Below are 144,179 nucleotides of genomic sequence, written 5' to 3' on the forward strand. Positions count from 1 at the left end.
TTTATAGGATCAGGACTTTCTATAAAAAGTTCAGGTTTAAGTCTGCTACAACACAGAGCTTCATACAAAGGCCAGTTAGCCTTTTTAAAGTTCCATCTTGAAGATGGGGTAATATCAGATGGGTTCACAAGTGACAGAATGGTAGGAAAATGGTCACTTCCACAGAGGTCATCGTGAACTGACCATTCAAATTCATTCAGTAGGTTTGAATCCGTGATTGATAAATCAAGCACGGAATAAGTTCCAGTGCCAGTATGTAAATAGGTGTTGGAACCGTCATTGTATATGCATAAATCATCATCTGAACAGAACTCTTCTAACAGTTTACCTTTAGCATTAGTAGTTTTACCACCCCAAAGCGGGTTGTGACCATTTAAGTCCCCCATAATAATACAGGGTTTTAACAGTTGGTTATAAAGAGTTTGAAGATCAGTCTTCTGAATGACTGAAGATGTCGAGATATACAAAGAACATAATGTGAATGCAACGTGAAAAGTGAGTCGCACTGCAACTGCTTGAAGATTAGAAGTAAGTGTAATAGGGCTATGGATAACATTCTGTTTGACTAGGATTGAAGAACCTCCAGTGGCCCTGTCACCCGGAGGTGAGAAATAATGATAAGCATTGAAATGACGTAGGTCAAAAGGATCTGCCTGCTTTAAATAAGTCTCCTGCAAACAGAATGCTGACGGCATACAATCATGGACTAATAACAGTAAATCATTATAATTATGCCTTAGTCATCTGCAATTCCACTGTACAATATTATTGGAATAAACTATCTTTTCGGCGGATTTATTGGGGATCTACCCCGCACCTTTTTGGAGGGCGACAAGCTGTGTGCCCTATGTTGGACGTTTTCGGACACGTCCATGTCCTCAAGTGATCCATATTTGTTGTAAAGGTTAATTTTATTTTCAGTCCCCTTTTGGGGCTCTGCCACTTTGTTTTTTTGAATAATCAGGCTTAGGTTTATTCTTGCCTTTAGTAATTTGATGGACATTAGATAGCGATTGAGACTTTGTGGTTGACTGAGTGGATGCGTCAGGATCAGGAACTTGCTCTGATTGAGTTTGAGACATGCCAGAAAGTGGCTCCGCTGTTTGAGTCGATATTGCACTTGAAAAAAATCTGCGGAGAATCAGTTTTCACCCAAGTCAAATTTGTTTTGCAGCTTGAAGATGATTTAAGTATTTTAGGAGTTGCCTCAGATGGTGTCCTGGTCTTTGAAGCATATGTCTCTTGTTGGTCGCATCTTTGTACAAGTTGTTTCCCTTTGGCAAAACTAATATTTTGAGTAAATTTGATCTTGTTGATTTCCATCTGATGTCTCCAAATCGGACACTCTTTAGAGAAAGAGGGATGGTCTCCTGAACAATTGGTGCATTTTTTGTAGGTACTGTCACAACCTTCCGTTGTGTGTGTTTTCTCACCACAGTGAGCACACACAGACAATGTGCAGGTATTGACACCATGACCAAACTTCTGGCACTTGAAGCATCTCAGTGGATTTAGTATGTATGTATCCACTTTGATGTGACAGTAACCAGCCTTTATTGACTTTGGAGCAGTCGGAGTGGAGAAAGACAACAGATACGTATTGGTTAGATGGGTTTCATTATTTGTCCGGGTTGTGAAGCGTTTAACATATATAACACCTTGTTCTTTCATCTCGGAGACAATATCTATTTCCAGCATGTCAGTAAAAAGTCTATCCCGGCCTCTTACTAGGCCCTTACTGGTGCTTAAGCGTTCGGTGGGCAGAGACTGATACGGGAATGCCGACAAATGAGTCAGTTGACAGGAGGTTGGTAGCCTGTTGTTTTCTACTACATTCAACTAGAAGTGCACCTGTCCGCAAACGTTTAATGTTTTTAACATCTCCTGCAATGCCTTGTATGCCTTTTGATACAGCAAAAGGGTTCAGCTTTAAATGTGTTTTGTCAACGGTCTCAATCACAATGAAACGTGGTCAGTAGTCAATGGATGTGGGCAGTCTTTGGTCGTAAACATCAGGATCAGTGTCAAGTGGACGTTTCTTTTTTGTAATGTGGGTTTCGTAAGCCATAGTTATTGTTGAATGGTTCATCATCCGAGCTCCCCACCCTCCACGGAGTATCACAAGGACAATGCTAAAAACAGGCGGGTTTCCAGCCTGCAGCACCAAGGATACCCGGATGATATACTCAAGTAGAATAATACAAAAGCAACTATTCCACCTGATTGGCCCATGAGCCACCGCCTTCTGCGCATACGACTCTAGGCAAAAAGATGAAAGTGTATATTAAAAATTCTAAAGTTCTAAAAATTCGCCAAGACTTAAAAAATAGTATATTATAATTTTCAAAATTTTCTGCAACATTACATAATGTAATGCTCAGGGCTTGGCGTGACCAGCCGATTGGTTGAACCGGGCCCATTCAACCACCCGTCTAGGCGAAGTTAGGGCCGAAGTGGTGTGTTGGGCAAAAGGAACACTGTTCCTGGTTCCTATTCCCTCAACCACCAGAATCCTTTCCTCCACCGACACAGGGGCGCAACCCACGGCAAACGGGTTGGTGGACCAAATATACCCCCGGGTCCACAACGGGGGGTCGAAGAGCGCTTAGCGTTACCCAGCACCCACCACGAGGAGGAGGCTCTTCACGGGTGCCCATGAACTTAGGTACCAAGTATGAAAAGAATCTAGTGAACGGTTGTTAAGATATTCCAATTCGTACGTACGGACGTGCGGGGGATAAAAGAGGGAAAAGTTCCTGAGTCAAGGCGAATTACCCGTTAAACAATCCTCACATACATGCATGTTTAGGGTGTGTATTCAGCAGCAGATGTTGGTAGTAAGAGTTGCCAAAAACAGATCTGGTCGGCACTGGATAAATAGAGGAGACCTAAATGAAGTCGTAGACAATACCTTGATTCGCCCTTGTGTCAGTCTCATTTGGGGACTACCAGCCTGTGGAGACTTATGTGGGAAAGTGACAAGTTATAACATGCTCCTCTCAGTGGAGTAGATTATTCGGGCACCACATTAATTCTTAAAAAAGCGATCGCTTTCAGCTGCAACGAGCCCCTCGGGATTATGCAGAACACATATACAGCATAATGCCAAGATTTCCTGACTATCCGATTCAATTTTATGACCCGAAAAGACATTTTGAGAATAAGCGAGGGATAAGGAATGACGTATCAGTTTTGAAAAATGTTTACTGGAAGAAACAAACTATCATCTATCTTATAAAAACAAAATTCATTTTTTCAGCACAGTCAATTATTTTAAGAAATGTACTCTGTCCAAAGTATATTTAAGCTCTGCAATATTTTGAACAGAATTATAATACCAGTACTTGATATCGGTTTTAGAATCACTTTGGAATAGTTTTAAAAAAGTTTTGAAAGCTCTCAAATTTGAAAAGAGCGTCTGTCACCCAAGGTAAATGTAGGTGACATGGAGAAATAGGCCATTAAATGTTTCCATGTCCTGCATTAACCGACTCGCTGGACTCTGAAGGTAATTTGTCACACCATACGTCTGAACTGAATGAGGACACTCCATGCAATGTCCATGTTGTACATGTATTTTGTGTAATTTAGTATTGGTATAGAACATTGTCCATTATGTCAGAGCTGTAGAGACGCATACGAAGGGTGATGTAAAGAGCATTAAAAGATTGCGTTCTGGTGCGCTGTTGGTTGAGTGCAACAAAAAACAACTGTCAACCAACTTGTTGAACACAGATACTTTTGTTGGCATTCCAGTTACCATCACAGCAAGGAAATCGTGCGAGACCGCGATCGCTTGCTTGCAGACATGTCTGAGCTTGATATAGTTTCTGAGATGAGAGATCAGGGTGTCCTATAGGTCAAACCTTTTTTAACCCGTAAACACAACACAACCATTAAAAGTAATACCTATCTTTTTTCCTTCTCTTCACCTACTGCTCCATAATCACTTAAGGCTGGGTACTGTAATATCAGTGTGGACACGTACATTCCAAATCCACTTCGGTGTTCCAAATGCCATGGCGTAAATACTTGCACATTGTCTGTTGTGTGTGCTCACTGCGGTGAAAAGACACACACAGCAGAAGATTGTGACAGTAATGTCAAAAAATGCACTAACTGCAAAGGGGAACACCCATCATTCTCTAAAGACTGTCCTGTTTGGAAAGAGCAAATGGCTATCAATAGAATAAAATTCACCCAAAATATTAGTTTTGCAGACGCAAAGAAACTGGTCCAAAGCTCAGAACAAACACAAAGCTATGCTTCCATTGCCAGAACGTCAGCAACACCATCTGCAGTCACCAAATCATCTGCGAGTTGTCAGACTAACTTAACATGGGTGAAAACAGATTCTCCTCAACTTATCGCACCTGCCATATCTACTCAAACAGCAGAACCACTTCCTAGTACTTCCCGAATCCAATCAGAGACATCCTCTGATCATGAACCATCCTCACAGTCAACAGTAAGGTCTCAACAAATTCCCAAAACCAAAGGTAAAAAGCCAGATTCCTTGAAAAAGCTAAGTGGCAGAGCTCCAAAGGGGTCAGAAAATAGAATTAACTTGTACAACAAATATGGATCACTTGAGGACATGGACGTGTTCGAAAACGTCCGCTCTTGGGCACACAGCTTGTCGCCCTCGAAAACGGTGCGGGGTAGATCCCCCATCAATCTGCCTAACAGAGAGTTCTATCTAAACATATCGTGCAATGGAACTGTAGAGGACTACGGACAAATTTTAATGAAATACAGCTATTAATCCAGGATTTAACACCATCAGCATTCTGTCTGCAAGGGACGTATCTGAAACAGACAGATTAATTTTAACTTACGTCAGTTTGTACCGTATCATTATTTTCCCCTCCAGGTGATAGAGCCACTGGAGGTTCTACTATCTCTTATACGACAGGATGTTATTCACAGCCCTGTTACACTTAACACTAATCTCCAAGCTGTTGCAGTGCGACTTACTCTGGGTGTAGCATTTACGTTATGCTCTCTGTATATTCCGCCTTCATCGAACCTTCAGCTGACTGATCTTCAATCACTCTATGATCAACTCCCAAAGCCATGTGTTCTTATGGGTGACGTAAACGGTCACAAACCCACTCTGGGGCAGTACTAACACTAATACTAAAGGCAAAATAATTGAAGATTTCATTTCCTATAATGACCTGTGCATATTTAATGATGATTCAAGCACCTATCTGCATCCTGCAACTGGCACTTATTCTTCTCTGGATTTGTCTCTTGCAGATTCTCACCTCCTGAATGAATTTGATTGGTCTGTTCATAATGACCTTTGTGGAAGTGACCACTTTCCAACTATCCTTTCAGAAATAACTCCATCTGATTCCCCATCGTATACAAGATGGAACTTTTCGAAGGCTAACTGGTCTTTATATCAAAACTATATGTAAAACGAAACTGCGACCTGAATGTTTCAGTGATTTAACTGATCCCCATTCAAACTTTTGCTGACGTTTTAAATGAAATAGCTGATGAGTGTATACCCAAGTCCTCTACGACTCCACATGTACGAAAACCATGGTTTAACACAGATTGTAGACAAGCCCGAAAAGCGAGGAAAAAGGCAGAGCGTTATTTCCGCCATCATCCAACTGTCCATAACTTAAATACATTTAAAATACTCAATGCAAAGGCGCGCTGTAATAAACAAAACAAACGACAATCTTGGAGAAATTATGTCTCCAAAATTAATTCGCGTACGCCAATGTCCAGAGTATGGAACATGGTTCATAAAGATGGCGATAATTTAATAACTGACAAATCTAAAATTGCAGATAAAATTGGCGAAACTCTTGCCAAAAATTCATCCTCGGCAAATTATGTCCCTGAGTTTCAGAGATATCAGAAGCAACAGGAAAAGACAAAACTTAATTTCGAATCACATAACGGTGAAGATTATAATGAAGCGTTTTCATTACATGAGCTACATACTGTTCTTGAGCAAGCTCATGACACTGCAGCGGGTGATGATAATATACATTACCAGATACTGAAACACTTACCTGAAACATGTCTGATGACACTTTTAGATATATTTGACAAAATATGGACGTTTGGAGAATTTCCTCCTTCATGGCGTAATGCCATTGTAGTCCCAATACCAAAACCTGGCAAGGATCATACAGATCCGTCGAATTACAGACCGATCTCTCTAACTAGCTGTGTCTGTAAAACCATGGAACGTATGGTGAATAATAGATTAACTTGTTATCTTGAAACCAATAACCTTATAACCAATATTCAATGTGGTTTCAGGAAAAATCGTAGTACCATTGATCATTTGGTACGTTTAGAATCCTTTGTTAACAATGCTATAGTAAATATACAACATGCTGTATCAATTTTCTTTGATCTCGAGAAAGCTTATAATACAACCTGGAAGCATGGCATTTTGAAGGATTTACATGATTTTGGTTTGAGAGGCCGTTTGCCTCTTTTTATATCACAGTTTTTAAAAGACAGGCAATTTCAAGTCCGAGTGGGTTCAACCCTGTCTGACCATCATAATCAGGATCAGGGTGTCCCCCAAGGAAGTATTTTGTCTGTCACTTTATTTAGCATTAAGATCAACAGTTTATGCAAGGTTTCAAACGATTCAATTGATGGATCACTTTTTGTGGATGATTTTAACATTTCTTGTTGCGGTAAGAATATGAATACTATTAAACGGCAACTACAGTTGTGTTTAAATAAAATAAATAAATGGTGTCTTGAAAACGGCTTTAAATTTTCTAAATCAAAAACTAATTGCATACATTTCTGCCGTAAATATAAACCACATAAAGACCCAGAACTGTTTTGAAATGGCACTCCCATCAAGGTTGTAAAAGAGGCCAAGTTCTAAGGTCTCATTTTCGACTCCCATTTAACTTTTCTTCCGCATATCAAATCTCTAAAAACTAAATGCCTGAAGGCACTCGATTTATTGAAAGTCGTGTCTAATTCAAGGTGGGGAGGGGATCATGCTACGCTCCTACACCTTTACAGATCACTTGTCCGCTCGAAGCTTGATAATGGCTCCATCGTATATGGTGGAGCCTGCAAAAGCAATCTAAAACTACTTGATTCTGTCCATCACCAAGGTCTAAGACTTTGTCTTGAATCTTTTAGAACTTCTCCTGTTGACAGTCTTTGCGTCGAGGCAGATGAACCTTCTCTTAACCAACGACGTATAAAATTATCTTTACAATATATTACAAAATTATATTCTAACGAGTCTAATCCTGCATTTCACTGTGTCTTTAGTCCTCTTTATGAGAATTTGTATAACAAAAAATCTTCTCTTGTTCCGCCTCTTGGGCTCAGAATTAAGCCATTTATTGCTGCTGCCGGCATTGAGCTGGAAAATATAGCTCCTTCCCGTCTTCTTTCTTCTCCTCCTTGGCAGATAGTTAGACCAGAAGTTGACTTAACACTTACAACATTTAAAAAATCGGAGACAAATTACTTACAATATAAACAAGAATATAATCAATTAAAAAAAAGTAAATATATTACATATAAATCCATATTTACAGATGGGTCCAAGGATGGTGGCGCAGTGGCTTGTGCCACTGTCATTGGGTCCAAAACAATATCTTCCAGATTACCCAATGACAGTTCAACTTTCACTGCAGAAGCAAGCGCAATACTTACAGCTCTTAAATATATTAATAAACATCCTAAATATAAACAATATATAATATTTTCCGACTCTCTCTCTTGCCTTCAGCCTATTAAAAATATTTCTTGTAAACATCCACTTTTATTAGAAATTATTATAGAATTATATAATGATCTTGCCACTGGCCAATACGACATCGTCCTCTGTTGGTTACCCAGCCACGCTGGTATTTCTGGGAATACTTTGGCCGATCTTGCTGCCAAGGCAGCACTCAACAAATCTGTGACACCACTTCTTATTCCATACTCTGATTACAAAGCCAGCATTCGAACTTACATCCTTGATCTGATGCAGAAGAAGTGGGACACTCAAGTAGGTATTAATAAATTACATGAAATAAAACCCTATATTGGCTACACTTACTTGGGTTGTCAGTCCAGATTTGAATAGGTCATCATGCGACGATGTCGTATTGGCCACACTAGATAGACTCATGCATACCTATTGAAAGGTGAGGATCCTCCGTTTTGTATCCCTTGTGATGAGAGAACCACGGTCAAGCATGTCCTGCTTGACTGTGTTGAATTCTCCATCATAAGGGATAAATACTTCAATGTGAAAACAGTTAAGGATCTTTTTCACACTGTTAATTTTTATTTAATTATTGGCTTTTTAAAAGAAATTGATTTAATGAATGAATTTTGAATAATTTGTTCTGTACATATATGTATTTGAAACATAAATCATGTTTATCGAATTAACGACACGCTGACAGTCTGTTAAATAAAATATATTAAACCCATTCACACGATAAATAAGCACCCACTTTCCGGTTTATAGTTTCTACATACACATTAAGGGACCGCTCACAATAAATGGGGTGGGGGTTGGTGATAATTTTTATGGAGAAGCATGTACAATGTGAATGACCTCCCTTCATTTCATGCACAATGTAAGTGACACACCCTTTGCATATGTCATATTCAAAATCAATTAACAAACACCCCCCCCCCCTCATTTTAAGTATAATGTTTTTATGTAAAAATTTGCTTACCCCTAGTACATGTGTTCAAAATTGATGACCTCTACCTTTCCAGAACAAAATATGTGCCCCCTTTAACTTCATCATCACCTCACACCCCACATCCCCAAATACATTATTAACGGCCCCTAGGCCATTATTCAATCCCCAAAATTTACAGTAAATTGGCATATAGCTTGCACAATATATTTCTAAGTATCATTTGGGACCCCACCCCAATCTGTCCCATTTTTTAAAGGCTGTCTCTAGTAACCAGTACCTAAATGACAGATCACATTTTGAAAACACAGGAATATTATTTGAAATTGATATTAGGAATCTGTATTATACAATTTATATATGTATGTTCGTATGATAACGTATATTTTTGCATTAAATCTAGATGAAACAAAGTTATGAATGTGCTTTTGTTAGTCACAGACTAGCGTAATAGTACTTTCCTTGAAATAGTCAGTATGCACTAGAAATGTATCGGCAAAATGCTAATATCGTAGAAGATTATAAAGCATGTATGTAAATTACAGTATGTCATTGTCATAGATGTTTTGTAAAATTAAACTTCACACAATGATATAAGAGAAAGAATTTGTTTATGTATGTCTCATCTCTTACATACAAAGAATACATACATGTGTTGATAAAATATAAATGTACAAGCCGCCAAAGGTCTACAAGAGAAACTTGCAATAAAATTACATAAAACGTTGCAATACATGATATGTATTCACACCTGCTATCTTTTAACTTGTATCTTTACGACACAAGTTAACAATCAGAGCTTGTTTGTACATAAAACAAAGAGTCACGTGATAGGGCGTCATCAAATTTCCCCAATAGAACGTGCGGTATCGCATTTGTTCATTCTACCATGGCTACGTGAAATGCTCGAATTTGATTGGTAAATCCATAACATCAGACGGTATCAATTTGGATTGAAAATGCGTCTGATTTCACGGCGCGTCACTGCGCACGTATACAACACTGCCGCACTACTTTAACTTGGCCACCAACATGACTAATATCAACACAACAGACGTGATGGAAATGCTGATGAAACATTTATTAAAACTCGAAAAATACAATTATACGATTTCTCCTCCACAATTATTAGGGAACCTCACTATCATAATTATTACCGTCTATTATAAAAATATTCAAACTCAATTACAATACACAGCCCCAAACATAAACAAACAATATCTAACATATTGTAGGAACGTACCAGAGTAGGTAGGGCAGTAAAGCCGAAGGTTGTTTATTCACCAAGTTAGGTATGGAAAAGGAGGAGAACCTCGTGGTGTACATATATATATATATGTAATCCATATATATAGCCGTTACAGTATGTTTTGTTCTTGTTTTATTTTGCCAAATAAATTCTTCAACGTGTTTGAGTTGATTTAGTTTTTGATGCTTGTTTTTTTTCTTTGCTTTGTTTTTTTTTTGCTCTTAAATTGCTTGCTGGGAATATTCCTTCCTTTTTCTCGCTTTCAGACATGGAAACTCTTCAGATTATGGTCTCCGAAGAGGAGGTACAAGACTTCCTGGATGGTGAGAGACCGATTTGGCCAGCAGCGGGAATGCCTTGTCCAGTCCCCGGATGTGGAGTACATGCTTTTTTATAAATATGGCAAGTTCATGGACCACTGGCTTAGAAGGCATATGCCTAGTGTTACATGTCATCGATGCTCCAGTGATTTTGCTAAACTTTCTTCGGCACGATGGCACGCTAGATTACACAGTGATTCAGGAGATGTCACCATCACTAAGGTAGAGGTCGCCAACAGACAGTTCATTGACCCTGGCCCTCATGTCCTGCCAAGACTCCCGAAGCCACATGAGAATAGTCTTTCCCCACGAAGGCTACGGCTTCGACAGGAGGAAGGCCCGGTGTGTTTTCTGTTTGCATTCCGAGCTCCCGTGATTGGTCGGCTAACTCCATTGCGGGCCAATGGGTGTTAAGCTAACGTCTCCCGGGTCAACGGTTAGCGCACGGGGTATTTAAGGGCCTGCAAAGCTCAGAGAAGTGGCTTACTTCAGGATACCCTGACCATAGTAAGTAGGGAGGTCTTCCTCCTTTCCTATTAGGTATTGTGTAGGGTTGTTTTTCATGTGGAATAGGAGACTGACTAGTGGGTTGGGTGAAATGATAGGTTTAGAGTAGGTTTTTATTTTGTAGGAATGAATTAGTTAGGGTTTTCTTTTTAGGCTTAATATATTACTAGGGGTGAGTGCGTGAGAGGAAGTCTGGTATTTATTTTGGTAAGTTTGGTTCAGTTTATTGTTATTAACTAATAAATTGTATTTGTTTGGCGAACTTGAATTATGTTATTTCTCTGCAAGAATCATTAGTCATGACTTAAACTATCATAGAACTTAAAAGAAAGGTTATAAAGGTTCCGGTTTTAAGGCAATATGTCAACATCCACTAAAAAAAATACACAACGCAAAGTCTGCTACTGAAACCGTTCAGAAACATCGAACCCTAGAACCTTGCTGTCAGGGGGTGATTCGCTGCAACGGAGTCGCCTATTACAATTTAAATCAGAAAGCCGTGTGAAAATACATCCCTATCTATCCCTATTTGTGCAGCAAAACGTTCGTAATCATTTACCTACCTGGTACATGGTATATTTGTTTCCGTTTAGGGTTGGAAATTCGCAAGATAACAGTCAGGCTAAACACAAAATTTGCCACTCCTACTCCACCATGTCCCGTTGCATCGTTCAAAATGTCAAAAATTGAACCATCAGAATTCCGCTCGCTGCCACCTTCCCCGCAAGGCTGTCACTGCTATGTTTGTACACTTTGAAAAGCTTGGCCACAATCCAGTCCCAAATGATGAGAATAATGTTCCAAGGAATCCCAAGTTAGTCGCATGTACACAAAGCAGCACTGTCACTCTTTCGTGGCATGCCGAGGTGGAGGCACGTACGTGAAATCATGATCGACACTCGCCGGTCATAAAAATCAACAGTCATTGATGAGTTACAGGTCATAGGTCAATCAGAAAAGGATCTATTCTTCGATTCTGCAGGGTTCAGGTTCGACTGTCAGTCAAGTATTTTCCACTGTCACTTCGAATTTCAACCTTTCGCAAAATGTAAACACTGGCTCGTCCGCCATTTCAAACTGTTGCGTAACTGTCTACTTCCAAGAAAATAAGTAGGTCTGACGATTCCATTATAGTGTGACCAGGGGGGTACAGTAACACGGCACACAAAACAATAGGCTGGTTTCGGTCGTGTGGAGTTATGATTATAAAAACCAAGCTCTTAGGTGTTACATTATTGCATTAAATAAACAGTAGTTTGTTTTCTTTGGACAGAGTATTTTGTATGTGCAATGTTAAAAAAAAATACGAACGGAACCTAACACTCCCTTCACAGACGAGTTCAATTCGCCTCACGTCCCATGCCGGACTACGCATGTTCCGCGGGACGATGAAGTTCGATGTTAATTCGGTTATGGTAGAATGGAGATAAACATACTGCGTTCGGCTTCAAATGAAATTTAGAGACTATCAATTCGGTCTAACATTCATCTAATTTCCAAACACAGAACGTTTATCTCCTAAATATAGTGGCAGATCATTTGTTGTCTATGACCAATCGTATCATGAGATACCTGTCACAGAGGAAAGGACGGGTGATGGGGCGTGGGCGAAAGTTCTGAAGACCACGTTTGGTCAATCAACAGCTGGATAGAAATTGATTATTGGCTATACCGTTGACCAGTCGATATGCTGGGTTTCGGCTTTAACAACTCAAGCTATCATGCAACAGTTTGTGTATTGTAAACATACATAATCGTAACGATCTATGAAATATACACATAAGACAAGTAGGAGTATATAGATCTCAGTGATCGAAAACACATTTTAGTGTTTTTCGATAAGTAAAACAAAGTGATTGAAATCCAACCATTGAGTAGAGACAGTATTTATTTTCATATACATTTTACGCACATAGCTAGTACATAAAACATAATGGTTTGCTGTACATGTAAATAATATCTTCACCTTGATATGAATGAATATCCAAATTAAAGTACACGTATTATAGAATTCAAAAAGTGACACGATAGTGAATTATTATAATGTATAAACTTGCAGTTTAATCCCCCCAAATACTTATGAAGATGGGCGTGCCTATATTTATACTGAATATTAACGAGGTTCATAAGATTACAGATGTGCATGTATGCATAAACATTACAAAGAGGGGCGTGATTCCATAAAGCAGGTTGTCCAATTATATAACACCGCATCTGTTTATTTTACACCTGTCACGGGACAAACCTTTCAACAAGGGCGTAACTACACATGCATTCTACCGGAGGCTGTTATTTCAAGGTCGAAAGAAGTGTTCAATTGTCTCATTACTTTAATCTGATTGAATGATTATACGCATGTGTATCGATACCGTAACTGATATACTATCCAGCCTTTATTGACGATGGATCAATAGAGACTGAGTTCATTGATACACGTGATAATTACACCGGATTTGATAAAAACAGAGATCAAATACAAATGTTTTACACAATGCTCATGTAAACTGCATAGAAAACTGACAATTCAAATCAACATGAAACTTTCCACAGCTTGAACAAAAATGCTTGAAATACATTTGTATGGTTTACATGTAATAACTTATGATATTACTTCTGTCTATGTCTACAAATTTTTTTGAATTACCAACTTACTGTGTTTTGTAGTAACGTAGTAAAAGATTTCATTGTTGTAATAACACTGACATGTACTATATTCGATGCAAAGGCGCGACTTATCACTTTATATTCGATTAGGTAACATTATCAAAGTTAGATTATGGAAAATAACTAGTTACAATTCAGTAAGCTTTAAATTAGTAGGTTAAATTATGTCTAATCTATTCGAGCTTGGATGTGTGATTATTTGTGATTATACATTATGTTTCATTATATGAAACATGACAACGTTATAATACCTAAAAAGTAAATTCAAACTATTATATTGTGTTTTAATTCTTTGCATGTCCTTGAAATTCCGTATACTGTTTCTTATTTATTAGGAAGTTGAAGAAAATATAATCTTCAGTAACCTCTAAACCATTACATCTAATTCAATCAATGTGCATAAGAAGTATTTTAGTACCCATTCCCAATGAAGAGTACCAGACACTTACCTCTGTAAAACATCATAATCCCCTTTCTCGCCGACATGTGTTCATTTGCCAAACGTTGTATAAGCCTATGATAATGATTAGAAATTGCTATCAAAACACTTTAAATACTTCTTCTGATTGACACTAAAGGTAGCATCTCTCGTCGGAAGAGCTAATATTTGCTCAGTACTACTACACTGGTTGAAATAATAGGTACAGTGCGATTTTTAAAAGTACGACACACATGTACGTCTCTCGCTGAATAAGAAGTGCTGTCTGTTGACGAATATATGAGGCTCTTGCTGTGAGAAACTGCCAATTACCTGCCCCATAAACACGTCACTCGCTGTAAGGAGCTGATTAATTTGCCCCATATATGCGGCTCTCGGCCTTAATGAGTTAACACTTACATCAGATGCATGTTGATGTTTTCCACGCTGACAATCATACTGTCAATATTGCTGTACAGATAATTTAGGTGACATGCATATAGACCCAAAATGGAAGTACAACAGTGAAGTCTGAATATTTTGACAGTCCTGTGTAAATTGAAATTGCCGCAGCACTAAGCATAATATTTAGTTCTGGAAGCACTGCATGTTTGTCTCACTGTGTTGAATACAGGTGCTTTCATATTTGGCCTCTGCCCAGTCTGGAGAGAAAATGTTTGGCTCAATATTCTTCCCATCAAAATCATCATGGGTGATTGGTTCCTCCCCAGCAACCTCACTGATGTTACAGTCAACATCACAAGTATCCACCAGCATTAAGTGGGTCAGTTGATAGTCCAGGGAAAGAATTGGTCATGCAGCATATGTTTTTCTCTGTTGCTTCAGAGGTGTTCATCCTGGAAAACATCAGTGGAGTATTACTCTCCAAACTGATACAGGGTAATATTATCTCATGACTGCCAGTTATGAGAAAATGAATCATTGTCAGATTTAAGTTACTATTGTGGAGAAAGACATCTCACAGAATGAACATATTCATTGGGATAAGTCAAAGGTGGAAAACATTATTCTAAACACATGTTTCAAATGGAGAAGCATAATTTTAATATGCTGACATTTTTTTTCCTTCTCTGAGTGGCATTTTGAACTTGGTGTGATGAACAACAAGGAGAGTTCAATGGATGTACAACTTCTTTAATATAATATGAGCGACATTTCGGTGTAGCTACTAGCTACTAACACTGTTATCAAGCAAGTAACTATCCTTGCTAATTTTTTTCTATAGGGAGAAATGTCTGATACAAAGAAGTGTGTTCAACAAGTACACCAGACATTATTCAGACAAATTCATACCAAAAGTAAACAAACACTAACCTGTATCATGTGTATTCTGGAATCACATGGGCCTCATCTTTGTGGACAACAGGTACCTGTAGGGAGATGTTATATGATGTATTAAAGGGAAAAAGTCAATTGTGTATTAGCATTCTTGGTAAACTTTAATTCAAAAATGAAGGGAGCAAAGGTATTATAGTCAAACATAAACAACTTTGAAAAACTGTATATAATGATGCTAACTTGCTTTTTAAAAGCAAGAAGCAAATGAAAGTTAACCCACAGGTTCACAGGAAAATTTACTTGTGAAATGCCAATTACCTTAAAACACTGAAAATAATAAATTGGGGTCTGTTCCAATTTACTTGCCTACTTTACCTACCTGTCATCAGGAGATATAAGCATATGTGAAAATATCAAATACATTAGAATTTTAAGTAGATGACTAAATGTAACTCAGTGTCAAACTGACAACTGTAATTAAAATGCATGACCGGGTGCTGTCATATTGATGAGCTGTATGAGAGAAGACAAGCAGGTAAAATCAACAGGCCATATCAAGTGATATTTGCTTTACTAAGATACATTGTATAATTGAAATATAGTTGAAAATAGATTCAATAGATTAGCCTGAAATTAGAATCCAATAGCTGTGTTCAAGTACGGCGGCAAATTTTGAAACAATGTTAACAATGAATAAAGCCTAACTACTACAGAAACTTTTATAGCTAATCTTCACTGGGCCAGTCTGGAGTGCCGATTTCAGAAGATAACATCAGTGGCATTCTACAGATGGTGACGCCTTGGGCTGCACCCTCTGTAAAGCAAAAAGATTGTATACTGTAAGTTTTGATGATTACTACAGTAAGAGGCCCCTAAAGTTTTGCATGAAAAGTTTTCTATAGCGTGTGTACCTCTTGAAGCAACACATTATTTTCCCCTGAATCGATTCAAAACCCCTTCTCGTAATTTTGGTGGGCATGCACGTTAACTAAATTTGGCAAGGAGAATAACAATAACAGACGTTTTCCTCAAACGGTAAAAGATACAAAATACGTGGCACTTAGTTACAGTAGTGAAATATCTCTGTCAGAAGAGGAAATGGCACACAACACTGAGGGTGAGACCAGCGAGAGCTGACGGCTACCTCGTCATGCTTTGGTATCATTCGTCTCTACTTCGAATGATAGTCAACCACCATTTCAGCAATTGTTTACCTCTCAGACACGTCGAACCTCTATTGCAGTATCCTGAGCCACGGGAGCATGTCTCAGGCGTCGTAATTGCTGTGCATTTAAAATCGACCGTGCAAAAATCTTTGAACGCCATCATTATACCGACACTACACTTAGGACCGTAGTGATTGACGATCGCATCACATGTCATGGGTCAAATCGGGTCGAGAGACTAGTGTGACGTGACGTCATAGCATGTTTCTCATGTCATGGGCATAACATGAGAAATACCCATAGGAAAAACCCGTGACGTCATCCATCCAAAACCAAATGATCTCATGGTGCACACTGCCTCATAACACCCTAGGACGACCTATTGTGACGTCACAGGGTGACGTTGTCTATATAAATCAGGCTCAGCGTGGGTCTTGCCAGTTCTCACAATGCATTCACCACGAATGGAAGTAGATGAAGAAGAACTTGAAGAGGCACCCGTGCCCTACCAGTTGGAGCCGACGCCCCAAATAACAGCTAGGAGGTTCCGGATCAACAGTCATTGCTATAAGCTGAAGTTCAATCAAGCTTGGTTGGAGCGTCAACAACCTGAAAACCTCTCCGTCGTTCTCAGAGAGCAGTTTGATGCTGTCTTGTTAGACCTGAGAAACGATGTGAACGGCCATGATGGTGATCGGTTGGGATTGACCCTCGAACATCCATATCTGGATACACCCATCCGAATCACATTTCGTCACATGGAGGACCTCCAGGGGGAACACATCATTGCCCAAGTGGAAGAAGCACAGCAAAGTTGTATATCGATGACACCATGGACATTTACTTACTGCATGTAGAAGGTCCTGCTCTCCTAGGCCAGGGACACGGGCGGCCAAGGCACATCGTCGGCATAAACACTTTCCTGGAAAAGCAATGCATTGTACAAATGAAGAATGATGACCAACTCTGCTTTGCCCGTGCCCTGGTCGTGGCCAGTTACCATGAACACAAACCAGATCCTGTGACCAAGGAATGGACCAAGCAATGGAAATACGTGTGCGACCATCGTAAAGCAGCGCCTTGAAGGCCGCCAAGGGCTTATTTCGTCAACTGAACTTTCCTGAAGGGCCTTGTACAGGGCGTGCCACGTGGGAGCTGTTCGGCCAACGTTTGGCGCCCTACCACCACGGACTTAAAATCTACTCCCAAGATGTCATGAATCGTCTCCTGTACAAGAGTGAAGTGTCTCAACCCACCAAGATCCTTCACTTGTATCATCACCATCAGCATTACGATGTCATTACATCCATGACAGCCTTTACAGGCTATAACTACTACTGTGAAATCTGTGACCAAGGATACGGCACCCCTAAAATCACCGCTGCACCCGAGAATTTCGATGCCATTGGTGTCGATGTCCTGGATTCTGTGACGAGGTGGACAATGGAGGGCTCTCTTGTCTCCAATGTGGAGGGTGGTTCCTAAACCCTTACTGCTTTCACCGGCATCTGACGGCCTCCGCCAAGCATCCCAGCATCTGCTCCACGATCCACACCTGTCATTGATGCAAGTTAACGTGAGAAAAATTCAGGGCTTGGACAACCACCAGTGCGGCACGAATCGTAACTGCAAGATCTGCAAAGAACCCATGGAACCCAACAACCAGTGCTCAAGTGTCATCAAACCACCCACACAAGATGAAGATGGTGAAAACAGGGATGAAGATAAAGAACGACAACTGCGTCAGTTTATCTTTTCAATGATTTTGAATGTACCCAAGATCAAGGTACTCAAGTTCCCAACTTGTGTGTGGTGCATCTGGGATGTGTAAAATGTATTTCTGAAGCCTCAGATCAACTGTGTGAAAAGTGCCCTTGGCATGAGGGATGAGACGGGACTAGCTGCATCAAAGTGTTTCCGGGATCTACAAGCTTGAAGGACATGGGCGTCTGGCGGAAAAGAAACAAAAGAAGAAACGTAAGGCACCACACAAGCCGTCGGGTCGCGCCTCAAAACAACCCTGCTACTCCAAACCATCACAAGAACCAGATGATGATGATGTAGAACAACAAGAAGAAGAACAAGACGAAGAAGATGATGACATTTCCCCATACATTGACGATGACGACGTTTTGGTCATTGCACACAACTACCGTTGCTATGATGGGCACTTTCTCCAACATTACTTCCATCAACATTTGATGAAAGAACCCCAGATCATACTACGAGGGAATCACATCTTGCAGATGAATGTGGGGCGTCTCATCTTCAAAGATTCACTCAATTTCCTCACGATGGCACTGAAGCAGTTTCCAAAAACGTTTGCGTTGACGGAACTCATGGCATGTTTCCTACAGAACGCAATCTTTCTTGGCCTGGTACGACGCACACGTGGCTGAAGGGGATGTCTTGGATCTGGATGAAGAATTGTTGAGCTACTGCCTGAGTGATGTTGACATTTTGCATCGAGGCTGTGCTGCATTCCACAACATGTTAATCCAACAAAACAACGTCGACCCTTTCCATGAAGCAGTGACTCTACCCATGGCTTGCATGCTCACCTTCGAAAACTGTTTTTTGGAACCCCACACCATCGCCATCATACCTCCCCAAGGTTATCGTCCACATCGCCGCTACTCTCTTCAGTGTCTCCACTGGCTCAACTAGGTCATGCACCAACACCCCGACCTGCACATCCAACATGCCCGGAATGGTAGAGAAGTAGGCTTTGACTGTGCTGATTGCAGTCACTACACGGTGGATGGCTACGACGGCAAGACACGTGCTAGTGCGTTTGGTGCCGGTGCCGGTGCCGGTGGTACGACGTTGGGTCAAGGATTGAAAGGGTTGAATCATGGCGGGAGAGAGGGGAGACGATGGGAAAGAAGAAGGGGGAGAGAAGGCGGCAGGTGATGCACGATGTGTACTGACAGGGACAAAAATGTTCATGGTGGGTGAGCATATCCTGCTTGACTGTGTTGAATTCTCCATCATAAGGGATAAATATTTCAAAGTAAAAACTGTTAAGGATCTTTTTAATCATGTCAATTATCATTTATTTATTGAATTTTTAATAGAAATAGAAATGATAGATGAATTTTGATTCATATGTTTTGTACATACATGCATTTTTTAGTATTGGTGATTTAAATGAGAAACTGAATTTGTGAGTGGCTGTACCTTTGAAAGGTGTTGGCACCCGTGAAGAGCCACCTCCTCATGGTGGGTGCTGGGTAACGCTAACCGCTCTTCAACCCCCCGTTGTGGACCCGGGGGTATATTTGGTCCACCAACCCGTTTGCCGTTGGTTGCGCCCCTGTGTCGGTGGAGGACGGGATTCTGGTGGTTGAGGGCACTGGTTCAAGGAACAGTGTTCCTTTGCCCAACACACCACTTCGGCCCTGACTTCACCTAGACGGGTGGTAGAACTGGCCCGGTTCTACCAATCGGCTGGTCACGCCGTGCCCTGTGTATAGAATATATATATATATATATATGTCATTGCACAAATTTGATTTGGAATTGTTATAATATCGGTCTTGGCCTACTTGTTTATCTAAAACGTTTGTGATTTTGAAATAGAATGTTATAAACTTTGCCTAGAGTCTTATGCCCAGAAGGCGGTGGCTCATGGGCCAATCTGGTGGAATTATTATTTTTTTAATTCTTCTGCTGGAGTATATCATCCGGGTATCCTTGGTGCTGCAAGTTGGAAATCCACTTGTTTTTAGCATTGTCCTTGTGATACTCCGTGGTGGGTGGGAGCTCGGATGATGAAATCTAACAAAATAACCATGGCTTATGAAACTCTAACCAAAAAAACCAAACTTCCTCTTGATAATGACCCTGTTGACAACGAACTCAGACTGCAACCAACCAACTGATTACTGGCCACGTTTTGTTGTCATTGAGACCAAAGATCATACACCATCAAAATTAAATCCTTTTGCTGTGTCTAAAGGTATCCAAGGCATTGCTGGCGATGTGAAGAACATTAAACAATTACGTTCTGGTGCGCTGTTGATTGAGTGTGGCAAGAGACAGCAATCAAACAACCTATTGAACACTGAAACTTTTGTCGGCATTCCCGTCACCGTCACGGCTCACAAGGCCCTTTACACGAGCAAGGGAATCGTTAGAGATCGTGAGCGATTGCTGGCTGACATGTCGGAACTAGATATCGTTTCCGAAATGAAGTATCAGGGTGTACTCTATGTTAAACGTTTTTCTACACGTAAAAGCGATACAACTATCAAAACCAACACCTATTTGTTTTCCTTTTCTTTACCCATTGCTCCAAAATCTCTCAAGGCAAGTAATTGTAACCTCAATTTGGAGACTTACATTCCAAACCCTCTCAGGTGCTTTAAATGTCAGAAGTTTGGCCACGGCGTAAATACTTGTACATTGTCTGTTGTGTGTGCTCACTGTGGTGAAAAGACACACACAACAGAAGATTGTAACAGTAATGTCAAAAAGTGCATCAACTGCGCAGGGAATCACCCAGCTTACTCTAAGGACTGCCCCGTATGGAAACAGCAAATGGTAATCAATCAAATAAAATTCACACAAAACATTAGTTTTGCAGATGCAAAGAAACTAGTCCACGGCTCAGAACAGACAGACAGTTATGCTTCCATTGCCAGAACAACAGCTGAGGGAACATCAAGAGTAACTAAAGTATCTGCTAGTTGTCAGACAAACTTAACCTGGGTAAAAACAGAATCTCCTAAACCTGTTTCGCCTGCTACATCTACACAAACTGTAAACTCACTTCCCGGTACATCTCGAATCCAATCAGAGACATCCTCTGAGCAAGGTCTCGTTAAAACGAAAATTAATAAGCCAGATGTTTAAAAAAAACTCGGTGGCAGAGCCCCAAAGGGGTCAGAAAATCAAATTCAATTATTCAACAAATACGGATCTCTTGAGGATATGGACATGTCTGAAAACGTCCGTAGTTGGGCACACAGCTTGTCGCCCACCACAAAAGTGCGGGGTAGATCCCCAACAAATCCCCCCAAAAGATAGGTTATCAAAATCATATTATACAGTGGGATTGCAGAGGATTAAGGACAAACTTCAATGAACTGCAGCTTTTAGTCCAGGATTTAACACCATCAGCGTTGTCTGCAGGAGACCTATTTAAAACAGATAGATGCTTTTGTCCTGCGTTTTTTCAATGCATATCATTGTTTCTCACCTCCGGGTGACAGGGCCACGGGAGGATCTTCCATCCTAGTCCGACAGAACGTTATCCATAGCCCTATTTTACTTACTACTAATCTGCAGGCTGTTGCAGTGCGACTTACTTTAAACGTTGCGTTTACATTATGTTTTTATATATCTCTCCGTCCTCAACGTTTCACAAAACCGATCTTCAAGCTCTCTATGATCAACTGCCGAAACCATGTATTATCATGGGAGATTTAAATGGACACAATCCACTCTGGGGTGGTGCAACTACAAACGCTAAAGGTAAACTACTAGAGGAGTTTTGTTCAGATAATGATTTATGTATTTGTAATGATGGTTTCAACACTTATTTACATCCTGGTACAGGAACATATTCTGCTCTCGACTTGTCACTCACAAATTCAGAACTACTAAATGAATTTGAATGGTCAGTCCACGATGACCTCTGTGGAAATGACCATTTTCCCACTATACTAAAACCTGTAACTTCATCTGATGTTCCTCCCTCATCACGGCGGAATTTTAAAAAGGCTAACTGGGCTCTATATGAAACAATGTGTGCTGCAAAACTTACAGCTGAACTTTTTATTGACGTTCCTGATGCTATCAAACGTTTTTCCGATGAACTGAACATCATAGCTGATGAGTGCATACCAAAGTCCTCTGCAATTCCACATATTAGAAAACCTTGGTTCAACGACGAGTGCAAACAAGCTAGGAAGGCAAGGAAAAAAGCAGAACGTTATTTCCGTTGCCCCCTATGGTGCATAATTGAAACAAATTTAAAATTTTAAATGCTAAAGCGCGGCGTACCTTTAAACACACTAAACGCCAATCTTGGCAAAATTATGTATCCAAAATAACTTCTCGAACGCCCATGTCCAAAGTATGGAACATGGTACAGAAAATTAAAGGTAAAGGTACTCAATCTAGCGTCCATCATCTTAAACATGGAGATCAATTACTTACTGATAAATCAGATATTGCGAATAAACTGGGTGAAACTCTTGCTAAACACTCTTCCTCTTCTAATTATGTGCCTAAATTCCAACAATATCAAAAACAACAAGAAAAGAAAACTATTAATCTGAATTCAGATAATGGGGAAGACTATAATGAACTATTTTCTATTCATGAGCTCCATACTGCTCTTGAACAAGCTCACGATACTGCTACAGGGGCTGATGTATAACATACATTATCAACTCCTGATGCACTTACCAGAATCCTGTCTAGAAACTCTAGAAAATATTTTTGATCATATTTGGACATCTGGTAACTTTCCTCCCTCATGGCGTGACGCTATAGTAGTACCAATACCTAAACCTGGACGTGATCATACAGATCCGTCTAATTATAGACCTATTTCACTAACTAGCTGTGTTTGCAAAACCATGGAACGAATGAGTGAGTGAGTGAGTTAATATTTAACGTCACATCGGCAATATTTCAGCCATATCGTGACGAGAACATTTTACATTGTAATGGAATATGTATATATTATAAAACCTGTCATCGAAGGACAGTAAAACAACTAGAATATCACAATTAGATTTAAAACTAGTGTGGAAGGTTAAAACTAATAGCACTATTAGGACAATACAAGATAAAAACAGGCTATAGATCGCCAACAACTGAAGGTCGATCACCATACTAGGGTCCATGGGGACTTACAGTACCTTGGCTACCTGCATGGACCCTAGTTAGATTTACACCATCCCTTCAGCTGATGGCGATTGTAAGAAATGTTAGCTACAATTAAAATGACAAAAATGCTACGTTTAAAAATCCTGGCAGTGAGTTTAAATTGACTTTGAAAGCAAGTTAGAAATATATCAACAATTTAAGTGAAATTTTTTCCTGGCAAGGACTTTGACGTACCCTCTCAGGAGGACAATACTTTTACGCTACGTCAACCCCCTTTGAGGGTACAGCCACTAACAATCTCAGTTACTAATAAAAACTACCAACAATAAAATATTTAGCTATTTACAGATCAGTCAACAAATCTAATTCTTTTAAAAATTCAACTATTAAATGATAATTAACATTATAAAAAAGATCCGTCAATGTTTTGACATTAAAATACTTATCCCTTGTGATGGAATATTCAACACAGTCAAGCAGGACATGCTTGACTGTGATTCTTTCATCACAAGGGATACAAAACGGAGGATCTTCGCCTTTCAGTAAATATTCGTGAGTATATCTAGTGTGGCCAATGCGACATCGTCGCATAATGACCTCTTCAAATCTGGACTGACAACCCAAGTAGGTGTAACCAATGTAGGGTTTTATTGCATGTAATTTATTAATACCTACTTGGGTGTCCCACTTCTTCTGCCATGGAACGAATGATAAATAATCGACATGTTTGGTACTTGGAAACAAATAACCTTATAACAGATATACAATGTGGTTTCCGTAAAAATAGAAGTACTTTCGATCACTTAGTGCGTTTGGAATCATTTGTTAAAAACGCTCTAATTAATAAACAACAGGCTGTGTCTATCTTTTTTGATCTTGAAAAGGCATATTACACTACGTGGAAATATGGCATTTTAAAAGATTTACATGCCTTCGGATTGCGAGGCCGTTTGCCTAAATTTATAGCCAACTTCTTAAAGGACAGACAATTTCAAATCCGTGTGGGTTCTACCCTGTCTGATCATTACAATCAGGATCAGGGTGTTCCACAAGGCAGTATTTTGTCTGTCACATTATTTAGCATAAAGATATATAGTTTATCAAAAGTTTTAAATGATTCAATAGATGGATCGTTATTTGTGGATGATTTAATTATTTCTTGTCGCCGTAAAAATATGCATACCATTGAACGGCAACTACAGTTGTGTTTAAACAAGGTAAACAAATGGTGTCTTGAAAATGGCTTTAAATTTTCTAAATCAAAAAATTAATTGCATACATTTCTGCCGTAAATACAAACCACATAAAGACCCTGAACTATCTCTAGATGACACGCCCATAAAAGTTGTCAAGGAGGCCAAGTTCTTGGGTCTAATTTTTGACTCCCATTTCACTTTTCTGCCACATATTAAATCCCTTAAAAGTAAATGCCTGAAGGCCCTTGACTTGTTGAAAGTCGTTTCCAATTCTAAGTGGGGAGGGGATCAAGCTACCCTTCTACATCTATATCGATCACTGGTACGTTCCAAACTTGATTATGGTTCCATCGTGTATGGTGGAGCCTGCAAAAGTAACCTCAAACTATTAGATTCTGTCCACCACCAAGGTCTAAGACTTATCTTGGTTCCTCTAGAACTTCTCCTGTTGACAGTCTCTACGTCGAGGCCGATGAGCCATCTCTTACACAATGCCGTATAAAACTATCCTTGCAGTATGTAACAAAACTATATTCTAATGAGTCAAATCCTGCATTTAACTGTGTTTTTAATCCTCCTTATGAGGATTTGTACAACAAAAAGCCTTCTCTGGTTCCGTCTCTTGGTTTGAGAATGAAACCATTCATTTCTGCTGCCGGCATTGAGCTGGACAATATAGCTCCTTCCCGTCTTCTTTCTTCTCCCCCTTGGCAATTAGTGAGACCACAAGTTTACCTCACACTGACAAAATTTAAGAAAGCAGAAACTAATGATTTACAGTATAAACAAGAATTTAGTCAATTAAGAAATAAATATAATACATATAAATCCTTATTTACAGATGGATCCAAGGATGGTGGCGCGGTGGCTTGTGCCACTGTCATTGGATCCAGAACAATATCTTCTCGACTACCAAATAATAGCTCTATTTTCACAGCAGAAGCTAACGCCATATTAACAGCTCTTAAATATATAAATAAACACCGTAAATATAAACAATAAATCATCTTTTCTGATTCTCTTTCGTGTCTTCATGCTATTGAAAATCTTTCTTGTAAACATCCACTTTTATTAGAAATTATTGAATTGTATAATGAGCTTGCTACTGGCCAATGCGACATCGTCTTTTGTTGGGTACCCAGCCACGTTGGCATTTCTGGGAACACAATGGCCGATCTTGCTGCCAAGGCAGCAGTCAACAAATCTATGACACCACTTCTGATTCCATACTCTGACTACAAAGCTAGCATTAGAACTTACATCCGTGATCTGATGCAGAAGAAGTGGGACACCCAGGTAGGTATTAATAAATTACATGAAATAAAACCCTATATTGGTTACACCTACTCGGGTTGTCAGTCCAGATTTGAAGAGGTCATCATGCGACGATGTCGCATTGGCCATAAAAGGTACACTCACAAATACTTGTTAAAAGGTGAAGATCCTCCGTTTTGTATCCCTTGTGATGAGAGAGTCACAGTCAAGCATGTCCTGCTTGCCTGTGTTGAATTCTCCATCATAAGGGATAAATATTTCAATGTTAAAACTGTTAAGGATCTTTTTAATACTGTTCATCTTCATTTAATTCTCGCTTTTTTAAAAGAAATTGATTTAATTAATGAATTTTGATAAATATGTTCTGTAGATAGATGTGTTTTAATGATTGGTAGTTTTGATTAGTAACTTAGATTGTTAGTGGCTCTACCCTCAAGGGGGGTTGAAGTATCGTAAAATTATTGTCCCCCTGAGAGGGTATGTAAGTCCCAACACTTTGAAAGCATTACCCAACACTGAATGTTGGTCTTCACATTGAACCCATGTGGGAAATCGAATCCGGGTCTTCGGTGTGATGCGCGAACGCTTCAACCACTAGGCTACCTCATCGCCCCAGGTGCAAAGTGTTGACAACATTGGATGAAATAACAATGAACCAACTGACAGGCATACAGTTTATTCAGTAAAAAAGGCCATGGGCCCATAAACAGGCAGTGCTTGGTTGCATGAATAACACATAATATTAATGACTATACAATAATAATACAGTTGATTTGTTATGCACCAAAACCCCAGGCACTTTGTGTCTGCTCATGGCGCTACACAAAATTAAAATACACTGCAGTAGAGGTGCTATATTTTCACTGGTATATCAATCTTTCTAGAACTTTTGGAAGATATGAGACTTTAGGCAGTTTTTAAAGACTGCCAATTATTGGGATTTCTTTATTCCCAAGGGAAGATCGTTCCACAGAGTCGGGGCCATGTGAGCAAATGATCTCTGTCCATACTTTTTGAGGCGAGTTTTGGGTACTTTAAGAAGTAACTGATCAGCAGATCTAAGTGTCCGAGAAGGTTCATATTTCTCTCAATCAATCATGTCAGATAGGCAGGAGCTGTTTGACTGACACATTTATATGACAAGGCGAGAATCTTGTATTGGACTCGAGCTTGGACTGGGAGCTAGTGTAGGGAAGTTAGCACTGGTGTTATATGTCCACACTTCCTAGTTCGGTCATCCATTGATAGATTGTTGTCGATGAAATATTGTCAATAAAGGATGTTACAGTCATGGGCGTTATAGGCCGCGATAGTCTACTGGTAATGATTTGAGATTATGAAACTTGGCCGAACATCAGACAATCGTGTTGCCTTCATCAGATGATAGCAAACCTGTATGTCTCTCATGTGCTTTTGGTGAACCATAATGATGGTGCAGAGAAATATTGTAGGAATATGACATGGTTATCTCCCCGTCCCCACACACCATCGAATGTGACCAAGGCCGATGTTGAAGCGTAACTAAGGCTCTCCAGCTAGACCATGTTGTCAAAGATGCTTTTAATCAGTACAGGTTTTTTATGGGTAGGTCTGCCATGCTGTGTGACAGCACATCTTACAGAACGTGATCATATCAATGCAAAACACGTTATCACTATCATAATGTTCCACTGAGACATCAGCTCCTCTCTCAATCAGTAAGTCAAACACATCTCTATCCTCCAGTTCTGTTGCAAGCATTACTGGGGTATACCCGTCAATCCCCTTACTATTTATGTCAACTACATTTAGGTTAAGAACATACTTTACTGTGTCCAGATCTCCTCCTTCACAGGCCACATGAAGGACGTTGTAACCATCTTCATCTACTACCGACAGATCCGCTCCACGTTTCACAATATACTCAAGTACTGCTGAATGGCCGAAATCAGCTGCTATCAATGCTGGGGTTTGCCCTTCATCCGCTCTAGCGTTTATGTCCACTACGTTTAGTTTGAAGACATACTTCACTATGTCCATATTTCCTCCTTCACAGGACAAATGAAGGATGTTGTAACCATCTTCATCTACTACCGACAGATCCGCTCCACGTTTCACAAGATACTCAAATAATGCTGAATGGCCAGAAACAGCTGCAATCAATGCTGGGGTTCTCCCGTCATCCGCCATAGTATTTATGTCCCCTATGTTTTGTTTAAGGACATACTTGACTATGTCCATATATCCTCCTTGACAGGCGAAATGAAGGACGCTGTTTCCAAATATATCTACTGCCAACAGATCAGCTCCCATTTCCACAAGATACTCAAATGCAGCCCTATTCCCAAATGCGACTGCCAGTAACATTGCTGTCATGTCTCTATGCTGTTTACTGTTTATGTCCACCACATTGAGTTTGATTATATATTTCACGATCTCCTCATCCCCACCTCGGCAGGACAGATGAAGAATATTCTCAGCGTTATCATCCAACAATGAGACATCTGCTCCCAATTGTACAAGGAAACTGAACACCCTCGTCTGTCCGAACAATGCAGCCAGCATGATTGGTGTATTCCCATGAAAGTCTCTACTTTCAATGTCAATTATGTTCAGTGAATGGATGTACTTCACTATCTCTAAGTGTCTTTCCTGAGAGGCAAGATGTAAGATATTGCTATGATCATCATCCAGTTGAGACAAATCAGAGCCTTTCTTTACAAGTAATTCAAGTATTTCTCTCTGCCCCTCCTTTGCCGCTATCATTGCCAGTGTCCTGCCATACTTCCCCCTTGTATTGATGTTTGCAGTACCTTGTGACAGTATGTGTTTCACTTGAAGCAGGTCTCCATTTCTGCAGGCATCAATGAGAGTAGAGTTACCAGTGTTCTGACGTTGAGCCTGATCTCGTCCACCTGAAGAAGACATACATAAATGGTCACACGTTTGGAGCACAATTTCCCCATGTTGCTCATCATTTGTACAAGAATAAATGATTGTAAGTACCTTTGACACAGGCAATTTGTCCAGCACATGTCTTCGGGCATCTCATCTCTTGGCACGTTTTGAAACCACAGTCGCCAGTCCCAACCTAGAATCACAAAGTAGGGGCATTTATGTGTTCCTTGATTTTGTTCTACGTAAGTTTCATTGTCATCGTTTTGCATGAATTGGGCCTGCTACTGTGTTATCTTTGTACATCACACATCACACACCCCTCACCCACTCTTGGCTTTGTCATTATAATACAATGTTATTTCTGTACATTAATCCAATATAATTGGCTTCGTAATTATATTGATACTTTTGAACAATCTCCTTGCATTGTGTACAATGTTTTAATCTATTTATACTCTTTGAACTGACTCGGCATTCATCTGATAAAGGAGCAAGCATTAGCTCTGACACGTCGTACAAAGAATTAAAAAGGAGTCGTTATCCATGAAACGTGTCAGAATTGCAACGAGTGCTGTCTGTAAATCTTCGAGACTGGACTAAACACTCCAGTGAGCATTGATCCCGTTAGTTGCCCCTTACAACAAGCATGGGTTGCTGAAAAACAATTGTAACCCGGATATTCTTCACGGGTTACAATAAAATAAATTGTGCATTAACAACATATATAAAGGAGATGATTGAAAGCATTATGTGCAAGTCTTACATCTGAAGGCACCCGTGAAGAGCCACCTCCTCGTGGTGGGTGCTGGGTAACGCTAAGCGCTCTTCGACCCCCCGTTGTGGACCCGGGGGTATATTTGGTCCACCAACTCGTTTGCCGTGGGTTGGGCCCCTGTGTCGGTGGAGGACGGGAGTCTGGTGGTTGAGGGCACTGGTTCAAGGAACAGCGTTCCTTTGCCCAACACACCACTTCGCCCCTTACTTCACCTAGACGGGTGGTTGAATGGGCCCGGTTCAACCAATCGGCTGGTCATGCCAAGCCCTGTGCATGAATTGTATGCACATAAATTATTTGAATCTATATGTTTTGATTGGTCAAAATGAAATCTGCCTAGAGTCTCATGCCAGAAGGCGGTGGCTCATGGGCCAATTTGGTGATGTTGTCCTCCAAAATCTGCATGTTTCCAATTTCTTGTTTTGGGCGAAGTAACCAAACATTTACTTTGGTAAACTAACGCAGCTTTTCGCGTCATATTTGCTGAAGTATAACATCCCTGTATCCCCGGTGTTTGCATGTTGGAGATCCGATGCTATTAAACAACGCTCATTTTGGCACTCCATGGTGGGTGGGGAGCAGGGATGCTGAATCACATTATTTCCACTATGGCTCAACAAAACCCTGGTTCAAACAGATCTAAACGTAGACATGTAGAAACTGATGAAACTGGTCAAAATGTAAATGTCTGTCCTGCACTTGATTCATGGGCTCGATTTATAGTTATCGAGGCAGCAGATAAACAACCAATTAAACTTAATCCATTCGCTATTTCAGGAATTTGTGGCGAAGTGGAGAACGTGACACGTCTTCGAAGTGGAGCACTGCTTATTGAGTATTCAAGGAGACAACAATTTGTGAACTTGTTATCACTGAAAACATTTGCGAACATTGAGGTTGTTGTGTTTGTGCACAAAACCTTGAATTCTTGCCGTGGCATTGTTCGTGACAGAGCACGTTGCCTGTCTGACATGTCTGAGGAGGAAATCGCAACTGAACTGAAAAACCAAGGTGTGACCACAGTCAAACGTTTCACAATGAAAACACGAGACGGTGACATAGTTCCGTCTAGTACATATCTATTCACCTTTTCATTGTCGGTCCTGCCGAAATCAATAAAAGCTGGTTATGTCAACATCGGAGTAGAGGTGTATGTCCCCAATCCGCTCCGATGTTTTAAGTGTCAGAAATTTGGGCATGGCTCCAAATCTGCTGTGTGTCACCGCTGTGGAGAGGGACACGAGAACACTGACTGCTCAGCTGAAATACACTGTGCAAACTGTAAAGGTCAACATGTAGCTTCCTCAAGGTTATGTCCTGTGGCAAAACCAGTCAAAACACTAGAGTTAAAACACGAGAAAAACATTTCGTTTCAGGAAGCAAAGAAACTTGTAGAAAATCAGATTCAAATAATGCATCTAAATAGATCATATTCTGCAGTTGTAACCCATACTGCTTCTCCTTGCACATCTGTTTCTGTTCAGACTGATTTGACATGGATCAATTCAAATCAGCCTGTCAGGCTCACTTATATCAGTGATTCCGACACGTCTTCAACTCAAACTGTGAATCATTCTCAAATTGATGACGATGTACCTGATGCCCCGAGTCACAGCTGAACCAGTTGTACAACCTTTGACCAGAAATGAAAAATTAGAAAACAGGCAAACAAAAAACCTTCACCTTCAGAGATAGTCGTCCATAACTCCTTTGAAGCTCTTGATATGGACATAACCCATCCGTCACAGAGCGGTAGGGATCCGCCCTCACGACGAGAACGTTCCCCGATTGAGCCACCATGACTCAATCGTCCAACATAATCCAGTGGAATTGTAGAGGATTTAGGAATAACTTTAACGATTTACAGATTTTAATACAGGATTTTACACCATTAGCAATGTGTCTACAAGAAACATATCTTTGAGACACAGACAAAAGTGATATCAGAAAATACAATTTGTATAATCACTTTTCCCCTCCAGGTGCAAAAGTCACTGGAGGTTCCTCCATCTTGGTAAGACAGGATGGCATACATAGTGTTGCTCCACTTACTACCAATCTTCAGGCTGTTGCAGTTCGGCTAACATTTCACATTGCCTTAACACTCTGCTCTTTGTATATCCCACCCTCTTCGACTTTACAGCAGGCAGATCTACAAGCTTTATATGATCAGTTCCCCAAACCCTGTGTCATCATGGGTGATTTAAACGGGGATAACCCTCTATGGGGAAGTACAAATATAAATAATAAAGGCAAAGTCATTGAAGATTTTGTTTCGGATAATAGTTTGTGTATTTGTAATGATGATTCAAGCACCGATTTACATCCTGCTACAGGAACTTATTCCACTCTTGATCTGTTCCTCGCTGATTCAACTATCTACAACGAATTTGAATGGTCCGTTCATGATGACCTTTGTGGAAGTGATCACTTCACAACTGTCCTAAAAACTATAAAACCGGATGATGAACCATCTTTATCACGATGGAATTTTACGAAGGCAAATTGGTCTTTGTATGAAACATTGTGTGTGGATAAATTAATACCGGACAATTTTAAAAATGTACCAGATCCTATAGAGTTGTTTTCAGCTCTGTTGAATGAAATTGCTGACCAGTCAATTCGTAAGTCCTCTGCAACTCCTCATATTCGTAAGCCATGGTTTAACAATGAATGTAAACAAGCAAGGAAGTGTAGGAAGAAAGCAGAAAAGTACTTCCGCAGACATCCTACAGTTCATAACTTAAATAATGTTCAAATTACAAATGCCAAGGCACGACGTGCTTATGAACAAAACAAGCGCCAGTCTTGGAGGAAATATGTCTCCAACATTAATTCCCGCACACCCATGTCTAAAGTATGGAATATGGTCCAGAGAATAAAAGGCAAATGCTCCAAGTCTTCTGTAAGTCCCCATGGTCCCTGGTATGGTGATCTACCTTCAGTTTTTGGCGATTTATAGCCCATTTTTATACTGTATCGTTTTCCCCTATAGTTAAAACGTTTTAGATTTAATTACTAGTTTTACATACATATCTGTGATATTCTAGTTGTTTTACTGTCCTTCGTCGGCAGGTTTTTCATAATATACATATATTTCATTTCAATATCACATGTTCTCGTCACGATATGGCTGAAATATTGCCGATGTGACGTTAACTATTAACTCACTCACTCACTCACTCCAAGTCTTCTGTTAAACATCGTAAAGAAGGTGATAAATTGATAACTGGTTAGAGTGATATTGCCAATAAAACTGGTGAAACTCTTTCCAGAAAATCTTCATCATCTAATTATATCCCTGAATTTCAGAAATATAAAAATCGACAAGAAAAACAAAAAATGAATTTTGATTCTAATAACGTTGAAGATTATAATGAAGTATTTTCATTACATGAGCTACATACCGCTCTCGAGCAAGCTCATGATACTGCAGCTGGTGATGACAACATTCATTACCAGTTACTAAAGCATCTGCCTCAATCATGTCTTTTGACACTTTTAGAATGATTTGACCATATTTGGATTTCAGGGAACTTTCCTCCTTTTCTGGCACAATGCCATTGTAATCCCTATACCAAAGCCTGGCCGGGATCACACAGACCCCTCAAATTATCGCCCTATATCGTTAACCAGTTGCGTTTGTAAAACCATGGAACGCATAGTGAACAATAGATTAGTTTGGTATTTGGAAACCAACAATCTAATTACAGATATTTAATGTGGTTTCAGGAAAAACCAAAGTACTATTGATCATTTAGTACGACTGGAATCCTATATTAAGAATGCTAATGTTAATAAACAACACGTAGTATCAATTTTCTTCGATCTGGAGAAAGCATATGATACTACTTGGAAGTACGGTATTTTGAAGGATTTACATGATTTCGGTTTGAGAGGTCGTTTACCTCGTTTAATCTCACAATTTTTAACAAACAGGCAATTTCAAGTCCGAGTGGGTTCAAACCTGTCTGACCATTACAATCAGGATCAGGGTGTCCCACAAGGCAGTATTTTGTCTGTAACATTATTTAGTATTAAAATAAACAGCCTGTCAAGGGTCTTAAATGATTCAGTTGATGGATCACTTTTCGTGGATGATTTTAATGTTTCTTGTCGTGGTAAAAATATGCATACAATAGAGAGGCAACTACAACTATGTCTCAATAAAATTCATAAATGGTCAATTGAAAACGGTTTTAAATTTTCTAAATCCAAAACAAATCGTATTCATTTTTGTAGAAAATGTAAACCGCATGAAGACCCAGAACTATTCATCAATGACACACCCATAAAAGAGGTAACAGAGGCCAAGTTCTTGGGACTTATTTTTGACTCTCATCTGACTTTCTTACCACATATTGAATATTTAAAAACTAAATGTCTAAAGGAACTCGACTTGTTGAAAGTTGTGTCAAATTCAAAGTGGGGAGGGGATCAAGCCACCCTCTTACATCTATATCGATCACTGGTCCGTTCCAAACTTGATTATGGCTCCATCGTCTATGGTGGAGCCTGTAAAAGCAAGCTTAAAATTCTTGATTCTGTCCACCACCAAGGTCTAAGACTTTGTCTTGGATCCTTTAGAACTTCTCCTATTGATAGTCTCTACGTTGAGGCAGATGAGCCATCTCTTGCACAACGCCGCATAAAACTATCTTTACAATATATTACAAAACTGTACTCTAACAAATCTAACCCTGCATATAACTGTGTCTTCACTCCCCTCTATGAGGATTTATACAACAAGAAATCTTCCCTTGTTCCGCCTCTTGGGCACAGAATTAAACCGTTCATTGCTGCTGCCGGCATTGAGCTGGAGAATATATCACCTTCTCGTCTTCTTTCTTCTCCACCTTGGCAATTGGTGAGGCCAGACGTTGGCTTAACATTAACCACATTTAAAAAATCCGAAACTAAAGATTTACAGTATAAACAAGAATTTAGTCAATTAAGAAATAAATATAATACACACAAATCCTTATTTACAGATGGATCAAAGGATGGTGGCGCAGTGGCTTGTGCCACTGTCATTGGATCCAGAACACTATCTTCTCGGCTACCAAATAATAGCTCTATTTTCACAGCAGAAGCTAACGCCATATTAACAACTCTTAAATATATCAATAAACACCGTAAATATAAACAATACATAATCTTTTTTGATTCTCTTTCGTGTCTTCATGCTATTAAACATGTTTCTTGTAAACATTCACTTTTATTAGAAATTATTGAATTGTATAATGAGCTTGCTACTGGCCAATGCGACATCGTCTTTTGTTGGTTACCCAGCCACGTTGGCGTTTCTTGGAATACACTGGCTGATCTTGCTGCCAAGGCAGCACTCCACACATCTGTGACACCACTTCTTATTCCATATTCTGATTACAAAGCTAGCATTAGAACTTATATCCGGGATCTGATGCAGAAGAAGTGGGACACCCAAGTAGGTATTAACAAAGTACATGAAATAGAACCCCATATTGGTTACACCTACTTGGGTTGTCAGTCCAGATTTGAAGAGGTCATCATGCGACGATATCGCATTGGCCATACAAGATATACTCATGCATACCTATTGAAAGGTGAGGATCCTCCGTTTTGTATCCTTTGTGATGAGAGAACCACGGTCAAGCATGTCCTGCTTGACTGTGTTGAGTTCTCCATCATAAGGGATAGATATTTTAATGTCAAAACAGTAAAGGACCTTTTTAGTAATGTTAATTATCATTTAATCATTGATTTTGTAAAAGAGATAGATCTGTTAAATGAGTTTTGATATATGTTTTGTAAACAGATAAGGTTATAATTGGTAGTTTCAGATTATCAACTTCGATTGTTAGTGGCTGTACCCTCAAAGGGGGTTGAAGTATTGTAAAATGATTGTCCTCCTGAGAGGGTACGTAAGTCCCAAAACATTTAGAGTAAATTTAGCCATGCCACGTTTTAATCGTAGAATATGTGTGCTTTTAATTTATGGCTAGATTTCTCTTCTTTCACCAATGGCTGAAGGGATGGTATAAATCCAACTAGGGTCCATGCAGGTAGCAAAAGTAATGTAAGTCCCCATGGTCCCTGGTATGGTGATTTACCTTCAGTTATTGGCGATTTATAGCCCATTTTTATACTGTATTGTTTTTCCCCTATAGTTGAAACGTTTTAGATTTAATTACTAGTTTTACATACATATCTGTGATATTCTAGTTATTTTACTGTCCTTCGTCGGCAGGTTTTTTGTAATATACATATATTTCATTTCAATATCAAATGTTCTCGTCACGATATGGCTGAAATATTGCCGACGTGACGTTAACTATTAACTCACTCACTCACTCACTTACATCTGAAAGATCCATCGGTCCACTGTGTTGTCCGGTCTCCACCGTCATCATTTCCGGGTCCAACAGTTGACAAAATTGGTTCTCAATGTTGTATTTGACACCGGGACAACCGTACTGTATACATTTGATTAGACACAACTTGATGCCAATATCCGTAAAGGTTATAGACTCTACCAGCTGTAGTTGGCATATTAGCACTCCAAATGCAAAACAAATTGTTAGAATGTGATACGTCTTGAGCGTACGCACTGTAATTGTCATGCTTAAAGGTGTATGCGATATACAAAACTAGCAGACCGGATCCAGTGACATACAGTGGCGACTATTTTGTCTCAAACCTTACACCTTTTCTTCAGTAACATTATCTTGGGATGAACCATAATATCAAATTCAGTTAGCTTGAGTGCTCTAATCTCATCTTTAATATAAATAAATAATAAATGGGCATTTCTATAGCGCCTTATCCATAAATCCTACGCTGAAACCTTTAGCTGATAGGTATTCAGTATATCTTCTTTAACATTATCTTGGGATGAACGATAGTATCAAATTCAATTGCCTTGATAGCCTTCCTTCCACCTTTAGCTGATTTATATTCATAAGTCTTCAAATGAATTAATGATGTCAATGTCTGGTGAAGATAATTTGAATAGCGTGAACCATAAAAGGCTTATCGACGTTTGGAATAGTATTGGTATTGCTAGAAATGCTAAATCATGTCCAAGTATTTGAAATCAATTGGTTACATTTCAATGTTTACCTAGTTTGGGTATCTTTGGAAGTGTTATAGTAATGTACCTCTTTACATCAGTGTCTATACCCTTCCAATATCCTGACAGAGGTTATTCACAATAATTTAATACACGTGGCAGCAAAGATGGAACAAGCAAATGTCAAGTAAACGCCCTTGATACACTTTCATGCAGTTTGTGATCTGAGTCGTCAAGATGATTCGGTGATCCGAAGGTGTCACATTGGACACTTTCATCATACGCATTCATTTTTATTGACGGGAGGATGCACCTGAATGTATTCCGCGTCACAGTCCCTTGACTGTGAAACACCTTTTGTTGGAATGTGTTGATTTTTCGCTCATTCACCAACAAATTTATACTGTTCAAACATTTTTCTGAACTTTTCAATACCGTATATTATCATGTAATTTTACCATATTTAAATACAACAACAACTATATGGCAAATGATGTAGATTTTAAATTCTGAATGAAAGTGTTTACTGTTTACCGTGATATGTACTAAAGTCTTAGTGATATTCGTCATCACTATTATTGCATGTTCTTTTCCATAGGAATATATATTTGGGTTTTTTCTTGCCACGAATAGCTGTATTATTGTTGATGCGATTTACTCAGTCACTCAATCAATTAATTATTAGAAAATTGAACAATTTAAAATTTTTTGCGATCGTTTGGTATAAATGAGATAAGATTGGCACATATATGTTTCAAATAATTAGAGAAACGCAAGCTAAATCAGTGGAGTGCGAGTAATTTTATTACCTTTCACAACCACATGCAGTCATCAAGCCATTTGAAAACATTGGAAAAAATTGACAATTAACTAACACAGATATAAGTGCGGAAGTACTACCTATGAGATGAAACAAGGAGATCTGGCAACGGTCTACCATCAGGACACAAATCACTGATAGAAGGGCCATTAGCGATGCGCTTACGTTATACTGTGTCTCAGATTGGTGGAAATCCAACCAATGATGCGGAATCCTCTTCCTGGGCGTGGCGGTGACGTAGCCTAGTCAGTAAAGCGTTCCTCGAAGATCCGGGTTCGATTTCCTTCGTGGGTATGTGTAAGGCCAGTTGGTTGAATATTGCTAAAATCGGCGTAAAACTAAACTCACTCACTCACTATTCCTGACCAACGGCTGTTATTCCGAGATAAGCCGAAAAGCGAGTCGTGCCTTTCCTGTGGCTATTTTTGTGTTGGGTACCTTGGCAGATTCTCGGAGAAAGGACCCACACTGTCCAATGCCTTGTGTTATGCTGTACAACAGCTGCAACTTGTGGTTGGCTAGACAGTTGTTTTCTTAATGCCCTTAATGACTATTTAAACAATGTTACAAACACGTAAGAAGCAGATAGCAAAATGACATAGAGAGAGTTGTGCAAGTAACCTTACTGTTTCTGTGTCAGTTACAAACGATAGAGAGCTGTGACTACAAGTAATGGCAGCGCTAACGTGTCAGAGGTGGTCAGAGTTCATGAGGATTACAAGCAGGGGATGTATGCAAGTCTATTTGGAATGTGCCTTATGCAAATTGATTAAAAAACAGTGAGAGTGAGTTAAAGAGGCTACAATCACAGGATTAACAACAAGTTTCGTAAAATCTCTTCTTCATGATGAAACGTAGTGTGACGGTGGCGTTAAACAACAAGCATTTACAATATCACACACACTCGCACGGGTATAACTATGTGACACACACACAAACAAAGTTGCACCCGAGGGGGACTCGCGATCACAAAAAAATGCACTTCAGAAATTCACACGCTGCAACACACCACCGATGAACTGACAACATGACGAAGTTGCTCGATTGTTTTTCCAATCTACGTGTAATTTGTCGACGGTGACATGGGTGGGTGGTGGTTTACTGTGTACACTCGCCAGCGATGCGAAGACAAATTTGCGTTATGTCATTGACTGACCCATTCCCAGGAACAGTGGCAGTAAATCTGAAATATGAGAAGTCAGGTCCTTCTGAGTATATCATAAGAGAAGGGTCACACGCACGCACAGGCACAGGCACACGCATGCGCATATACACCAACAAACACCAAGACGCGCTAACAGATCCCCACACACTAACAAACACACACTAAAGTCACTAAACTAAACACTTCTGGAACGTCACTGACATATACTCTCCCAAAAAAGAAACGCATTATGAAAATAGCAATTTCATGTAGCAATGAATTAAAACGTGATTCAGTTTACAAAAGGTTTTGCTCTGTTTATGAGTCCTATGGTGTTTATGTTTTGAAACATCACAACGAAACGCACCATCCGTAAAATACCCGTATTTAACAGCATGATTTTCAATTTCGGCGTGTAGTGACACATAATACACAATTCACATGCAATGCACGTAAAAGTTGGGGATCAGATAGTCTCAATGATTGGTATAAAAGGTTGATCGCTGTCTGTCGATTATTTACTGTATTTGGAATATTGTTGACGAACGCAAAATGCTACGTCTAAGTGAAGCCAACTGTCATATCGCCATTGGTTTGCTTGAAGCTGGCCAGTATCAACGTGCAGTTGCGCGACGCATGAATGTCCACCAAAGCACCATTTCAGTGCTCTGGGAGAGATATCGCCGGCAGAATTCGGTAGCAGATGCCCCTCGTAGTGGGCGACCTCGAGCGACCACTGCGGCGCAGGATCGTTACATCCGGGTACTTCACCTGCGTCATCGAACAGCTACAGCGACCAGTACCGCCCGACAAATACCCGGATTGAGGAGGCTTTCTGCACAGACCGTCAGGAACAGGTTGAGAGAGGCTGGTTTACGTGCCAGACCTTATTTTGGCCCTGTGCTTCGACAACAACATCGTCGACATCGAGTTCAATGGTGCACCAACGTTCAGGCCTGGAACCTACCGAATTGGCGTAGAATCTGGTTCAGTGATGAATCACGATTTCTATTGGAACGACGCGATGGAAGAATACAGGTGTACAGACGTCGACGTAAAGGTTTCGCCGACGCTTGCGTTCCCCAGGTGGACAGATTCGGTCGGGGCAGTGTTATGGTGTGGGGACGCGATCACCTGCCGTAGGAGAAGTGATTTGGTGATGATCCAGGGCAACCTGACAGCTCAACGGTACTGTGACGAAATCCTACTCCCACACCTCCTTCCAATCATTGATCGCCAGAGGGAGTTGTTTCAACAGGACAATGCCAGGCCCCACACAGCACTTCACACTAGAGACTTCTTCCAAAACCACAACATCATTGTGCTCCCCTGGCCCTCAAGATCACCGGACTTAAACCCGATCGAACATCTGTGGGATGCCCTGGACAGACGGGTGCGACGCCGTAACCCTCAGCCCCAGACACTTCAGCAACTCGCACAGGCACTACAGGCAGAGTGGGGGCTGCGATTGTGCAACACGAGATTCTGACACGTATTCGTTCGATGCCGAGGCGATACCGTGCAGTTGTGGATGTCCACGATGGTCACACGAGGTATTGACTTCAGTGCCACCACACGTCTCCATGTGACACTCAAACTGACTTTCCTCGAGTTGGTGCCAAAGACGGATAAGTCTGCATTCCCAGTGTGCAGTTTCGCTATATTTCATTGACTCATAAAGCCTACAAGATGTTTTAAAATAAACATAAAAATACAGTTGAAATTCCTATATGCGTTTATTGTTTGGGAAAGTATATGTAATATATCATATATACTCAGCAGCAAAAAACAACAACGTCAGTACAAATTCAAAATTAGATAGGCACTGTAATCAAATCATTACAGAAATGGACATAATAAGCCGATCAAAAACATTCTTTTTGCACAATAGCCTGACACATCAATGAATAAGTCAGCACAATTCCAAGACATTACGTGAACGTTTGCAGTCCATTTAGACTCTTGACTTCAGTATCTAGTGTGACCACCACGAGCGGCAATAACTGCAGCACAGCGTCTATGCATGGAGTGCACCAATCGATTGATGAAGGCCATTGGCACCTGGAACCACACTCTGAGATAGGCCTGGCGCAATAAACCGGCTGTGTTCGGCCTTGGTATGACATGATTCAGTCTCCTCTGAACTTCATCCCAAACGTGTTCGATTGGGTTCAAATGAGGACTAAGGGCTGACCACTGCATACTGTTGACACCGTTCTGCTGTAGGATGTCCCGTGTAGCTCTGGCAGTATGGGTCCTGGCGTTATCATGCTAGAAAATGTTGTTCCGGTGACGTGCGAAATGTGGTATGACGTGGGGTCTGAGAGCTTGGTCGATGTAGCGCACCACTGTGATACCGCCTCCTCTCCCTGGACCAAGGTTCCGGAACACCACAGGACCCACTCTCTGGTTCAGGCCTATTCCACCCCATACCATGATGCTTGCACCTCCCCATAAGTCTCTTTTCATAACACAATGGTCTGAGTAACGCTGGCCACGTCGTCGCCCTATTCTTGTTCTGCCATCTGCAGTTGATACGCAGTACCGACTCTCATCTGTGAACAGAACAGTTCTCCATTGTCTGTATCGCCAGTTGTGGTGTTGTAGGGCAAACTGCAGACTTTCACGCCGATGACGAGGGGTGAGGATAGGTCCACGGTAAGGTCTACGGCAATGGAGGTTCCCGCTGTTAAGACGTCGGCGTACTGTATCAGTACTGATTGGTTTTCCGTGTGTTCCCACTGTCTTAGGTGCTGTTTCGGATGCCTGCATGAAGGGATTCTGTACATGCTGTCGCACAACATGGCAGTCTTGTCGTCTTGTGGTCACCCTTAGTCTTCCAGCATGGGGGGCGATCATGTGTGGTGTTGGTGGCCCTGAAACGTTCCTGCAGCCTGTAGATGGTCAGAACGTTGACTTGGAAGTGATTGGCAACGGCTTGTGCAGTGTGGCCAGCTTCAAGTCTTCCTAGCGCCTGGCTCCTCTGAGATGTCGTGAGTCGCGGCATCCTGCTGACCTTGTAATATGAATGTTTCAACCAGGTTTGCAGGTGCATTCGATAGGGCTGGTCCTTGTGAACAGCACGTGTAGCATGAGTTGCATGAAAAACATGGAGAACACCGTACCATCTCCGACATCAGGTTGCGTTTTTTAGACCATTTCCTGGGTTTCATTCTGAGTTTGGGAAGGAATGTCTTTGCTCAGGAAAAGTTGGAGATGCTGTCAAAAATATACAATCAAAACATGAAATGAGTTTACAGTTATCCGTTTCTGCGAAGGAAAATTCCTAACTGACGTTTCTTTTGCTGCTTAGTATATATAGGTCAACGTCGAAATTCGATTGGTTGAATGAGTTCAGTTGTATGCCTCTTTTAGCAAAATAGGTTTTCAGGAGAGATGAAAATATGGTATCTTGAAAACTACGGGGGAAAAGTCCTTGTACTCTTTGTTAGACTTGCCTGGTGGGATAAAAGGCGTAACATGTGCTCACCAGACCTTTTTGGACCTCCTTTCAGAAGAGTTTGAGGCAAAAAGACATAAGTCAGGTCCGTTCAGAGGCAGGACAACCTAAGTCTGACTTTTGGTCTTGTTTCCATTAACCATGCATATTCAAAACGCTGTAATTCTGCAAAATATCAACGTATCAACGTGAAATTCCACCACAATGTAGATATGAACATGATGATTAGAGGGGTAATGTTATGTGAAAACATCTTAAGTCTCACTAAGGTCTTTCTGCTTCTCAACCCTTCAAGTGTTGGGAATTGAAATTCTTCTTCGGCGTGACGAGTGAACGCTTTAGCTACCATACCCTCCTCATAAATCAAGATGACTTGATGCCGCGTAGAGTACGAGCCTGTTTTGCCAACAGAGATGGTTTTACGTGATATTGGTGAGGTTGGCAGCCAAAAAGAAATTTCTAATTTGACCCCTGACCCTCTTAAACCAACTAGCGCGCACCATAACCCTCATTATTTTATTTATATGTTTGAAAAAACTTGAAGATATTTCAGAGTCAATCAATTTCGATCTGATAATAATGGATGTTTTGAGGGTGCATCACCACTTGCACTTCCTTATGACCATAGTTGTTTGTACAGTAATCACTCTTGAAAGATGATGCGTGTATGACGTGAAATTTGCCTGTGTACTACTTGAAATTTCAAACAAATAAAACGACTTGAAATAAACACGAGCAATTTTGTATCCAAAATGATTATAAAAAGCAAAGGTCTACAGTGATTTATAAACATTCTTGAAAACCGTCAAAATCAAGAATAACACTTCATGCACCTGTATGGGTCTACTACGTCGTGCACGTGCATTGTCTGGTAAACTGTTCTTCGCCTCCATTCCCCCTGCCAGCTTCCGGTTCAGAACAGGGGAGTTAAGTCTAAATTACACCTGTTGAATCACATGTCCGCCATATGGAATACTTGCAGAGTTACCTCTCTTGCTTTCATTCACACGCTACGTCAGAAGTGTATATATTTTTCAGAATAAAGGTTACGAAAATTCTAACAATAACCACGACAGATAAAATAAAGTAATCTTCAACATGTTAATGGTTAAAATGGTCAATATGAAGTTTATTTTTAATATCTGCTTATTCTCTTTGAACCGGAAGCTGACAGGGGTAATTCAGACGAAGAACTATTTGATATGCCACGAGTGGCGTTTAAAATGTTGAATGAAATATATTTTGCGTTAGCACTTATTAAATACGAGGTTGAAAATCTGAGAGCACAACAGTTTGAGGAAATGTGTGTCTACCTTTGATCGTGGCAATATTTTATTTTGATATTGCAAACAGTTTTCGAACCGAAGCGAGGGAAGAACGTTGCCAACCTTTGCTCGCTTCGCTCACATACGGGAAGACTGGTAAGTTCTCTCTCTGTTGCGCAACCCTATTTGCGCTACAGTTTGCATGCTCTGCATCCGATGCAATTAGGGGTGGTGATAAAGAGAAATGGTGGTGCGTTTATAAGATGTCTGTCTTTGAAAAGTTTCTTATCGGTTATACTTCCTGTCCAAATAGAAAGTTCAGGTTCTCCTACTTTCTTTTAAGAGTATAGTAACCACTAGATCCCATCAGAGCGCCTACTACCGGGCAGTTATGATCATCGTTCTACTTGACAATACAATATCGATCAGAACATTTATTTCTTTATGAGTAACCTCTGAGTTCCCAGTAACCTCTATATGTTCGGAATAGTATACATACGTATAAATAGTTGATGATGTGCATACCTTCAACTCACTTTGCCCAACTGTCAAATCGGAAAATGTTGTGTGGGCAGAAAATATGTACACCGTATACCATACATTCATCTAACTGACTTCGTTAAACAAATAAATCACGTTAGTGTGCTCTGTACAGAAGGAGCATGCTATACAATATGTGTAACTCATTGAGAAAGCATCACCATATGGTCCAAGTAACTAGTTTGCTGGCAGTGGTGAATACTTTTTACAGGGAAATAAGCAAAAATCATTTTCTGTATTAACAGTAAAAGTAGATCGACTGTTTGGTCATGCTCGGTTTAAAAAAGAGGTTTGTTTTCTTTCTCTTTTTTTTCATACAGCTTGGATTTTTCTCGTCACGATATGGTTGAAATATTGCCGATGTGACGATAAATTGTAACTCACTCACTCATACAGCTGGGAACTAGTTTGTGTTCTGATACAAATCGCCTCCCTTCGCCAAACTATTCATCATTTCTTTACACTTCTACTTGTTCCTACATAATGGTCCTCCCTCTCGACTTGCTTAAACATTTATGTGGAATGTTCATGGCTGCTAGTTGCACATACTTGCTACAATGCCTGACGTTTTTCAGACAAAACTGAGAGGTGTGGGCATCCATGTGTAAACACTTATATTCCAACATAACGCCCAGTAATACATTAATTTCCTCAACAAAAACAGAGCTATACTGAGTCAAAAAAGAAACTTCACAATCTTTCTTTAGGGCACTTTAAAAGAACAAGAGATGGTAAGATGGTTAAATTGGTATTATTTCATATCTGAGATCTGTGTGATGTACTCGATGCACTAACAGTGTCATGATCAGTTCCATTAGGCAACACCGCCGTTCCAAAACATGGGTATACAGAATGTCAAATCACAAGAATAAAAATGCGAAATTTCTCAGTTCAATATCGTGTATGGCCGCCCCACGATAGGGATCCCATTTCGGATACATAGATGTATCATCAGAGAAAAATTATTCATTATTTTTCAAATTACATTTTGTGAAGTTTCTTTTTTGACTCAGTATATATTATAATGCACACTGGGCCAGCAATATATCCATTTCCGTCACAATAGTTTGCATACCCGTAAGATGCGGTTGCCAGAAACCAATCTAAAAGTAACTCATAGTTCACAATTAGGGTTCATCAAGTCATGAAAATATTCACCTAGTAGCAATAGTGGTCAGACTTTCAAAATAGGCATAAGCATGGTTATCCAGGTTAGTCGCGTAATGTCAATTAAGACTCGTGTTCTTAAGTAAATACATTCTGGAAAGTCCTGTGTCATGTTGTAATGGTCTAAAACAGCTTGGGGCGGTGGGTAGCCTTGTGGTTAAAGCGTTCGCCCGTCACGCCGAATACCCGGGTTCGATTCCCTACATGGGAACAATGTGTGAACCCCATTTCTGGTGTCCCTCGCCGTGATATTGCTGGAAAATAGCTAAAAGAACTCACTCTAAAGCACCTTAACGTTCCAGAAAACACATAACGCAAAATCGCAACATATAGTAACGTCCACACTACCACTTACATTATAGTTTAAATCATTTCTGACAACTTATCATTGTTAAACCAACGTTATGGACTTCAACTGAATTTCAACACACAAAAAAATTGGTAAAACAATTACACTGTTTCATAATAAATCACATTAGAGACAGTGCTATAATGCACCGGATTTCTAAGATGCAAACATCAGGGGTCATGATTGTTCTACCCCAACATATCACCAATGTTAAAACGACTGAGACCACAGGACTAATCTTCTTTTTTTTCTTTCAATGGTGTAGAAAACAAAACAAAACAAATCCAGTGCCCTCAACCACCGGAATCCCTTATTCCACCTCACAGGGACGAATCCCACGCAAAACGGGTTGCCCAATTCGGCAACCTTTTACGACAAGCAATGGGAAGCCGATGATTAGCATTACCCAAAACTGGATGTTGGTCTTCACATTGAACCCATGTGGGGGAATCGAATCCGGGTCTTCGGCGTGATGCGCGAACGCTTCAACCACTAGGCTACCCCATCGCCCCAGGTGCAAAGTGTTGACAACATTGGATGAAATAACAATGAACCAACTGACAGACAGACAGTTTATTCTGTAAAAAAGGCCATAGGCCCATAAACAGGCAATGCTTGGTTGCATGAATAACACATAATAATAACGACTATACAATAATAATACAGTTGATTTGTTATGCACCAAAACACCAGGCACGTTGTGTCTGCTCATGGCGCTACACAAAATGAAAATACACTGCAGTAGATGTGCTATATTTTCACTGGTATATCAATCTTTCTAGAACTTTTGGAAGAGATGAGTCTTTAGGCAGTTTTTAAAGATTGCCAATTATTGGGATTTCTTTATTTCCAAGGGAGGATCGTTCCACAGAGTCGGGGCCATGTGAGCAAATGATCTCTGTCCAAGCTTTTTGAGGCGAGTTTTGGGTACTTTAAGAAGTAACAGATCAGCAGATCTAAGTGTCCGAGAAGGTTCATATTTCTCAATCCATTATGTCAGATAGGCAGGAGCTGTTTGACTGACACATTTATATGACAAGGCGAGAATCTTGTATTGGACACGAGCTTGGACTGGGAGCCAGTGTAGGGAAGTTAGCACTGGTGTTATATGTCCACACTTCCTAGTTCGGTCATCCATTGATAGATTGTTGTCGATGAAATATTGTCAATAAAGGATGTTACAGTCATGGGCGTTATAGGCCGTGATATTTTACTGGTAATGATTTGTGATTATGAAACTTTGCCGAACATCAGGCACTCATGTTGCCTTCATCAGATGATAGCAAACCTGTATGTCTCTCATGTGCTTTTGGTGAACCATAGTGTAGATGCAGAGAAATATTGTATGAATATGACATGGTTATCTCCCCGTCCCCACCCACCATCGAATGTGACCAAGGCCGATTTTGCAGTGTAACTAAGGCTTTCCAACTAGACCATGTTGTCAAAGATGCTTTTAATCATTACATGGTTTTTTATGGTTAGATCTGCCATGCTGTGTGACAGCACATCTTACAGAATGTGATCATATCCATGCGAAACACATTATCACTATCATAATTCTCAACTGAGACATCAGCTCCTCTCTCTAACAGTAAGTCAAACACACCTCTATCCTCTAGTTCTGTTGCAAGCATAACTGGAGTATACCCGTCATTCCCCTTACTATTTATGTCAACAACATTTAGGTTTAGAATATACTTTACTGTGTTCTGATCTCCTCCTTGACAGGCCAAATGAAGGATGTTGTCACCATTTTCATTTACTGTCGACAGATTAGCTCCACCTTTCACAAGATACTCAAGTACTGCTGAGTGGCCGTGAACAGCTGCTATGGACACTGGGGTTGTCCCGTCAGAGGCTTTAGTGTTTAAGTCCACTATGTTTTGTTTTAATACATACTTCACTATGTCTATATTTCCTCCTACACAGGCCGAATGAAGGATGTTGTCACCATCGTCATCTTCTACCGACAGATCAGCGCCATTTTTCACAAGATACTCAAATAATGTTGAATGGCCGTAAACAGCTGCTATCAGTGCTGGTGTTCCCCCGTCAGCCCGCCTACTGTTTATGTCCACTATGTTTTGTTTGAAGACATGTTTCACTATGTCCATATTTCCTCTTCGACAGGCCGAATGAAGGGTGTTGTAACCATAGTCATCTTCTACCGACAGATCCGCTCCACGTTTCACAAGATACTCAAATAATGTTGAATGGCCGTAAGCAGCTGCTATCAATGCTGGTGTTCTCCCGTCAGCCCCTCTACTGTTTATGTCCACTATGTTTTGTTTGAGGACATACTTGACTATGTCCAAATATCCTCCTTGACAGGTCAAATGAAGGACGCTGTTCCCCAATGTATCTACTGCCAACAGATCAGCTCCCATTTCCACAAGATTTTCAAATGCAGCCCTATTCCCAAATGCGGCTGCCAGTAACACTGGTGTCATGCCTCCTCCTTTACTGTTTATGTCCACCACATTGAGTTTGATTATATATTTAACAATCTCCTCACCCCCACCTCGGCAGGACAGATGAAGAATATTCTCAGCGTCATTATCCAACAATGAGAGATCAGCTCCCATTTCTACAAGGAAAACAAACACTCCACTCAGTCCGAACAATGCAGCCAGCATGATTGGTGTATTCCCATGAAAGTCTCTGCTTTCAATGTCAATGGTGTTCATTGAATAGATGTACTTCACTATCTCCAAGTGTCCCTCCTTGGAGGCAAGATGTAAGATACTGTTTTGATCATCATCCAACTGAGACAGATCAGAGCCTTGCTTCACGAGTAATTCAAGTATTTCTCTCTGTCCCTCCTTTACCGCTACCATTGCCGGTGTCCTGCCATACTTCTCCCTTGTATTGATGTTTGCAGTACCTTGTGACAATATGTGTTTCACTTGAATCAGGTCTCCATTTCTGCAGGCATCAATGAGAGGAGAGTTACCAGTGTTCTGATGTTGAGCTTGATGTCGTCCACCTGAAAGAAGGCATACATAAATGGTCAATCTCCCCATGTTGCTCATCATTTTGATAACAATACATGTTGGTAAGTACCTTTGACACAGGCAATTTGTCCAGCACATGTCTTCGGGCATCTCATCCTTTGGCACGTTTTGAAACCAGAGTCGCCAGTTCCGACCTGGAGACAGAAAGTGTTCTATATCAGTTGCATTGTCATCCTTATGCATGAATTGGGCTTAACCCTGGTAAGTGGACTCCTGCTATGTTGTTATCTTTCTACATCAACACACCCCATCCTAACCCTTCCTTTGTCATTATAATACATTGTTATCTTTGTACATTAATCCAATCTTATTGGCTTCGTAATTATATTGTTATCTTTGTACAATCTCCCACCTTGCATTGTGTAAAATATTTTAAGATATTTATACATATATATATATTCACCCTTTGCACTGACTCAGCATTCACCTGGTGGAGGAGCTAGAATAACCCTGCTCATTGCAATGAGAGAGGTCTGTAAATCATCGAGTCTGGACCAAACACTCCAGTGAGCATTGATCCCATTAATCGCAACTTACAGCAGGCATGGGTTGCTGAAAATGAATTTTAAATAGGATCTTCTTCACGATTTACAATAAGAAAGATTGTGCATTAACAATGTATATAAAGGAGATGATTGTAGTCATAATGTGCAAATCGTACATCTGAAAGATCCATAGTTGCAAAAAGAAATTCGGTCTCCAACATCATCATTTCCGGGTCCAAGAGTTGACAAATTTGGTTCTCAATGTTGTATTTGATACCAGGACCACCATACTGTATACACTTGATTAGACACAACTTGAAGCCAGTATTCGTAAAGGTTATAGACTCTACCAGCTGCAGTTGGCATATTAGCACTCCAAATACAAAACAAACTGTTACAAGGTGATAGGTCTTCAGTGTACACACTGTAATTGTCATGCTTGACGGTGTATGCAATATACACAACTAGCAGACCGGATCCAGTGACATACAGTGGCAACAATTTTGTCTCAAACCTCACCTTTTCTTCAGTAACATTATCTTGGGATGAACCATAATATCAAATTCAGTTAGCTTGAGTGCTCTAATCTCACCTTTAATATAAATAAATAATAAATAAATGGGCATTTTTATAGCGCCTAATCCATAAATCCTACGCTGAAACCTTTAGCTGATAGGTATTCAGTGCTGTTCAAATGAATTAATGATGTCAATGTCTGGTGAAGATAATTTTAATGGCGCGAACAAAAACTTACTTATACTTACCGACACTTGGAATAGTATTGGAATTGCTGGAAATGCTAAATCATGTTTACGTGTTTGTAATCATTTGGGTATATTTCCATGTTTACCTAGTTTCGGTATCTTTGCACGAGTTATAGAAATGTGTTTCCTGTTTACATCATTGTCTATACAAGTCCAATATCGTGACAGGTGTATTATTATTTCGTATATGCCAAGGGCGAGAAACGTCGAGAAACCTAATTAGTGACATTTCCTTGTGTGCACATACCATAAGGATTATTTTGCACAGTTTACCGTTTGAAACCGTATTTGAAACGTTTGAAGTAAATGAAATCTATCAAATTTCGACTGCCGTGATAGAAAGACGTTTACTTATCTTGAAGGTACGCCGTGCCTTAGCATTTAAAATTTAAAATTTATTCAAATTATGGACCATAGAATGGCGACGGAAATAATTCTCAGCTTTCTTCCGTGCCTTCCTAGCCTGTTTGCACTCACCCAAGTAGGTATTAATAAATTACATGAAATAAAACCCTACATTGGTTACACCTACTTGGGTTGTCAGTCCAGATATGAAGAGGTCATTATGCGACGATGTCGCATTGGCCACACTAGATATACTCACGAATATTTACTGAAAGGCGAGGATCCTCCGTTTTGCATCCCTTGTGATGAAAGAATCACAGTCAAGCATGTCCTGCTTGACTGTGTTGAATATTCCATCACAAGGGATAAGTTTTTTAATGTCAAAACATTGAAGGATCTTTTTTATAATGTTGGTTATCATTTGATAGTTGACTTTTTAAAAGAATTAGACTTGTTGACTGATTTGTAAATAGCTAAATATTTTTTGATTGGAAGTTTGAATTAGTAACTGAGATTGTTAGTGGCTGTATCCTCGAGGGGGGTTGAAGTACTGTAAAATTATTGTCCTCCTGAGAGGGTACGTAAGTCCCAAAACATTCAAAGTAAATTTCAACTTTCCGTTTTTTAATCGTAGAATATGTGTAATTTTATGTATGGCTAGGTATATCTCAATTGCTAACAGCTGAGGGGATGATGTAAATCCAGCTGGGGTCTATGCAGGAAGCAAATGTACTGTAAGTCCCCATGGTCCCTAGTATGGTGATCTACCTTCAGTTGTTGGCGATCTATGGCCCATTTTTATATTGTGTTGTCCCCTATAGTTTAAATTTTTTAGATTCAGTTACTAGTTTTACATATATATCTGTGATATTCTGGTTGTTTTGCTGTCCTTCGTCGGCAGGTTTTTTGTAGTATACATGTATATCAAATGTTCTCGTCACGATATGGCTGGGATATTGCCGATGTGACGTTAAATATTAACTCACACACTCACACATTGTTGAACCATGGTTTTCGTATGTGTGGAATTGCAGAGGATTTGGGGATACACTCATCAGCAATGTTGATTAGGTCGTCAGAGAAATCCTTTATAGGATCAGGACTTTCTATAAAATGTTCAGGTTTAAGTCTGCTACAACACAGAGCTTCATACAAAGGCCAGTTAGCCTTCGGTGTAATATCAGATGGGTTCACAGGTGTTAGAATTGTAGGAAAATGGTCACTTCCACACAGGTCATCGTGAACTGACCATTCAAATTCATTCAGTAGGTTTGAATCCGTGATTGATAAATCAAGCGCTGAATAAGTTCCAGTGCCAGGATGTAAATAGGTGTTGGAACCGTCATTGTATATGCATAAATCATTATCTGAACAGAACTCTTCTAACAGTTTACCTTAAGCATTAGTAGTTGTACCACCCCAAAGTGGGTTGTGACCATTTAAGTCCCCCCATAATAATACAGGGTTTTGGCAGTTGGTTATATAGAGTTTGAAGATCAGTTTTCTGAATGACTGAAGATGGTGAGATATACAAAGAACATAATGGGAATGCAACGTGTAAAGTGAGTCGCACTGCAACTGCTTGAAGATTAGAAGTAAGTGTTATAGGGCTATGGATAACATTCTGTTTGACTAGTATTGAAGAACCTCCAGTGGCCCTGTCACCCGGAGGTGAGAAATAATGATAAGCATAGACATGACGTAGGTCAAAAGGATCTGCCTGCTTTAAATAAGTCTCCTGCAAACAGAATGCTGACGGCATGCAATCCTGGACTAATAACAGTAATTCATTATAATTATGCCTCAGTCCTCTGCAATTCCACTGTACAATATTATTGGAATAAACTATCTTTTCGGCGGATTTATTGGGGATCTACCCCTCACCGTTTTGGAGCGCGACAAGCTGTGTGCCCTATATTGGACGTTTTCGGACACGTCCATGTCCTCAAGTGATCCATATTTGTTGTAAAGTTTAATTTTATTTTCAGACCCTTTTGGGGCTCTGCCACTTTGTTTTTTTGAATAATCAGGCTTAGGTTTATTCTTGCCTTTAGTAATTTGATGGACATTAGATAGCGATTGAGACTTTGTGGTTGACTGAGAGGATGCGTCAGGATCAGGAACTTGCTCTGATTGGGTTTGAGACATGCCAGAAAGTGGCTCCGCTGTTTGAATCGATATTGCACATGAAAAAATCTGAGGAGAATCGGTTTTCACCCAAGTCAAATTTGTTTGGCAGCTGGAAGATGATTTAGGTATTTTAGGAGTTGTCTCAGATGGTTTTCTGGTTTTTGAAGCATATGTCTCTTGTTGGTCGTATCTTTGTACAAGTTGTTTCGCTTAAGCAAAACTAATATTTTGAGTAAATTTGAACCGGTTTATTTCCATCTGATGTCTCCAAATCGGACACTCTTTAGAGAAAGAGGGATGGTCTCCTGAACAATTGGTGAATTTTTTGTAAGTACTGTCACAATCTTCCGTTGTGTGTGTTTTCTCACCACAGTGAGCACACACAACAGACAATGTGCAGGTATTGACACCATGACCATACTTCTGGCACTTGAAGCATCTCAGTGGATTTGGTATGTATGTATCCACTTTGATGTGACAGTAACCAGCCTTTATTGACTTTGGAGCAGTCGGAGTGGAGAAAGAGAACAGATACGTATTGGTTAGATGGATTTCATCATTTGTCCGGGTTGTGAAGCGTTTAACATATATAACACCTTGTTCTTTCATCTCGGAGACAATATCTATTTCCAGCATGTCACTAAAACGTCTATCCCGGTCTCTAATTATGCCCTTGCTGGTGTTAAGCGTTCGGTGGGCAGAGACTGATACGGGAATGCCGACAAATGAGTCAGTTGACAGGAGGTTGGTAGCCTGTTGTTTTCTACCACATTCAACTAGAAGTGCACCTGTCCGCAAACGTCCCCTGCAATGCCTTGTATGCCTTTTGATACAGCAAAAGGGTTCAGCTTTAAATGTGTTTTGTCAACGGTCTCAATCACAATGAAACGTGGCCAGTAGTCAATGGATGTGGGCAGTCTTTGGTCGTTAACATCAGGATCAGTGTCAAGTGGACGTTTCTTTTTTGTAATGGGGGTTTCGTAAGCCATTGTTATTGTTGAATGGTTCATCATCCGAGCTCCCCACCCACCACGGATTATCACAAGGACAATGCTAAAAACAGGAGGGTTTCCAGCCTGCAGCACCAAGGATACCCGGGTGATATACGCAAGCAGAATAATACAAAAGTAAGTATTCCACCTGATTGGCCCATGAGCCACCGCCTTCTGGGCAAAAACATGAAAGTGTGTATTTGAAATTCTAAAAATTCGCCAAGACTTAAAAATAGTAGGTTACAATTTTCAAAATTTTGTGCAACATTACATATGTAATGCTCAGGGCTTGGCGTGATCAGCCGATTGGTTGAACCGGGCCCATTCAACCACCCGTCTAGGTGACGTTAGGGCCAAAGTGGTGTGTTGGGCAAAGGAACACTGTTCCTTGAACCAGTGCCCTCAACCACCAGAATCCCTTCCTCCACCGACACAGGGGCGCAACCCACGGCAAACGGGTTGGTGGACCAAATATACCCCCGGGTCCACAACGGGGGTTGAAGGAGCGCTTAGCGTGACCCAGCACCCACCACGAGGGGGTGGCTCTTCACGGGTGCCATTTAAAACTAGCATGTGACTCAAAAGTATATATCATTGAGGACATTACAATATTTAAAAAAGGCTATAGATCACCACCAACTGAAGGTTAGGACCATGGGGACTTACAGTGCTTTGCTACCTGCATGGACTCTAGCTGGATTTACACTATCCCTTTAGCCACTGGTAATTGTAGTGAGATCTAGCCACTATTTAAAACAACAACTATTAAAGTTTTGTAGATCGAAATTGACTTTTTTTTGGACACGTACCCACTGAGGAGCACAATGTTTTTACAATATTTTAACCACCTTCGAGGATGCAGCCACTGAGTTGCATCTTAAACTCCACAAACATTAAATGTCAACTACCTACATATTGTGACAATCTACTTATCATTTCAGTTTCTTTTAACAATACAAGGATTAAACGAGGAGCAACATGATAAAAAATATCCCGTGTGGGTAAAACTTTGTAATATTTATCTATTGTGATAGAAAAATCAATACAGTCAAGTTGGACATGCTTGATGTGATTCTTTTACCACAAGGATGAAAGTGGAGGATCCAGGCCTTTTAACAAATATTCCAGGGTATATCTTCAGTGGCCAATGCGACATCGTCTCATAATGACCTCTTCAAATCTGGACTGACAACCCAAGTAATTGTAACCGATGGTTGGTAAAATTTCAAGTAACTTATTCATTCCTACTTTGGAGTCCCACTTCATTGCATTAGATCGCGGATATAGGTTCTAATGACAGCTTTGTAATCAGAGTATGGGATCAGAAATGGTGTTACACTGAGTGCTACATTCGAAGCAAAACCGGTCATAGTGTTCCCAGTAATTCCACAACAACTGGGTAACCAACAGTCTGAAATTGTTTATATTTAGTTCAAGTTAAATATGTTTATTTGTAGAAAGGTCATATGACCCAAATGATATAACGTAAAGTTCTAGTTAGTTACATTCTTTAGTATATACATTCAAATACATGCTTATTGGAACTATTGTTTAACAAATCGTTTTCACAGTTGAGTAAAGACTTATCAGAATTAATGATTGTGAGCGAATCACTCTGAAGAGAATAATGCCGCTTCGGAAAAACATATCCTGTAACACGTTGACTAAAAACATCAACAACAACATCTCAATCCCCAACCCTTTGGCTTATCCAAACAAAACCACAGGCGTAACGCAATATTTTACATGATTGGCCCAACTTGGCCTCTTTCTCTGAAACAAAAGGACAACAACATATTATAAAATGGAAAGAATATCGTTGATGTTGCATTGTTAAAAAACGTATCCAATACTTAATACATTTAATATGATAAGAAACATAATGTGGACATCTTACACACTCCCCGTATGGTACAGCATTCGACGATTAATATCTAATGTGGAGAACGACAAAACTTCCTATCGCAAGTTTCAATATTACTCCTTACCTCCTAACCCAACATTTCAGCACCTTATTTTAGAAATGGTGTAGTCTTTTCTACAGATTAAAAATATAGCATCTTTTACTGAAAAATCAAAACGTCTCATTTTATATGCCATGGTGCTTTACTTGCTTGCTCCGCTAGTGTTTTAAAGACTCTAGTCTATATCAATTTAGGTGTTATCAATAAACCCAGTTCTTTATATGCGTTAACTATTTCCATAGGATTCCCATTAAAGAAGTGAGTGAGTGAGTTAAGATTTGAAGTCACATCGGCAATATTTCAGCCATATCGTGACTAAAGCAAGTTATAAATATATCAACAATTTAATTATAATTATAAAATTCTGCCAACGAAGGACAGTAAAACAACTAGAATATCACAGATGTATGTAAAACTAGTAATTAAATCTAAAACGTTATAACTATAGGGGAAAACAATACAGTATAAAAATGGACAATAAATCGCCAATAACTGAAGGTAGATCACCATACCAGGGACCATGGGGACTTACATTACTTTTGCTACCTGCATGGACCCTAGTTGGATTTACACCATCCCTTCAGCCATTGGCGACAGAAGAGAAACCTAGCCATAAATTAAAAGCACACATATTCTACGATTAAAAACCTGGTACACTTAAATTGACTAAATGTTTTGGGACTTACGTACCCTCTCAGGAGGACAATAATTTTACAATACTTCAACCCCCTTTGAGGGTACAGCCACTTACAATCTCAGTTACTAATTTAAATTACCAATAATAAAATATTTATCTATTTACAGATCAGTTAACAAATCTAATCAGATCACGGATGTAGGTTCTAATGCAAGTTTTGTAATCAGAGTAAGGAATAAGAAGTGGTGTCACAGATTTGTTGAGTGCTGCCTTGACAGCAAGATCGGCCATTGTATTCCCAGAAATGCCAACGTGGCTAGGTAACCAACAAAATACGATGTCGCATTGGCCAGTAGCAAGTTCATTGTACAATTCAATAATTTGTAATAAAAGTGGATGTTAGCAAGAAAGATTTTTAATAGCCTGAAGACACGAAAGAGAATCTGAAAAGATGATATATTGTTTATATTTACGGTGTTTATCAATATATTTAAGAGCTGTTAGTATTGCGCTTGCTTCAGCTGTGAAAATTGAACTGTCATTGGGTAATCTGGAAGATATTGTTTTGGACCCAATGACAGTGGCACAAGCAACCGCGCCACCATCCTTGGATCCATCTGTGAATAAGGATTGGTATGTATTATATTTACTTTTTGTTTCCGATTTTTTAAATGTTGTAAGTGTTAAGTCAACTTCTGGTCTAACTAACTGCCAAGGAGGAGAAGAAAGAAGACGGGAAGGAGCTATATTTTCCAGCTCAATGCCGGCAGCAGCAATAAATGGCTTAATTCTGAGTCCAAGAGGCGGAACAAGAGAAGGTTTTTTGTTATACAAATCCTCATAAAGAGGATTAAAGACACAGTTAAATGCAGGATTAGACTCGTTAGAATATAATTTTGTAATATATTGTAAAGATAATTTTATACGTCGTTGGTTAAGAGAAGGTCCATCTGCCTCGACGTAAAGACTGTCAACAGGAGAGGTTCTAAAAGACCCAAGACAAAGTCTTAGACCCTGGTGGTGGATAGAATCAAGTAGTTTGAGGTTGCTTCTACAGGCCCCACTCATACGATGGAGCCATAATCAAGCTTCGAGCGGACAAGTGATCTGTAAAGGTGAAGGAGCGTAGCTTGATCCCCTCCCCACCTTGAATTAGACACGACTTTCAATAAATCGAGTGCCTTCAGGCATTTAGTTTTTAGAGATTTGATATGAGGAAGAAAAGATAAATGGGAATCGAAAATAAGACCTAAGAACTTGACCTCTTTTACAACCTTGATGGGAGTGCCATTTAAAAACAGTTCTGGGTCTTTATGTGGTTTATATTTACGGCAGAAATGTATGCAATTGGTTTTTGATTTAGAAAATTTAAAGCCGTTTTCAAGACACCATTTATTTATTTTGTTTAAACACAGCTGTAGTTGCCGTTCAATGGTATGCATATTCTTACCGCGACAAGAAATATTAAAATCATCCACAAAAAGTGATCCATCGATAGAATCATTTAAAACCTTGGGTAAACTGTTGATCTTAATGCTAAACAATGTGACAGACAAAATACTGCCTTGTGGTACACCCTGATCCTGATTATAATGATCAGACAGGTTTGAACCCACTCGGACTTGAAATTGCCTGTCTGTTAAAAACTGTGAAGTAAAAAGAGGTAAACGACCCCTCAAACCAAAATCATGTAAATCCTTTGAAATGCCATGCTTCCAGGTGGTATCGTACGCTTTCTCGAGATCAAAGAATATCGAGACAGCATGTTGTTTATTTACTATTGCATTTTTGACAAAGGATTCTAAACGTACCAAATGATCAATGGTACTACGATTTTTCCTGAAACCACATTGAATATTTGTAATAAGGTTATTGGTTTCAAAATACCATGTTAATCGATTGTTTACCATTCGTTCCATGGTTTTGCAGACACAACTCGTTAAAGAGATTGGTCTGTAATTAGACGGATCAGTATGATCCCGGCCAGGTTTTGGAATGGGGACTACAATGGCATTACGCCAGGAAGTTGGGAAATTCCCTGTAGTCCATATCGTATCAAATATATTGAGCAGTGTTTCCAAACACGATTCGGGCAAATGCTTTAGGAGCTGATAGTGGATATCATCAGCCCCTGTAACTGTATCATGAGCTTGCTCAAGAGCGGTGTGTAGCTCATGGAGTGAAAATAATTCATTATAATCTTCACCACTGTCGGAGTTAAAATTGATTCTTTTCTTCTCCTGTTGTTTCTGGTGTATTTGAAACTCAGGGACATAATTTGATGATGAAGAATGTTTGGCAAGCGTTTCGCCAAGTTTATTTGCTATGTCAGTTTTATGAGTTAAGAGTCTATCACCATCCTTCAAATGGTGTACAGTAGATTTAGAACCTTTGCCCTTTATTCTTTGGACCATGTTCCACACCTTGGACATAGGTGTACGTGAATTTATTTTGGAAACATAGTTCCTCCAAGACTGACGCTTATTCTGTTTAAATGCGCGTCGAGCCTTGGTATTTAAAATTTTAACTTTGTCTAAATTATGGACTGTAGGATGTTTGCGAAAAAACTTTTCAGCTTTCTTCCTACTTTTTCTGGCCTGTTTACACTCATCAGTAAACCATGGCTTACGAATATGTGGAATTGCAGAGGACTTGGGGATAGTGTGGTCAGCAATGTCATTGAGCATATCGGAAAACAGCTGTATAGGATCTTCAATGTTCTGAAATAGGTCATACTTCAAGCGTTCAACACACAGAGTCTCATACAATGACCAATCAGCCCTGGCGAAGTTCCTTCTTGATAAAGGTGGATCATCACCAGGGTTAATTGTTTTGAGAATGGTTGGGAAGTGATCACTCCCACACAGGTCATCATGGACCATCCATTCAAATTCATTATATAACGTTGAGTCGGTGAGTGACAGATCCAGGGAAGAATACGTTCCCGTAGCTGGATGTAGGTAAGTGGCTGAGTCGTCATTGAAAATACATAAATTGTTATCAGAAATGAAGTCCTCAAGGATTTTACCTTTAGTATTAATGTGGGCACTTCCCCAAAGCGGGTTGTGTCCGTTAAGATCGTCCATGATGAGACACGGCTTCGGAAGTTGATCATACAGGTTTTGAAGATCTGATTGTTGAATAGTAGAAGAAGGGGGGATATACAAACTGCACAGTGTTAAGGCAATGCTCAAGGTCAGACGAACAGCGACAGCCTGGAGATTGGTATGAAGAGAAACAGGGCTATGGATTGGTACCAAAATTGAAGCACCTCCAGTTGCTCTTTCTCCTTGAGGAGAGAAACAGTGATAACCAATATATTGCCGTAAATTAAAAGTGTCTGTAGACTTTATATATGTCTCCTGAAGACATAATGCTGCCGGTCGAAAATCCTGTATCAGTAAGTGTATCTCATTGAAATTATTTTTCACACCTCTACAATTCCACTGAATTAAAGAGTTATAACTCATGTTGATGGTGGCAGTACTGGGGATCTACTTTTTCCAGTCCGAGGCGACTTGCCTCTGTTGCGTGCACGCGGATGAGGGGAGATATCCATATCTTCCAGTATCTCATATGCATTATGAACCTCAAGAGAGGAAACATGAGAAGATTCAACATTCTGGAGTGCTCTGATCTTTTTTAGTCTCTTTTTTTATTTGGCAGATAACTTTACTTTGTCAGGCTCAGTTTCTGGTTCAGTCTGAGACAAAGATGTAGAAACTGATTGATTTCTCTGGGGGGAGACATCAAGGATAACCTGTTTATCCTTGACCCACGAGATGTCAGTCTGGCACGATATTGAAGAAGTAACAATTCTAGGGGGTGGAGTTGAGGAAGAAATTGCTGCCGAGTAAGTTTTACCTGAAGAAGACGGAGCCGCTGTAGATTGGACAAGTAATTTGGCTTCTGAGTATGTGATGTTTTTTGGTATGCTTTATTTTCAAGATTTTTGACTCAAATTCAAAAGTTGGACAAGACTTGGAGGAAGCCATACGCTCTCCTTTGCAGTTAGCACATTTCACATCATGTGTGCACTCGGAGCTGTCATGTGCTCCACTGCAACGGCAACATACTGCCTCCTTGCCACGACAGAACTTGGCCCCATGACCAAACTTTTGACATTTGAAAGAAGGTAAATAGATAAGTATGCGTTTTCACAATATTGCCATCTTGAGTTTTCCTTGTGAAACGTTTTACCTGTGTTACACCTTGGTTTTTCAGTTCTGCAGCTATCTCCTCCTCGCTCATGTCAGTCAGACAACGAGCTAGATCCCTTACAATGCCTCTGCTCGAGTTCAGTGTCTTGTGCACTGAAACAACAACCTGTGTATTAACAAACTGCTGTAAACCAAGCAGATTGACAGATTGCTGCCTCCTTACACATTCCACTAAAATGGAACCGTTTCGAAGGCGTGTTACATTTTTCACTTCTCCACAGGCACTTTGAATGCCTTTGGAGGTAGCAAATGGATTTAATTTCAGGGGCTGTCCATCCGAAGATGATATCACAATGAACCGAGGCCAAGCATCTGTAATTTCAGAAGGAACATCATCATCCGATGAAGAAGAGTCTACATGACGACGTTTATTTGTCTTGCTAGAACCAGAAGAATTTGTTTGAGACATGGTTTGGTAATATAATTCAGCGTCCCTGCTCCCCACCCGCCACGGAGTGTCAACAAGGACGATGTCGCAGTGGAAGCCAGCCTGCAACAACAGGGATACAGAGATGTTATACTCCAGCAAATATAGACGTGAAAAGCTATGAGATCCAAAAGAATATGTGTCAGGCTGGTTCGGCCCATAACACTATTCCCAAGAAATATAGATTTCAGAGGTCTTTATAGCCAGATTGGCCCATGAGCCACCGCCTTCTGGCATGGCACTCTAGGCATTGTAATATTTCAACAATTTGTTTAATAGAATTCGGAAAAGCCAAACCACATAATCAAAGAAAAATGTGCAAAATTTCTTACCATGCACAGGGCACGGCGTGACCAGCCGATTGGTAGAACCGGGCCAGTTCTACCACCCGTCTAGGTGGTAGTAAGGGGCAAAGTGGTGTGTTGGGCAACAGGAACACCTGGTCCTGGTTCCAGTGCCCTCAACCACCAGCCTCCCGTCCTCCACCGACACAGGGGCGCAACCCACGGCAAACGGGTTGGTGGACCAAATATCCCCCCGGGTCCACAACGAGGGGTTTAAGGGCGCTTAGCGTTACCCAGCACCCACCACGAGGAGGTGGCCCTTCATGGGTGCCCCATTAAAGAAGACTTGTTCATGTTTTAACAGAAGCCCACCCATTTAAAAGACAATTATTTTACTTTTAGCTAAATTGATATCCATACCCTACCTATAAGAATAATTATGTAGAGCATCCAATCGTCTTTACACTTTTACAACACTATCTGCAATAAGTATCAAATCATGAGCAAACAACAAAGCATTACGGTTCAACACTTCATTGGATATAAAAATACCATCACAATTAAATGGGCTTTGCAAATCACACACAGGTCCATTTATGAACAGCGAAACCAACACTGGGCTTAATGTACATCCTTGTCTGAGTGAGTGAGTGAGTTAAAATAAAATCGTCACATCGGCAATATTTCAGCCATATCGAGACGAGAACAATTAATTTTATACATAGTAATTAATGGTAAATTATAAAAACCTGTCAATTAAGGACAGTAAAATAACTAGTTTATCACAGATTCGAATTTAAAACTAGTAATTAGATCTAAAACAGTTTAACTATAGATGACAATACAATATGAAAACAGGCTATATATTGCCAACAACTGAAGGTAGATCACCATACTAGGGACCATGGGGACTTACGGTACATTTGCTTCCTGCATGGACCCTAGCTGGATTTACACCATCCCTTCAGCTGTTAGCAATTTAGGAAATATAGCCATACATTAAAAACGTGGAAAGTTTTAATTTACTTTGAATGTTTTGGGACTTACGTATCCTCTCAGGAGGACAATACTTTTACAGTACTTTAACCCCCTTTGAGGATACAGCCACTCAGAATCGAAGTTACTAATATAAACTTCTAAGCATAAAATATATATCTATTTACAAATCATTCAACAAATCTAATTCTTTCAAAATGCAATAATTAAATGAGAACTTATGTTATTTAACTCATTAAGCCCGAGAGACACCTCACTACTCTACACCTGGAACCTCTTGTTGATTGCTCGGCTCACTGTTGCGAGGCTAATTAGTGCTGTTCACACCTGATCAGGGATGACAGGAAACTGTCTAGTCGTACAATCAAGCTCTGATTGTTTAATTGTGTCGTAAAGATGTAAGTTAAAAGAAAGCAGGTGTAAATACATATCATGTATTGCAACGTTTTATGTAAGTTTCTCCTGTAGACCTTTGGCGGCTTGTACATTTATATTTTATCAACATATGTATGTATTTTTTGTATGTAAGAGATGAGACATACATAAACAAATTCTTTCTTTATATCATTGTGTGAGGTTTTATTTGACAAAGCATCTATGACAATGACAGACTGTAAAGAAGAATTTACTTACATGTTTCATAATCTTGTACGATATTAGCGTTTTGCCGATACATTTCTAGTGTATACTGAATATTTTAAGGAAAGTACTCTTACGCTAGTCTGTGACTAACATAGAGCACATTCATAGCTTTGCACTTTGTTTCATCTAGATGTAATGCAAAAAACATACGTTATCATACGAACACACATATAAAATTTGTATAATACATATTCCTAGTATAGACATAAAGCAAAGAGTCACGTGCTAGGGCTTCATCAATTTTTTCAACATGCGCGTAACTACATAATATATGCATTCTACCGGAGGCTGTTATTTCAAGGTCGAAAGGCTTTGTACTGGCCAATGCGACATTGTCTTTTGTTGGTTACCAAGTCACGTTGGCATTTCTGGGAACACAATGGCCGATCTTGCTGCCAAGGCAGCACTCAATAAATCTGTGACACCACTTCTTATTCCATACTCTGATTACAAAGCTAGCATTAGAACTTACATCCGCGATCTGATGCAGAAGAAGTGGGACACCCAAGTAGGTATCAATAAATTACATGAAATAAAACCTTACATTCGTTACACTTACTTGGGTTGTCAGTCCAGATTTGAAGAGGTCATCATACGACGATGTCGTATTGGCCACGAAAGATATACTCACGAGTACCTATTAAAAGGTGAGGATCCTCCGTTTTGTATCCCTTGTGATGAAAGAATCACGGTCAAGCATGTCCTGCTTGACTGTGTTGAATATTCCATCACAAGGGATATCTATTTCAAATCACAAACTATGAAGGATCTTTTTAGTAATACAAGTTCTCATTTAATTATTGCATTTAAAAAAAAAATAGACTTGTTAACTGATTTGTAAATAGATACATTTGGTAGTTTAGATTAGTAACTGAGATTGTTAGTGGCTGTACCCTCAAAGGGGGTTGAAGTAGCGTAAAATTAGTGTCCTCCTGAGTGGGTACGTAAGTCACACATTATGATGAACGCGTTAGTACATTAGACATAAAATCTATCAACTATGTGAATAACATAATAACTTTATACATATGACACAATGATAATGTTCATACCCTGTGCGTGACACTGGGGTGTAGAAGAGCCATGTCGTCAAGATGAATATACTGCTGCTACAAGAACAAGCAAACCAAAGTCTCAATTTTCTAAATATGTATATATACAAATCACAACAATCAGTAGCTATGGTTTAGTACTGATGTAACTATGTGTAAGCTATATCAGGTCATACTTATAATCATTCACACCTTCAACCATTCTGCATCGTACCTATAATGTAAATCAAGTGCGTTATGGTTATAATGCACAGTAAATAACCTATGCATAAACGTCATTGAAAATTTACAAATAAACAAAGTAGCATATTTTTAAGCATGAGTGCTTTTTACTATATCACTGCAAGATAGTTTACTTACCTCCGCATAATATACTGAGTCAAAAAAGAAACTTCACAAATGTAATTTGAAAAATAATGAATAATTGTTCTCTGATGATACATCTATCTATCCGAAATGGGATCCCTATCTTTGGACTCTAGAAAAACGTTAGCAAAACCCACTCAAACCCATCCATTCGTCGTGCAAATGACGTTAGTGCCAAATCAGGTTTTGCACGTGCAGTCGATCACGTGATCTTCGCATCGAAGTTTTCTTCATATGCACGTGTTTGCATTGGCCTCAAGAATTGAAAAAACACTTTTAAACCACAGTTCTAACGGTACTTGAAATGCCACGATTGTCAAATGTGCAACGTGAACGTGCCGTTGGCATGTTGCAAGCGGGAAGATCAGTTATTGACGTCGCAAGAGCAATGGGATGCAGCCGTCGTACTGTGTATGACTTGCGAGGTCGTCTACAACACACTGGCACCACTTCTGATCGCCCATGGTCGGGTCGTCCACGTTTGACGCCACGAGCAGAAGACCGTCAAATCGTCCTACGTCACCTACGTGACAGATTTCTGCCGGCTACACGAACCAGGGCTGAGATGTTTAGAGGTCGACTGTCCTCACAGACCATTCGAAATCGGTTGCGGGCTGCCAATCTCCATTCTCGACGTGCATATCGTGGGCCAATATTGACGCCGTTTCATCAACGTCAACGTCTGCTGTGGGCCCAACGTCACCTCCTATAGACCCAGAGAGACTGGAATCGAGTCGTCTTTAGCGATGAATCCAGGTTTACCCTCAGATTCGCGGACGGCAGGCATAGAGTCTGGAGACGACGTCGTGAACGGTATGCACAATGTTGTGTACAGGAAGTCGACAGATTCGGGGGCGGAAGTTGCATGGTGTGGGGTGCTTTCTGTGGGAACAACCGTTCCCGACTTCTGGTCATCCGTGGAAACCTCACAGCTGATGCTTACCGCGACCAGGCGCTCACCCCTGAACTCGTTCCTTTCATGGCGGCTCATGGCCCAGGTCTACAGTTCCAGCATGATAATGCTCGGCCGCATACCGCGATGTTGACACGAAATTTCCTTCAAAACGCTGGAATCAACGTCATGGACTGGCCATCGAGGTCCCCTGACCTTAATCCAATAGAGCACGTTTGGTATGCACTTGGGAGAAGGCTTCGTGGTCTTAGGAACCAACCTCAGAATTTGCAGGAATTTGGCGCTGCCTTGCAAGAGCAATGGCGCAGAATCCCAAACCACGTGTTCACAAGCATCAGGCAGTCGATGAGGAGACGGTGTTTGGCAGTGGTGAATGCGCGGGGCGGCCATACACGATATCGAACTGAGAAATTTCGCATTTTTATTCTTTTGACTTGACATTCTGTATACCCATGTTTTGGAACAGCGGTGTAGCCTAATGGAACTGATTATGGCACTGTCAGTGTATCGAGTACATCACACAGATCTCAGCAATGAAATAATACCAATTTAACCATCTTACCATCTCTTGTTCTTTTATAGTGCCCTGAAGAAAGAATGTGAAGTTTCTTTTTTGACTCAGTATATTTACAATTGCACAAATATACTTTAACCTATGTTTTTATCATGAAGAACATTTAATTAGCACTAATAACATTGTAATTTAGTACAACATATATAAAATACTTGAAATATTGTTTCTACCTTTAGATCTGACGTGTTAGTTGTTTGTGCTCTGAACTGCGATCGGATTGAAGTGAAGTGCAATGGCTGACGTGCAAGTAGTGTTTAGTGCTTTAAAAGAAACAATCGACACAAGGGGCCAAGCAAGTCAAAGGGCACAACACAAGCGATGACACAATCTCTTGACACCCCTTATACCCGTAATGGACTAGGCAAGATCTAAAAATAACCATAGACTAACGCTTAAAAATGATACTGCTTGCGTTAAAACTATGAACAATGACAACTTCAAATGAACCAAATCTTACATGACTTCATACCTGCCACATTAGAAATTATTGAATTGCACAATGAACTTGCTACTGGCCAATGCAATAACGTCTTCTGTTGGTTACCCAGCCACGTTGGCATTTCTGGGAACACAATGGCCGAACTTGCTGCTAAGGCAGCACTCAACAAATCTATGACACCACTTCTTATACCATACTCTGATTACAAAGCTGCTATTAGATTTTATATCCGTGATCTGATGCAAAAGAAGTGGGACACCCAAGTAGGTATCAATAAATTACATGCAATAAAACCAACTATCGGTTACACCTACTTGGGTTGTCAGTCCAGATTTGAAGAGGTCATCACACGACGATGTCGTATTGGTCACACAAGATATACTCACGAATACCTATTAAAAGGTGAGGATCCTCCGTTTTGTATCCCCTGTGATGAAAGAATCACGGTCAAGCATGTCCTGCTTGACTGTGTTGAATATTCCATCACAAGGGATATCTATTTCAAATCACATGAAGGATCTTTTTAGTAATACAAGTTCTCATTTAATTATTGCATTTTTAAAAGAATTAAACTTGTTAACTGATTTGTAAATAGATACCTATTTTATTATTGGTAACTTAGATTAGTAACTGAGATTGTTAGTGGCTGTACCCTCAAAGGGGGTTGAAGTAGGGTAAAATTGTTGTCCTCCTGAGAGGGTACGTAAGTCCCAAAATGTTCAAAGTCCATTTAAACTTGCCAGGATTTATAAACGTATCATTCTTGTCATTTTAATATTGGCTAACATTTCTTACAATCGCCAGCGGCTGAAGGGATGGTGTAAATCCAACTAGGGTCCATGCAGGTAGCCAAGGTACTGTAAGTCCCCATGGTCCCTAGTATGGTGATCTACCTTCAGTTGTTGGCGATCTATAGCCCAATTTTACATTGTATTGTCCAGAAATAATTGTCTACTTTTAAAGATATATGCTAGCTAGTTTTAACTCAATCTGTGATAATCTAGTGGTTTTACTGTCCTTCGTTGACAGGGTTTGATATATTTTATATGTATGTATTATACATTTAGAACTAGTTTTAGTCACGATATGGCTGAAATATTGCCGATGTGACTTTAAATCTTAACTCACTCACTTCATACTTAGCTGTGAAGGTGGCATTAATCTGCTTTGTTATAATAGTCCAAGTTTCCTTCTTCCGTGCAGATGAAATGCCCGGTCCAAACTTGCCTAGTAACACAGCCTTGCTTTCTTCAACATGGCGTGTTAAAAACACGCCGTTCAGTTTCGGCCGTCCAGTTTGGTTTTCTTGTAGTTTTCTTCTCCATTCTCCATCTCCATGCGAGGAGCGTTACAAAGTTACTATGCTATTAATAGATACGGGGATTACCAATACGTCATCTAAGAAAATGCTTAGCATAAATTTGTACCCCATAATCCCATGCGTTTCTCACTTAGAAAATTCTAAGAATTTTAAAATATCTCAGCTAAGATTTATGCTTAGTCGCATGGTGGATTGCTACTTAAGATAAATTCTCAGCTAAGAATTTTTAGGAAACAAGCATAAAAACTAAGAAAATTCTTAGAAATTTAGTCTTTCCGGCCCCTTAAGGGTCCAGTGATATACAGGGATAACTATTTTGTCTCACACTTCACCTTTACTAAGTATCTTTAGGAACATTATCTTGGGTTGATATGTTTTCAGTCGTGTTCAAATGCATTAATGATGCCAATGTATCGTGTTCAAGCTTTCATAAGTCTTTTTTTTCTATTTGTGCCGTTAATATCATCTTCACCAGACATTGACATCGTTTATTCATTTGAACACAACTAAATTCATACGAACTAAAGGTGAGAGGCGAGCTATCAAGCCAAGGGCAGAAGCTATGGTTAATTTGTGTTCCTACCCAAGATAATGTTCCCGAAGATACTAAGTAAATGTGAGGTGTGAGACAAAATAGTTATCACTATATGTCCCAATGATTTGGTTGTACTGCTTTGTATATCTAGTCTGGGTATGTTTGGAGAAAATGTACTCGTTTATATCACTGTCTATACCTGGCCAATATCGACCCGTGAATATCCGGGTTAGAATTAGTCTTCAGGAACCTATGCTCGTCATAACAGGCGACTGACAGGGTCGGGTAGACAGGCTCGCTGACTTGGTTAACACATGTCATCGTATCCGAATCGCGTAGATCGATGCTCATGCTGTTGATCGGTGGATTGTCTGGCCCAGACCGGATTATTTACACACCGCTGCCATTTAGCTGGAATATTGCTGAGTCAGGCATAAAACAACAAACCAACAAACTATCATCCAGGAGGACAATGACTTAACAGTACGTGTACCCCCTGAGTGGCCGCCAATACTCAGTTATGATAACATAAGCTAAACTAAGCTAAAACAACATTTACTTTTTCTAAATTTATCAAACCATTCTATTTCCTTAGGAAATAAAATAATAATTAGTACTTACATTCGCAAAATGATCCTTTAATGATAATGAATGATAATAGAGACCCCTTGTGGAAGAGAAATATACACAGTCGAGCGGAACATGCTTCACATACACCCATGTCAAAGGTATGGAACAAGATTCATGAGATCAAAGGGGATGTCTTACAAACTGAAACAGTTGATATTCCAAATAATCCTGGCGAAGCCTTTGTTAAACTCTCTTCCTCTTCTTATTATGTAACTCAATTTCTTAAAAGTATTAAAAAACAGCAAGAAAAGCCAAATTCTTAGGTATAAGATTTGATCATAACGTCACCATTTTACTCACTGACAGATTTTTAATCGTAGAACTTTTGTAGTTTTAATTTGTGGCTAAATTGCTTAACATTCGCCAACAGCTGAAGGGAGGATGTAAATCCAGCTGGGTGACGTGAGGACACACGTTGACCGAGTTCATGCTGACCACTCAATGGGCTCAACACCCTGCTGCCTAAGGAATTCCGGGACAATTCTGGTACCCTATGAAGCCTAGCGTTGTCGTCTTCCAGTAAAGAGGTCGATCATAAAAGCCATGCATCGCTCGCAGGAATGGTACTGCTATAGGAGCCAGAATCCCGTCAGAATAACGCTGCCCAATAAGGTAACCGTCGACCTGATGCGGTGGAGTACGCCCAGTATTAGTTCTCCCTCCCCAAACCCATCCAAATCGGTTTTGCGTGGCCACAGTTACATTTGTGATTCACTCTTCATTGCGACAATAAATCCTCTGCTGACCATCATGGAATCTGCTTTCACCTGTGAAGAGCACGCGAGACCATTGATGGTGATCCAAACGGTCATGGTGTCTTCTCCATCTCAAATGCGTCTGCCTGTGACGTTGTGTTAATGCTGGGCGAACTGCTCCGGCTGTCCTTAAACATTGATGAACGGAGCTCCTGGATATCCTTACATTTTTCACATAGAAAAGTTCTGTCTGCTTCGTATATGTTACGTAACGCTGTTTTAATGTCCCGTTAGATGAGAAGATCAAACCGAAATGTTTATGAAAATCATCTGTTTTCATATTGCAGCAATAAAATTCAAATTGATGTAAATAATATAGCTTCAGTTTTATTCTTGTGCTTTTATTTGGACTATTCCATTATAATGTGTTGGTAACAGGTATAGTGTGTTCATTGAAACGTAAATGGTGTTGCTGTAAGGTGTCTGCAAACTGCCTGACTGCATATTGGGAGGACACATGTGCCTATCATCTCGGACTGTTGTGACACTGGGGCGACCTGGTCCCATTGGCTTGAAATCTCTGCCACAGCCTACCAATAGTCACTCTGACTCACGTTAAAGCAGACAGCAACCTGCCGTTGAGTTTGACTAGATTCCAAGAGGCAGTGCTGCAGCCAGGATTTCCTTGGAAGGGGCCAATTGGCCCTTAACTTTTGAAAATGTGGGCCAATAAGAGAAATTCAGACAACCACGTATCTTCATGGTTACTCTTAAACACTTTACAGCTAAAAATACCATAAGTAAAGTTTTCTACTCACATTGTTTATTAAATTGTTCTGTGTTTTTTCAAAGGGATGAAAGTCAAATCTCTACTTTCTGAGAATCCTTCTGTCTTTCTTGGATTTCCATTTTTAAAGTTAAAATCCTTCAATGGGGGCCCTTCAAGTTGAATGAGCATAAGTCTATTCAGTGCTTCTGCTGACGATGTGTTTGTTTTAGAGGTATGTAAATTGTTTTGAGCACTGAATCCCCTTTCACAGTCAGCAGTGTGAAGAGGCAACAGCAGACCAATGTTAGACAACCTGAGGATTTCCTGTTGAGTTTCAGAGTGGTTTGTTCTGAGAATATTCCATAGGGTTTGGGTGTTATTTCTTGGAATACCTTTGCTCAAGAACGATTGACTTCACTAGTTTCCATTCCAGTCTACACGTGTCAGGATCCACCTTCCTTTCATGGACAACTTCCCCACAAGTTTGATCTGAACCATAGTGCTTCAGTAGAATTTCTAATTTGTCATTACCAAAGTCCTGCTGCTCTTCTGTTGAGAGGAATGAGAGGTTTCTCAACCCAAAGATATCAGAGGAAGTAGCAATATCTGTAGAGTAACTGGGGAATCTTCTCTCTACCTTACACTTGTCAAGGAATCAATGAAATATTTCCTGATCTTACCACATTCAGCCTGTGTCTCTTTAATATTTCCATAACCCAGCTTCTGTTTTCTAAAAGCAACATGCTTTTCTACAACTGTAGTGTATTCCTTGAACATTTTCTGATAGTAAGTATTGCCATCCTTTGCCATTTTAGCATCGTTCAGGCACCCTTCTACTGCTGGCTTCACTGCTGCTATGTCAAGGTTGACTTTCTGAAAGACCATATTTAGTTGTGTAAAAGCATATATCACATCCATCATCAGATGTAAAGTGTAGACACATCTGTAGTCTGATATATTTTCCATGGTGGCCTTGCTGTCTTTCTGTTTCTTCAGAAACATGACAAGTGCTACCCAATTGTGGTAGACAGCTGAGAGAGCATTGTAGAAAGAAAACCAAGGAATTTGATGGACTTCTGTAAGTTTTACTTCTGGGTTTTCAAGAACTGTTTATCCCTCGCAACGCGTTTTGGGGGTATTAAAATGGACTCCGTCCGTGCGTGCGTGCGTCCGTCCGTCCGTGCACATTTGTCTTTTCCGGGAGCAGAACTCGAAAACCGTTCAATATTTCTTCACCAAACTTGGCACATACATGGATCTGGTGGTGTACTGGTGCCTTTTGGTAGTTTTCGAATTCTAAATAAAATATTTTTGGCGTTTCAATGGCAACAAGTTCGACTTAGACTGAAATTGGTGGTGGTGCGCTTTTCCGGAGCAGAACTCTAAAACTGTTCACTATTTCTTCACCAAACTTGGCACATACATAGATCTGGTGATGTACTTGTGCCTTTTGGTAGTTTTGGAATTCTGAATAAAATATTTTTGGCGTTTCCATGGCAACAAATTTGACTTAGACTGAAATTGGTGGTTGTGCTCTTTTCCGGAGCAGAACTTTCAAAACCTTTCAATACTCTCCTTCCACTTTTCTATATGCACACCTAAATATTTGACATAATCATAACTCGTAGACATAATCATGAAGAGTATTTTGCCATTGCGGGGGATATTGATGACTTTGTCTTCTTATTGAATTTGTGACAGTGATACAATTCTTGAACTTGAATGTTTAAAGTAATAGTAGAAGGATGTTAATGATTTCTCAAAAGTCTTTTTGATGAAAGGAACAGCTTTTGCTGCCTTTGAAGTGCACAGATTAAGGCGGTGTGCCATGCAATGAATATGAATGTTAATGCAATGAGGACTGACTTCTTTAATTCTAGCTGCTACACCCCTTTTATGTCCTGTCATTATAGAAGCTCCATCACTGCCAAAAGCAATGACTTTAGGCATCGAAACTCCATGCCTCTCTAGATACAACTGAACTCACTGATGATGACTTATGCAGTCACACTCGCTTCCTTCAGAAGCAGATTGCCTAAGAAAAGCGTTTCAACTTCTGCATTGTTCAACAGTTTGATGTACACAACCAGTTTCTTATTTACATAAATATCAGTGCTTCCATCTGTCATTACAGATATAAACTCACTCTTGAGCATAAGATCATCTAAGTCTTGCTGAATAACAGAAGACAATTCTACCTGAAATTCATCAAAAAAATGTCTTGACATATAGGTTGCATTGCTACCACAGTTTAGTTCTAGAATTGCTGGACAGTTCATTTCACTTTAAAATTCCATTTGGGGTATTTGGCGGTTGCAATGCCTTCCTTTCCCATAAAGTACACGGCCTGCATGGCTACAAGTATTGCTTCATACTTTTTGGAGACAGCTGTCTCTGTACAAGTCGTCATGCTCTCCCTCAGCCTGCTATCCTGTAACACAAATGAGATCATTATCAGACCAACATATCACCTGACAAATCAACCTTGCCACATAAGCAATAAAACATCTTATGTTTACACTTGGTAAGCAAATTCAAATTTGTATTACTTAAGGAATATGAATATAAATCAGCCATCAGGTGATATATAGGTAGCACGATAAATACAGTAGAGCACAATAATTTACATGAATGTTGAAGAAAATATAATTCTGGAAATATAACACTCTATTTTGACATATTGTATTTTTCTTTTTATTTGTAGCCTCATGGTAATGAGTAAGATTTAAAAGGAACCAAAAACTTAAGTGTTTTTTAAAATTCTTTTAAAAATTGGGCAGAAGCTCCAGCGCGCCAGGCTACCAGCCTGGTCGAGGGAGCAGTAACTTTTTGGAAACTTCACCCCCCTTCCCTCGAGTTGCATGGACAACTGTCACACGGACAACTGTCACATGCATGCAATGCCTCCCCCTTTCCCCTAATACAAAAGAAACCTTACTTTGTACTTACCTGCATCGTTTACAGAAAAGACTTTCAATGTTTCACAAAAATGAAATTAAGTTATCTCAAAATTATTTATTGATTGATAATATAACGTCCCTTTAATGACTTTTATGCTCCGATGATCTCATGAGTCTATTCAGCGTCGAAGTTCTGAAGTTACAAAATCCATCCGTGAAAGTGTTGCTTTTTCCTGAACGAATGCACATGTTACAAGTCATAGTGTCGTTCTGTTTGTCGTAAGAAAGCCAAGGATATGTAGATAACCACGACGATTGAAACTTGTGTACCCATTTAGTTTTAACTGTGTCATCAACCACTTGACTAGGCCTTGTAGCCCCTGTTTCCGCTTCGTCTGCTTGGTCAAGATTTTCAGCAACATCAATCGTATCTTCAGAAAAACCATCGATAGCTTCGATATTTCGATTGCCTGCCTCTGATGGTTCAATATCGCTGACAAGTGATATTTTATTCTGGTTCTCATTTGTAAAATAATCTGTTATCCTTCTCTTCGGCATTTTGACGTCCAACAAACCATGAAAGTTCGATGATAAATTCCATACAACACATCAAGCTCGAAGCTCCACACCACGACACAAGCTCCTTATATCAAACATATTAATGTTCCACAATGCACAATACCCGCACTAGCAATGTGCAGAGCTTAAGAAACCTCGTTTATAGTGTCTTCTTTCTGCCCTGGAAAAAAAGTCCACATTTACAAGCTTGGAATTGTCTTGGACAGATGATGTTCCAAGACATTTCCAATTTTGGAAAGATGATGTTTCCAAGACATTTCCAATTTTGGAAAGATGATGTTTCCAAGACATTTCCAATTTTGGAAATATGAGAATTCCAAAAATTTACAATTTTGGAAATGTCCACAAGGGGAGATAACTGGTGGTTGATGGTAAATGATTGTTCTTTGCACGCCCCAGAACCTAATCCCTTGTTGATTGATGAATGCGTCAAGGCCGTTAAGAGTCACCAATTAACAAGGCGTACTGCCTTGTTAATTAATGAGTGAGTCAAGTCTGTTTAGACAGCCTCTGGAAGGAAAACCAAGTTGCAAGTTTTCACTGTCAAAATCGGGACTAAACGGAAGTGGATATTGATGGATACATTCCTCGAACAAGGTAATAGCCTGACATTGTTGCAGACTTTAGCCTGTTTTATTTCTAATATTCGCATTTTGTTTTTATTCATTTGTGGTAGCATTCAACAGAATCATTTTATTTCGCCGTGTAGCGTAATGAGACAGACAGCATACACTAGGTCATACCTAGAGCGTGTGTGAAATATGAGTGAGTGAGTGAGTGAGTTAATATTTAACGTCACATCGGCAATATTTCAGCCATATCGTGACGAGAACATTTTACATTGTAATGGAATATGTATATATTATATAACCTGTCATCGAAGGACAGTAAAGCAACTAGAGTATCACAGATATATATATGTAAAACTAGTAATTGAATCTAAAACATTTTAACCATAGGGGACAACACAATCTAAAAATGGGCTATAGATCGCTAACAGCTGAAGGTAGATCACCATACTAGGGACCATGGGGACTTACAGTACATTTGCTTCCTGCATGGGCCCTAGCTGGATTTATATCATCCCCTCAGCCGTTAGCAATTAAGACATAGCTAGCCATACATTAAAATTACAAATATTCTACGATTAAAAAACGGAAAGTTGAAATTTACTTTGAATGTTTTGGGACTTACGTATCCTCTCAGGAGGACAATAATTTTACAGTACTTTAACCCCCCTCGAGGATACAGCCACTAACAATCTATGTTACTAATTCAAACTGCCAATCATAAAATATTTAGCTTTTTACAAATCTGTTAACAAATTTAATTCTTTTAAAAAAGCAATAATTAAATGAGGACTTATATTAGTAAAAAGATCCTTCATAGTCGGGATTTGAAATAGATATCCCTTGTGATGGAGTACTCAACACAGTCAAGCAAGACATGCTTGACCGTGATTCGTTCATCACAAGGGATACAAAACGGAGGATCCTCACCTTTTAATAGGTACTCATGCGTATATCTAGTGTGGCCAATACGACATCGTCGCATAATGACCTCTTCAAATCTGGACTGACAACCCAAGTAAGTGTAACCGATATAGGGTTTTATTGCATGTAATTTATTGATACCTACTTGGGTGTCCCACTTCTGTTGCATCAGATCACGGATATAAGATCTTATAGCAGCTTTGTAATCAGAGTATGGGATCAGAAGTGGTGTCACAGATTTGTTGAGTGCTGCCCTAGCAGCAATATCAGCCATTGTGTTCCCAGAAATGCCAACGTGGCTGGGTAACCAACAAAAGACGATGTCGCATTGGCCAGTAGCAAGTTCATTGTACAATTCAATAATTTCTAATAAAAGTGGATGTTTGCAAGAAAGATTTTTAATAGCCTGAAGACACGAAAGAGAATCTGAAAAGATGATATATTGTTTATATTTACGGTGTTTATTAATATATTTAAGAGCTGTTACGATGGCGTTTGCTTCTGCTGTAAATATAGAGCTGTTATCCGGTATTCTAGAGATATTGTTCGGGATCCAATGACAGTGGCACATGCCACTGCGCCACCATCCTTGGACCCATCTGTAAATAAGGATTTGTATGTATTATATTTATTTCTTAATTGACTAAATTCTTGTTTATACTGCAATTCATTTGTTTCTGATTTTTTAAATGTAGTTAATGTTAGGTCAACTTGTGGCCTAACCAATTGCCAAGGCGGAGAAGAAAGAAAACGGGAAGGAGCTATATGTTCTAGCTCAATGCCAGCAGCAGAAAGGAAAGGTTTCACTCTTATACCAAGAGGCGGAACAAGAGAAGGCTTCTTGTTATACAGATCTTCATATAGTGGATTAAAGACACGGTTATATGCAGGGTTTAACTCATTGGAATAAAGTTTTGTAATATACTGTAAAGTTAATTTTATACGGCGTTGTGTAAGAGATGGCTCATCAGCCTCGACGTAAAGGCTGTCAACAGGTGAAGTTCTAAAGGAACCAAGACATAGTCTTAGACCTTGGTGGTGGACAGAATCTAAAAGTTTGAGATTACTGGTGCAGGCTCCACCATAAACGATGGAGCCATAATCAAGTTTGGAACGTACCAATGATCGATATAATTGTAGGAGGGTAGCTTGATCCCCTCCCCACTTAGAATTGGAAACGACTTTCAACAAGTCAAGTGCCTTCAAGCATTTAGTTTTTAGTGACTTGATATGGGGAAGAAAAGTTAGATGCGAGTCAAAAATTAAGCCCAAGAACCGGGCCTCCTTCACAATTTTGATGGGAGTGCCATTGAGGAACAGTTCCGGGTCTTTATGCGGTTTATATTTTCTACGAAAATGTATACAATTAGTTTTGGACTTAGAAAATTTAAAGCCGTTTTCAAGACACCATCTATGTATTTTATTTAAACACAGCTGCATTTGCCGTTCAATAGTATGCATATTCTTACCGCGACAAGAAATATTAAAATCATCCACAAAAAGTGATCCATCAATAGAATCGTTTAAAACCTTTGATAAACTGTTTATCTTGATACTAAACAATGTGACAGACAAAATACTGCCTTGCGGGACACCCTGATCCTGATTGTAATGGTCAGACAGGGTGGAACCCACTCGGACTTGAAATTGCCTGTCATTTAAAAAGTTGGATATAAAGTGAGGCAAACGGCCTCGTAATCCAAAGTCATGTAAATCCTTTAAAATCCCATGTTTCCATGTGGTGTCGTATGATTTTTCTAAATCGAAAAAGATCGACACTGCATGCTGTTTATTAATTATGGCATTTTTCACAAAAGATTCTAAGCGCACTAAATGATCGATGGTACTACGGTTTTTACGGAAACCACATTGTATATTAGTTATAAGGTTATTGGTTTCCAAGTACCAAACAAGTCGATTATTTATCATGCGTTCCATGGTCTTGCAAACACAGCTAGTTAATGAAATTGGCCTATAATTGGAAGGATCAGTATGATCACGTCCAGGTTTAGGGATGGGCACAATTATAGCATCGCGCCACGACGAAGGAAATTGTCCAGATGTCCAAATGACATCAAAAATAGATAAGAGCGTCTCTAAACATGATTCAGGTAAGTGTTTCAGGAGTTGATAATGTATACCATCAGCTCCTGAAGCAGTATCGTGAGCTTGGTCAAGAGCAGTATGAAGCTCATATATCGAAAAGGTTTCATTGTAGTCTTCCCCATTGTCTGAATTGAAATTAATAGATTTCTTTTCCTGCTGTCTTTGATATTTCTGGAATTCAGGTACATAGTTTGATGAGGAAGAATGTTTGGCCAAAGTTTCTCCAAGTTTATTTGCTATGTCAGATTTATCAGTTAATAATTCATCTCCATTTTTAGATGCTTAATGCTAGATTTAGAGCCCTTACCTTTATTTTTCTGAATCATGTTCCACACCTTGATATTGGCGTGCGCGAATTGATGTTTGAGACATAGTTTCGCCAAGATTGGCGTTTATTTTGTTTAAAAGTACGCCGTGCTTTGGCGTTTAAAATTCTAAATTTGTTTAAATTGTGGACCATAGGATGGCGACGGAAAGAATGTTCAGCTTTCTTCCGTGCCTTGCGAGCTTGTTTGCATTCAGCGTTAAACCATGGTTTACGTACATGAGGAACTGCAGAGGATTTGGGGATACACTTGTCAGCTATGTGTCTGAGCTCATCTGAAAAACATTTGATGGCATCAGGAAGATCATGAAAAAGTTCAGGTTTGAGTTTGTCAGCACAGAAAGTTTCATATAAAGGCCAGTTAGCCTTCTTAAAGTTCCATCTTGATGATGGAGGAACATCAGATGGATTCACGGGTTTGAGAATTGTTGGGAAATGGTCACTTCCACAAAGGTCGTCGTGAACTGACCACTCAAATTCGTTCAATAAGTCTGAGTCTGTAATTGATAAATCAAGGGCTGAATAAGTTCCTGTGCCAGGATGTAAATATGTGCTCGAACCATCATTATATATGCATACATCATTATCTGAACAAAAGTCTTCTAATAGTTTACCTTTGGCATTAGTTGTTGTACCACCCCAGAGCGGGTTGTGGCCATTTAAATCTCCCATAATGATACAAGGTTTTGGGAGTTGGTCATATAAATTTTGAAGGTCAGACTTCCGAAGAGTTGAAGACGGTGAGAAGTACAATGAGCATAATGTGAACGCAACATGTAACGTCAGTCGTACTGCAACCGCCTGGAGACCAGTATTAAGTATAACAGGGCTGTGGATAACACTTTGTTTGATAAGGATCGAATAATAATAATAATAATAATAATTGCATTTATATAGCGCATCATTCACTAATAAATGCTCTGTGCGCTTAAGATGGAAATTGACACTTGAAAAGAAATGTTTTGAGGCCAGTCTTAAAAGATGTTAGTGACTCGCTGGTTTTGAGTTCAAGCGGTAGCGCGTTCCACTTCATTGCTGCATTGAAAGCGAACGACCTTTTTGCCAAAGTTGGTTTTGATGTTAGGCACTGTCACTAGCATTTGGTTTTGTGATCTCAGTGAGCGTGAGGGCTGATACAGGGGCAGTAACTCTGCGAGGTAGTCAGGGGCCATTCCGTTGAGACACTTGTACGTCATTACAATAGTTTTGTAGTCAATTCTTCCGGTGATTGGTAGCCAGTGTAAATCATTTAGAATTGGAGTAATGTGATCGAAGACTTTAGACTTTGTAATGATTCTTGCAGCAGTGTTTTGGGAGGGCTTGAAGGCGACGTAGCTGATCTTTGTTAATGTTGGTGATGAGGCTGTTGCAGTAATCTACTCGGGACATGACCAGAGATAGGACAAGTTTTGAAGTAGCATCAGCACTCAGATAGTTGCGGAGTCTTCCAATGTTCCTGAGATGCATATGGGCCGTGCTAATGATGTTGGAGATCTGCTTGTCCATTTTCAGACTTTCATCGAGAATAACCCCTAGATTCTTGACCTTCGGGGTTGGAGTTATGGCAGTATTCCCTATTTGGAGAGATGGCTTGTCAAGTTTGGAAAGTGTTGTTTTCGACCCAATAAGCAGGAATTCTGTTTTACTTTCATTAAGTTTCAGTAGGTTTTTAGTGTCTGAATGTCATTGCAGGAATCAGAAAGGGTGTCCAACGATGGCAGGGCTTCTGTGGTAGGGAATGAAGAATAGATTTGATTGTCATCTGCATATTGATGTTGGTTGACTTTGTGCTTGTCTGCTATTCTTCCCAGTGGTGTAGTGTACACAGAGAACAGCGCTGGTCCTAGCACGGAACCTTGTGGGACGCCACTCCTGAGATCTGTGGGACATGATGTTTTGCTCTCAATCTTAACCACTTGAGATCGATCTGATAGGTAAGATTGGAACCATGAAAGAGCAGTACCCCTGACTTTCAGGTCACTTTCCATTCTTGACAACAACATGTGATGGTCAATAGTGTCGAAGGCTGCCGAAAGATCTAGAAGAACCAGTGCTGATACATTTCCTTTGTCTGCTTCTGTTAGAATGTCATTGGTGACTTTTATGAGTGCTGTTTCAGTGGAATGGTTTGGTCGATATGCAGATTGATGTTTGTCAAGCAGCTTGTGTTTCTTCAGATGTTCAGAGAGGCGGGTACAAACAGCCTTCTCTAACACCTTCGAGACGAACGGAAGATTAGATACAGGTCTGTAGTTGTTCAGAGTATTATTGTCCAGGTTACTTTTCTTCAGAAGGGGTCTCACCAGAGCTTGTTTAAAAGTTTTAGGGAACTCGCCTGATGATATTGAGAGATTGATGATGTTGGCATCGAAGATCCTCCAGTGGCCCGATCACCTGGAGGTGAAAAGGAGTGGTATGCATTGAAATTACGTAATTCAAATGTATCCGTCTGTTTTAAATAAGTCTCCTGGAGACAAATGGCTGATGGTGTGAAGTCCTGGACTAAGAGCTGCAAATCATTGAAATTATTCCTTAGCCCTCTGCAGTTCCACTGTACAAGATTATTAGAAGACATTATCTTTTGGGGGGATTTATTGGGGATCTACCCCGCACTTGTTTGGAGGGCGACAAGCTATGTGCCCTAGAATGGACGTTTTCAGATACGTCCATGGCCTCAAGAGATCCATATTTGTTGTATAATTGAATTTTGTTTTGCGACCCTTTTGGGGCTCTGCCACTCAGCTTTTTAGATAAATCTGGCTTGTTACTTTTGGGTTTAGTGATATCTTGTTGAGACTTCGTTGACGACTGAGAAGATGGTTCATGATCACAGGAGGACGTCTCTGACTGGATTCGAGATGGACCAGGAGGTGAGTTTCCAGTTTGTGTAGTTGTAGCAGTCGAGAAAGGTTTAGGAGATTCTGTATTTACCCAAGTTAAGTTTGTCTGACAACTTGTAGACACTTTAGTTACCCTAGATGGTACCTCAGCCGTTGGTCTGGCAATAGAAGCATAACTTTCTGTTTGTTCTGAGCTGTGGACTAGCTTCTTGGCATCCGCAAAACTAATGTTTTGCGTGAATTTTATTCTATTAATTGCCATTTGGTCTTTCCATACGGGGCAGTCCTTAGAGTAAGATGGGTGATTCCCTGCGCAGTTGGTGCACTTTTTGACATTACTGACACAATCTTCAGTTGTGTGTGTCTTTTCACTACAGTGAGCACACACAACAGACAATGTGCAAGTATTCACGCCGTGGCCAAACTTTTGACACTTGAAACACCTAAGAGGGTTTGGAATATATGTCTCAACATTGAGGTTACAATAACCTGCCTTCAGTGATTTTGGAGCAGTTGGTAGAGAAAAGGAAAACAGATAGGTGTTGGTTTTAATGGTTGTATCATTTTTACGTGTTGAGAAACGTTTGACATACAGTACACCCTGATCCTTCATCTCGGAGACGATATCAAGTTCCGACATGTCAGCCAGCAATCTATCGCGGTCTCGCACGATTCCCTTGCTTGTGTTAAGTGTTTTGTGGGCCGTGACGGTAACCGGAATGCCAACAAAAGTGTCAGTGTTCAACAGGTTGGTAGACTGTGGTTTTTTGCTGCACTCTATCAACAGCGCACCAGAACGTAGTCTTTTAATGTTCTTTACCTCGCCAGCAATGCCTTGAATACCCTTAGACACAGCAAAAGGATTTAACTTTAAGGGTGTGCTATCTTTCGTGTCAATGACAACAAAACGGGGCCAGTAATCAATTTGTTTGGACAGTCTGAGGTCGTTGTCATCAGGATCAATTTCCAGAGGACGTTTGCTTTTTTTTGTTGGGGTTTCATAAGCCATGGTAAGTGTTTAGATTTCATCATCCGAGCTCCCCACCCACCACGGAGTATCACAAAGGACAATGCTAATAACAAGTGGATCTTCGACTTGCAGCACCAGGGATACCCGGATGATATACGCCAGCAGAAGAATTAAAGAATTAATTAATCTACCAGATTGGCCCATGAGCCACCGCCCTCTGGGTATATGACTCTAGGCAAATTACAAAATTGATGAAGATGCACTTGAAATTCAATTGATAAATAATTTAGCCAAGACTTTTATCAAAACCAGTTAAACAGTTGAAGTATTTTGTGAAATACAATAATACTCAGGGCTTGGCATGACCAGCCGATTGGTTGAACCGGGCCAATTCAACCACCCGTCTAGGTGAAGTAAGGGTCGAAGTGGTGTATTGGGCAAAGGAACGCTGTTCCTGGAACCCTTGCCCTCAACCACCAGAATCCCGTCCTCCATCGACACAGGGGCGCAACCCACGGCAAACGGGTTGGTGGACCATATATCCCCCCGGGTCCACAACGGGGGTGAAGGGCGCTTAGCGTGACCCACCACCCACCACGAGGAGGTGGCCCTTCATGGGTGCCTGTGTGAAATATGATTCATGTTGGCATTCTTTTAAATGTCTAGATATTACAGTCATGTTATAAATACACTATAAGTATAAGCAGATCGTATGCTTTTTATTAAGTTTCAAAATGCATACAAATATGACAATAAAATAATTAGGATTATAAGAAAAAATATAAAGACATACATTGACTTCGTTATTTTTCAGTCGTGACGTTTTTTACCACTGTCAGATGATAAAACTTCAAACTGTTTTCATTTGTTATAATAAAAATGAAGATGGAAATATTATCGAGTAAAAAAGATTTCATTTTCGTTGATCAATCTATACCTATACTATCAATTGCGCATGCGGGTGGCGCACGAACCAGTCGAAAATACTGGGGTATCATCCGGGTACGCAGGGGAGAAAACAATAACAAAAGCAACAACCAGTGCGCGGAAATTGCTCTGGATCAGTGCCCTTTTAAATGTGTTCATCATATGATTGTTTTAATCATGTTTTTACACGATCGGCTTCCATGTGCGATGTGTTCACTTCCATCAACCACCAACTTGTAATAACACGTCACATGAGATTAGCCATGTGCTAAAATAACACCCAAACTTCAAAGCGTATCCCTTGTCAACGTCCTGAGCCTTATAAAAATGGAAAGGGCGGCTTCCTGAGTCGACACCTTCTCAAACTGTTGTCATGTAAGTGGTAATAATTCCTGTGCATTAGAGAACAGATTGGCTTGCTTATTTTGGAATGTAATGCTTTTCATAAACTAGAATCTCATGAACTATATTTGTCTCTGGAATCATCTGTGATATGAACTTGTGTAGTGGTTTCTCTAGGAATTATTTAACATGATCTAAAATGAATAATGCATTAAATTTTAGTCACCTTTTATTGTAAATGACCAAATTAATTAGTTACACTATGAAGTTTTAAAGAAGGAATTCAGTTGGGTTGTTTTTGCCTCGGTCCGCCCGTGTGTGGTCAACATAACCAATTATCTATTAACAAGTTCATGATATTTCTGTGAATACACCAGCTGCATAACACCGTCTCTGACCACAAACCCAAACGGGTTGTTCTCTTTTCGCCTACACCCCAATTTGCGTACAGTCTTAAAACAACATTTCATGGTCTGTTGCCTGTTGATTACGCACTGATAAACCACCCAAACGGTCCATCCCTGGTGTTGACAGGTGTTAATTAGAGGGTACCAATTAGGGAATGTATTCTACTACAGTAAGGCTATTATTCCCTGGCAAGGGTTCACTTTTATGACATGTAATAAACCCAGTCCAGACAGTGGGTCCGGTAAAGCTATATTTTAATCCATGGTGTAACGTAGGTCTATGTAATTTGTGTTTATGCAAACCGTGACAGGTCAAAAAATATTTGCGCTTCTGTGGATAACAAATAAACGTACACTTAAAACGGTATTTTGGAAAATGCTAGCCATACCAAGGCAAATATAACAGTCAATATCAATTTTTGACACTTAGACTGACTGACTGACTCATTTTGGTTTTACGCCGCTTTTAGCAATATTCCAGCAACATCACGGCGGGGGACACCAGAAATGGGATCCTCACACAGTGTACCCATGTGGGGATTCGAACCCGGGTCTTCGGCGTGACAAGCCAACGCTTTAACCATTAGGCTACCCCACCGCCCCTTTGACACTTAGAACAACAAAGATGCAGATGAGTGAAGTTATACCAGGGATAATCTACAACGTCTTATCGTCTCCCTGGTTATAGTAATATATAGAATTGGTTCCTAGTTGATCGCATAGGAGGACGAGTACACTCCTAGGAAGACGAATACACAGTCTATACACTCATGGGGATCCTTGGGAAAAGGAGAAACTGAAAGAACTAGTGGTAAAATCCTTCCACAAATTCAAAAAAATTCCAAGCCTTGGAAATATGATGTTTCCAATTTTGGAAATTTGTGGAAATATGATATTTCCAAATTGGAATTTTTTGGAAATCACCATTTTTTTTCTTGTGCTGGTTACGGAAAGGAACGAGTAGTTACGGATGTTTTGTGTTTATTACGGACATTTAGTTAAGCTACTATTGTTTTCCGAATTACTGACATCGTTAAGAATTAGAATAGCCATGTAGCAAAGGTAACGCCGCTCTTGAGGTGCAAAAACGCGTATTAGATGATAAATTTGCGCAAATTTTGGCGCATACGTTTATGACTAAAGCGCCAAGGTAAGTACAATTTGCGGGAATCTCGTAATTACGCAGTCTGGCTGCAGCACTGAAAAGGCCTATAGCCTGACCCCTTTCAGCAAGTGTCAAAGAACGTCTCGTTTTATGCTGCGATTTCAAACAGGTGAATGACCAGTGAATGGCAGTGAAAAAGAAAAAAATGTATGTGTATTGTCGACCACTACCACCAATATGTGTCATGTGTTACACGGAAAAACAAGATCATAGACAAGTGTTTTGGAATTTTAAAGCAAGCCTACAAATCAGTGACCAGACCACTGCTGGGATCATTTGATCATAACACTGTGTTATTACTACCCGCCCACAGACAAAAGCTAAAAACAGGGAATAATGAAAAGAAAATCATTAAAGGTGGGTGGGATAAAGATTCACTGGAGACGATTTGAGCTTTGATTGCACAAGCTGGGACAGTTTACTCGAGCACTATAGCAACCTGGACGTGATTACCAGTTACTACACGTTCTGTGTGAACAATTTAGTACCTGTGAAAGAAATTAAGATTTACCCGAACAACAAGCCATGGGTTACGAAAGATCTAAAACATCTGCGCAACATGAAAAAGACGATGAAGTCAAACTGCGTGACCTACAGAAGGATGTAAGGATTCAAATAAGGCGGAATAAAGACTCTTTCAAATCTAGACTGGTGAATAAGCTACACATGTGCAGTGCCTGGCAACACATACACAATATAACCGGATGTGGAACACGTAAAAACAACTATCGATGTTCCCGATAAAGCCCAATATGCTGAACAGCTAAATACATTTTACTTCCGCTTTGAGAACGTTGACTTTTCCCAGTGTTTAAATCGCGTCATGGATACTATTCCAACTACAGAAGAACATACACCAATATCAGAAGAGGAAGTACGGAAATCGCCTTGATCGGATAACATAAGTGGTGAGATTCTCAAGGATTGCTGTTCGGAGCTCCCCCATGCATTTTCATGAAAGTCGCGCTATATGGAAACTGTCAAAGATCATCCCGGTTCCCAAATTGCCGAAACCACTCGAACCCAGCGCCTATAGTCCAGTCGCTCTCACAGGAGTAGAGGATGCTACAACACTGTTGAACTTAATATATACGTACACCGAAAGGCCAAAGCAATATGTACGTGTTATGTTCGTGTACGTGTTTAAACAGTAGTAAGGGAATTTCTGGAGTCTAGTTCTGGAGTCTACTGTCCTTTGTCGACTTGTTCTGAACTTTTCACTACCGTATATTATCATGTAATTTTACCATATTTAAAAACAACAACAACTTTATGGCAAATGGTGTACATTTTAAATTCTGAATGAAAGTGTGTACTGTTTACCGTGATATGTACTAAAGTCTTAGTGATATTCGTCATCACTATTATTGCATGTTCTTTTCCATAGGAAACTATTTGGGTTTTCTCTCGCACGAATAGCTGTATTATTGTTGATGCGATTTACTCACTCACTCGATCAATTAATTATTAGAAAATTGAACAATTTAAAATATTTTGCGATCGTTTGGTATAAATGAGATAAGATTGGCACATATACGTTTCAAATAATTAGAGAAGCGCAAGCTAAATCAGTGGACTGCGAGTAATTTTATTTCCTTTCACAACCACATGCAGTCATCAAGCCATTTGAAATACATTGGAAAAAATTGACAATTAACTAACACAGATATAAATTTAAAACTAGTAATTAAACCTAAAATAATATTTAACTATAAACAGGTACTATGGGGACTTACAGTACATTGGCTTCCTGCAAGAACCCTAGGGAATTGGACAAAGGATGCCAAGTACAGCGATGGATATCATATTGCTGAAGAGCAAGGGGCCGATCTAGTCTAAACCTATTTGTAACATAAAACAATTTGATAAAGAACTATCACGACAGAAGCATTGTTGATTAAACACAAATGTGCCTACTTTTATGGACAACCTAAACATATACCTAGACAATAGTTAGCCTGTAGTATAACGCTAAAAAAGGTAGCCAGGCATTCATTTTAGTTTACGTCAGGTCGGCAGTATTTCAGCCATATTGTGATTTGTTCAAGTTATGCAGTAATGCGATCATTTTAAACAATACATTTCAAACTAAAACCTGTCAGCAGAGCACAGTAAAGTAACTAGATATGATCACAGATAGAGATTTAAAACTAGCATTTAACCACAAAATATATCTTCATATTTATTCGTTTTTCAAAACTCTCTCTCCCCTACTTTCTCTGTAGAGAGAGGTAATGTAACCTTCATAGATATTGTGTTCAAGAAAGGAAAATTCTGATTCGTACGGAGATAAAACGCCCGGCCCCTAAACATTAGAATTCAGGACAATCCGGCATCTGTGTGGAACACACAAAAGAGTCTAAAGCAGCCATGTCCGACCACACACGACCCATCCGTCAGATGAAAACCAACGGAAGCACTACCTATGAGATAAAACAAGGAAATCTGGCAACGGTCTACCATCAGGACAAAAATTGCTGATGGAAGGAAGGACAGTTAGCGATGCGCTTACGTTTTGCTGTGTCTCAGATTGGTGAAATTCCAACCCATGATGCGGAATCCTCTTCCTGGGCGTGGCGGTGACGTAGCCTAGTCAGTCAAGCGTTCCCCGAAGATCCGGGTTCGATTTCCTTCGTGGGTATGTGTAAAGCCAGTTGGTTGAATATAGCTAAAATCGGCGTAAAACTAAACTCACTCAGTCACTATTCCTGACCAACGGCTGTTATTCCGAGATAAGCCGAAAAGCGAGTCGTGCTTATCCTGAGACTATTTTTGTGTTGGGTACCTTGGCAGATTCTCGGAGAAAGGACCCACACTGTCCAATGCCTTGTGTTATGCTGTATAACAGCTGCAACTTGTGGGTGGCTGGACCGTTGTTTTCTTAATGCCCTTAATGACTATTTAAACAATGTTACAAACATGTAAGAAGCAGATAGCAAAATGACATAGAGAGAGTTGTGCAAGTAACCTTACAGTTTCTGTGTCAGTTACAAACGATAGAGAGCTGTGACTACAAGTAATGGCAGCACTAACGTGTCAGAGGTGGTCAGAGTTCATGAAGATTACAAGCAGGGGATGTATGCAAGTCTATTTGGAATGTGCCTTATGCAAATTGATAAAAAAAACATAGTGCACGTGAGCGTGAGTTAAAATAAAGGGGGCTACAATCACAGGATTAACAAGTTTCGTAAAATCTCTTCTTCATGATGAAACGTAGTGTGACGGTGGCGTTAAACAACAAGCATTTACAATATCACACAAACAAACAGGCTATAGATTGCCAACAACTGAAGGTAGATCACCATACTAGGGACCATGGGTACTTACAGTACATTTGATTCCTGCATGGACCCTAGCTGGATTTACACCATCCCTTCAGCCGCTTGCGATTGTAGGAAATTTAGTCAACAGTTAAAATAACAAAAGTACTACGTTTAAAATGTGATAATTTATATTTTACGTTGAAAGTTTTGGGGGTTACGTACCCTCTCAGGAGGACAATATTTTTACGCTACTTCAACCCCCTTTGATGGTACAGCCACTAACAATCTCAGTTTCTAATCTAAACTACCAATAATAAAATATTTAGCTCTTTACAGATCAGCGAACAAATCTAATTCTTTTAAAAATTCAACTATTAAATGATAACTAACATTAGAAAGAAAATACTTCAATGTTTTGACATTGAAATAGTTATCCCTTGTGATGGAATATTCAACACAGTCAAGCAGGACATGCTTGACCGTGATTCTTTCATCACAAGGGATACAAAACGGAGGGTCCTCACCTTTCAATAGGTATTCGTAAGTATATCTTGTATGACAGATACGACATCGTCGTATGGTGACCTCTTCAAATCTGGACTGACAACCAAAGTAGGTGTAACCGATAGTTGGTTTTATTGCATGTAATTTATTGATACCTATTTGGGTGTCCCACTTCTTTTGCATCAGATCACAGATATAAAATCTAATAGCAGCTTTGTAATCAGAGTATGGTATAAGAAGTGGTGTCACAGATTTGTTGAGTGCTGCCTTAGCAGCAAGATCAGCCATTGTGTTCCCAGAAATGCCAGTAGCAAGCTCATTATACAATTCAATTATTTCTAGTAAAAGTGGATGCTTAGAAGAAAGATTTTTAATAGCCTGAAGGCAAGAAAGAGAATCGGAAAAGATTATGTATTGTTTATATTTACGGTGTTTATTAATATATTTAAGAGCTGTTAATATGGCGTTAGCTTCTGCTGTGAAAATAGAGCTGTTATTGGGCAGACGATAAGATCATCCCTTCAGACGTCAGCAATTCAGCAAATCTAGCCATATATTAAAAAGAAACGTATTCTACAATTAAACAAGTGGAAAGTTTTAATTTACTTTGAATGTTTTGGGACTTACGTACCCTCTCAGGAGGACAATAATTTTACAGTACGTACCAACAGGGGAACTCGCAATCACAAAAAAATGCACTTCAGATATTCACACGCTGCAACACACCACCGATGAACTGACAACATGACGAAGTTGCTCGATTGTTTTTCCAATCTACGTGTAATTCGTCGACGGTGACATGGGTGGGTGGTGGTTAACTGTGTACACTAGCCAGCGATGCAAGGACAGAATTTGCGTTGTGTCATTGCCTGACCTATTCCCAGGAACATTGGCAGTAAATCTGAAATATGAGAAGTCAGGTCCTTCTGAGTATATCATAAGAGAAGGGTCACACGCACGCACAGGCACGCACATACACACCAACAAACACCAGGACGCTCTAACAGACCCCCCCACACAAAACAAACACACACTAACGTCACTAAACTAAACACTTCTGGAACGTCACTGACATATATAATATCTCATATACTCAGCAGCAAAAAAAAAGTCAGTACGATTTCAAAATTAGATAGGCACTGTAATCAAATCATTACAGAAATGGACATAATAAGCGGATCAAAAAACATTTTCTTTGCACAATAGCCTGACACATCAGTGAATAAGTCAGCACAATTCCAAGACATTACGTGAACGTTTGCAGTCCATTCAGACTCTTGACTTCAGTATCTAGTGTGACCACCACGAGCGGCAATAACTGCAGCACAGCGTATATTCATGGAGTGCAGCAATCGATTGATGAAGGCCATTGGCACCTGGAACTACACTCTGAGAAAGGCCTGGCGCAATAACTCGGCTGTGTTCGGCCTTGGTATGACATTATTCAGTCTCCTCTGAACTTCATCCCAAAGGTGTTCAATTTGGTTTAAATCAGGACTAGTGGCTGGCCACTGACACAGGTCTGCTGTAGGATGTCCCGTGTAGTTCTGGCAGTATGGGCCCTGGCGTTATCTTGCTAGAAAATGTTGTTCCGGTGACGTGCGAAATGTGGTATGACATGGGGTCTGAGAGCTTGGTCGACGTAGCGCACCGCTGTGATGCCGCCTCCTCTCCCTGGACCAAGGTTCTGGAACACGACGGGACCCACTCTCTGGTTCAGGCCTATTCCACCCCATACCATGATGCTTGCATCTCCCCATGAGTCTCTTTTCATAACACATTGGTCTGAGTAACGCTGGCCACGTCGTCGCCCTATTCTTGTTCTGCCATCTGCAGTTGATACGCAGTACCGACTCTCATCTGTGAACAGAACAGTTCTCCATTGTCTGTATCGCCAGTTGTGGTGTTGTAGGGAAAACTGCAGACTTCACGCCTATGACGAGGGGTGAAGATAGGTCCACGGTAAGGTCTACGGCAATGGAGGTTCCCGCTGTTAAGACGTCGGCGTACTGTATCAGTACTGATTGGTTTCCGTGTGTTCCCACTGTCTGAGGTGTTGTTTCGGATGCCTGCATGAAGGGATTCTGTACATGCTGTCGCACAACATGGCGGTTTGTCATCTTGTGGTCACCATTGGTATGCCAGTAGGGGGGTGATCATCTGTGGTGTTGGTGGCCCGGAAACTTTGCTGCAGCCTGTAGATGGTCAGAACCGTGACCTGGAAGTTTTTGGCAAAAGCTTGTGCAGTGTGGCTAGCTTCAAGTCTTCCAAGCGCCTGTTTCCTCTGAGATGTCGTGAGTCGCGACATCCTGCTGACGTTGTAATGTGAATGTTTCAACCAGGTTTGGGGTGCATTTTATAGGGCTGGTCCTTGTGAACAGCACGTGCAACGTGAGTTGCATGAAAAACATGGAGAACACTGTACCATCTCCGACATCAGGTTGCGTTTTTGAGACCATTTCCTGGGTTCCATTCTGAGTTTGGGAAGGAATGTCTTTGCTCAGGTAAAGTTGGATATGTTGTCAAATATATACAATCAAAACATTAAATGAGTTTACAGTTATCCGTTTCTGCGAAAGAATATTCCAAACTGACGTTTCCTTTGCTGCTTAGTATATATACGTCAACGTCAAAATTCGATTGTTTGAATGAGTTCAGTTTTATGCCTCTTTTAGCAATATTCCAGCAACATCTAAATAGGATTCGCACCTTGTACTAATTATGGGTTGAGAAGCAGGACGAAGCAGAAGTAATTTTTTGTAGGTTTCAGGAAAGATGAAAAAATGATATCTTGAAAAGTCCTTGTACTCTTTGTTAGACTTGCCTGGTGGGATAAAATGCGTGACATGTGCTCACTAGACCTTTTTTGACCTCCTTTCAGAAGAGTTTTGATGCAAAAAGACATAAGTCAGGTCCGTTCAGAGGCAGAACAATCTAAGTCTGACTTGGGTCTTTTTTGCATAAACCATGCATATTCAACACGCTGTAATTCTGCAAAATATCGATGTATCAACGTGAAATTCCACCACAATAGAGATCTGAGCATGACGATTTGAGGGCTATTGTTATGTTTAAACATCCTAAGTCTGACTTAGGTCTTTCTGCTTCTCAACACTTCAAGTGTGGGGAATCGAAATTCTTCTTCGGCGTGACGAGCAAACGCCAGAGCTAACAGGCTACCATACCTTCCTCATAACTCAAGATGACTTGATAGTTGTTTGTACAGTAATCACTCTTGAAGGATGATGCCTGTATGACGTGGAATTTGCCTGTGTACTACTTGAAATTTGAAACAAATAAAACGACTTGAAATAAACACGAGTAATTGTGTATGCAAAATGATTATAAAAATCAATGGTCTACAGTGATTTATAGACCTTTAAAACCGTCAAAATCAAGAATAACACTTCATGCACCTGTATGGGGTAACTGCATTGTGCACGTGCATCTTCTGGTAAACTGTTCCTCGCCTCCATTACCCCTGCCAGCTTCCGGTTCAGAACAGGGGAGTTAAGTCTAAAATATACCTGTTGAATCACATGTCCGCCATATGGAATACTTGCAGAGTTACCTCTCTTGTCACACGCTACGTCAGAAGTGTGTATATTTTTCAGAATAAAGGTTACGAAATTCTAACAATAACCACGACAGATAAAATAAATAATCTTCAACAGGTTAATGGTTAAAATGGGCAATATGAAGTTTATTATTATTATTCTCTTTGAACCGGAAGCTGGCAGAGGTAATTCAGACGAAGAACTATTTGATATGCCACGAGTGGCGTTTAAAATGTTGAATGAAATATATTTTGCGTTAGCAATTATTAAATATGAGGTTGGAAATCTGAGAGCACAACACTTTGAGGAAATGTGTGTCTACCTTTGATCGTGGCAATATTTTATTTGATATTACTAACATTTTTCGAACCGCAGCGAGGGAAGAACGTTGCCAACCTTTGCTCGCTTCGCTCACATACAGGATGACTGGTAATTTATCTCTCTGTTGCGCAACCCTATTTGCGCTACAGTTTGCATGCGGTGCATCCAATGCAATTAGGGGTGGTGATAAAGAGAAATGGTGGTGCGTTCATAAGATGTCTGTCTTTGAAAAGTTTCTAATCGGTTATACTTCCTGTCCAAATAGAAAGTTCAGGTTCTCCTACTTTCTTTTAAGAGTATAGTAACCACTAGATCCCATCAGAGCGCCTACTACCGGGCAGTTATGATCATATGAATAATATACATACGTATAAATAGTTTATGACGTACATACCTTCAACTCACTTTGCCAAACTGTCAAATCGGAAAATGTTGTGTGGGCAGAAAATATGTATACCGTATACACTACATTCATCTAACTGACTTCGTTAAACTACTAAATCACGTTAGTGTGCTCTGTACAGAAGGAGCATGCTATACAATATGTGTAACTCATTGAGAAAGCATCACCATATGGTCCAAGTAACTAGTTTGCTGGCAGTGGTGAATACTTTTTTCAGGGAAATAAACAAAAATCATTTTCTGTATTAACAGTAAAAATATATAGACTGTTTGGTCATGCTCGGTTAAAAAAAGAGGTTTGTATTATTTCTCTTTTTTTCATACAGCTGGGGAACTAGTTTGTGTTCTGATACAAATCGCCTCCCTTCGCTATACTATTCATCATTTCTTTACACTTCTACTTGTTCCTACATAATGGTCCTCCCTCTCGACTTGCTTAAACATTTTTGTGAAATGTTCATGACTGCTAGTTGCACATTCTTGCTACAATGCCTGACGTTGTTCAGACGAAACTGAGAGGTGAGGGCATCCATGTGTAAACACTTATATTCCAACATAATGCCAAGTAATACGTTAATTTCCTCAACAAAAACGGAACTTTATTTTAGTTCACACTGGGCCAGCAATATATCCATTACGGTAACAATAGTGTGTATACCCGTAAGATGCGGTTGCCAGAAACCAATCTAAAAGTAACTTATAGTTCACAATTGGGGTTCATCAAGTCATAACAATATACACCTAGCAGCAATAGTGGTCAGACTTTCAAAATAGGCAGAAGCATGGATACCCAGCTTAGTCGCGTAATGTCAAATAAGATTTGTGTCCTTAAATAAATACATTCTGGAAAGTTATATGTCATGTTGTAATGGTCTAAACAGCTTGGGGCGGTGGGGTAGCCTTGTGGTTAAGGCGTTCGCCCATCAAGCCGAATACCCGGGTTTAATTCCGTACATGGGAACAATGTGTGAAGCCCATTTCTGGTGTCCCTCGCCGTGATATTGCTGGAATATAGCTAAAAGCACTCACTCAAATTACGTGTCATTCTTGACATGATGAGGTTACAATGCGACGATGTCGGATTTGCGATGGTTATTTTACACATAAAGATTTACTAAAACGTGGGTAGATTTCCAGGTAAGACTTCCTCCCGTAATCCCCGCTTGAAATGTATTAGGGGTAGGGTTTAGGGTTTAGATTTAGCATTATGTTAGGGTTAGGGTCGGCTTTCTATAAAAACCATCTAGTCTTACTATAAATCATAGGCATAGGATGCGAAAAACCGGGGGTTTACGGGCGGAAATCTTTCCGATTTCCATGATGACAATTTAGGATAAATGAAAACCAGGGAAAATACAGATGAAGATGATGAATGAATTCTACACAAGTGCGCTATGTCTTGATTGATATCACAAGTAGGTATAAGCTAAAGTTTGTTTAAAGTCATGACATGTGTTTATACCTACTTAGCCGTTCCACTTTGTTTGCATTAAATGTTTAATTTGCTGTCCGATATTAGGTTTAAAATCAAAGAAAAGGATCTGTAGTAGAGAGAGATACAAGGCCTCAGGCCTTGGTGGTGTTTGCTATCCAGTTTCTTGAAATTACTTCACCGTATACAATCGAACCATAATCAAATTTAAATTATGTTCATGTAGAGATCTACCTAGTTGTTAGCGATCTATAGCCCCATGTGTATAGTGTGTTACGAATTGTCTTTTTGAGCTAACATGCTAGTTTAATGTCTAAATCTGTGATAGTCCAGTTATTTTACCCTACTACCATGGAACCCCCAATGGAAAAACCCCATAAAACGATCACGCGAATCAAGTTATTTTAATGATGTAGATCGCCCGCGAGTGCCTTTTGTTTCTTTTGAAAACTGGCCCAGATTCTTGGTTGTGTCATCCCTGGATGGCATTCCACTGAAGTTATCGTTTTGCGGTTGAGAAGGCTATTCGAGGCATCGGTGGTGATGTTGGAGATGCCAAAAGATTAGGTAGTGGCTGTTTACTTATTAAATGTAGACGACAGAAACAAAGAGTCGATCTTTTCTTTGCCAAGACCCTCGCAAATGTTCAAGTTGTGGTTTCCACAAATCGATCCTTGAACAGCTGCAAAGGGATAGTGCGAGAGAGTGGCTTTTGGCTTGCTAGCATGACTGAGGATGACATTTTGAAAGAACTAAAGCGTCAACATGTTGTATCTGTCAAACGTTTCTCTTCCAAAAAACATGGTGAGATCACAAAGACCAAGACTTATCTATTTACGTTTGGACTTCCACAAGTTCCTGGCTCATCAAGTGGATATGTACATTCCTAATCTACTGAGGTGCTACAACTGCCAAGTTATGACCATGGATCTAGAACGTGCAATAAAGAAGCTGTTTGTCATCGTTGTGGCAGTTAACTGTGCGGACAGTAATGAATGTAAAAAAGAGCCTTCGTGTGTCAACTGTGACGGTAATCACCTTTCCTCTTCGATAGAATGCCCCATGTGGAAACGTGAATACAAATCATCAAAATCAAACATGAAAGAAATATGTCATTTCAACATGCGAAGAAAATTGTTCCGGACGAAGAACAATCCATACGCAGTTCTTATTCTGCACCCGTTACTTGACCACTTATGCAGTCTGTTCCGCACCGTGTTCCATGCACGTCAATTGGTTGTCAGACCGATTATACACTGACTGGCACCGATTTTCCTAAACTAGTTTCACTCTCTGTCGATGCAGCAACTGTTGTCGACTCCGCAAGATCTTTTTTCTCCAGCTGGTGATAAAGCGAGTATACCCTCCTAGTATCCTTGGTGCCGTCTGCTGGAGACCGACAGACATGATGCATCGTCCTTGTTGACACTCCATGGTGGATGGGGAGCTAGGAGGGTGAATTATATTCAATAGAACCATGGCACCCCCACTTAAAAAACGTTCTCACGAATCCTATGATTCGCGTTCTTCGGAGGATGAGGCTTCTGCAGTTTTAACAAACCCTGATAACTGGTCTCGATTTCTTGTGAAGTCAGCACCAGATGGTGGCGCTCCGAAATTAAATCCTTTTGCCGTAGCGAAATGCATCGAAGGTGTAGCAGGTGATGTCAAGGAGATTACAAAACTATGATGTGGTTCACTGCTGATTGAGTGTCGGAAACTGATGCAATCCCAGATTCTGCTCTCGTGCAAATCATTAGCTCATGTCCCTGTGGAGGTATCCCCTCACAGCACATTGAACAGCAGCAAAGGCATCGTCCGTGATATTGGATGTTGCCTTTCGGATATGAGTGAAGGTGATATTGTCACATAATTGCATTCCCAAGGTGTGACTCATTTCAAAAGCTTCACAGCTAAAAGGAATAACGAGACCGTCAATACCAATACATATTTGTTCTCGTTTTGTCTGCCCGTCTATCCAAAATCATTGAAAGCAGGTTATTGCAACTTGAGAGTAGATACATATATCCCGAATCCTTTAAGGTGCTCTACCTGTCAAAAGTATGGACACGGTTCTCACCCTTCCTCATCTAAGGAATTCCCTACTTGGAAATTACAATCCAAAATATCGGAAGTGAAACATGAACAAAATATTTCATTCTTAGAAGCAAAGAAGACCGTCCAGCCCGTATTATGCTGCCGCAGTTTCTGCTTCAATTCAGGCCTCTAAACCAAAGCATGGTTCATGTTCTTCAGTAGGTTGCCAGACAGATTACACGTGGGCTATGACTTCTGCTCCTACCTTGCTATCTACTGAGATATCAAGGCGAAGCCCTCACAAGTCACCTCCGCTTCTCAAAGTGTGTCTTCATCTCAAGGTGTCATTCAATCCAAGGTATCTTCCGATAAGTATCCATCTCCATCTCACAAGCAAACTTCTAAGTCAGACACAAAGTTCTGTGAAACTAAATGTGCAAGGTAAATCCAAACCTAACAATGACATGTCTAAAAAGAATCCAAGTAACAGAACCCGAAAGGGATCAAACAATCAGGTCCAGCTTTATAACATGTTTGGATCTGTTGAGCACATGGATGTGTCGGACCATAGCCAAAGTAGGACACATAGCATGTCGCCCTCAAAGAAGGTGAGGGGTGGATCACCAGTCTATAATCCGCGGAATAAGTAGTGTCTTCCTCTATAATTCAATGGAATTGTAGAGGACTTAGGACTTATTTAAACAATTTACAACTATTAGTCCAAGATTTTAACCCGTCAGTTTTGTGCAGACGGATAATTTTGACCTACGTCATTTTAATGCATTACACTATTTTTCTCCTCCGGGCGATAGGGCTACTGGTGGATCATCTATCCTGGTCAGGACTAATGTTATCCATAGCCCAGTCACACTTAAAACCGATCTCCAAGCCATGGCAGTGCGACTTACATTACAAGTTGCATTTACTCTCTGTTCATTATATAATCAACCTTCATCTGCTGTCCGGTTAAATGATCTACAAGCTCTTTATGATCAACTACCTGAAGCCTGTTTAGTCGTGGGTGATTTAAATGGCCATAGCCCACTATGGGGTGGTACTAATACAAACACAAAAGGTAAATTACTGGAGGATTTCATCTCAAATAATGATCTATGCATTTATAACGACGGTTCGAAGACATATTTACATCCTGGCACAGGAACATATTTAGCTCTGGATTTGTCAATTACCGACTCCGACCTATTGAGTGAATTTGAATGGTCCGTCCACGATGACCTCTGTGGAAGTGACCATTTCACAACAATATTAAAACCTCTGAACCCATCTGATGTTCCCCCATCATCAAGATGGAATATAAAAAGGCCAACTGGCCTTTATATGAAACTCTGTGTACTGACAAACTTAAACCTGAACTTTTTATTAATGTTCCTCATGCTATAACATTATTTTCTGATGAACTCAACAACATAACTGACAAGTGTATCCCAAAGTCCTCTGCAATTCCTCACGTACGAAAACTGTGGCGTGTAGCTGAATGCAAACAGGCTCGCAAGGCACGGAAGAAAGCTGAGCATTACTTCCATCGCCATGCTATGGTCCATAACTTGAACAAAGTTACAATTTTCAACGCTAAAGCACGGCGTACTTTTAAACAAAATAAACTTCAATCTTGGCGAAATTATGTATCTAAAATCATTTAATGTACGCCGATTTTGAAGGTATGGAATATGATCCAGAAAAAAGGTAAGGACTCTAGATCTAGAGACCAGTAATTAACTAATAACTCTTATATTGCTAATAATAAACACTAGCACAACATCTTTCTTCCTCAAATTATATATCTCAATTCCAAAAGTATGATCATGGGGAAGATTATAACGAAGTATTTTCGACTCATGAGCTTCATACTGCTCTTGATCAGGCCCACGATACTGCTACAGGAGCTGATAACATCCATTATCAACTTCTGAAACATGTTTAGAGACCTTTTGAATATGTTTGATGATATTTGGACTTCCCGAGCGTTTCCTTCTTCATGGCGTAATGCTATAATTGTCCCTTTCCCTAAACCTGGACGTGATCATGCCGATCCTTCGAATTATCTACCTATTTCGCTTACCAACTGCGTTTGCAAAACCATGGAACGCATGATAAATAATAGACTTGTTTGGTACTTGGAATTAAATAACCTAATAACAGATATACAATGTGGTTTCCGTTGAAACAGAAGTACTGCCGATCACTTAGTACGTTTGGAATCATTTGTTAAAAACGCTCTAATTAATAAACAACATGCTGTGTCTGTCTTTTTTTATCTTGAAAAGGCATATGACACTACGTGGAAATATGCCATTTTAAGAAATTTACAAGGCTTCGGATTGTGAGGCCGTTTGCCTCAATTTATAGCCAACATTTTAAATGACAGACAATTTCAAGTCCGCGTGGGTTCTACCCTCTCTGATCATTACAATCAGGATCAGGGTGAACCACAAGGCAGTATTTTGTCTGCCACACTATATAGTATAAAGATAAATAGTTTATCAAAAGTTTTAAACAATTCAATTGATGGATCACTTTTTTGTGGATGAAGTTAATATTTCTTGTTGTGGTAAAGCTATGCATACTATTGAACGACAACTGCAGTTGTGTTTATACAAAAGAAATAAATGGTGTCGTGCAAACGGTTTTAAATTGTCTAAATCAAAAACTAAACTAATTGCAAACATTTCTGTCGTAAATATAAACTGCATTAAGACCCTGAACTATCTTTAAATGGCACACCCATCAAGGTTGTTAAGGAAGCCAAATTCGTGGGTCCTATATTCGACTCCCATGTCACTTTTCTTCCACATATTAAATACCTAAAAAGGCTCTGGATTTGTTAAAAGTTGTTTCCAACTCAACGTGGGGAGGGGACCAAGCTACACTCCTACACCTATATGGATCACTGGTCCGCTCGGAGCTTGTTTATGGCTCCATCGTATATGGTGGAGCCTGTAAAAGCAACCTAAAACTACTTGATTCTGTCAACCACCATGGCCTAAGAGTGAGTGAGTGAGTGAGTGAGTTAAAATTTAACGTCACCTCGGCAATATTTCAGCCATATAGTGACGAGAAATGTTTTACATAAACAATAAATTTATGTTGCTAAATAATCAGTCATCGAAGGACTGTAAAATAACTAGAGTATCACAGATGGAGTCTAAAACTAGCATGAACATGTAAAACTATTTTATTTACGAAGACAATACAATATAAAAACGGGCTATAGATCGCCAACAACACAAGGTAGATCACCATACTAGGAACCATGGGGACTTACATTACATTTGCTACCTGCATGGAGCCTACCTAGGTAATTTAGCCGAAATTTAAAAGAACAAAAATACTACGTTTAAAAACTTGGTACGGGAAAATTTTACTTTGAAAGTTTTTTAGACTTACGTACCCCAAGGCCTAAGACTTTGTCTTGGGTCTTTAATAACTTATACTGTTGACAGTCTCTACGTCGAGGCAGATGAGCCATGTCTTGCACAACGCCGTATAATACTAGCTTTACAGTATATTACCAAACTGTAGTCTAACAAATCTAACCCTGCATATAACTGTGTCTTCAATCGCCTCTATGAAGATCCATACACCAAGAAATCTTCTCTTGTTCCGCCTCTAGGATAAGAATTATACCTTTCCTTTCTGCTGCTGGCATTGAGCTAGAAAATATATCTCCTCCCCGTATGTTTTCTTCTCCTCCTTGGCAGTTAGTTAGACCAGGAGTTGACCTAACACTGACAACATTTAAAAAATCTGAAACAAATGAATTACAATATAAACAAGAATATAATCAATTAAACTCTACATATAGTCTAACAAATCCTTATTTACAGATATGTCCATTTCGAAAACCACCTTAAAAAATACAAAACGTACTCTTGATACAGATCCTGATGACGGTGAACATAGGCAGCCCAAATCAATTGACTACTGGCCACGTTTCTTACTGATGGAGACTCAAGATAACACCAGATTGAAGTTAAATCCTTTTGCTGTACAAAAAGGCATACAAGGCATTGCCGGTGATGTAATAAAAATCACACGTTTACGTTCAGGTGCACTGCTTATTGAGTGCAAAAAAAGGCAACAGGCAACTAACCTGATGAAGACTCAAACGTTTGTCAACATTCCGGTATCGGTCTCTCCTCACAGAACACTGTATACCAGCAAATGAATCGTAAGAGACCGAGATCGATTGTTCACCGACATGTCCGAACTTGATATTGTTTCAGAAATAAAAGATCAAGGGGTCTTATATGTAAAGCATTTTATAACATGTAAAAAAACGGAAACCATTCCAACAAACACGTATCTGTTTTCATTTTCTTCTCCAAGTGCTCCCAGATCACTAAAGGCAGGGTACTGTAACATTAATGTCGACACCTACATACCAAACCCTCTGAGATGTTTTAAATGCCACAAGTTTGGTCATGGTGTTAGTACTTGCACATTGTCTGTTGTGTGTGCTCACTGTGGTGAGAAGACACATACAACAGAAGATTGTGTCAGTACCTTTAAGACTGTACCGATTGTGCAGGCGATTACTAATCGTTCTCAAAAGACTGTCCCATTTGGAAAACAGCAAATGGAGATAAAAAAGATAAAGTTTACTCAAAATATCAGTTATCAGTATCTTCAGAAACAACCCCAACAGTAACTACACCATCTCCAAGCTGTCAGACGGACTTGACTTGGCCCAAACAGATTCCCCTAAGAATTTGTCACCTCCAATATCTACACAAACTGCAGAAGCACTTCCTGGCACGCCCCAAATCCAATCAGAACAATCTTATGACCGTGACACATCTTCTCAGTCAACTCAAATGTCTCAATCCACGTCAAACGTTCAACAGATCGTTAAAGAGCCACATTCTTCGAAGAAACAAAGTGGCAGAGCCCCAAAAGGGTCAGATGATAAAATTAACTTATTTAACAAATATGGATCACTTGAGGACATGGACGTGTCCGAAAACGTCCATTCTAGAGCACATAGCTTGTCGCCTTCGAAAAAGGTGCGGGGTAGATCCCCTATTAATCCACCTAAAAGATAGGTCTATCTAAACATATTGTTCAATGGAATTATAGAGGAATATGGACAAGTTTTAATGAAATACAGAGCATTAGAGATCAGATTGGTTTGCTTATTTTTGAATTTAATGCATTTCATAAACTAGAATCTCATAAACCTTCATCTGTGATATGAACTTATATATTTTTTCCTTGAGTCGTATGCCAAGAAGGCGGTAGCTCATGGGCTAATCTGGTTGAATTATTAATCTTTTAATTTTTCTCCTGGAGTATATCATCTGGGTATCCTTGGTACTGCAAGTTGGAAATCCACTTGTTTTTAGCATTGTCCTTGTCCGTGGTGGTAGGGGAGCTCGGATGATGAAATTTGAATAACTAAACATGGCTTACATAACCCCTCTAAAAAAGACTCCCACTTGACACTGATCCCGTTGAAACTGACCACAGACTGCCAAACTCCATTGGTTACTGGCCACGTTTTCTTGTACTTGAAACTATTGACAAGACACCATTGAAGTTGAATCCTTTCGCTGTAGCTAAAGGTATACCAGGCATTGCCGGTGATGTTAAGAACACCAAGCGATTATGTTCCGGTGCTCTGCTGGTTGAGTGTGCAAAAAGGCAACAAGCCACCAACCTTATGAGTACTGAATCTTTTGTCGGCATTCCGGTCACAGTCTCAGCTCACAGTAAGTCCCCATGGTTCCTAGTATGGTGATCTACCTTCAGTTGTTGGCGATCTATACCCCGTGTTTTATATTGTATTGTCTTCTTTAATTAGAATGTTTTAGCTCTGTTTGCTAGTTTTATATTATACCTGTGATTATCTAGTATTTTTACTGTCCATCGTCGGCAGGTTTTAATCTTCAAAATATTTTCACTTTTTATTGTATAAATTGTTTTCGTCACGATATGGCTGAGATATTGCCGATGTGACGTTAAATATTAACTCGTTCACTCTCAGCTCACAAAACACTTAACACGAGCAAAGGAATTGTTAGGGATCGCAATCGATTGTTTGCTATCATGTCAGAACTTGGCATCGTCTCCGAGATGAAAGATCAAGGCGTGCTTTATGTGCCTGTTTCACAACCCATAGAAACGATGCTACAAACACAAATACATATCTGTTTTCTTTCTCTTCAACAAACGTTCCAAAATCACTGAAAGCAGGATACTGTAACATCAACGTTGACATGTACATTCAATGCCCTTTTAGATGTTTCAAATGCCATAAGTTCGGTCATGGGGTTAATACTTGCACATTACCTGTTGTATGTGCTAACTGTAGTGAAAAGGCACATACACAATCATTCTCTAAAGACTGTCCTGTCTGGAAGCATCAAATGGAGATCAACAAACTAAAATTCACCCGAAATATTAGTTTTGCGGATGCCCCAAAACTGGTCCAAAGCTCTGAACATAAAGAAATCTATGCTTCCATAACCAAAATACCGTCGGAAGCAACTTACCTGCACTTTTCAAATCCAATCAGTAGCATCCTCTGATCATGAGTCATCCTATCAATCAACCTCAAAATCTTCACAAATCGACAAAAACCAAAGTAAAAACCAAGATTCTCTGAAAAAGTAAGTGGCAGAGCCCCCAAAGGGTAAACATATTTGATTAAATTGTACAACAAATATTGATCACTTGAGGATATGGACGTGTTCGAAAACGTCAGCTCTAGGGCACACAGCTTGTCGCCCACCAAACAAGTGCGGGGTAGATCCCCCATAAATCCCCCCAAAAGGTTATCAGAATAATGTCATACAGTGGAATTTCAAAGGACTAATTACTAATTTCAATGAATTGGAACTATAAGTCCAAGATTTTACACCGTCAGCAATCTGTCTGCAGGAGACATATTTAAAGCAGACTGATAATTTTGAACTTCGTCATTTTAATGCATATCATTATTTTTCACCTTCAGGTGATAGAGCCCCTGGAGGATCTTCGATTCTTATCAAACAGACTGTTATCCATAGCCCTGTTCTGCTTAATACTAATCCCCAGGATGTTGTCGTGCGACTTACTTTACATGTTGCATTCACGTTATGCTCTCTTATATCTCACCATCTTCAACCCTTCAGAAGACCGACCTTCAAAATCTATATGACCAACTCCCCAAACCCTGTATCATTATGGAAGATTTACATGGCCACAACCAACTCTGGGGTGATACAAATATAAACCGTAAAGGTTAAGGTCTGGAGGTGTTCTGTTCAGATCATGATTTATGCATATAAAATGATGGGTCAAAGACATATTTCCACCCTGGCACAGGAACATATTCAGCTCTTGATTTATCAGTTTCATATTCATACCTCTTGAACGAATTTTAATGGTCACTCCACGACGACCTCTGTGGAAGTGGCCATTTCCCAACAATACTAAAACCCGTGAATCCATCTGATGTCCCTCCATCATCAAGATGGAACTTTAAAAAGGCTAAATGGTCTTTATATGAAACTTTCTGTGCTCACAAACTCAAACCTAAACTTATTCATGATATTCCCGATGCCATAAAATGATTTTCAGATGACCTCAAAGACAGTGTATCCCCAAATCCTCTGCAGTTTCTCAAGTACCAAAAACATGCTTGACCGTGGTTCTCTCATCACAAGGGATACAAAACGAAGGATCCTCACCTTTCAATAGGTATGCATGAGTATATCTTGTGTGGCCAATACGACCTCGTCGTATGACGACCTCTTCAAACCTGGACTGACAACCCAAGTAAGTGTAACCGATATAGGGTTTTATTTCATGTAATTTGTTGATACCTACTTGGGTGCCCCACTTCTTTTGCATCAGCTCACGGATGTAGGTTCTAATGCTAGCTTTGTAATCAGAGTAAGGAATAAGAAGTGTTGTCACAGATTTATTGAGTGCTGCCCTGGCAGCAAGATCAGCCATTGTATTCCCAGAAATGCGAACGTGGCTGGGTAACCAACAAAAGACGATGTCACATTGGCCAGTTGCAAGCTCATTATACAATTCAATAATTTCGAATAAAAGTGGATGTTTACAAGAGAGATTTTTTAATAGCCTGAAGACACGAAACAGAATCAGAAAATATTATGTATTGTTTATATTTACGGTGTTTATTAATATGTTGAAGAGCTGTTAATATGGCGTTAGCTTCTGCTGTAAAAATAGAGCTGTTATTTGGTAGTCGAGAAGATATGGTTCGGGATCCAATGACAGTGGGCACCCTTGAAGAGCAGCCTCCTCGTGGTGGGTGCTGGGTAACGCCAATGGCTCTTCACCCCCGTGTGGTCCCGGGGGTCGAATAGGTCCACAGCACCCCATTGCTGGTTGTAAGAGGCGACCAAATTGGGCAACCCGTTTGCCGTGGGTTGCATCCCTGTGTCGGCAGAGGAAGGGAGTCTGGTGGTTGAGGATGACGGAACCGGCAATAGTGTTCAATAATCCAACACACCACTTCGACCCTAACTTTGCCTAGACGGGTGGTAGAATAGGCCCGATTCTACCAATCGGCTGGTCACGCCTTGCCCTGTGCATGGAATGTCTATACACAATTTGGTATTACATAACACTTTTGGACATGTTCAAAATGTTAACTAATATTCTACCAAAACAAATTAGCCTCGCAGACCCATGCACAGAAGGCGGTGGCTCATGGGCCAATCTGGTGATGCTGACCTCCGATTTCTGTACGTCTCCAATTGATTGTCATGGACAGAACCATCCTGACCTTTAATCTGGTAGGCAGCTACAGCATTTCATGTCAAATTCGCTGGAGTATAAAACCCCCTTATCCCCGGTCTTTGCAGCTTGGAGATCCGCTGCAATATAAGATCGTCCTTGTAGACACTCCACGGTGGGTGGGGAGAGGGGATGCCGAACCACATTAATTATGACATGGCTTCCCAATACCCTGGTTCAAAACGAAGACACATGGATACTGACAACTCCTCGTCTGACGAGAGTACGCCCTTCCGACCTGACTACTGGCCACGCTTCCTCATCATTGAAGCTTGTGACAAGCAACCTTTGCAATTGAACCCATTTGCAATCTCCAAAGGTATCGCTGGTATCTGCGGAGAGGTTGCCAATGTTACAAAGCTCCAATCTGGCTCTCTCCTGATAGAATGTACCCGGAAACAACAATCCTTGAATCTCCTCAAAATACAAGAATTTGTCAACATCAAGGTCGCTGTCTCAGCGCACAAAACACTTAACTCGTGTAGAGGCATTGTACGGGACAGAACTCGATGCCTGTCTGACATGACTGAAGAACAAATTGTCGAGGAACTCTCCCAGCAGTCCGTCACAGCCGTAAAACGATTCACTTTAAAAAAGGACGGTGTTGTTCAACCAACAAACACCTATCTCTTTACGTTCGCGCGAGCAAAGATTCCTGACTCAATTAGAGCTGGTTATTGTAGCATTGGTGTGAAGGTGTATGTCCCCAATCCACTCCGGTGCTACAACTGTCAAAAGTTTGGAGATGGATCCAAGTCCTGTCGTTCCTCTGCTGTTTGTTACCGCTGTGGTGACAAGCATGAGGGCAACGACTGTACTAAGGAAGTGAAGTGCACAAACTGCGGTGGTAACCATATGGCCTCTTCCAAGTTTTGTCCAGTGTGGCAACGCGAATCCGAGATCCTAAAGATCAAGCACAAAGAAAATATCTCCTTTCATGAAGCTAAGAAGAGGGTTGCAAGTTTAACTGCAGCCCCTTCAACCATCACCTACATCTTCTGCTGTCTCCCGTCCTTCTATCACTACTGCAACTATCTCATGTCAGACTGACCTGACATGAGTCATGTCTTCCCAGCCAACTCAACTCAACACAACCCAGCCCACCTCAGGCACTCCATCTCCAACGCCAAAAGTCAAAACTTCTGAATCACAAACACCAGAACAAATGCCAAAACCAGAAACAGAAACTGCGCGCAAAAAAAGGGGAAAAAAGAGGCTAGAGAGACTAAAGCAACTTGAGCAACTGCCAAACACAAAACCAAAAGCCACCTCTCCTTCAGAGGTCCCCATCGAGGTCCATAACTCCTTTGGCCCTCTGGATATGGAGGTAACTCCATCTCCACCTGACACCAATAGGAGTTCATCAAACGCTTTCTCACGTTCACGTGACATGTCACCAGTGGAAGCACCATGAATCCACAAAACATGATCCAATGGAATTGCAGAGGACTTAAGAATAATTATAATGAATTACAGTTATTGATTCAAGAGTTCAAACCACCCGCGTTTTGTCTCCAAGAAACCTACCTATAAAGGACTGATAAATTTGACATCCGTCGGTACAGTTCCTACTACTCCTTTTCTCCTCCCGGTGTAAAAGCTACAGGAGGCACTTATCCTGGTGAGGCAGGGCATCATCCATAGCCCTGTTCCACTTAACACCAACCTACAAACTGTTGCTGTCCGCATGACTCTGAACATAGGGTTTACACTATGCTCACTCTATCTTCCTCCCTCCTCAACTGTCCACCTATCAGATATTCAGAACTTGTATAATCAACTCCCAAAGCCCTGCATAATCATGGGCGACCTGAACGGCCATAACCCTCTATGGGGGAGTACTGATACCAATAATAAGGGAAAGGTCCTTGAAGATTTTCTCTCCAATAATGATCTATGCATCTTCAACGATGGATCAAACGCCTATCTCCATCCTGCCACTGGAACATGCTCTGCACTTGATCTATCACTTTCGGATTCTAATCTCTTAAACGAGTTTGAATGGTCGGTCCACGATGACCTTTGTGGAAGTGACCACTGCCTAACTATTCTTACTCCTATCACTCCCGCGGATGAACCACCTTCAACAAGATAGAATTTTGCTAAGGCCAATTGGCCATTATTCCAAACTCTCTGCTCTGAAAAGCTTATACCGGACAAATTCAGGAATGTTCCTGATCCCATGGAACTATTTTCTGAGTTCTTAAATACTATTGGAGACGAAACCATTCCGAAGTCCTCTGCAAACCCGCACATACGCAAACCATGGTTTGATACAAACTGCAAACAAGCTAGGAAAAATAGGAAGAAGGCGGAAAAATACTTCCGTCAACATCCTACTGTGCATAACCTGAATGCCGTTAAAATGACAAATGCCAGGGCAAGACGTAAATCTAAACAAACTAAACGCCGGTCATGGAGGAAATATGTGTTCAAAATCAACTCCCGCACACCCATGTCCAAGGTGTAGTACATGATTCAAAAGATTAAGGGCAAAGGATCCAAATCTGGTGTTCGCCATCTCAAAGATGGTGACTCCCTCTTAACCAATAAAGTTGAAATAGCAAACAAACGTGGCGAAACTTTGGCAAATCACTCCTCCTCGTCAAACTATAACCCCAAGTTCCAGAAATACCAAATCCAACAAGAAAAGAAATCTGTCAATTTTAACTCTGATAATGGTGAGGATTACAATGAAACGTTTTCTCTTCATGAACTACGTACTGTCCTGGGGCAGGCTCACGACACTACAGCAGGAGCTGATGATATTCATTATCAGCTTCTGAAACACCTTCCAGATTCAAGTTTGGAAACTCTACTCAATATATTTGATGACATTTGGACAACCGGCAACTTTCCTCCTTCTTGGCACAACGCCATTATCATCCCTATACCAAAACCTGGAACCGGGATCATACCGATCCCTCAAACTACCGTCCTATATCACTAATTAGCTGTGTTTGTAAAACCATGGAGCGCATGGTCAACAATCGATTAATCTGGTACCTGGAGACCAATAACCTCCTTAGTGGCCTCCAATGTGGTTTCCGAAAAAAACGAAGTACCATTGACCATCTGGTGCGTCTGGAATCTTTCATCAAAAATTCCATCGTCAACAAACAACATACCGTATCTATCTTCTTCGATTTAGAAAAAGCATACGATACAACGGGGAACATGGTATCTTAAAAGATTTACATGAATTTGGATTGAGGGGCAGATTACCTCAGTTCATATCTCAGTTTTTAAACAACAGACAATTTCAAGTACGGGTAGGTTCCACATTGTCTGATTATTTCCACCAAGATCAGGGCGTCCCTCAAGGCAGCATCCTGTCTGTCACCCTTTTAAGCATCAAAATTAACAGCCTCACTTACGTCCTGAGCAGTTGTGTTGATGGGTCCCTTTTCGTGGACGATTTCAATATTTCATGCCGTGGTAAAAACATGCACGCAATAGAAAGGCAACTACAACTCTGCCTTAAGAAAATCCAAAAATGGGCCAATGAAAATGGCTTTAAGTTTTCAAAATCCAAAACAAATTGTATTCACTTTTGTCGTAAATACAGACCACACAAGGATCCAGACCTATCTTTAGATGGTATTCCCATCAAGGTAGTAGAAGAGCCCAAATTCCTGGGACTCATATTCGACCGCCACCTGACGTTCTTGCCACACATAAAATATTTGAAAAACAAGTGCTTGAAGGCTCTGGACTTACTAAAAGTCGTTTCAAATACAGAGTGGGAAGGGGATCAGATAACCCTCCTTCACTTGTACAGATCTTTGGTTCGCTCAAAACTAGACTACGGCTCCATTGTTTATGGTGGAGCCTGCAAAAGCAATTTAGAAAAATTAGATTCTATCCACCACCAAGGCCTGAGGCTCTGCCTGGGAGCTTTTAGGACCTCTCCTATAGACAGTCTATATGCAGAGGCTAACGAACCTTCCCTTGAACAACGCCGCATTAAACTTTCACTGCAGTATATCACTAAACTACGTTCAAATCAGTCCAATCCAGCATACAATTGTGTTGTCAACCCTTTCTATGAAAACCTGTTTCCTAAACTGCCAGGCCTGGTTCCACAACTTGGAATCAGAATTCAACCACACATATCTGCAGCTAAAATTGATCTCAATAGCATAGCACCTTACCGACTCCTGTCTTCACCACCCTGGCAGATGGTGAAACCACAGATCGATCTTACCCTCACTAAATTCAAAAAGTCTGAAACAAATCCCTTGGTGTTCCAGCAGGAATACATCCAGTTACGTTCCAAGTATGACACCCATAGATCAATTTTCACAGACGGTTCCAAGGATGAGGGCCAAGTCGCCAGTGCTACAGTCATTGGATCTAAGACTGTCTCCTCTAGGATTCCCGACAACAGTTCCATTTTCACTGCCGAGGCCAAAGCCTTCAAAATGTTACCTCAAGTCACCCCATCATTCTGGACATTTTGGAACTTTACAACGACCTCTCTACTGCCAAATGCGACATCGTCCTCTGCTGGTTGCCTGGTCACGTCAGCATAGCAGGTAACACAAAAGCCGATGCTGCAGCAAAAGCAGCTCTTGACAAGCCCTTATCTCCACTGCTGATCCTGTACAGTGATTTCAAACCCACTATCAAAAGCCTCATGCAAAACCGATGGGACACTCAAGTAGGAAGAAATAAACTGTATGAATTGAAACCAATTGGTTATACCTACTTGGGTTGTCAGTCAAGACGTGATGAGGTAATTTTACGACGATGTCGTATTGGCCACAGCCGATTTACTCATGACTATCTGCTGAAAACGGATGGGGATGGACCCCCCAAGTGTGTCTCTTGCGATGAGGTTTTCACCATCAAGCATATTCTGCTTGAATGCGTGGACTTATCGTCTGCAAGGGACTCACATTATGATGCAACAAACCTAAAAGATCTGTTCTCCCGCGTGAGCGCTCATCTGATAGTGAACTACCTGAGGGAAGTTGAACTGTATCATAAATTGTAACTATGAAATGTAACTATCATAAATTGCAACTGTGAAATGTCACTAACAAATTGCCTGCCTTTAAATGTGATGCTATTACTTTTTCTGCTTTTAAATGACAATGTAACGAATATATGTTTTTGAAATAAAACTCATACCGAGTATGTACTTATAATGTTTATTAATGCAAACTTGTTCTCGTCACTATATGGCTGGAATAATGCCGATGTGACGCAAAACCCAACTCAACTCAACCACCGTGGAATAATGCCACCGTGCCACCATCCTTGGACTCATCTGTAAATAAGCATTTGTATGTATTATATTTATTTTTTAATTGATTATATATTATATTGTAGTTAGGTCAACTTCAGGCCTCGACAGTTGCCAAGGAGGAGAAGAAAGAAGACGGGAAGGAGCTATTTTTTCCAGCTCAATGCCGGCAGTAGAAATAACTGGTTTAATTCTTAAACCAAGAGGCGGAACAAGAGATGGCTTTTTGTTGTACAAATCCTAATGAGGAGGATTGAAAACACAGTTAAATGCAGGATTAGACTCGTTAGAATAGCGTTTTGTTATATACTGTAAAGATAATTTGATACGACGTTAGATAAGGGGTGGCTCATCAGCCTCAACATAGAGACTATCAATAGGAGAGGTTCTAAAAGACACAAGACCAAGTCTTAGGCCTTGATGGTGGACAGAATCAAGTAGTTTTAGGTTGCTTTTGCAGGCTCCACTATATACGATGGAACTATAATCAAGTTTCGAGCGGACAAATGATCGATATAGGTGTAGGAGGGTAGATTGATCCCCTCCCTACTTTGAGTTGGCAACAACTTTCAACAAATCAAGGGCCTTCAGGTATTTGGCTTTAAGGGATTTAATATGCGGCAAAAAAGTTAAATGAGAGTCGAAAATTAGACCCAAGAACTTGGCCTCCTTGACAACTTGATTGGTGTGCCATTTAAAGATAGTTCTGGGTCTTTATGCGGCATATATTTTCTACAAAAGTGTAGACAATTAGTTTTAGACTTGGAAAATGTAAAGCCGTTTTCATGACACCATTTATTAATTTTTATTTAAACACAACTGCAATTGCCGTTCAATAGTATGCATATTTTTACCACGACAATAAATATTAAAATCATCCTCAAAAAGTGATCCATCGATCGAATCGTTTAAAACCTTGGATAAACTGTTGATCTTGATACTGAATAAAGTGACAGACAAAATACTGCCTTGAGGGACACCCTCATCCTGAATGTAATGATCAGACAGGGTTGAACCCACTCGGACTTGAAATTGTCTGTCTTTTAAAAACTGTGATATAAAAAGAGGTAAACGGCCCCTCAAACCAAAATCATGTAAATCCTTCAAAATGTCATGCCACCAGGTGGTATCGTATGCTTTCTCGAGATCAAAGAATATCGATACTGCATGTTGTTTATTTGCTATAGCATTTTTGATAAAGGACTCTAAACGTAGCAAATGATCAATGGTACTACGATTTTTCCTGAAACCACATTGAATATTTGTGATAAGGTTATTGGTTTCAAGATACCATGTTAATCGATTGTTTACCATTCGTTCCATGGTTTTACAGACACAACTTGTTAAAGAGATCGGTCTGTAATTAGACGGATCAGTATGGTCCCGGCCAGGTTTTGGAATGGGGACTACAATGGCATTACGCCAGGAAGTTGGGAAATTCCCTGTACTCCATATCATATCAAATATATTTAGCAATGTTTCCAAACACGATTCGGGCAAATGCTTTAGGAGCTGATAGTGGATATCATCAGCCCCTGTTGCTGTATCATGACCTTGCTCAAGAGCGTTATGTAGCTCATGGAGTGAAAATAATTCATTATAATCTTCACCATTGTCTGAGTTAAACTTATTCTGTTCTTCTCCTGTTATTTCTGGTGTTTTGAAGAGATTATCACCATCTTTCAGATGGTGGACAGTAGATTTAGAACCTTTGCCCTTTATTCTTTGGACCATGTTCCACACCTTGGACATAGGTGTACGTGAATTTATTTTAGAAACATAGTTCCTCCAAGACTGACGCTTATTCTGTTTAAATGCGCGTCGAGCCTTGGCATTTAAAATTTTGTCTAAATTATGGACTGTAGGATGTTTGCGAAAAACCTTTTCAGCTTTCTTCCTACTTTTTCTGGCCTGTTTACACACATTAGTAAACCATGGTTTACGAATATGTGGAATTGTAGAGGACTTGGGGATAGTGTGGTCAGCAATGTCATTGAGTATATCGGAAAACAGCTGTATAGGATCTTCGCTGTTCGCAAAAACATCATGTTTTAAGTGATCATCACATAGTGTCTTATATGATGACCAATCAGCCCTGGCGAAGTTCCTTCTCGATAAAGGTGGATCATCACCAGGGTTGAATGTCTTCAGAATGGTAGGGAAGTGATCACTCCCACACAGGTCATCATGAACCATCCATTCAAATTCATTATATAAGGTTGAATCGGTGAGTGACAGATCCAAGGAAAAATATGTTCCCGTAGCTGGATGTAAATAATAATATATAGAGATTTATATAGCGCCAATATCCAGATGAGTCCTGCTCAAAGGCGCTTTCGTATGAGTCTGACAAGGAAAGAGTCACTCGGAACTGTAACATGATTTGAAAATGAATGTTTTCAACATTCTCTTAAATGCACAGATTTTCTCTGCACTTTTAATGCCCAATGGGATGTTGTTCCAAAGCATAGGACCTGCTTTTGAGAGACATCTGTCTCCAAATGTCTTTGTCCTCGTACGTGGCACAACTAGTAACTGGGCACTACTAGAACGTAGGGAACGGGAGGGTTGATGGCACTGGATCAGTTCATTGATGTATGATGGGCCAATACCGTGAAAAGCTTTGTATACAAGCACAAGAATCTTAAATTCTATCCGTTTGACTATTGGGAGCCAATGCAGATGCATCAGAACTGGAGTTATGTGCTCATATTTGCCGGTTCGAGAGATAACTCTAGCAGCTAAATGTTGTACCCCCCTGTAACTTTGCAATTCGTTGTTTTGGTAACCCAACCAAGAGAGCATTGCAATAATCCAGACGGGATAACACGTATGCCTGGATGAGTGATGCAGCCACACGTGTGTTTATATACTTCCTTATTAGAGCAATGTTCCTGATATGGAAGTATGCCTGTTTGCAGATTTGGCTGATATGGTCTTCAACTAAAAAAACAGAGTCCTGAATTACTCCGAGATTGCGAGCCTTTTTTACTTGGTTCTATGATACTGTCGCCAATTTTGAAAGCCGGCAGTGAGAGATGTCTTAAATTGGACTTTTGACTGAAAATGAGGAGCTCTGTCTTGTCATCATTAAGCTTCAAAAAGTTGATAGCCATCCATTCACGGATATCAGAAACACATTTAGATATGACAGCAAAGGAGAATTCAACTGATGGTTTACTTTGTGGTCTAAAAGATATGTACAATTGGGTGTCATCTGCATACAGATGGAATTGCAGATTATATTTTCGAATGACATCCCCAAGAGGTGAAGTGTACATTGTGAACAGGATCGGACCAAGGACTGATCCCTGTGGAACTCCGAAGAGCAGTTCTTCTTTCTTTGATGTTGTACCATCAATGTGAACGGATTGGTGCCGTCCAGAGATGTAGGACTCAATCCAAGATATAGCTTTGTCGGTGATACCAAGTCTCTTTTCCAATGTATGAAGAAGCACTCTGTGGTCGATGGTATCAAATGCCGAGGAAAGATCTAATAACACAAGAATGGCAGCTCCATCATTCTCTACTGATTGTAGAATGTCGTTTTGAACCCGGACCAATGCAGTCTCGGTGCTATGGCCTTGTTTATAGGCTGACTGCATCATAAGTGGCTAAATCATCTTTGAAAATACAGAGATTATTATCAGATGTAAATTTCTCGAGGATTTTACCTTTATTGTTGGTATAGACACTTCCCCAAAGCGGATTGTGTCCATTCAGATCGTCCATGATGATACATGGCTTTGGAAGCTAGTCATACAGATTCTGAAGATCTGACAGACGGACATCAGAAGATGGAGGGATATATAAGCTGCCATTTTGGGATGCATCAACTTGGACACAGCATTATCTTAACTTTGAAGGACTGTTGTAATATGTATTAGTTTGGGGAGCGACATTAATATAAGGGAAGCACTGTTTGTCAATCTCACTGTAAACTACTAGTGGTACAAGAATAAATATTGTTTAAACTATACACACACTTGCATACATCTTCAATCGTGTCGCATTGTATATATACACTATAGCCCTAGAACAAAGGCTCACGCTTCAGTGGCTAATGCTTATTACCTGGCTCGCATCTCTCGCCTAGCCATAGTGCAATGTTGTCTTAACAAGACCTTTTTAGGAAGACTCTGGCTAAGTGAGAGTGAACCGTTTCTGAGCGTGGTGAGCCATGAACAGTGTTCACCACATGCAAAACAATTTTAATCAATCAGTGTTCACAATTTGTAGCTTCAATTATCAATTTCGTATGCTGTCTCCCACTTAGTGGGATTGTAAATATTTGTATTGTGTTTGTATTCGATTAAAATGACATTACATGATTATAAGTTATATATGTATCATTTATTTATCTGTAACTAAATTTATAACACTTATCATCTGCTTAAAATGATAAAAATGTTAAAGAAACATTATGTGACTATAAACTATTATGTTATATATGTATAATTTGTTTATTTTTGTATATCTGTAACTTTATATATAACATGAATCGTATATATTTTTGTAAATTTTGTAAAATGAAATAAATTGGCAAAGTGTTGAATCCCCTACTAATCCCCCTTTGTTGCATCATTAACTTTAATTAATTGCTTGACAATGAAACTGGCAAAGTGGGAGGACACCACATTCTTAAAGTACGACTTTACAAATGCCAATTTCTTGTTGATGCATAGAGGGGAGTTTCCATATTTATTCCCACACCGTTATCAATATAAAAGTTACTACAACCAGGTGAATAGAAGTATATATGCATAATGACAACCAGCAAATTAACAGATAATTTAGCAAGTAGCACATCGTTGCATGGGGCAGCAGGAGAGTAAGATCAACAAATTGTAAACAGGCTGATTGGATGGTAATTGAACAGCTGATTGACAGATTCTAGCTGTAAATCAACTTCAGTATGGCAAAGTCGAAATCCACTCCACTGTCAAAGTGATGGAATCAATCAACATTCAATCGGCTTGTTTATCCTGAACGATGTACATCGAAATGCCGCTCTGTTCAATAAACAGGGAGTTGTTATCACTTAAGTGGTATGTTCCGTTATGTATCCCCATACTGTTTACTGCAGTATAAGTGAGATCTGATTCAGGTTCTACTTTAGCGAATGACCAAACTTTGATTTCAGAAAAACTTTTCATTTAAGTTCTCGTCACGATAGTAAACTGCATCCTAATAATTTCATTTCAGATTAAAACATCTCATTCTGAATTCGTGTAATCCTATTTCAGGTACTAAGAAATACTGTATTTTAACATATTAGATATAAATCTATCAGTACCAGTTTGATGTGTCTGGTCATGAGTTAACTAACATAATGATTATATATTTATTGTCATTACATGTGTCATTAAGCGTCATTTATGCCATTATAATGTTCTCTGATCCATTTCATCGTACAGCATTTATTTCATTCAATGTTTTGAATCTCACATGATGACATGAGAAATGTTACTGTTCCAGTTCAGTTCGTTCTTCAAGTGTTCCAACAAATATAGTCATTATGGTTACAAACGGCCTGATTTTAATACCTATCAAGTTAGATGTTATATATGAGTGTATGCACACACATTCACACAAAACATACGTAATTTGTGAATTCTGTTCAGACAAAAAGAAATATCTAATTTGATAAGAAACACTACATAAATTATCTTCCCTCACTCTGAGAGAAGCATGGCATTATTCGTTAATTTTTACATAACTTTATCTGCATAAAAGAAGGGATTATAAAAGATCTGAAACAAACTTCCGTATACTACCATTTCACCAACATTGCGACATTGACCATGGAATCATGTTAATTCCAGTTTGAGTTTAATGTCATAATTATGCGACGTTCCTCATTCACACATTCATACAAACTGACAGCCCAACACAAAACAATATGCAACCAACCAAATTCAATACAATACAACTTTCACCGCCTGTGCATACCACTCTGTTGACGAATCTCTCAGGTGTGTTAGAGCGATAATCACATCGCGACATGTTTAACAAACCTACAGCTCAGCAGATTTAAATAACTTACCCTTTTAATAAGAAAGCAAGATTTATGGATGTCAACTTCTTTATTGGGAATAACACGACGTTTCGGAGCGTATGCTTGCTCCTTCATCGGGTAACAATCAGGTCACAATACAGAAGTTGACATCCATAAATCTTGCTTTTGTTATGCATTCCACTTCTAAATGCCCTTCAAAGATGTAACTTACTTCCACAGGCTTCTTTGAGAGGCATAGAAACTTGGGTGTATTCTCTGTTTGCGTGCACTTTACTTGGCTGTAAGCGGATGAGGGTTAACAGTCCAGCGCCTGTACAATTATAGTCTGTTCAAGTAAGTGGAGTTGAGTACCCACTCACCACCAAGGTCACTAGCCGACCACACTGAACTCAGTCATATTGATTAGTCAACTTAGTCATTAAAAGTAATCAAATATGACATGATCGAGGCATGGTGTTATAAAACTGCACAATCTGATGGGATTGTGAATGTGATTATTGTGTCATATGAAACAAACAATACACTTCTATGTATTTATGTATAATGCACAGTGCACAAAAGTATATATCCTGATGTAACATTTAACGCTTATTTATGTACATGTATTTGCTGATTTAAAATTTCATCATATTTGTCAGACAGTTCATTTTTGTATATTTGTATACCTGCAATATTGTGTATGCATATGATGTTACAGGCGATATTAGTAAAATTAAAAATGTCACCATATTTTCAAATAACTCGTATATTTACTATTGCTATATGCAATAAGCAAAATGTGATAAACTTTACTGTTTACCAACAAGCGCTGGCATACTTGATTTTCTACAACAGACTATAACTTTTAATCCCCATTGTTGTAGGGACTTGTACGGTCCAGTAATTTCAATCTCAAAACAGTACGTGCAGGCAAAAAGAGAACCCCCCGAAACTAGGAACTTGGTTTTCCTTCCATAGGCCGTCTTGACTGACTTGACTCACTCATGAATTAACAAGGCAGTACGCCTCGTTAATTGGTGAATCTTAACTGCCTTGCATCAGTCATCAATTAACAAGGGATTAGGTCTGGGGGCGTGCAAACTACAATCATTTACCATCACCCACCAGTTATCTCCCCTTGTGGGCATTTCCAAAATTGTAAATTTCTGGAAATCTCATCTTTCCAAAATTGGAAATGTCTTGGAAACATCGTCATGTATGTATGTGTATGAAATGTGAGTTGATTACATCCTGTATGTTATGAAGACATGAACTTTGCAGTATCAAAGGAGGAGGAATATCTTAAGCAATGACTTATGTGTAGATCAACCGTTCCTGTACATTTTCGACTGAATAGAAAGGATGTGTGTCGCAATTTGCAGTCATGAACCCTTGCAAACGTTCCATGTTGTACATTGTTTCAACGAGTGTGCTTTGGTTCTCATTGTCATGGGTGAATTTGTGACAATGGAATCACATAGTACCTCGGAGCTGGAAATAGAACTTTATCTATAAGAAGTATCATGTTTATCAGTGACAAATGTCATCCTCATTAATTCATCAAAGAAACAACGTGGCAAATCGATCTCACAATGGACAGGCACTGACATTAACGTGTCAGTTATATTTGCAAGACGATACATGACACTTGTCGCATCTCTCCAGTACAGGTACCGATGTTGCACAGTTTCAATATTCGAAGGGAATCTCGGGCTTTTTCTCTAACGACGATTTTGACATAACTGTTTACACAGGTATCACTGATTGTTCGAGCTGTTTTGAATTCATGACTGGAATCAAAAGTTTCAATAAAAGGAATTAGAAAATAAATAGATTCGTGTTATATTTATTCTAATTGTGTTTCATTGTATAAATACCTTTATGTTGCAATCGCGAGAATAACAGGTAGGTGTAAAGATGTTTTTTGGGCACGAGTAAAAGGTTTCTGTCCGATTGAAGAACGAGTAACTTATCAATGAATTTTAATCAGAAAAGTAGTCCGTCATAACCAGACTCTAGGTCATCACCATGGAGTAGCCAATCACGCGATTAGAAATCAATCTCACATATATGTTTGAAACCAGTTTTCTCACATGGGTTTCTCACCCACGGGCGTGTAAGAAATGATATTTAGCGAGTGTGTGAGACGAGATGCACCATCTGTGTACTCAGTCACAGTCACGTCATATACATGTGTCCAGTTAACATAGTTCACCTAAAGTGATGTTAAAACTAATCAAAATAACTGAATGCTTATTGGTGACATATTTTTAGTCAGTAGGTGAACAATTGCAAGTCAGCTAATTTGTGAGCTCTGGTCACTAATTCCGCAGCTGGCCGGACCATATCTCTCAGCTTGGGTCGTCGAGCTGAGCGGACGTGTTTTTTATGAGCTCCCGCTCTGTAAGCTTACATGGTGACTTATTTACATAACTTAGTCAAAATGGCCTAATGAAGACGACAGGAAAGAAAGAAAAGAGACAGAAACGAAAGAAATTATCAGACAGTTCTGTCGAAGAAGATAGGTCTAAAAGACGCCAGGAATGTGAAGATAGTGACTTTTCACTAGAATACCTGAGAAACATGGCGTTCTACTCAGGATTACCTGCCCAAACAGTCAACCCGAATATTGGACTGACCTACGGTCATCTCCCTCAGTCACCCCAGTATGTAACCCCCCGTAACATAGATGTCCAGTCCCCCCAGACCAGCAACCATGGTGGGTTGAAAATCTCTTCAAAAGACTGGACAAGATGGATACCAGGCTGAAGTCACTGGACAAGATCGAGTCGTCAATCAGTCAGTTATGTAACCTGATTGACTCGCTAGAGACAGATGTAACCATTCTGAAGACGACAACAAAGAGCATTGAAGAAGCGGCTGTCTTTCGAGACAAGGAGCACGAGGAAGTGAAGAAAGCTGTAAAGTCACTTACAAAGGTCGTAAATGTGATCAAGTGAGTGAGTGAGTGAAGTGAAAGGTGATCCAGCTGGCCACTCAGAAGAAGTACGCGAGCAGTCTTCTGCGACATAATTAAAGCCTTTGATAAGGTCTGGCATAGAGGAATTATTTATAAACTGAAAACCTATGGTATCCAAGGCGAACTATTACAATGGTTTGAAAGTTATTTAGAAAATAGAGTACAACAGGTCGCAATTAACGGTAATAAATCAGACAAGAAAACTGTACTAGCTGGAGTACCTCAGGGCTCTGTCCTTGGACCACTTCTTTTTCTGATATACATTAATTATATTGTATGTGATGTTGACAGTAACATTCGTCTCTTTGCGGATGACACCTCATTACATGTTATCATAGACGATCCATCAGTTGCTGCTACCTGTCTTAACAAAGATCTAGATAGAATTTCACAATGGGCCCGTAAGTGGCAGGTTACATTTCATCCAAATAAAACCGAAACTACTCAGTTCTCACGTAAAACGAAACCGTCTCTAAAACCGAACCTATTCATGAACGGAACAATCATAAAAGAAGTCAAAAGTCATAAACATTTAGGATTAACACTCCAAAGCGATTGTACGTGGAATGATCACACTAATGATATTGTACGTAAAGTTCGCCCTATGATCAGTTGTCTGAGGAGTTTTAAATACCGATTATCACGTAAAACGTTGGATATTATGTATAAATCCTATATCTTGCCAATATTTGACTATTGTTCGCATATTTGGGATAACTCTACTTTTGAGCAATCGCGTACATTAAAAAATTTACATCTTGATGCTCTGAGAACTATATGTGGTGCCGTCCGTGGCACAAGACATAACAAACTTTATGATGAAACCAAATCTCAGTCCATGCAAGATAGAAGGAATTGCCGAAAGTTAACTTTTTCCTATAAGATGTCCAACAACCAATTGCCCAAATATCTTTGTGACCTGATTCCAAACTCCGTCTCCGGAACTACAAACTACAGCTTGAGGAATAACTCTGAAATACAAGGAATTTACAGTCCCACTGCCTCTTATGCTAAATCCTTTTTACCTGCCACAATAAATTTATGGAATGCCCTACCAAATTCCAAAGCGTCATGTAATCTCACAGAATTTAAAAACCTAATTACAAAAACTGAAAATAAGATTTACTTTGACCTTAATTATGGCATTCGTTTTTGCCAAATCGTTCACTGCCGCCTCAGGCTCGGATTTAGCGACCTAAACGCCGATAAGTATAACAGACATTTAATAGACAGCCCTTGTTGTTCTTGTGGACATCATAGTGAAAACGCCCGACACTATTTCCTCACTTGCCGTAACTATACTCGGATAAGACTTAACATGTATTTTTACACTACCGGTTATAACCTGGATACCATTCTTAAGGGAAACAAAGAACTTACTCCTGTGTAAACCAGAAAATAGTTGAATCCGTCCACGATTATATAACCAAGACACAACGCTTTAAATTTTCTCAGGATAATAATTAAATTTCCTCAACAACCTTCTCATGATTGATTTATATTTCTACAATGGCTTGTGAGACACACACAACTGTAACTCTCTAACTTATGACTACTTAGAGAATAGTTGCATTTCATGTAATCTGTATATATTTATACATTTTAAAAATATTATATTTATGCAATGGTCAGTATCGATGACGTCAAATCCTCCATTTTCATGTTGTATTATATGTTGCATGGGAGCGGTGTTAATATAAGCAGTAATGCTTGTTCACCAATCCCAATTCATCTTCATGAATAAAAATATGTTTAAATCAAGTACGTGAGCTAAAAGAACAGCTTTTAGATGTGCAGTCACGCTCCATGCGAGATAATCTCATCTTCACAGGAATTGAAGAACAACCTGAGGAAGAATGTGAAGAGGTTCTACACGAGTTTATAAGGACCAAGTTACGATGCGAGAGAGGAGTGAAGTTCGAACGAGTCCATCGTATAGGAAAACACTTTCCTAATCGGACGAGACCCAGACCTATCGTGGCAAAGTTCACAGAATTCAAAGACCGAGAGTTCATACGACAATCAGCCTACAAACACCTCAAAGGGACGTCGTTCTACATCAACGAACAGTTCCCTAAGGAGACAGAAGACAGGAGGAAACAACTCTACCCTGTACGGAGAGAGGCAGCAAGGTCAGGTGACAAAGTGAGACTCGTAGTGGACAAGTTGTACATTGGAGACAAACTGTACGTTCAGGGAGAAGCCGTGTCACACTCCAAGAGCTCAACTCTGAGGAAGAAACACACTGTGGAGGAACTCAGAACTAGATTATCGACAGCAACATCGTCGACGAGGTAGGACGACGCGGAGCATACGCGAACCACACCTACTCCCAGTTCCCGACTGTGTGGACGTGGTAAGATAAACGTCCTAGCGTTGAATGTATGTGGTTTGAGATCCCGTCTTTTAAACCCAGACTTTGTGCAAAAGATATCCCAATATGACATTCTGTGCCTAACTGAAACGAAAACGTGTGATGTTGACATTATTCATCTTCCTGGATATTCAGTATATATGAATAATAGGATAAATTACCAACACGTCAGGACTTCAGGAGAAATCGTTTTAGCAAGCAGTCAAGCAATTGCCAAGCATGTTAGTGTGCTTAATATTTCACATGAGATTGCTACGTGGTGTAAATTATCCAGAAACCTACTTCAGACACAGTGTGATATATATCTCGCGTGTGTGTATATTCCCCCGGAGAATAGCAGATTCGCCTCACTCGAACATTTTACTGTATTAGAGGATGACATAATCAAATACTCAAATCTCTCTGATAATGTCTGCTTAACTGGTGAGTTTAATGCTCGGACTAGAGACTTACAGGATTATGTACAAATTGATGAGTTTTTTTTAGATCGATGAGCATATTGATAGTGGAGAGCTTTTTTCTAATGTTCAGTCACTTGTAAATCTGAACATTCCGCTTGGTCGTGCACACACAGACAACTCTGTTAACAACTACGGTAAGAAGTTGATTGAGTTGTGTAAGATTACTGGATTGTTCATTGCTAACGGTCGTCTGGGTGATGGCAGGGACTGTGGGAAGTTAACGTGTAAGGACGCCAGTACTGTTGATTACTGTATTGCTTCTGCTACCGTATTGTCCCATATCGAGACGCTAACAGTGGAAGAGTTTGATCCAGTGTACTCAGATGTACATTGCGGTGTTACATTCTCTTTTACGTGCAAACATATGAGCACTGGGAATGAGACGAAACAACGAGAAAATACACCCTGTATTAATGTGATTAAGTTTGATAATAATCTTCGAGATGACTTTGTAAATAATATTAATTTATCTGTTGTAAACACTTTGTGTACATACATGGAAAATACTAATGATGATGATGTTGCATCGTGTGTAAATTCTGTTTGTAATGATTTGTCAAATATGTTTGTTAGCGCTACTAAGAATACGTTTGGTACCACTAAGGCTAAATCACCCAAACATTGTAAAACGCATAAACCTTGGTTTAATAGTGAGTGTCGAGCTTTAAGGCGTAATTACCACGCTTCGAAACGTGTGTTTGGATTAAATAAGAACAAATCAAATCCTTCAAAATTCTTGAAAGCTGGTAAAAATTACAGTAAAATTTTGAAAACTTCATTTAATAACTATAAACGTGACTGTGCTGAAAATTACGTAATTCACAGAATTACGACCAAAAATCTTTCTGGAAAATTTTAAAGTCATTTGATAATCGCACTGAAAAAGCATTAGGTATTGATAAGCAAGAGCTATTTAATCATTTCAAAGATTTGAACGCAGGACAAGTCTGCAAGGTTGATTGTGATATTTGTTTTCATGAAGGTGTGTTACATAACGAGATTTTAGATTCGGTGATTACAGATAAGGAAATTCTTTCTGCTGTCCATTGTCTGAAAAGCAGCAAAGCTTGTGGGTTGGATAATATAGTGAATGAGTATATTAAGTCATCTATTGACGTTATGTTACCTGTATATGTAAAGCTATTTAATTTAGTTCTTGATGGTGGTGTAATGCCTGGCTTCTAGGTATAATTAAGCCTATTTACAAAAACAAAGGGGGTGTTGGGGACCCGGATAATTATCGAGGGGTGTCACTTTTAAGCTGCTTGGGTAAACTATTCACATCCATATTAAGTAAACGGCTCCAAGCCTACTCTGACAGCGTTGGTGTCATAAGCTCTGCGCAAGCGGGCTTCAGGAAAAACTACTCCACCATTGATAACATTTATATCTTAAAGGCATTGATTGATATATACCTTAATCAAAATAAGAAATTATACTGCGTATTTGTTGATTTTAGTAAAGCCTTTGATACTGTGTGGCGCTGTGGCCTTTGGCGGAAAATGGTTGATAATGGTATTACTGGAAAATGTTTTAATGTTATAAAAAATATGTATCAGCATATAAAATCATGTGTTTCTCATAATGGCAGTACAACCCAATTCTTTCCTTGTAATACGGGTGTTAGACAAGGCGAAAATTTATCTCCATTTCTGTTTGCTCTTTATTTAAATGATTTGGAATATTTTCTATCAAATAACGTAATTGGTTTGGAATTTGTAAATGCTTATGCACTAAAAGAAATTGGTATATTCATTAAGCTACTGGTAATTCTTTATGCTGATGATACAGTACTTTTATCTGAATCTCCTGATTTGGAACTTTGTTTGGAAACTTTTGATGGTTACTGACACGATGGAAACTAACAGTAAACATTTCTAAAACTAAAGTTTTGATTTTTTCCAAAAGAAGCAGTAAACTTAGTACATTATTTCTTCTGCAGAATACTGTTTTAGAGGTAGAAAAACATTATGTTTATCTTGGTGTACTATTCACAAGCACTGGTCGCTTTTGTAAAGCCATTAAACGGCTCTCTGACCAATCTTCTCGTGCAATGTTTTCTATATTTAGAAAAATTCGCTTGTTAGATATACCGGTCGACTGCCAACTTAAACTTTTTGATCAACTTGTTAAGCCTATTTTATTGTATGGTGCTGAGGTGTGGGGCTACGAAAACACTATTCAATTAGAACGTATTCATTTGAAATTTTGTAAATACATATTGAAGGTAAAAACAACAACCCCGGACTTTATGGTTTATGGTGAACTTGGAAAATATCCACTTAGTATTTCTATCAAATTGAGAATGTTATCATATTGGTGTAAATTATTATTATCTCATGGTAAACTATCAAAAGTAACGTATAAATTAATGTTCAATTTGCACAATTCTCAGGCAAATGCTAAATATCCGCTAATAGCGGAAGTAAAATCTGTCTTAGAGAACACAGGCTTTAGCTACATTTGGCAATTACAAGAATTTCAGAGTACCCATTGGCTGGTAAATAATGTTAAAACTGTACTCGTTGATCAGTTTCTACAAACTTGGAGAGAAAGTAAATCACAATCATCGAAAGGCCTATATTACAATATGTTTAAGGATAATCTTTATATTGAAACTTATTTGTTGCAACGTCCTCTAGATATACGTATTTATGCTACAAAACTTAGAACTTGTAACCACAGACTCCCTATTGAAACTGGTAGATGGCATAAAATTGATAAAGAAAATAGATTGTGTACATCATGCAAGAGTAAAATTGGGGATGAATTTCACTTTATATTAGAATGCAATGAGTTAAACGAATTACGAAACAAATATCTCCCTCTGTATTATTGTAAACATCCCACTGTGGACAAATATATTTCACTTATGTCTATCACATACAAACCAATACTTGTTAAACTTGCTCTTTTTGTGAAATGGGGCTTGCGTACGCTCCGTTAATGTAGTATGTATTTGTTTCATTGTTTTGCACATGTATTTGTTTTACTCTATGTCATGTATATGACTCATGAGAATAAACTTTGAATTGAATTGAATTGCACAGGGAAGAACAGTATTTGCACAATCAATCAAGCATAACTGTTAATCTCGCTAAGCTGATGGGTGAACTAGAAGACCCCATTCTTACTCCTTCATCAGGTGAGACAATTAACTGTTAAGTGCTGGCGTCTATTCAACCCTAATTAACTGTTAAGTGCTGGCTTCCATTTGTTCCACTATCTTGCCTGCATCTGTGTTGTCTTATTACTTTTGTTGTTCTTACATGACCATATATATTCTATCTGTCTCATACCATTCATTCACCTGATGAAGGAGTAAGGATATAGACTGAAACGTTGTGTTCCTCACAATAAAGAAGTTGACATCCATACAAAACTTTTTTCCTTATGTGTATCACATCTAAATGTCATTCAAAGACCTGATAACAGATATCCTATCGAGGACGCAGTGTGGTATGATGCTATACTACTGTTTCACTACACTTTTTCTTACATGACATACACAGCTTTGTTACGTTATTTATATATTATATCTTTTTAAATAGGATATTATATCCACTTCCCTTATCTGTATGTCCTCCTTGAAGTGAGAAGATTGCTAGTTTCTTTTGCAAATTGTTGTCGTTATAATTGTAATTACATATGTTAAATGATGCTGGACAAATCAATTGGTATTTCACATTGCTACCATCACAAATATGATTTTGTTCCCTATGTGTTATTCATGTTAGTGTATTTGTTTTCAAAGACGTCACCGTGACAACCTACCATAAGGATCACTTTTACACAAGTCGCCCAATAGACTGAAAACTAAATGTTCTGCTGTACAATTACGTTATGGAGAATATACTGATAACGTTCAAGACGACCACTTTCATATGGAGATAGGTTTGTTTTGTGCTGTAATGGAGCGTTGTAACGTTTACTTTACATTTATCATATTTTGAAATATTGATACCGACTGTTCACGAGATTTGACAAAAGGTCGTTGGGCACGAAATTTAGGTGTGTGCCTTTCATTAGAATAGGGGAATGCTGGGAAATGTGGCCCAGAGACGTGGCGTTCATTTGTATGTTCACGTGACTGGTCCTAGCAGCAGTACGTTCTATAACATAGTATGCAGATGGTCTTAGTTTCATAGAGTTCGAGCTTTGAAGTATGACGTCTCAAGTGTCTTGGCTTTGTTTTACCTTATTCCCGATGGTACTGTACAGGACCAGTGCCATGAAGGAGATGACTCAGTTCACAAACCGTACACAAGAAGACCACTGTGACACACCTCTCGCTGAATTTGAGCCATATGGAGTGTTACAGACCTTGACTAAATGTTTGCAGCTTGCTAGTTGCAGTCACGTCAGATTCAATTCCAAGACGCTGGTTGGCAGGATCTGCACGGTATCAAACAGTGTGTCATCTGCTAAACCACAGTTTACAGAGAATGATGAAGGCTGGATTTGTCTGAAGAAAGCAAGTTTTGTAAGGATACAAATATGTCTCTTTTAAGTGAGTGAGTTAAATTTTTAAATCCCATCGGCAGTATTTCAGCCATATCGTTACGGTTTAAGATACAAAACAAGTATGGTGAACAAGCTTTACAGCTTATATTAACACCGCTACCATAGAACATAGAGTACAAAATGTAAATGAAGCATATGTCGTCACCGATATTGACTATGATATAAATATGTATACATATTATATCGAATATGTTAAGTTAAGTTAATTATTTCTCTGTGAAAATTTAAAGCGTTGTGTCTTGATGATAAAATCGTGGACGAATTCAATTATTTTCTCGTTTTCACAGGAAGTTCTTTGTTTCCGTTCATAACGGTATCCAGGTTATAGCCGGTAGTATAAAAATACATATTAGTTGTTATCTCAATATTGTTACCACAAGTAAAAAATAGTGTAGGGCGTTTTCAGTCTGATATCCACAAGAGCAACATGGACTATCTATTAAATGCCTGATATACTTATCGGCGTTTAGGTCGCTACAACCGGGTCTGAGGCGGCAGTGAACAATTTGACAAAATCGAGTGCCATAATTAAGGACAAAATAAATAATATTTTCGCTTTTTGTAATGAAGTTTTTAATTCTGAGAGACAACTTGACTGTTTGGAATTTGGTAGGGCATTCAATGAATGTATTGTGTCTCGTAAAAAGGATTTGGCGTAAGACACAGTTCGACTGTAAATTCCTTGTATTTCAGAGTTTTTTCATAAATTATAACTTGTAGTTCCGGAAACGGAGTTTGGGATCAAATCACAAAGATAGTTTGGGAGTCTCGTTACTATGAGAAATTATTAAAAGCATATCGTACACATCACAGATGCACATTTAAAACTGGGTTACAATCATTTATACTCAACAAGTGTTGCAGCCATGAAATAGTGGTGCTCCGTAATTAACCACAGGCTACGGGTTGTGAGGTCAATATCTTTTATTCCGCAGTGGAAGAAAGTAGTAGACACTCTGTAACAGTAACAATGTATATGTATACGCTAAAACATATCCGATGAACATATGCCTTCATATATATGTAGGTATAAACATCTGATAAACGCATGTCTTCATATATACATATCGGAATAACATATGTCTCAATAAAGACTTAAGTAAACAATGTACCTGTCTTACACTCACTCACGCAGGTAATGAAAAATGGCATATTGCTGTTGTTATTATTACAAGTCACATTTCATGAAACAGACTATAAAAAAACAGACAATGAAACCTACCCTGTGGGTGACACGGGAGCGTGCTTAAGCACCCATCAGCCGGGCAGCCAATACGTGCAATAATCCTACATAAAATAGGATACACTGATGAGAGGTATTGGCCATGAGACAACACATAAAATAATACCATTATACCAACATATATACATACTTGACACTACCACTATGGAGTTACAAACAAGATACAGAATTGATGAAATAGATCAATCTTACATCATATAGAGCATTTGTAAAACAAGAACTACAAGCTAACATAAGCGTTTAATTAGCTATGTATATATTACAAATGTATAATTACTAACCTTAGACCAAAACTCAATCTTCTAAACAGTCCTCAGGTAGAGACAGTGTGGTGCAAACTGATTAGTAACATGGCGGTGAGAAGTATATTTGAAATTAAACCAATCAACTGAGAAGTTGAGCCTGGGCTAATGTTAAAACAACTAAAGTGAGTGAGTGAGTGAGTTTAGTTTTACGCCGCACTCAGCAATTTTCCAGCTATATGGCGGCGGTCTGTAAATAATCGAGTCTGGACCAGACAATCCGGTGATCAACAGCATGAGCATCGATCTGCGCAATTGGGAACCGATGACATGTGTCAACCAAGTCAGCGAAACTGACCACCCGATCCCGTTAGTCGCCAAAACAACTAAAGACAATGGCATAAAAGTAGATCGACAACTGGACTGACAACTAATTGTAACGTATATATAATGTATGGAGAAGTCGTCTGTCGGATCACCTGAAATAAGAATTAAGTGAAAATGATTAGTTATAAATGTATGTACAAAATATACAATCCCTGGATTTATCCCTGTTACACAAGCATACAGTGAATATATTTTTAACAGATTCGCTTTATTTTGCATTGCGAGGACGTTTGCCTCAGTTTATATCCACATTTTTAAAATGACAGGCAAATACTTCCCTGTCTGATCATTACAGTCAGAAACAATGTGTCCCACACGGAAATGTTTAGTTGGTCACTTTACTTAGCATAAAAAATATAAGTTTGTCAAAAGTTGTAAATGAGTCAATTTATGGGTCGGTGTTTGTGGATGATTTTATTGATTCTTGTCTTGGCAGCTACAGTTGTGTTTACATAAATCCGATAAATGTTGTTTAGAAAATGGATTTAAACTAAAAAAGGAATTGCATCCATTTTTGTCGACAATATAAACCTCAAAAAGACCCTGAATTGTTTTTAGATGATACCCCTGTGATATTTGACAAATAAATGCTTGCAGGCACTGGACATGTAAACGGGCTAGTCCCACAGACGACAAAGGCCAGCCGTAGGGCAGAGTTCTTTATTTGATCCAGCCAGTGGTGGGTTAAATACCCGCGATCAATTCTGGAACATGTTATAGCACATGTATTTGTGTCTCAATCTCAGAATATGACATTTAAATACAACGTAATCTTTAAACATTACAGACACATTAAATAAATACAACTAACTATTAAAGGAACATTACAGAAACATTAAATAAATACACATGTGGCCAGTGACAGCTATTACAATTATGGAAAATAGCACTATGGATAAAGACCACCAAATTACACATAATTACCAGCTATGGGCTGAATCAAACGGCTGGTGCTCCATCAGAACGCCTTCACTAGTATATCTAAGCAAAATATCATAATTGTAAATGCTATGCAAAACACTAGTATAAAATACATCACAAGTGCAATACAAATTGTTTTGAACAAATACATCACCAAGATATTGGAAAGTATTTTATCTCAACATTCCATGTACTTTCAAAAATACTTTAAAATACCATAAACCAAATGAAATAAGTTTGTACTGTTTATTCTTATTAAAATACATTATAATACATAAAACTAACCTTCAGTTTCTTCAAGATCATAACATCTGTCCCTGATGAAGTTGCCAGCCAGAATGAAAGATACTGAGCATCTTGCCTTGCATGAAAAGCATGAGCAGCAACTTACAGCCAAAGGGAAGTTTTAAGGCTTCTTCATAAACTGCAGGCATATCAGCACAGTTGGTATAAAATATGAACTTTGAACTACACTTACATAGGTGGCAAAGCTCCAAATGAGTGGCACTGATGGTCCTTACCTCGTTATGAAATTAACGATATTTTAAAGCTTCTAATTAAAACCAAACACCAAAACAATGCCAAAATAAATACAATATTTTGCACCCTGTTACAGACATATTACACGATCTTTTAAAGACAAAGTGGGGATAAACAAACCCCTCCAAATATATAGAGCACTGATCAGTTCTAAACTTGTTTTCAGCTCCATCATATGTGGTGGAGCTTGTAAAAGCAATTGCACATACTAAATTGCATTCATCACCAAGCCTGGGGCTCTGCAGTGGCGCCTTCAGAAAGTAACCAATTCAGAGTTTATATGTGGAGGCTGATGAGCCACCCCTAAAACTACGCCGGACCCTTGAAAATCCGGTTTACAAATAGTCATTAACAAACCGCTTGTCGCTGGGTAGTCAGGCTCGCTCACATGGCTGACGCATATCATTGTATCCCAAATGCGTAGATCGATGCTGATGACGCCGATCACTGGATTGTCTAGTCCAGACCCGAGTATTTACAGACCACCACCATATGACTGGGACACGGGCGTAGATCTCTTAGCGTTACCCAACACTGACCACGAGGAGGCTGCTATTCACGAGTGCCTGCTCTTCACGAGAGGCTGCTCTTCACGAGTGCCTGCTCTGTTGGTGACAAGTCGTAGGAATGTGCAAGCTATGAACGTTGTGTCGCTGTAGGGAGTCGGTCTCCATACTGGCATGATGGCGTCGAGTGTTTTCATCCTGCCACCGAATCCCCGGTCCAAGATGCCGCTGTGACGTAAAGCCCAACTCAGCTCAACCCATATGCACAATAAAATGTGACTGTAAATGTCACTGCTTGTGTTTTCAATACATGAAAAAACCCAAACATTTAGTTTTCCCGACGCATGAACTTGCACAACACTGATGTTAGCCGAACTTCGTAACCTTGACCGGGGAATGCTTACCTTTTATTCGGACGTATATGTCAGCATCTTATTAGTCCTTTGAGATACACGTGGGAGTTAGACAAGGTTGTGTATTGAGTCCCTTCTTTTTTCCCTTTTTCACAAATGAATTGGCCATGCAGATCGAGAATAATTGTACACACGGCGTACAATTACATCCGGATATCTTCCAAATATGTCTGTTGCTCTTTGCTGATGACATTGTCTAAATATCAAGTGAGTGAGTGAGTGAGTTAAAATTTATCGTCACATCGGCAATATTTCAGCCATATCGTGACGAGAACATTTTATAATTATATTAAAGATGAATAAAGTTAGAAATTAAAAAACCTGTTGACGAAGAACAGTAAAACTACTAGTGTATCACAGATATCAATTTAAAACTAGCAATTAAATCTAACATATTGGAACTAGAAATGACAATACAATATAAAAACAGGATGTAGATTGCTAACGACTGAAGGTAGATCACCATACTAAGGACCATGGGGACTTACAGTACATTTGCTTCCTGCATGGACCCTAGCTGGATTTACACCACCCCTTCAGCCGTCAGCAAGTTTAGACAATTTAGCCATAAGTTAAAATGACACATATTCTACGCTTAAAACTAATGGTATGTTTAAATTTAGTTTGAATGTTTTGGGACTTACCTACCCCTCTAAATATCAAGTGCTATTATCGGCTTGCAAAGGCAAATATATGAACTGGAAAACTTTCGTGAGCAGTCAAATCTAATTTGAATAAAACAAAAGTAGTGGTATTTAAAAATGCTGGAAAACTAGGAAAAATATGAAAAATGGTATTTTAAAAATTGTAAACTTGAAACTACAAATTCTTACAAACATCTTGGGGTATACTTCACTAATCAATTATAATAGTCGATGCATGCAAACTATGCAGCAGTTCAGGCACAGAAAGTACTTCTAGAAATCCTAAGACAAATACATATTCTTGGTGACCTCGGTATGCATTCCTTTTTCAAAATATTTGATGTAAAAATATATCCTATTCTTTTATAAAGCGCAGACATTTGGGAATTAAATATACTTGGAAAATTAGAGATGGTACATTTGTATGCCTGTAAAAAGTTTTTGGGTGCTAAACAAAACACTCCAAATATAACGACCAATGGAGAATGTGGCAGGTTTCCTTTATGTATATATACTCTTATTGTAAAGTAATTGGATAAAGTTATTACACATGCCAGCCCATCGCTTACAAACGAAATGTTATGATATGATGCTTTTATATGATAGAAACGGACACAAAAAAACTGTTTGACTGATATAAAACAATTTGTATACTCTACTGGATTTGGATATATTTGGCATAACAAAGAAATTGGAATACATCCGGAATTCATGAAACCATTTACTCAAAGAGTAACATATGTATTTTCAAAAGTGGCAAGGAGAGTTACCTAATGTTTAAAAACAATATCCGTATGAAATTCTATCTATCATGTTTAAATGTTAAAAAGTATAGAGTAAGTGTAGCACCTTCCCGATGCTCATCTCATGAAGTTTTATTTGAGAAAGGTAGATATGTAAAAACGAATAGAGTACATAGAACTTGTCAATTATGTAACTCAGATGCAAATGAGTATCATTTTCTTCTTGTATGCCCTAACTACAGTAATCTTCGAAGCAAATATATCCAAATAGGCTTAGGTTTTCATCACTGCTAAACAGCTCAAATGCTAAAGAAATCAAAAACCTGTTTATGTATATTTTCCAGGCATTTCTACATAGAAAGCATCTTGTTCCTTAAACGTGTATAAAGCAAATGTATGTAGGGTACTATAAGTTTAGTTTAGACCTATTCTGCCCCGTGCCCACATGGGGGTAGAAGTCTTTACTCTCTACACCACTGTCAGCTCCAACTACAACTGTCTGCCCATGATACAGCAATAAGCAGTCTTCTGTTCGACAACGAGGATTCCTTCCAAAAGGAAGTATCAGCCTTTCACAGCGTGGTGTGAAGATAGGTTTCTCGAACTTAACGTCAAGACAACCAAAGAGCTCATCATTGACTTTCGCAGGAAACGATCACACCTCTAAGTATCCAGGGTCAAGAAACAGAAGTAGTTGAAGAGTACAAGTATCTAGGGACTATTATTGACAATAAACTTCCCTTCTCACAGAATACCTATGCTATCTGCAAGAAATGCCAGTCCCGTCTACACTTCTTGTGAAAAGTCCGTTCATTCCAAATAGACGCTGCCATTAAGAAACTGTTCTACAAATCATGTATTCAATCTATTTTAACTTTCTTATACAGTGCTGGTATGAACCCCTAACGCTCCAGAATAGGAACAAGCTGAATAGAGTTGTGAGGGTTGCAGGGAAAAAAGCCTCTTGTGAATTTTGAATTTTAGAAACTCTATACATTTCAACTGTTTCTAATCTTACCTCAAGAATTTTAAATGGCCCATCACATGTTTTAAACTCTTATTATAAGCTTTTACTCTCTGGTCGTAGATATCTTATCCCCAATGTTAAATCTCAGAGAGCAAAACAATCCTTTATTCCTGTGTGTACGTCTCTTTTAAACCAATCTTAAATATTCTCTTATCTGGTGTGCTAGGCTAGTAGTTATTGCCATAACTTTTATGTGTACCTTTAGGGACTCTACATGTGTTATTGTTTTGGATGTCTTAAATATTATTGTTTTTGTATTGTGCTCTCTGTTTTAACATATGATATACCTCTGATGAACACAAATTTCCCTCTTGGGCCTAAATTTTTAATCTTATCTTAGCATTACCCAGCACTCACCACGAGGATATTGCTCTTCACGAGTACTGATTATCCCTTGATGTTGGATATATTGGATCTATGCATTGCTATTGCCACTGCCGAACATTATTTTTTGTTGTGTGACAAGCTATTTTGGCGTAATGGGTAACACAATTTCTATGATCCATTTTCGATGATAGTATTGCGGCGGCCAATTCACTGATCAACAGCATGAGCAACGATCGTTGGATATGATGCCGAGTCAACCAAGTAAGTGAGCCTGACCTGCGGATGTCATATGCTACCTCAAGCATGTGTTGCTGAAGATATATTCTAACCCTGGTCTTCACGGGTATTGTTTGTAAAAAGTCCCGTGTTGATCTGTTGATATAATAACCCTATTCCTGACGTAAAGTGAAACTCCTTCTTCCATTCCACAGGGTCCCTGTTCTAACTGTAAGCCAGGAAGCAGATGTCTACAAACTCTGCATGGTGACACAAAGTGCGTCCATTACGGTATGGATGAATTTATGTCAACATATGTTTCGTGTAAATGTTCAGTTTGAATGTTATGCTGATGGTGTACTTGACCGATTCTGGATTTTCATGACAAGGTTCAAACCTTAAAGATATATCACTAACATTATGAATAGTTTACATAAATAATAAAACCATATTGTGTATTAGAAAATATTGACAATGTCTTTTCGTATTGAAAATCGAACATTTTAGCAATGAACTGTGCATCAAACGAATTTTGTTAAGCATACTTTATTATGCATATTTGAAATATATTATGATGTATGATACACAAGGAGATTATGTTCCTGATGTTAATAAACGGTTCTGTGTCAGACAATTTCTAATACCAATATATGATTAAACGTGTTCTGTCGTCTCAGTGAGATTTGATACAATATTCATATTTTCGCTCCAGGCCTGCAAGATCAATCTCAGAGAGGTAGCATGCCACCACAAGCACGGAAAACTACATATTCCCTGAACATAACAGAGCAAGGTACATGAAATTCCCTGCACGGTGAATATGCTCAAGTGTAATGTAACATATAAATTGTTCATAGTAGTAGGTAAAGTGATTACGATGCAGATGCCCCCATGATAAAATTTTAATGAACCAATGCATCAATTGTGTCAAGGATGTCCATACCAGATGAATGTTGTAGTGAATAGAAAGGGTTCAGGTAAAACGTAGCCAGCATTACCATGACATTATCTAGTTTAGTGTATTTGAAGATAGTAGCAGTTGTGATGTGCACCCTCCTCGTAGGCGAGTGCTGGGTATCGGTAATAGGTCTTCCCCCCGTTTGGACCCGGGGCAACAGCACCCTATAGCTGGTCGTCAGATGCGACCAAATTGGGCAGTACGTTTGCCTTGACGTTACCACACGCATAAGTTATTTGATGCTAACGTATTTTACGTTGTCTCAACTTTCTATTCAACGTTAATATTTGAATAGTTTTCTCATTAGTGAACAGTGCATGAACATAAAATAAAGCAGAAATTCACTTCAATGTTTAATCGTCAATTTGCATGATGTTTTGGTCGTTTGTTTTCTGAAGCTGTAGCTGACTAGTGAAGAAAGAATCTTAAAGTGAAACCTTCTACACAAACCTCTCTGACACTAAATCATGAGAAACGTTGTTTTAACGTTGTTAGGGGTCCAAAGCATAATGTTTCCTCAAGTTGTTATTACGTTGTGGGCAACCGTGAAGAGCCACCTCCTCGTGGTGGGTGCTGGGTAACGCTAAGCGCTCTTCGACCCAACGTTGTGGACCCAGGGGGGTATATTAGGTCCACCAACCTGTTTGCCGTGGGTTGCGCCCCTGTGTCGGTGGAGGACGGGATTCTGGTGGTTGAGGGCAAGGGTTCCAGGAACAGCGTTCCTTTGCCTTACCGTTCCTTACACCACTTCGACCCTTACTTCACCTAGACGGGTGGTTGAATGGGCCTGGTTCAACCAATCGGCTGGTCATGCCAAGCCCTGTGCATTACATGTATCTGCACAAATTGAATTATAAACTATATTTTGGACTTTAGGTCTTGGCTCTTTTTGTTTATACACTATCATTAGATTTTGAAATATGTCCTGGTTATTCTGCCTAGAGTCTTATGCCCAGAAGGCGGTGGCTCATGGGCCAATCTGGTAGATTGATTAATTGTTTACTCTTTCTGCTTGAGTATATCATCCCAGTATCCTTGGTGCTACAAGTCGGAGATCCACTTGTATATAGCATTGTCTTTATGATACTCCGTGGTGGGTGGGGAGCTGGGTTGATGAAACTCTACACCTCAACATGGAACTTGAAACCCCCTTGAAAAAGAGAAACGTCAACTTGATAATGATCAAAGTACAACTGAAAGTTGTAGGCTATCCCAACAAATAGACTACTGGCCATGTTTTCTGATAATTGAATCTCCAGATAAACAACCAATCAAACTGAACCCGTTTATTATCTCTAAAGCTATATATGGTATAGCAGGAGATGTCAAAAATATCAAGCGAATGAGATCTGGATCGTTGCTCATAGAATGTAGCAAACGACAACAAGCAACCAACCTGCTTGCAACTTATACGTTAGCTGGATCTCCTGTCACAGTGTCTATCCACCGCACCCTCAATTCCAGTAAAGGTATTGTTAGGGATAGGGATCATCTTTTAGAGGACATGACAGAACTTGACATCATGCTACAACTTAAAGATCAAGGTGTCACGTACGTGAAACGGTTTACTCGACGTCAGAACTCTGCAGTAATACCAACGAATACTTACCTGTTCTCATTTGTATCTCCAACTGCACCAAAATCAATCAAAGCAGGGTATTGTAATCTGCAAGTTGAACTGTACATCCCAAATCCGTTGAGGTGCTTTAAATGTCAAAAATTATCGTCACGGAATAAATTCTTGCTTAAATCCTATAACCTGCGCTCATTGTGGAGAGCAATCACATGTGACAGAAGACTGTGAAAGCAACTATAAAAAATGTGTCAACTGTTCTGGCAAGCATTCGTCATCATCAAAAGATTGCCCAGTATGGCAGAGGGAAATGGAGGTAAATAAATTAAAGCATACTCAAAACATTAGCTATGCTGATGCGAAGAAACTCGTACCATCCTTCAATCAAAGTGAGTCTTATGCTTCAATTACCAAAAGAACATCTCCGACTACAGCCTCAGTTGAATGTCAGACGGACTTAACATGGACAAAATCCACCTCTCCGGAACTTGTCCCGAAAGAAGACCTTGCACAAAGAGGAGAATTTGCTACACAGACTGACTTGTTACCAGATGCATTGATGTCCTCTCAATCTCGATCTGTGTATTCTTTACAGAAGGGTTTGGCATACCCTAAGACACAATCAGTTACAAGGAAAACTAACAGTGAAACTGCTCATGTAAAACATAAATCAGGTTCGTGTTCCTCAAAAACTGTAGATGAAACTCCAGTTAAACAAACTGTAAAAGGAAATCAAAAGTTCAACAGAATTAACCAAAGTGATAGACTTGCTAAGGGTTCAACAGATGAGATCCAACTTTATAATAAGTTTGGATCCCTCGAAGATATGGATGTATCTGAACACATCCATCATCGGACGGGGAGGTTATCGCCTACAAAGCCGAGGCGTGGTAGGTCGCCAATAAATGCTCCCAAGTCATGAATCATTTGCAAAATATAATACAGTGGAATTGTAGAGGACTTAGAAATAATTTTAATGAAATCCAATTGTTGGTTCAGGATTTTAAACCGTTGGCACTCTGTCTACAAGAGACCTATCTTAAACACACTGATACATTTGATTTAAGGCAGTATAAATGTCATCATTCAAATTCTCCTCCAGGGGATAAAGCGACTGGAGGATCCACTATATTAGTAAGACAGAATATCATCCATAGTGGTGTTCATCTAAATACCAATCTTCAAGCCGTGGCTATTCGGCTTACTTTGCACATTAATTTTACATTGTGTTTTTTGTACATTCCACCGTCATCTGCTCTTCGGCAATCTGATCTTCAGATTCTGTATGATCAGCTACCTAAGCCCTGCATTATCATGGGCGATTTGAACGGGCACAACCCTCTATGGGGCAGTACAAGTACAAGCAATAAAGGTAAGGTCATAGAGGATTTTATTTCTAATAATCATTCATGTGTGTTTAATGATGAATCAAGCACCTATTTACACCCTGCTACAGGAACGTATTGTTCCCTTGATCTGTCTCTTGTAGATTCGAATGTTTACAACGAATTTGAATGGTCTGTTCATGACCTTTGTGGAAGTGATCACTTCCCTACTGTCCTAAAAGCTATCAAACCGGGTGATGATCCACCTTCATCACGTTGGAATTTTCCAAAGGCCAACTGGTCCTTGTTTGAAACAATGTGTGCGGAAAAATTAATACCGGACAATTTTAAAAATGTATCAGATCCCATCCGTTTGTTCTCCACTCGACTGAATGAAATTGCTGAACAAACAATTCCTAAGTCCTCTACGAGTCCTCATATTCATAAACCATGGTTTAACAATGAATGCAAACAAGGCTGAAGAAGGCAGAAAAATATTTTCGCCGACATCATACTGTTCATAATTTGAATAATGTTAAACTTACAAATGCAAAGGCACGCCGGGCATATAAACAAAACAAGCGCCAATCTTGGAGAAACTATGTCTCCAAAATTAATTCACGCACTCCAATGACTAAGTTGTGGAACATGGTTCAGAGAATAAAAGGTAAAGGTTCAAAATCTACTGTTCACCATCTTAATGATGGTGACGACTTACTAACTGACAGATGTAACATTGCAAATAAACTTGGCGAAACTCTTGCCAAAAATTCTTCATCGGCAAATTATGTCCCTGAGTTTCAGAAATATCAGAAACAACAGGAAAAGACAAAACTTAATTTCGAATCACATAACGGTGAAGATTATAATGAAGTGTTTTCATTACATGAGCTACATACTGCTCTTGAGCAAGCTCATGACACTGCAGCGGGTAATTACAATATACATTACCAGCTACTGAAACACTTACCTGAACCATGTCTGATGACACTTTTAGATATATTTGACCAAATATGGACGTCTGGAGAATTTCCTCCTTCATAGCGTAATGCCATTGTAGTCCCAATACCCAAACCTGGCAAGGATCATACAGATCCGTCAAATTACAGGCCGATCTCTCTAACTAGCTGTGTTTGTAAAACCATGGAACGTATGGTGAATAATAGATTAACTTGGTATCTTGAAACCAATAATCTTATAACAAATATTCAATGTGGTTTCAGGAAAAATCGTAGTACCATTGATCATTTGGCACGTTTAGAATCCTTTGTTAAAAATGCTATATTAAATAAACAACATGCTGTATCAATTTTCTTTGATCTTGAGAAAGCTTTTGATACAACCTGGAAGCATGGCATTTTGAAGAATTTACATGATTTTGGTTTGAGAGGCCCTCTCTTTATATCACAGTTTTTCAAAGACATGCAATTTCAAGTCCGAGTGGGTTCAACCCTGTCTGATCATTACAATCAGGATCAGGGTGTCCCACAAGGCAGTATTTTGTCTGTCACTTTATTTAGTATCAAGATCAACAGTTTATCGAAGGTTTTAAACGATTCAATGGATCACTTTTTGTGGAGGATTTTAATATATCTTGCCGTGGTAAAACTATGCATACTATTGAACGGCAGTTGCAGTTGTGTTTAAATAAAATAAATATATGGTGTCCTGAATACGGCTTTATATTTTCCAAGTCTAAAACTAATTGTCTACACTTTTGTAGAAAATATAAGCCTCATAAAGACCCAGAACTATCTTTGAGTGGCACTCAGATCAAAGTTGTCAAGGAGGCCAAGTTCTTGGGTCTTATTTTCGACTCCCATTTAACTTTTTTGCCACATATTAAATCCCTTAAAGCTAAATGCCTGAAGGCCATTGATTTGTTGAAAGTTGTTTTCAACTGAAAGTAGGGAGGGGATCAAGCTACCCTCCCCCACCTATATTGATCATTGGTCCGCTCGAGTAGTTTTAGGTTGCTTTTGCAGGCTCCACCATATACAATGGAGCCTGCAAAAGCAACCTAAAACTACTTGATTCTGTCCACCACCAAGGCTGATGAGCCATCCCTTAACCAACGTCGCATCAAATTAAAAAAAAAAAATATTATACATACGAATCCTTTTTTACAGATGGGTCAAAGAATGGTGGCATGTGTCACTGTCATTGGATCCCGAACAATATCTTCTCGACTACCAAATAACAGCTCTATTTTCACAGCAGAAGCTAACGCCATATTAACAGCTCTTAAATATATTAATAAACACCGTAACTATAAACAATACATCATCTTTTCAGATTCTCTTTCGTGTCTTCAGGCTATTAAAATCTTTCTTGTAAACTTCCACTTTTATTAGATCCTCCGTTCTGTATCCTTTGTGATGAAACAATCACGGTCAAGCATGTCTTGCTTGACTGTGTTGAATATTCCATCACAGGGTATAACTCTTTTATGTCACGAACTATGAAGGATCTTCTTAATAACATCAGTTCTCATTTAGTTATTGCATTTTTAATAGAATTAGATTTGTTAAATGATTTGTAAATAGGTAAGTATTTTATGATTGGAAGTTTGAATTAGTAACCCAGATTGTTAGTGGCTGTATCCTCGAGGGGGGTTAAAGTAATCTAAAATTGTTGTCCTCCTGAGAGGGTACGTAAGTCCCAAAACATTCCCAGTAAATTAAAACTCCACTCTTTTAATCGTAGAATATGTGTAAGTTTAATCTGTTGCTAGATTTGTCTCAATTGCTAATTGCTAACAGCTGAAGGGATGATGTCCATGCAGGAAGCAAATGTACTGTAAGTGAACGCTTGTGTCCATTGTGTATTATTCCTACTGTAGAAAGCGAATTTCATTTTGCCTATGGTCCCTAGTATGGTGATCTACCTTCAGTTGTTAGCAAAATATAGCCTATTTCTATATTGTGATGTCATCTATAGTTAAACTGTTTTAGATCTAATTACTAGTTTTAAATTCGAATCTGTGATAATCTAGTTATTCTACTGTCCTTCGTTGACAGGTTTTTACAATTTACCATTAATACTATGTATAAAATTAATTATTCTCGTCACGATATGGCTGAAATATTGCCAGCGGCTGAAAGGATGATATAAAGCCACCTACGGTCCATGCAGGTAGCAAAGGTACTGTAAGTCCCCATGGTCCCTGGTATGGTGATCTGCAAGCAGTTGTAGGCGATCTACAGTCCGGTTTCTATATTGCATTGTCCTGTATTGTAATTAATGTTTTACATGCTAGTTCTAACTTTCTATCTCTGATAAGCTTGTTGTTTTGCTGTCCTTTGTCGACAGGTTTTACATAGTAACTTCTGTTTATTATTAAAGCATATATTGTTATAGTCACGATATGCCTGCAATATTGCCAATGTGACTTCATATCTTAACTCAGTCACTAACTGCCATAGTAATACCTTTGTACTGATTTGTTTGATTTGTGAATTAGGTTAATTTTAGAACACGGTTGTTAATTGTATCGCATTTCTTTCTTGTTGGTTGGTTTTACATAAGGTCAGTTAGTTTTACATAAGGTCAGTCAGACATTACAGCACTAAATATGTTTAATTACAGATCTTAAAGACAAGTGGAGCACAACTGAGATTCCAGGAGGTGACATAATGCTATCGGTGACTTATAGCCCTTCCTTTGCTCATCATTTCTACTGCCTGAGTAGTGATGGGGCTAAAACTATCATCATTCAACTCTACATCCAAAAAGGGAACTCACTGGAGAAACAGGTCCAATGGGATGGTGTGACATTTCCTAAGCCCTCGTTTAATATGTGGATAATTGACACCGGATTTTGTCTGACAAATGATGGCACGCTCTGCATAATGGTATTTCAAAGAGATCTAAGCATATTCGGAAAGGGTATGCATTTGCGCATTTACCGGGAAGTAAAGACTCCACATCACCTTCAGCTAGAAAGGAAAGGATACATAAAACAGTATGTATGGCTACGTTTACGTGTTATTATCTTAAAGTAATAGCAATATACTCACCAACATTGCAAACGCACCAGTCTAAAATTGTCCATATTTTCATTAAGATGGATTTCAGCATGACAGTGATCAATGAATATGACTAACATGAAGTCGAAGGGCATGTCCATTTGAAAACATGTTTGAGAAACGAATTCCTGTTCACAGTCTGACTCTTATTTCCAAAACGCATCAACATACTGAAATCATGCTGACTGTGACATTAAAGGCAGGTGTATCAGAATGATTCTCATTGCTTCACTAACGATTGTGAAACGAGGACAGAGATGCGGAGGTTAACCCCTCAAGAAAGAAAACGTGCACTAATCATGATTCAGGTTGGCACCAGCAGCAGGGATATTGCTTGACGACTTGGATGTAGCCACTCCACCATCGTTAGGCTTCATAGACAACATCGGGAGAAATGCAGCACCCGTGACCTTCAACGACCTTGGCAACAACATGTGACAACGCCCCGTAAGGATCGCCATATTGACCTTGACCATATCCGTGATCGAACACTGCCGACTGCCAGGACTGCTGAACTATGTGGTCGACGTGGGGTCATCAGCTCTGACACCATGCGACGCCGTCTTCACGCTCCATGCTCGACGTCCTGCCAATTCTGACTGACAGACACCGTAATGAACGTATACAATGGGTTAACAGGCAGTAAAGGTTACAACAATGGCATTGTGTGGTAGTCACTGACGAGTCACGTCTTCATCTACGTAATACTGACGGCTGATTACGTGTTTGGCGTTGACGTGGCTGTCGTTATGCTGATGAGTGTGTGGTTCAGACAGACCGTTGAGGTGGTGGGAGTGTCATGGTCTGGAGTGAAATACGTTACAATCACTGGACTGCCTTTATGTCTGTGAAGGGAGAGTTAATGCCCTTAACTACGGTGACCAGATTCTTCAGAATCACGTCGTATCATTCTTCAATCACCGCCAAGATGTCCATACTTTTCAACAGGACAACGCACGAGCACACACGGCTAAACTTTGCATGCAGTATCTGACCCAGCAACACATACAGGTAATTCATTGGCCAGCACTGTCGCCAGATGCATTGAGCACTTGTGGGACGAAGTTGGCCAAAGTCTGTCGCGGCGACAACAGAACTCTATTCGGATGCTTATTGACTCAATGCAAATGGCGGTCACACGCCATATTGACTTTTCGATTTGACCCCACGTGTGTTTGATCCTTTCTGACTGTGTAACAATTGAATGAATGACCGTCTTTTCTTTGTTCTTTATTTTTGTCAGTCGTCCTTATGTTATTATCAACTAAAACAATATCAATTGCTTACACGTGCTTTTAGTAATCTGAACTTTTGTAAGTGGTGCGTTTTCAATGTTGGTGAGTAGTAATAGTCCGCTTATATGGCGCTCATTTCCAGGCACATTACCTGCTCACGGCGCTACGTACATTACTATCCCCGGTCACAGGACACCATCGTACTATCCGATACTTTTTCAACTCCCTGGGGAGCATACAACCATGCTGCCTGTTAGGCGCAATGAACTAATCACTCACACGGACAGCACATCCTCACGGGTACCCAATTTACAGCTGGGTAAACTGAGACAATGTGTATTTAAGTATCTTGTCCAAGGATACTACGCTGTGAACCTACGGTACATTTGCTACCTGCATTTGCTAAATAAAGCTGAATTGATACCAACCCTTCAGCCATTGGCGATTGTGCTCAGGTTTAGCCAGAGATAACATGACAATAAAACTACAAGTAAAAATGTGAGAAATCAAAATTAACTTTGAATGTCTTGGGACTTACGTATCCTCTCAGGAGGACAATATTTGTACAATACATTAACCTCCTTTGAGGATACAGCCACTAACAGTATCAGTTTCGAATTTAGATCAGCAATACTAAAATGCATGTATCTACAAAAAATATCAGTCAGCTCTATTTATTTTTAAAAGATCATTAAAAGATAACTAAACAGATCCGTAATTGTTTTGACGTTGAAATAGTATATCCATTGTGATGAGAAAATCAATATATTCAAGCAGCACAAGATTGACTATGATTCTCTTATCACAAGGGATGCAAAACGGAGAATCTGTAAGCCCCCATGGTCCCTAGTATGCTGATCTACTTCCAGCTGTTGGCCTTTTTAATATTGTATCGTACCCTATAGGTAAAATGTTTTAAATTTAATTACTAGTTTTACATTTATGTCTGTGATATTCTAGTTGTTTTTATTGTCCTTCGCCGACAGGTTTTTATTTACCTTTTGATTATGAAATTATAATTTGTTTTTCGTCACGATATGGCTGAGATACTGCCGATGTGACTTAAAATTTTAACTCACTCATTCACTCACTCATACGCGGCAGGGCACGCTGTTTGCTTGATATCAGCAAAGAAGACGTTGCTACAGAGCTTGAGGACCAAGGTGTTTCGCCATCAACAAAGAGGGAATCTTGACTACTGTTGACTTTTGCCAGATCTTCGATTCCGCAATTTATCAAAGCAGGTTACTTTAACATCGGGGTGGATTTGTATGTCCCCAATCCACTCCGATGTTACAAGTGTCAGCATTTAGGACATGGTTTTCATTCGTGCCGTAATCCTGCATTGTGTCATCATTGTGGAAACAACCATGACGGTGCAGATTGTCAGAATGATTTCCAATGTGCAGACTGTGATGCCCCACATGCCATTTGAAAATCAAATGAGAAAAGAGTGAGTTAGTTAAAATTTTACATCGCATCGGCAATATTACAGCAATATAGCGATGGAAACAAGGGAATCAATTTAAAATATCTGTCGACAAAGGACAGTATAACCAACTAGACTACCACAGATATAAATGCAAAACTAGTAGTTAAATCTAAAACATTTTAACTATGGAGGACAACAGAGTATCAAAACAGGCTATAGATCGCCACCAACTGAAGGTATATCACCATACCAGGGACCATAGGGACTTACAGTGCCTTTGCTACCTGCATGGACCCTAGTTGGGTTTACACAATCCCTTCAGCCGCCGGCGATTGTAGGAAATATTTAACCACACTTTAAAGGAACAAAAATACTACGTTTTAAAAATATGGTTAGTTTAAATTTAGATTTGAAAGTTTTGGGACTGACGTATCCCCTCAGGGGGACAATCATTTAAATGTGAAAAGAACATTCCTTATCTTGAGGCCAAGAAACTTTTCACAAGTCAGTCTACGCCTCCAATAAACATCTTGTATTCCGTTGCAGTCACCTGCTCCGTGCCAATGTCCTCAGCTGCATGTCAGACTGACTTGACATGGGTCAAATGGGTCAGAAAGAACTGTCTCTTCAGCCACAAAACCAACATTACCATTCACTCAGTCTATCTCTGGGTGTCATACTGAAATTCAATCTGAGATTGCACAAACTGCTGCTTCACAACCCGCCCATTTACATTCAGCCACTGGGGAAACCCAAAAACATAGAAAAGAAAAAAGTTAAATATAAACCAACCAACTACTGTCCCTTCATCTTCGGAGGTTACTATCCAAAATTCACTTGAGTCTCTAGACATGGAGGTTACACTGTCGTCGCAGGACAGGCAGATGAATAGTTCCTCCTCCTCACATTCCCGCGTACGAGCCACCATGACTCAATTGTCCACAATAATGCAAGGAATTTGAAGCCTTCAGCATTATGTGTTCAAGAAGACACAGACTCATTCCATTTACGACAATACAGTGATTACCACCCCTTTTTTCCTCCAGGACATAAAGCAGCTGGGGGTGCTTCTTTTTTAGTACTGCATGGCATCATACATAACCTTGTCACTCTTAATACTACTCTCCAAACTGTAGCTGTCCGTTTGCACATTACACTGACGCTTTGCAGCTTATATGTCCCTCCATCTTCTGATATCCGACTCTCGGACCTGCAAAATCTGTATGATCAGCTCCCAAAGCCATGAC

The 144,179-nt window shown here is 39.6% G+C and overlaps 1 protein-coding gene across 1 annotated transcript; it reads right to left on the reverse strand.

Annotated features, from left to right (window-relative positions):
• Positions 1 to 27,175: 27,175 nt before the first annotated feature.
• LOC124285268 (ankyrin-1-like) lies at positions 27,176 to 72,700 on the reverse strand. Its single transcript, XM_046721464.1, has 6 exons — positions 72,473 to 72,700; positions 71,527 to 71,673; positions 69,923 to 70,115; positions 69,681 to 69,791; positions 46,562 to 48,034; positions 27,176 to 28,491 (listed from the first exon to the last, which is right to left on the reverse strand). Exons 1-6 carry the CDS (start codon positions 72,698 to 72,700, stop codon positions 27,176 to 27,178), a joined length of 3,468 nt encoding a protein of 1,155 aa, XP_046577420.1.
• Positions 72,701 to 144,179: the final 71,479 nt, after the last annotated feature.

Source organism: Haliotis rubra, unplaced genomic scaffold (genome assembly GCF_003918875.1).
Source record: "Haliotis rubra isolate DU_JTF1 unplaced genomic scaffold, ASM391887v1 Scf357, whole genome shotgun sequence".
NCBI lineage: Eukaryota > Metazoa > Mollusca > Gastropoda > Lepetellida > Haliotidae > Haliotis > Haliotis rubra.

Excerpts from the sequence above, each read along its gene's own strand:
- LOC124285268 (XM_046721464.1), bottom strand. The coding sequence starts at position 72,700 with ATGCCGAAGAGAAGGATAACAGATTATTTTACAAATGAGAACCAGAAT. Across the intron at positions 69,792-69,922 it reads AGAGACACAGGCTGAATGTG|AAGAGCAGCAGGACTTTGGT; the intron begins GTAAGATCAGGA and ends TCCTCTCAACAG. Across the intron at positions 48,035-69,680 it reads GAAGGTGGATCCTGACACGT|GTGGACGACATCAAGCTCAA; the intron begins GTAGACTGGAAT and ends GCCTTCTTTCAG.